The following is a 144,179-nucleotide window of genomic DNA, read 5'->3' on the forward strand; positions in this document are numbered from 1 at the left end:
TGAAAGAGAAGATTGATTAAATTTCCTTATTTCCCAGGAACGTATTTATATTTTTTCCCCCTTGTGGACAGCAATGCTCCTTCTACTAAGATATTAAGAAGAGGTGGCAAGAATACACAGAAAAACTATACATAAAAGATCTTAATGACCCAAATAACCACGATGGTGTGATCACTCACCTAGAGCCAGACATCCTGGGGTCCAAAGTCAGGTGGACCTTAGGAAACATCACTATGAACAAAGTTAGTGGAGGTGATGCAATTCCAGTTGAGCTATTTCAAATCCTAAAAGATGATGCTATTAAAGTGCTGCACTCAACATGCCAGCAAATTTGGAAAACTCAGCAGTGGCCACAGGACTGGAAAAGGTCAGTGTTCATTCCAACCCCAAAGAAAGGCAATGCCAAAGAATGTTCAAACTGCCGCATAATTGCACTTGTCTTACACACTAGCAAAGTAATCCTCAAAATTGTCTAAGCGAGGCTTCAACCGTATATGAACTGAGAACTTCCAGATGTTCAAGCTGGATTTAGAAAAAGCAGAGGAAGAAGAGACCAAATTGCCAACATCTGTTGGCTCATCAAAAAAGCAAGAGAGTTCCAGAAAAACATCTACTTCTGCTTCATTGACTATGCCAAAGCCTTTGACTGTGTGGATCACAACAAACTCTGGAAAATTCTTCAAGAGATGGGAATACCAGACCACCTGACCTGCCTCCTGAGAAATCTGTACGCAGGTCAAGAAGCAACAGTTAGAACCAGACATAGAACAACGGACTGTTTCCAAATTGGAAAAGGAGTGGAGTCAAGGCTATATATTGTCACCCTGCTTATTTAACTTATATGCAGAGTACATCATGCGAAATGCCAGATTGAATGAAGCACAAACTGGAATCAAGATTGCCAGGAGGAATATCAATAACCTCAGATACACAGATGACACCACCCTTATGGCAGAAAGTGAAGAGGAACTAAAGAGCCTCTTGATGAAAGTGAAAGAGGAGAGTGAAAAAGTTGGCTTAAAGCTCAACATTCAAAAACTGAGATCATGGCATTCGGTCCCATTACTTCATGGCAAATAGATGGGGAAACAATGGAAATAGTGACAGACTTTATTTTGGGGGGCTCCAAAACCAGTGTAGATGGTGACTGCAGCCATGAAATTAAAAGAGGCTTGCTCTTGGAAGAAAAGCTATGACCAGCCTAGACAGCATATTAAAACACAGAGACATTACTTTGCCAACAAAGGTCCATCTAGTCAAAGCTATGATTTTTCCAGTAGTCATGTATGGATGTGCAAGTTGGACCATGAAGAAAGCTAAGCACCAGAGTTGATGCTTTGGAACTGTGTTGTTGGAGAAGACTCTTGAGAGTCCCTTGGACTGCAAGGAGATCAAACCAGTCCATTCTCCCACCTTCAATCTTTCCCACCACCAGGGCCTTTTCCAATGAGTCGACTCTTTGCATCAGGTGGCCAAAGTATTGGAGTTTCAGCTCAGCATAAGCCTTTCCAATGAATATTCAGGACTGATTTACTTTAGAATTGACTGGTTTGATCTCCTTTGCAGTTCAAGGGACTCTCAAGAGTCTTTTCCATCACCACAGTTCAAAAGTATCAATTCTTCAGCGCTTAGCCTTCTTTATGACTCAACTCTCACATCTGTACATGACTACTAGAAAAAACATAGCTTTGACTATACTCATCTTTGTCTACAAATAATGTTTCTGCTTTTTAATACACTGTCTAGCTTTGTCATAGCTTTTCTTCCAAGGAGCAAGTGTCTTTTAATTTCATGGCTGCAGTCCACAGTGATTTTGGAACCCAAGAAAATAAAGTCTCTCACTGTTTCCATTTTTTCCCCATCTATTTGCCATGAAGTGGTGGGACCAGATGCCATGATCTTAGTTTTTTGAATGCTGAGTCTTAAGCCAGCTATTTCACTCTCCTCTTTCACCTTCATCAAGAGGCTCTTTAGTTCTTCTTTGCTTTCTGCTAGTAAGGTGGTGTCATCTGCATATCTGAGGTTATTAATATTTATCCCAGCAGTCTTGATTCCAGCTTGAGCTTCATCCAGCCCAGCATGTCACATGATGTACTCTGCATATAAGTTAAATAAGCAGGGTGACAATATATAGCCTTGACAAACTCCTTTTCCAATTTGGAACCAGTCCATTGTTCCATGTCCAGTTCTAACTGTTACTTTTTGACCTGCATTCAGATTTCTCAGGAGGCAGGTCAGGTGGTCTGGTATTCCCATCTCTTGAAGAATTTTTCACAGTTTGTTGTGATCCGCACAGCCAAAGGCTCTAACGTAGTCAATGAAAGACAAGTAGATGTTTTTCTGGAATTTTCTTGCTTTTTTTTTTTTCTATGATCCAACAAATGTTGGCAATTTGCTCTTTTGTTCCTCTGCCTTTTCTAAATCCAGCTTGAACATCTGGAAATACTCGGTTCACGTACTGTTGAAGCTTAGCTTAAAGGATTTTGACCATGAACTTGGTAGCATGTGAAATGAGTGCAACTGTGTGATAGTTTGAACATTCTTTGGTATTGCCTTTCTTTGATGTTAGAATGAAAACTGACCTTTTCCAATCCTGTAGCTACTGTTGAGTTTTCCAAATTTGTTGGCCTATTGAGTGCAACACTTTAAGAGCATCATCTTTTAGGATTTGAAGTAGCTTAGCTGGAATTCCATCACCTCTACTAGCTTTGTTTGTAGTGATGCTTCTTAAGGCCCACTTGACTTCACACTCCAGAATGTCTGACTTTAGATGTGTGACCACACCATCGTGGTTATTTGGATCATTAAGACATTTTTTTGTACATAGTAGAGCTGTGTAATTGCTCTGCAATTCTGAACAAGCAGTGCTATAGTTGACCTATGCTTTGGTGAGAAAGTTGAACTGGATGGTCACATGGAAAAAAGTGTATGTTTCTGTGTTATAGGATGACTGGAGTCTTTCAAACATAAAAATAAATTTCAACAGGATAAAATTCTGTGGGAGAAGTGGAATGGAAATATGAGATGAAGGAGAAAAAGAAATATAAAAATTTTTTGTATCCTAAAAAAAAGCAAATGGTGCTAGGTATCAAATGGTATTTGGCATATTTATAATGCTTTGGTAACTAACCTTTGTAAATATGTAAATTTGTGATGAAAAACATGAGATGTGAACTTAAAAATGGGCGAGGAAGTTACATGGGTTTTCAAACTTCTTTTAAGTGACATGGCAGTTGAATTTTGAATATTATGACTTGTGAACGGGAGGGATCCTGACTACTTAGTGACTTTTTAATCCTTGCACTTACTGCAGTGCCCAGAATATACAAAGTTCTCAATCTCCATCTGGGGAATGAAGATGCAAGGCCAGGGATGCACTGTGAAAGGCTGTGCACTAAAGGCCCAGGGCCACAGAGAAGACTTCATCAGGACCAGTGCACTGAACTTTCCATCCTTCCAGCTTCATTTCCTCTGCTCATAAAATAACATTCTAGAAGGGTTACCTGATTCTGCCAATAGACTAAAATAATTTTAATGGTGATAATTATTGTAAACACGGTATCTAACAGCAGAGAAACCCTCTATAGACATCTGCTCATTATAATCCCGGATGTGGAGTATGGCCTTTCCTTTCTATTTTTCTTGACATAGAACATTATATTAGTTTCAGGTGTGCAATACAATGATTTGATACTTGTATATATTGTGAAATGGTCACCACAATGTCTAGTTGCTATCCATTACCATTCATAGTTACAGAATTTTTTCTTCCATTGAGAACTTTTAATATCTATTCTGCTAGCAACTTTCAAATATATTCTATAGTATTATTAACTATGGTCACTATGCTGTATATTACATCCCCAGAGCTTATTTACATCATAACTGAAAGTTTGCACATATCGACCCCCTTCATCCATTTTGCCCACCCCCACTTTTGGCAACCACCAGTCTGTTCTCTGTGGGTTTGGTTTTTTAGATTCCATGAATAAGTGAGATCATACAGTATTTGTTCTTCTCTGTCTGACTTATTTCTCTTAACATAATGCCCTCAAGATCCATTTGTGGTGACAAATGGCAATGTTTCCCTTTTTCATAGCTTAATAGTTTTCCATTGTGTTTATAGACCACACCTTTATACATTCACTTATCAAAGGACACTTAGATTGCTTCTACATCTTGTTTATTCTAGACAATGCTGCAGTGAACATAGAGGTGCAGGTATCTTTTCAAGTTAGTGTTTCAGTTTTCTTCAGATAGATACCCAGAAGTGGAACTGGGTAGTTCCATTTACATTTGGTACTTCTATTTACATTTCCATTATTTTGGTTCTCATTGGCTATGGGCTTTCATCAAGCTGATTTCTCTGCCTCGAACAATGCTACATGGCTTCTGCAAGGGTTTATAACTTGGTGAAGAAGGTAAGGACTGGGGCGAGAAGGAGAGAAAAGGACTTTCCAGCTCAAGTATTCTTTACTCAAGACTGTTGTGAGTGCAGCAGGGGGTCATTGATTTTGATCCTACCAATGACAAGTGGAATTTCCTTGTGGTTCACCCATCCATCCATTCCTTTAATAAACATATATTAAATGCTCACTTTGTGCAAGATCTTGGGATGAAGAGGTAAATAATACCCACAAGGACATTTCAGAAGAGGGAATCAGATCAGTAAGTAAATGCATATAGGGGAGTAGAGCCTGCTTTCACTCTACAACCTCCCAGCCTAGAGATTAAATGCTTTTACCATTTTCATCAGAAGGTGGGAGAACACAGGCTCACAGCCTTCTCTTTCCTCAAATGCTCAAGTGAATCAAGAAGGGCCTCAGCATTCTCTAAAGGATGTGCTCTTCAAACATATAAGCTGAGGTATGGGGTAAAACTCAGTGGAATTAATGTGAGCCGGGTTCCTGGACTTTTTCCTTTTGCTTTCTAAGGTCAGCAAGTTTAATGTGGAATACGTGTAGGGAAAAATGAGCTTCGGACAAGAATGAAAGAAAAATTCAAATACTACCCAAGGTGGATGAAAGGAACTAGCTATGTTTTATCTTCAAAGAGGCCATATAATTGGGTTCAGGGGTTATATGGGGCGGGCATAATATGTCTGCTAGGCTCACACTTCTGTTGAGTGGCGATCTGAATCCTAATGGCATTTAACCTGATTCAGGCAACCCTGCCTCCCAGTTCATGCCTATTATCCTGCTGTAGTTTTTAACAGCATGCCCTTTTGCTCTCAAAAGTGCCCTAAGTTAGCAGTCAAATTATACCGCCATGGTAGTAACTCAAGAAGGGAAAGTCAAGCCCCATATCCATTCCCCATGGAGAAGTATGACCAAAATATGTTTGTTATTAAAATCTTTCATGTTAACATTTTGCTTCTGTGGGAAGCTGTAAATCTGCTGGAACTATGTAGTTCAACAAACATTGTTTCTGCGGGGCTTGTGTGAAAGAGAAAAGGAGACAGAAAAATGAGTTGGATAGAGGACTGCTCCAGAAGAGATTATGGACTGACAGAGGTAACACATAAAGAATAATGTGAGCTTGAGACACTAAAGGCTTACATCGTTGGAACTAAAATGCTGGAGCAGAAACGGATCTGGGGCTAATCTTACCTCCGCACTTTACAACTGAGGATGCTATTTGCCCGGGTTCACATAGCCTTTAGGTGTGGAAACAGGGTCTTTGCCTGGGACTGTCCCTGTTTATGCCTATTGTCCTGGCATACCTACTAATAGTACTTAATTAAGTAGTCACTCAGTCATGTCTGACTCTCTGAGACCCCATGGACTGTAGCCTACCAGGCTCCTCCGTTCATGGGATTGTCCAGGCAAGAGTACTGGAGTGGGTTGCCATTTCCCTCTCGAAGGTATCTTCCCAACCCAGGGATCAAACCCGGGTCTTCCACATTGCAGGCAGACGCTTTACCATCTGAGCCACCAGGGAAGCTCCTACTAATAGTATCCCCCTTCAATTCAGCAATGTCCTGATTTAGATGATAAATGATATGGTTCCTCTACTGTAGGGAGCGGGGTCTCTTGACTCTGAACAGTATTTCTCCACTATGGCACTATTGATATTTGGCGCTAGATAGCTCTTCATTTCAGAGAAGACAATGGCAACCCACTCCAGTACTCTTGCCTGGAAGATCCCATGGACAGAGGAGTCTGGTGGGCTGCAGTCCATGGGGTTGCTAAGAGTCGGACACGACTGAGCAACTTCCCTTTCACTTTTCACTTTCATGCATTGGAGAAGGAAATGGCAACCCACTCCAGTGTTCTTGCCTGGAGAATCCCAGGGACGGGGGAGCCTGGTGGGCTGCCGTCTCTGGGGTTGCACAGAGTCGGACACAACTGAAGCGATTTAGCAGCAGCAGCAGCAGCAGCAGCTCTTCATTTTCAGGGGCTGTGTCCTATGCACTGAAGGATCGTAAGCAGAGTCCCATTCAAGGCCAGTAGCAGCTTATCTCCCAGCTATGACATTAAAATTGCCTCGAGACATTGCCAGATGTCCCCTGGGAGGCATAATCACCCTCGTTGAGAACATCTGCTCTAGACAGTGACCTTGACAATAGTCAGCCAGACTTTACCAGGCTGACACAAAATGCTAAAATATAACCTATCAAGAATACATTTATTTACTTCTGTCTTTTCTGAACTCTTAATATGACAGCCTCAAGAAAACTATTCAAAGCAAATACTTTAACTGGAAAATATTTTCAAAAAGCCCTCAAATGGAATTATTGTTTCCCATGTAAATTAATGTTTTCTGTGAACAGAAACACAAAGGGTATTGAATCAGAAGTGTTGATGAACAACTGCATAACATGTTAAACATCATATGAATTGCTATTTTAACCTGTTGCCCAAGTGAAAAATAAAAAGGAGAGAGGATAGTAAAATTAATTCTATAAGACTTTGAACCTACTTTTAAAGTGATATTTCTGAGTTTTTTTTAAATAAATTGGAAGAGACTGTGCTGCCCCATACTGTAAATTTGATACTCTTTTCACACACCCCACTTTCAACACTTCCTTCTCCTATATTCTCTCCAACTTGGCATTATTATATTAAATTTTGCTGTAATGAAAAAGACTTAACTCTTCTCAAACAAGAATAGTTTATTGAGTCAAGCAGTATATACTAAGTAGTTGCATGACAGGCTGCTCCACTGCTGGAGATGCATTGGTGATCCCTAGTCACTATCCTTTTGATGCCCAATGTCTAATGGGAACTCATTCATGGCTAGGTGGACAGCATTGATAACATTTAGCACATGGTGGTGCTCAGACATACACACAAGCAGCAAACAAACAGCCATCTGTAAAATGATGGTGTGATTGTAAAGGCACCTGCAAGTTCTGATCTTTTATGATGATTTAAGCAAATCCAGGGTCTGGGTAAATCTTGCTGAAGTAGCAGGATTGTCCTCTCTCTTGTTTAAATGCTAGTGATACTTAGAAGACCCCACCACCAGCATCATTACCATTTTCTTCATACCTATCAGTTGGCGAGAGGGTCAAATGTGTATCCACCCTTCTACTTACTGGGATTATGAAAATTAATCTAAACATGGAAGTATGTACAGAATGAAAAACTTTAAATGACATCTTGACTTAAGGACTATTATTAAAGTTAAGTCCTCTCACATTCAGAGTGATTCAGTTCAGTTCAGGTGCTCAGTCGTGTCTGACTCTTTGTGACCCCATGAATCGCAGCATGCCAGGCCTCCCTGTCCATCACCAACTCCTGGAGTTCACTCAAACTCACGTCTGTCGAGTCGGTGATGCCATCCAGCCATCTCATCCTCTTTCGTCCCCTTCTCCTCCTGCCGCCAATCCCTCCCAGCATCAGTCTTTTCCAATGAGCCAGCTCTTCGCATGAAGTGGCCAAAGTACTGGAGTTTCAGCTTTAGCATCATTCCTTCCAAAGAACACCCAGGATTGATCTCCTTTAGAATGGACTGGTTGGATCTCCTTGCAGTCCAAGGGACTCTCAAGAGTCTTCTCCAACACCACAGTTCAAAAGCATCAATTCTTCGGTGCTCAGCTTTCTTTACAGTCCAACTCTCACATCCGTACATGACTACTGGAAAAACCATAGCCTTGACTAGACGGACCTTTGTTGGCAAAGTAATGTCTCTGCTTTTCAATATACTATCTAGGTTGGTCATAACTTTCTTTCCAAGGAGTAAGCATCATTGCTGCAATCACCACTAAGCTGAATAGTTGGATCTGAATCCCAGTTAGAACAGTGAGTAGAAAATATCATATGTGTAAGTTTTGTGACCAGTGAATTTGAGGAATAAGAAGGAAGGGAAAAAAGCAGATGCTTTTCTCTCTAGAAAAGAGTGGCACAGGCAGAAATTGTCTTACTCTCTCCCATTACTTTACCTCCACTCTAAGGAGAAGCAGAGAGGAGCTTTGGTGATGAGGGGATAGAAAGGAAAGGAGGAAGACAATTTCTGCCTGGCATAGATATTATGTTTCAGGAAATATATTTGTCTATTACTCTGCATTTCCCCTTTGTATTTAAAAAAAATCCTACCTACTCATCCTCTTAGTATCTGACCATTCTAGAAGGCTGAAACACAATGATGATGCAGACTTAGCATCCTGGTGAAAGCAATACTGGGTACAGATTCTAAACATGTTATTGGTAGCCTTATCATGCTCTGAAACTGTTTACAAAGTTACCAGATATTTAAAGGAGAATGAACTGTCCAATCAGAATGAGTTGAAGTATCCTAGAACAATAATGGTAATAATATCAGCCGCAAATTATAAGACTTCACTGTGTATTCCTTTTTTGATAAGTACCTTTTTACCCCTTTGGTTCCTCGGAGTATTACACTGAAACATTGTAATGCATGGCAAGGCTGAAAGCATAGTGAGTATACCATTTAAGACTACATTGACTGCACTTAACAAAACTCAACTTCTAAATACCAGGTAAAGTGTGAAATCCTTTTCAAATATTGTTTTTTATCTATACAGCAACCCTGCAAGATAGTCTTTTTCCCCCCAGTAAGCACAGAGTAGTTAACTAACTTGCCCAAGGACACCACCTTAAAATAATAACTTTGCCTGGTACTGTTCAAAACATCAAAAGTTATAACATTGCTTAAGAATACAAAACTTCTAAATCAATGCAGAAAATTCAGGACTAATTTCTATGTGGCCTAAAGAAAAGCTCAGACAGGCAAGTTCCTAAGTGGAACAGAGGCTCAGGGTCAAGGTTATTGTTTAGTTAGGAGTACCCAGGGGATGGGTATTTTGTACTTATTACAAATAGATTCCTGAAGGTAAGGATTACTTAGAGATAGGGATGGTTGGGTATAGGGATCACCTGTGTCCCTCTGTGGTATATAACATAGATTGTCTCAACACCCCTTTCCAGTAGCTTTCACCCTTGCCTTCTTTTGTTATCAAGGCTATAGAGCTTGAAACCATCTTTTCTAATGAGATATAAGTGGACATCTACTTAGGGTGGTTCTGGGAAAGTTTTGCTTTCTGAACATCAGCTGCCATGGTCCTCTATCCTTTTTTCCTGTCAGGGATGTAGACTTGACATATGAAGCTGCACCAGCCATCTTACAACCATGAAGAGACTAACAACCATGGAGTGGAGAAAGATAAGAGCGGGACTTTGATGATACCATCTGCGTCACATTGCCTGCCTTTGAACTGCTTGTCACATGAGAAAGATGAACTCCTATTTGTTTCAGCAACTGTAAGTTGAGTTTCTTGTTATTTACTATTGAATGCATTCCAAGTCGACATCCCATCCATGGGAGAAACCTCACCTTCCCCCATGATGTTTTAATATAATAGCCTGATGAACCAAAGGAAAAAATATTGTACCTGTCAGAAAAACAATAGAGAGTGAAGCTTTGTAATGTATAATCAGCTTTGTAAATTGTGAAGCACAAGTCATGCTCGCAAATTGTGAAACATAAATTTCTATGTATCCACAACAGTATAAGAATGATAAACGCACAGAAACAGACAAAAAGAAGAGAACAGCCTGTAGATTAGACTGTTATTCACGATATATTCATTCTTTCCCACTCCATGTCCCCAAATTCCATGGAAAAAGTGTATTTCTCTTCCACATTGATGTTAAACTTGGCCATGTGATTTGCTTCGGTCAGTGGGTTGTGGGCAGAAGTGACAGCCATAGTGTACGCTTTAAAAGATATCAGGTATTTCTGCTCTACACTCTTGCACTTCTGTCTTCACCATGAGAAGAACATACCTTGAGTAAGCTGCTGATCTAATGAGGATGAGAGATATGTGGAGCTGAAATGAACTGAACCGAGAGCTAGAGTCAAGCCCAGCCAAACTCTTACTGACTTCAGGACACATGAGTAAGAAGTAAATATTTGTTACTATACATCACTGGGTTTTTGAGGGAGGTTGCTATGCAGCATTATTGTAGTAGCTAACTGATACACAACCCTGAGAGCATAATCTCACAAAATAAACTATAGTTATTTTAATTTTTTAAACAAATATTAGTATTGTAATGACCTATAACAACATTCTGCTGCTGCTAAGTCACTTCAGTCGTGTCCAACTCTGTGCGACCCCATAGATGGCAGCCCACCATCCCTGGGATTCTCCAGGCAAGAACACTGGAGTGGGTTGCCATTTCCTTCTCCAATGCATGAAAGTGAAAAGTGAAAGTGAAGTCGCTTAGTTGTGTCCGACTCTTAGTGACCCCATGGACTGCAGCTTATCAGCCTCCTCTGCCCATGGGATTTTCCAGGCAAGAGTAGTGGAGTGGGATGCCATCACCTTCTCCAATAACAACATTCTGTGTGCATGCTAAGTTGCCTCACTCATGTCCAACTCTTTGCAAGCCTATGGACTGTAGCCCAACAGCCTCCTCTGTCTATGGGATTTCCTAGGCAAGAATACTGGAGTGGGTTGCCATGTCCTCCTCCAGGGGATCTTCCCCACCCAGGGATCAAACTCACATCTTCTGCAGCTCCTGCTTTGCAGGAGGATTCTTTACTGCTAAGCCACCAGGGAAGCCCAACAGCATTGTAAGTGGAACCCTATTTATTGATAAATTAAAAGCCAGTGTTTACAAAGACATATTTTTACTCATTAAATTATTTATTTGCTTAGTCCCATTACTTCAAGAACTAGGTATCTCCCTGAATTTAGCCAGGTAAAGTGTATGTTCTGTTTCTTCCTCACCAAAACTTTAGCTTTATTCTTTTGATCTGCTTTTGTCCTTATTCTGTTAGCTATGCTGTGATTAATAGTATCTATTCTTTAAATCTTTGTTTAACTAGATGAAAGAAAGCCTCTCTTATAAAACAAACAAAAGCAAACTATTGGACAGAGAAATGTTTTCTTTGCTTGAAAGTAATATTTGTTCTAAATTCTATTAATTTTTATTCAGTTCAGTTCAGTTCAGTTGCTCAGTCATGTCCGACTCTTTGTGACCCCATGAACCGCAGCATGCCAGGCCTCCCTGTCCATCACCAACTCCTAGAGTCCACCCAAACCCATGTCCATTGAGTCTGTGTAACAAATTATCCTAAAACTTAGAGGATTAAAATAACAATAAACAATAAGCTGTTTCAGTACATTAGGGATTCAGGAGTGGTTTGCGGGATGATTCTGGCTCAGGGTCTCTCATGAGGTTGCAGTCAAGATGTCATCCAGGAATGAACTTCCAGGAATGGCTTCACAGGGGCTGGAGGATCCACTTCCACTTCCACCTTACTCATAATGCTCTTGCCATGTGGACCTCATCATAGGGCTACTGAGTGTCCTCATGTCATGGCAACTAGTTTCCCCCAAACAAGAAATCTCAGAGAGCAATGTGTCTTATGACCTAATTTAAAAAATCATTTTGTCTCAGTTCCACAGTATCCTATTGGTTACCCAGTCAGACCTGTTAAGTATGGGAGAGGACTCTGTAAGGGTAGGAATACCAGAAAGCAGGATCATGGGGAGCCATGTTAGAGGCTGGCTACCACACTTTCTAATACATGTTTTTCAACACAGTCTCTCTCAGACTGCTCCAAACATCTTCTCAAACTGCTCCAATCATCTTCTCAAAATAGATTTACAGTTTAAAGTAGAGGTTATCAGTCCCCCTTCTTGGAGACATTTGGCAATGTCTGGGCACATTTTTTTTGTCTCCTGGCATCTAGTGAGTAGAAGCCAGGGGTGCAGCTAAACATCCTGTAAACGCAAAGGACTTTTCCCCATAACAAAGAATTATTCAACACAAAATATCAATGGAGGTAAGGCAAAGAAACCCTGCATTTAAGCTATTACAGTCTGTTAAAATTTTAAACACTTTCCCCTTACAAATCCTCCAATATATCATATAAACACTGCTTTTCATTCCAGTCAAGTATAATTAGATTAAGCAAAATTGAGTTATTATAGTGTGTGATCAAATTGCAGGTGCACAACCAGACGGGAATGAACAGGAGAAATGAACTTGGCCAAAACACACACACACACACACACACACACACACACACACACACCTCCCCAGAAAAGCTGGGGTCGAGGGAGGGCTTTTCCTTTTGTGTGATATACTTGTTAAATTTGCCATAAAGAATAAAAACCCACCAAACAATTGCTATTTCATTGAGAACTCCCTGCCAACAGCTAGAAACAGCCCTAGCTGAGTGACACTGAATTCTGAGAGTCAGTAGAGGATTTTAAAGACAAGCAGAAAAAGAATAAGCAAATGAATTTAATAGTCTTATTGACAACTTACGCCTTATAGAGCTTTTTCTATAACTCTTGACAAGTCTTCTTTGTATCCAAGGTTTGATTGAGTGCTTAAAAGGGGCTGAGATAATGAATTCACAACACAGTAACTGGTAATGTCTGAGACTTAGAAGCCAGGGAGGAGTGATTATTAAGCAAACTGTTAGATTTGGAGACAGCCTGAGGACTCTTTGTGCTCACCAACAATTAGGGAGATAAGATCAGCCTGAACTCTATAATCTTCCTTAAACAAACCACGAAGAACTGAACTGGGTTCTGGGCAATGTTCAGAGCCACTGGGACAATGGGAAAAAGGGTCAGATTACACCAGATCCCCTGAGGGTCCCTAGGCTAGGACATGGGTAATGGTTCTTCAGGAAAGGAAAAATATTCATGTATCTTTGCATTGGAAGTTCCACTGCTTGATGAATATATATGTCTATATTCTTATACTTGTTTTTAAAAATATGACTTCATAAATAACTATAATATATATAATATGTATACTCTCTCATATATATATATATATATATTTTTTTTCTTTTCCACATTAGAAGCCATGTGAAGCATTGGGAAAAATAATTCTTAGAGATTCCCTTACAATGAGAGGAAGCCATTATTTCATTCCCCAGTTTGGCATCTGCTTCAGCAGCAGGGGTAGGGGTGGAGAAGAAGAGAGCAGTGTTAACTTGTATGGAGACAGATTGCAGATGTGATTGAGCTAAGGATCTTGATAATATCACTAGGCTGAAATCAAGGTGTCAGCATAACAAGACTCTAGGGATGGTCCATTGCTCACCTCTTAGAGCTTCTGGAGACTGCTGGCTTCCTTGGTTTGTGGCTGTATCATTCCTGTCACCACTTTTGTGGTCACATTATTTCCTCTTCTTTCATCTATCAAATCTCCCTCTACCTCCCTCTATATATGATTGCATTTAGTGCCCACCCTGATAATCCTGAATATTCTATTCAGCTCAAGATTCTTAATTTAATCACATCTGCAAAGATCTTAAGGTAATATTTACAAGGATCCAGAGATTAGAACCTGACATAATTTGGGGTGGTGGTATTTTTCAGCCTACCACACCCAATATCTTGTCCCATCCCTGTTCCTTCCAGGGTTCAGCCCTCCACCTATTTATCTACACACACACACACACACACACACACACACACAAACACCCCCTCCCTCTTTCTCCATCTCTTGCACTTTTCTTTCTTGATAGAGCTGATGACCCAAATCTTTAGCCTTCATTAGCCTGGCAAGCTCAGATCTGTGTATGCATTCTACCTGTAGTGGCAGTGCTGGTGGTGCAGTAGGTTTTTGTATATACTTCTAATGCAGCAAAGAAAAGGAAGAAACCAAAGGATAAAGTTAACTTCCTGTATTGAAAGAAGTTAAATAGTGTTGTTTTGCTATGTGAAGAAATTGCATGGTATAGAAGTTGTTATAAAAAAAATGAGTACAGAGACATCTTGCCAGGGAAGAAGCTAATAATAATCACTTGTCTCCAAAGGTAAGCCTTGATTCATCCTTTTTGGATGGAATTCCATAAGCCAAAATATAAATGCTTCCCAGGAGTCTAGAAGATGCTATCCCTTCTTACCCTCACACCTGTCTGTCCAGGAGACATATTTATTTTCAGTCAATAAGGAAACAAGGAGCACATTCTGAAACTTTGAAAATCAGAAATTAAGTGTATACTATTTATCTGAGGCTCAATTCTGAACTTTTCATGTGGCTCTTTGGCGACAGTTGAAAGACTTTCTGTTGCTCAGTGAGTGTTATTAAATGTAGAACTGACATATCCAGCCATAGGAGCAGCACTTCTGAAATCTGTATGCTTTAGAAGTATAAAAAAAATAAAGAAAAATATTCAGTTACATAGAAATGAAGGAGGAGTTTATTTTAGGGGAAAAAAAGGTTAAAACCAGAAAAGATCTGAGGTTGTTTAGTAAACCTATTCCATTTAATGACAAGGAAACTGAACTGAGGCCCAGAAAGATAGCAAGATGTATCAGTCAGCGACTGCTGCATAACAAACAACTTCAGACTCTTAGCAGATTAGAACAAGCATATATTTAGGTAATGCTCCTGTGGGCATTTGCTGATTTGGGGTTTCCCTGATCTAGGTTTTTGTGCTTAGGGTAGTTCTGTATCACATTTTAGGTCCTTGGGTTTACTCCAAATGACTTTGACCCAGTGGGCACACTGGAGTAGGTTTTTCTTGTGGTTGGTAATGGTGAACTCAACATTCAGAAAACTAATATCATGGCATCTGGTCCCATCACTTCATGGCAAATAGATGGGAAAACAATCGAAACAGTGACAGACTTTATTTTGGGGGCTCCAAAATCACTGCAGATGGTGACTATAGCCATGAAATTAAAAGATGCTTGCTCCTTGGAAGAAAAGTTATGACCAGCCTAGACAGCATATTAAAATGCAGAGACATTACTTTGCCAACAAAGGTCCATCTAGTCAAAGGTATGATTTTCCACTAGTCATATATGGATGTGCAAGTTGGACCATAAAGAAAGCTGAGCACTGAAGAGTTGATGCTTTTGAACTGTGGTGTTGGAGAAGACTCTTGAGAGTCCCTTGGACTGCAAGGAGATCCAACCAGTCCATCCTAAAGAAAATCAGTCCTGAATATTCATTGGAAGGACTGATGTTGATGCTGAAACTCCAATACTTTGGCCACCTAATGCGAAGAACTGACTCATTGGAAAAGACTCTGACGCTGGGAAAGATTGAAGGCAGGAGGAGAAGGGGATGACAGTGGGTGAGGTGGTTGGATGACATCACTGACACAATGGACATGAGCTTGAGGAAGCTCTAGGAGTTGGTGATGGACAGGGAAGCCGGGTGTGCTGCAGTCTGTGGGGTCCCAAAGAGTGGGACAAGACTGAGCAACTGAACTGAACTGAGGCATTTGAATATCTGGATTTGGAAATGAAACACTTCTTTCTACCCAGTGTCATTGCATAAAGTAAGTTGCATGGCCAAGCTCAAACTCAAGGGGCAGGGAAATACTCTCTGTCCACAATGAGACCCTGCCAAGGGTATGGATTTAGTGTGGGATGAAGAATTAGGGCCAATCATTTAATCACCCATGCAAAATTTGCCTAAAGTCAAAGAACTACATAATGTCTCAGTTAGGAGACTATAATTCTACTACACTGCATAACTAGTTATTTATTTGACCTGGATTTTTCTCTTTTCCAGCCACATAATTAAAAGCCGTTCATAGATTTCTATACTTATTATCCGCAAAGGCATATGACACATTGATGCATGTTAAACATGGCCCTGTCTTCATTCAATGTCAACCCAAGTTTCTCCAGCCTGTGAGTGCTAAACTGGTCACATTAAAAAGAAAAGTCCAAATGTCACTGGTTTTCCAAAATCTCTTTCTGATGGCTCATGAGAGGCCATCTCATCTTCTTCCCCTTTACACCTCAAGAATATCTGTTTTTGGTACTGCTCACTGCTACACCAGCCCCTCTAGGAGAGTGCTGATGTCCCAGGTGCCCCAGAACTAGGAACCCTCAAGTCGCCCAAGTGACACTGTGTTCCCTGTAGCCTTTATTCACAGTCCTCAGTAGGGCTGTAATACAATGTGGCTTGGATCTGCACGTTCAGAATTTCTCATAAAAATGAGTTCCTAAGTTTCCTTGTTATCCCATCTCTTCAGATTGTTCAGACATGAGTACAAAGGGCCAGGCTAGGGACCTATATTCAAAAGATCATTTCTGACTCTAACTTCCTTTTCCTTCAACTAAGGATGTAATCTGTTTATAAATATAAATTCACCAGACATATCTGAACCACAGTTAAAGCCTAAACTAAAAGATGAACTCTCAGATTAGCATTAAAAATATTGTAGCCCAAAATGGAATTCAGCAAAGGTGTAAGTCAGTCATTTCCATTAGAAAAGGGAAATTAATGATGAACAGCTGATTTTAGTAGCTTGCTTTGTAGCTATTTTATTTTCCCCCCTTAGAAATTACTATTTGACATTTTTAAAATGGTTCCTAAAATGCAGTGTGTAAGGAACTTCTCAGTTTCATGGGGCATAGCTAAATTGAATTGAAACATGGCAAACCCATTTAATTTTACTGAGAATGCATTTAGAAACTGAGTCTTTCTTGTACATATTCCCAAAGGTCACTTTTTTCCTGCTAAGATAAAATCTCAACTTGGCCCTAAAGATGTAGATGAAATGGGAATTTAAACTTCAGCTTTCCTTTTCAGCTGAGAAATCTGCATGTTGCTTCCTTTGTTTAGAAAAACAAAATGGAAAGCCCATGGTAGCAAACGCCTTCCTCCTTAGGTACTACTTTGCCTAAGATGCTTCTGAGGCTCATCTGTCCCAGTGCTGTACTTTTATGCTGAACTGTCTTGAAAAATACTGTCTTCCCTAATATATTCACCAAAGAGATAAAAACAAAAATATTTTTATTTTCTAAATGTAAAATTATATTAAGTATGGTTTTACAGACTATACATTTCTACCAGATATTCTGATTCACCCTCATAGAAAAGCATGGCCCTCCCACAAATCACTTTATAAATGCTTCCTAGAAGATTCTACTGGCGAAGCAGATATGCCTCACCCATATCTAGCTGGGCCTTACCATTTTAGTGGGCAGATCTGATTTCTAGCTGCAAAAATCTTGTCTCTTTTTCTGAGGATTCTCTCTGGCCACTGAAGCCCTCTCTGTCTATGTACATTGCAGCCCAAAAATGCCAGGAAATCAATGCCCCCTCTCCCAAGAGCTGTCCTTAACCAGTGTCAGATGGGAACAGGTGTGTGAATACCCCAGCTCCCTTGCCCCTGTAGTAGGATAGTTCTGAGCCATGTGTTATACATGGTTCCTGGACTCCTTAGTGTGATTGAGTTCCAGTTGCCCACTGTGGAAAGTTGGCTGGTAGCATACTTTTTATTCATTCCTTCCTTCCCTGACACATTTCCCTACTCACGTGCCAGAATTTTCTGAATTATCTCACAAATGAATTATTTGCATTAAAATTCATGTCTTAGGGTCTGCTTTTGGGACATTAAATAGGTCACATAAGATCAACAAAGGCATTACATCCTGAGAATAGCTTTGAGTAGGATACTCTGGTCACTAGGAATATACAGATATGTAGGATATGGTTCTTCCTCTTACATTGTTAGTCAAGTAGGGAAACATGGACCAAAGCATGTAAGTACAGTCTTCTGATATGTATTAACAGAGGTGCTGCATAGGATTTAAGGTCAGTTTCATCACTTTCCAGACCTGTGACCTCAGTTTCATCATCTGAAAAATGGAGGTAATAATAGTAATTACCCCATTGTGAGTATTAAATAAAACAATATGTATAAGTTGCCTAGGGCAGTACCACCTGGCAAATGGCAATGGCTGAACACTAAATTCTCAAGTCTTACACTGACGTACCCCCCTTGGGCACTCTAGTAAATTCTCAAGGGTGAGGCAGAATATTTTAATGAGGGATAATTGACAAATAAAATTGTATATGATTAAAGTATACAATGTGATGATTTGATACATATATTCATTGTGGAATGATTGCCAAGATCATGATAACTGACACATTTATCCTCTCCCATAATTAACTTTTTAATGTGTGTTTGTGTTTGTGTGTGTGTGTGGTGAGAATGTTTAATATCTACTCTCCATAACTTTTAAATACACAGCACCATCTTATTAACTCTAGTCACCACAGTGTACATTAGATCCTTAGAATGTATTCATCTCAGAACTGGAAGTTTGTACCGTTTGACCTGTATCTCTCTATTTCCCCCTCTGCTCAGCCCCTCATGACCACCGTTCTATTCTCTGTACTCTCTGTTTCTATGAAATCAGTTTTTTGGTTTTTATTTTTTTTCTCCAGATTCCACATGTAAGTGATTCTATACAGTATTTATCTTTCTCTGTCTGGCTAATTTCACTTACCATAGAGCCACCCAGGCTCATTCATGTTGTCACAAATAGTAGGATTTCCATGTTTTATGGCTAAATAATATTTCATTATATTTCAATATTTCATTTGTGTTGTGTATATATGCAACATTTTCTTTATCTATTCATCCATCAGAGGACATGAAGATTGTTTCCATGGCTTGACTATTGCGAATAATGCTGCAGTGACCATGGGGGCACATCTGTCTCTTCAAGATACTGATTTCCTTTCCTTTGGATATACCCAGGAGTGGAATCTGCAGGATATTTTAATTTTTTTAGAGAAACATAGGGCAATGTCTTTTGGACACTATGCAAACTAATTTCTTGATGTAGTTCACAGTTTCAACATTAGATCTAGTGACAGTACTTTTGATAGCATGATGTCTTTGTGAAACTGGCTGTTCAGCAGCTGCTGTGGTAGAAAACAAATACTAAGTGAAAATCAGTGTAGAGCAGAGCATGAGGGTAGTGGTGGCCAATCTGACTCCAAGGTTTGAGAAACTATACAGTGCCCAGCAGGCACACCCATCCCATTGGGAAGTAATTGTGATTATTTAAGAATGAAAGTCTATGACATATATATACACACACACACACACACACACACACACACACACACACATATATATTATTTCCATGCATTGTTTTTTTTTCATATGACTACTAAGTTGTTAAGATACAAATATTCAGGAAGTCACTTGAACTTAACTACTTAATGAATGGAGTTGTTAGGTGTTTCTTATGGGCCAGGGAGCACATGAAAAAATTGTATAGACACAGATTGCTGTAAACTGAGAAAGTTTTGAAACCTTGGGTTTAGATATTTTGTCTATTAGATAGCTAATTGAAAGTTGAACTTGATTAAAAATATTTGGCACATGCAACTTTGTATCAGCCTACTACTTAAAAGTCTCAGTGTCTTCTCATGCCTACCAAGAAAACACCAAATTTCTGAGACCATTATTGCAGACCTTTCATGTATTCTTTCATGATTCTTTTCCCCTCCACCACCAACATACTTTTTAGTGTTTAGTATAAAAATCACTGCAGATGGTGATTGCAGCCATGAAATTAAAAGACACTTATTCCTTGGAAGAAAAGTTATGACCAACTTAGATAGCATATTGAAAAGCAGAGACATTACTTTGTCAACAAAGGTCCATCTAGTCAAGGCTATGGTTTTCCCAGTGGTCATGTATGGATGTGAGAGTGGGACTGTGAAGAAAGCTGAGTGCCGAAGAACTGATGCTTTTGAACTGTGGTGTTGGAGAAGACTCTTGAGAGTCCCTTGGACTGCAAGGAGATCCAACCAGTCCATTCTGAAGGAGATCATCCCTGGGATTTCTTTGGAGGGAATGATGCTGAAGCTGAAACTCCAGTACTTTGGCCACCTCATGAGAAGAGTTGACTCATTGGAAAAGGCTCTGATGCTGGGAGGAATTGGGGGCAGGAGGAGAAGGGGATGACAGAGGATGAGATGGCTGGATGGCATCAATGACTTGATGGACGTGAGTCTGAGTGAACTCTGGGAGATGGTGATGGACAGGGAGGCCTGGTGTTCTGTGATTCATGGGGTCTCAAAGAGTCGGACATGACTGAGCGATTGAACTGAACTGAACTGATACTATATTTAGTATACTTTTATCACTATCATCTGACTAAAACAGAATATTCATCATTCCCAGACTTTTGATTTGCCCTCTCTAGCAACCTCTTTCCCGAAAATGCACTCTCTTCTGTTTATGGTATCCTGCCAATTCTTTAAGAATCTACAAAATCCAAAATATTAATAAATTCTGTCTCTTTCATTGAAGAGGTTTGTCCTTCTCTTCTGTCAGATATGAGTTCTCATGCTTCACAAATCTGTAGACATACAACTCTCAGGAGCCTTTCTCACATATTTTCTCTTTTCTTTTTTCCCCTTTAAATGGAAATTTCTTATATGGCAAGGACCATTTCTTATATGTGTTTATATGTACTGCAGTGTTACTCCCTTGAGTTCAAGGATTAGTGGAATCGATGGGTGAATAGAAGGATGGATGCATGGGTGAATGAATGGCTGGATAATAAATTAATAGATGGATAGAAAGATGGATGCATGGATGGAGGATAGATGAAAAATAAATGGATGAGTAGATGAATTAGTACATGGATGAGTGAATATATGTGTGAATAAATGTTATAGCAGTTAAAAAACCCATTTTTTCCTAATATTTTAGTCCTTCATAGTCATAGATTACCCAGGAGTTACATTCAATCAATAATTCTTTTGCCATTCTATGCCTTATTAGTACTCTATCACCCCTTCTCATCATATCAAAAATTTGAAAAAAATTCTCATACTCACCAATAAGCTTTACTTCTCATAGTCAAATTACACATAATCTTCCTTATCAAATCATTTGATTTGTGTGTTCAAAAGTAACAATAGTGATTATGATATATTTTATCATACATGTAATTTATGTTTCCTGGAGAAGGGAATGGCAACCCACTCCAGTATTCTTGCCTGGAGAATTCCTTGGACAGATGACTCTAGCAGGCTACAGTCCATGGAGCCACAAAGAGTCGGACATGACTGAGCAATTAACATACAACACATACTTTATATTATATAATGACATAAAGGCAGTGTGTTTATAGATAAAAAATCAAGTCTTCCCATAAAATATAGGAATTAGTTAATTGTATACAATATGATTCAAGAGACTATAGTGGAGCTGACTGAATTTCAAACACAAAATTTGTCAGTAATCTTGAGAAAGGGAACTAGTGTTTATTGAGCATTGCTGTGTGTCATTTAATTCTCACAACTACCTTGTGGGTTATAAATTATTATTCCTGTTCATAAATGGTAAAATAGAACTACGTGGAGGTTTTCAATCTTGCCCAAGTTCACATATCTCATACATAGCAGTAATTCACTGTAGCTCAGACTCATGCTCTTTCCCCCTCATGACAGTGAAATGCAAACATGGGCACCCAGCAATAAGAACTAAGAAGAAATCACATTGTTCCTATACCAAAGCTTTAAACAGAGAAAAAGTGGCATAGGTTTGTCCTTCACTCTCCCATCTGCAGACCCTTATAACAGTAATTTCTGTTTTCCACTTTACATTTCAAAGAATCAAGTAGAAAGGGGAAGACTGAGGAGAGAGAAAAATAAAGGTAGTAAAAATTAAGAGGGCCCTGGGAAATTTGCAGAATTAACTTTATCAGCAGCAGAAGCAGAGAGTCTTTCCTTCTCACTCTTTCTCCTGCCAGGCCTCTAAAGTATTGCTCAGACTTAATTTCAAGTCATTTACTTCTTAAGAGGAGATGCCTAGGAAAAAACAAGAATAGGACCTGCTATTTCATGGAATAGTCCTCTAAAATCTGGAGCTTCAGTCCTAGCCCCATTCCTTCCCAGATATGTGACTTTAACCTCTCTGTGCCTCTGACTCCTCATCTGTAAAATGGGTACAAAAATATTACCTACCTCATTGTGTGGTTGTAACGATCACTGACTCGATGGACGTGAGTCTGAGTGAACTCCGGGAGTTGGTGATGGACAGGGAGACGTGGCGTGCTGCGATTCATGGGGTCGCAAAGAGTCGGACATGACTGAGCGACTGAACTGAACTGAAGGATCAAATAGAATATTCAGATGTAGTTCTGGCAATGAGTAGTATTCAATAGATGTCAATAGTGATGATGCATGAGAGTGGTGATGATGCTCTGGGACAGTTCTGCCTGGGGGACTCCAGGAAGGTTTTATAGGACTGATATTCTGGAGGAGAGAACGAAGGGGATTCAGGGCATTTTCAAGCAGCATGTTTGAAAAATTATAGGGCAGCAAAAGAGCCTACCTAGAGAAGAACAAGAACTTCTCTGTGGTTAAATTCATTACATTCTTAATTGTTTTAAGAATTTCTTAAGAGGAGAATGTTACGTTAAGAATCACCATGGAAGATACTGTTGAAAGCACAGTGTTGTAACTTAGTATTGAGAGATCTTACATGTAAGCAAGACGAGAGAGAGGAGCAAAGGCAGTATTCAGAACATTGACTCCTAATTTTGATTGTTTTCTTCCACTTACAATGTTGGAAGTATCAAAGAAGTTGACTTGGTTCCTGTTCCTTGTTGGTCCTCCCCAGAAGGTGACAATTAAACAGCATTAGGTGAGGAAAAGATGTGCTGTGGAGGTAATACCTGTGAAAAATACAAGTGGAAGGAAGAGGGAATGACCTGTGAGAGCCTCAGACCATGATGCAGCTCCCACAAAGTCTCCACCAACCCAGTGGGGAGTTCTGGGGCAAAGATTGCCCATTAGAAGAGTCCTTCATTGGGCAGAAATGACAGGTTTTAGTGTCCCCACCATGCTGGGTGTTTGGCTGAGGGCTGCTGAGAAGAGCATGCCCTCAGATCAAAAGTTAAGTTGGATCTTGAAGATACTTATCAACTGGAATTTCTCACTAACTATATTCCTGGTAGCTGAACAGGGAAGATCAGAGAAATGCATCTCTGTGGATGGATGCCATGGTTCCTTTCGTGAAGTATCTCCTAAGAGAGCACCGTGAATGGGAGGTAGAAGAAGAGAAGTTAGTAAGCTCCCAGAAGACCTAGTTTCTGACCCCAACTCAACATTAGTTTACTGTCACAGCCTCTTAACTATTGCTGGTTTTAATTTTCTCAGCTAGGAAGGTGAGGAGATTATGGTTGAAATCTAGAATGTATTTGATTCCAGATAGCAAGAATTCTTAATAAGAAATCCTATGGAAGGAGAAATCCCATGGTATTAAGAGCATGGGTTGCCTGAATTTGAAATCCGGCTTTAGTTGTGTTATTGTTGTTGTTCAGTTGCTAAGTTGTGTCCAACTTTTTGCAACCCCACGAACTGTAGCATAACGCCAAGCTTCTCTGTCCCCCACTGTCTCCCAGAGTTTGCTTAAATTCATGTCCATTGAGTCGGTGACACTCTCTAACTAACTCATCCTCTGCCTCCCCTTCTCCTTTTGCCATCAATCTTTACCTGCACCAGGGTCTTTTCCAGTAAGTCAGCTCTTCGCATCAGATGCATCAGTCCTTCCAATGAATATTCATGGTTGATTTCTTTTGGGATTGGCTGGTGTGATCTCCTTGCAGTCCAAGGGACTCTCAAGAGTCTTCTCCAGCACCATAATTCAGAAGCATCAATTCTTTGGCACTCAGCCTTCTTTATGGTCCCACTCTCACATCCATACATGATTACTGGAAAAACCATAGCTTTGACTCTACACACCTTTGTCGGCAAAGTGATGTCTCTGCTTTTTAACACTCTGTCTAGCTTTGTCATAGCTTTCCTTCCAAGGAGCAAGCATCTTTTAATTTCAAGGCTGAAGTCACTGTCTGCAGTGATTTTAGAGCCCAAGAAAATAAAATCTGTCACTGTCTTCACTTTTTCCCCTTCTATTTGCCATGAAGGGATGGGACCAGATGCCACTATCTTAGATTTTTTAATGTTGAGTTTTAAGCCAACTTTTTTCACTCTCCTCTTTTAGTTGTGTAATCTTGGGTGAATTATAAAATCTCTCTGAACCTTGCTTTCCTCATCTTTAAAATGGTAATAATACTAGTAACTACCTAATAGGGTTGAAAATCCAAAAAGAAGAGAGCATTTAGAATAGTGCCTGGCACATTGGTGAATGAATGCTCAGCAAATGCTAGTTGGAACTCCCATTCCATTTATACATGTTCCCACATACAGATACTCTTGAAAGGACCCAGACATTAGTGTGAGAATTTAAGGAGTGAATGGGTCCAAGTTAGGCCCAGCAGCAGCTAAGTCTAAGGGAAACTTTAGCTCTGCTTTTTTTTTTTTTTAAATCTCCTTTCTGAGAAAGTGTAGAAAGTAGTTTTCTTCCAGAGTGCAGTTTGTGATGCTTCTGGATTGCGTAGTAACAAAAGCTTTTCCTCACTCTTTTTCTGATCTGATTGTTTACAACTCAACAATTTTTTTTAATGGAAGGTCTCAAAAAAAATTGTTGAGTTCTGCTCCCTTGACCATTTGAAGTCACTGTATCTCAAACAAAATGCTTCAGAAGCCCATAAACACCATTGTTTGTTCTAAACTGCTCAGAGCTATTAACTGTCTATTCTTTTATTGTTTTGGATGTTTGGCAACCAGACTGTCTTTACTGTAGGCATTATGAGATGTTCCCCTTAAGTCAGCCTTGCAACTAGGGGATTGGTAGTGGTGGGGGAGGTCTGCTCAATCTCTTCTCAAAGGCGGTCTCCCGTACTTTCAGACCTTTGATTGAAGAAAGAGAATGTGCTTGGAGAGTTGATTCCAATAGTAGAAAACCCAAAGAGCAAGACTGTTGTCGGTCATAATCATCAAAAAAAGAATTTACACATGAAGGAAGAGAAGTGGATGTTTTTTAATGAGTCGAGTGAGGTCTTTCTCATCCCAGCAGTACAATTGAAACTGTTCATTTTCAAAGTTGGTGTCCTCACTGTTGGCAAAGGAATTCAGAAGTGGAATTGGTACTATTAGGAGAGTCGGGTATGTGAGAGGGGAATACAAAATGATGTTTCAAGCCTTGCTCTGAGCGCACAAGTAGCCTCTTTGCCAGGAGATCAGAAATGGGGGCATGTTCACTGTTAAGAGTCACCCCAAAGCCTAGCATTGTTTTCAGCAAAATGGTGCATAATTTGCTTCATGAGGACGTTTCATCTTGTTTATTAAAAGAGGAAGCACAGTTGAGGTACTGTCACCGTTGGGAATCAGTGAGTTTCTTTTCTCTATTCTGCATCTTAAATTACTTTGATATTAAAGAAATGTGACTGTAGACATGAGACAGGAACTGAGCATCCTGTTTGTTTCCCTAGAGGTAAAAACCTAGAAAACACGAAAACAAAAACACAAGACACTATTGCCGAGGAAGAAGTAGAAAGCACAGCTGCTGGCCTCTCTGTGGTTTTTTTCCACTAGTTGTTCAGCTCCCTAATTATCCCTAGTTTTTACTTCCTTGCGTTTCAGCACACGTTTCCCCTCTTCCCTATTTGTCTCTTTTACCTCCCATGAGAACTCCAAGGTATGACTGTCTCTCTGCTGCTACCCTTTGTCACCCGAGAGGCGTGTAGTCTAGTGGTTAAGCACCCAGTTACTGGAACACATTTATTAACTGTGTAAATTTAGGCCAGTTGCTTCCCCTCCCTACACCTCATTTCCTCATCTATAAAAGGGATATTAACAGTGCTATATTGTAGGGTGGGTGTAAGAACTCCATGAGGGAACATGTATAAAACATCCAGAGTCAGTGTTGGTTCTTTCTAATATTGTATCCTCTGTCCTTGCCCCTTCGTATAGATCCTGTACTATTCATTATCTGGCAATTTAAAAGAAAAGGATGAGAAAACTCGCTAACAGAAGTAGAAAGGTGAATGCTGATAGTAGCTTTCAAGCAGGGGGAAAGTGTTTAGTTGTCATTAAAGTATAGGAAGGTCCTTTGGAGAATTGTAGCATAAGCATCGAAAACAATCATTTGAGCTGATATAACTCATACAGTAAGATAGGGATATAGTCTTGATAAAAAGAAAAAAAAAACCACCTAGGTTAGGACACCTTGTCTTAAAAAGAAATTTGGACTAAAAATTGATCTCGCATTTTTTACTTCTGTAGGACACAAGCAGAATTTAAAATACACTAATGTGGCCATGGAGTGGACTAAGAAAGGATGTGTGAGAGAGAGAGAGGGAGAGGGTAGTTAAAAAAAAAAGGAAATCGGTCCATTTCCCCACTGTATCTAAGAGCCATTTTCCTAGACTGACAGTCCAAGAGCCACTCTGAAATCATTCCCATCCCAAATCATGTGTACTCCATGCTGCTTCAATTTGGGTCTCCAGATTAAGGTGGAAAGAGACGAAATGCATGAATGGCCAGAATGATGCTGCCATCCTCTGGGAAGCTCCCCTCTATGCCATCCAGCCAAGGTCTCAGAGATACATGTATAGTTAATTGTTTGGCATTATTTATCATGTCAATGCTGCTGCTGCTAAGTCGCTTCAGCCGTGTCTGACTCCATGCGACCCCATAGACGGCAGCCCACCAGGCTCCCCTGTCCCTGGGATTCTCCAGGCAAGAACACTGGAGTGGGTTGCCATTTCCTTCTCCAATGCATGGAAGTGAAAAGCGAAAGTGAAGTCGCTCAGTCGTGTCCGACTCTTTGCGACCCCATGGACTGCAGCCTACCAGGCTCCTCTGTCCATGGGATTTTCCAGGCAAGAGTACTGGAGTAGGGTGCCATCGCCTTCTCCGTATCATGTCAATAATAAATTACATTTTTTATACTATTTGAAATAGTGGAGAATTTAAAACATATACAAAACAGACTCACAACATGAATCCCCACCTACCCTCACCTTTCTTCAACAATCATCTACTTGGCCAATCTTGTTTCATTTTTGCCCCTACTCACTTCTCCACTTGCCAATGATTTAGAAATCCTGGCTGTCATATCCTTTCACCCATAACAATTTCAAAAGTTTCTCAGAAACAAAGATTGGCAAACTCTGGCCCGTAGATCAACTTCCTGTTTTACAAATACATTTTGTTGTGACATAGCCTCCCCCATTCCTTTACCTGTTTTCTATTGACTGCTTTCCCAGAGACCTGATGGTCCACAAAGCCTAAAATATTTATTGTTTGGCCTTTTTAGAGAAAACTGGCTGCCCCTGCTCTAAAAGATAAGGCTTTAAAAATGTATCTATAATACCATTATCATACCTCAGGAATGAACAATATACACAGTAACTTAAAATTGTTTAGGAATCTATACCTTTTAAATGTCTTTATATTTGTTATCTCATTTGAATCTGACAACAGCTCTCAGAGATAAAGATGGAAAGCCTTAATGCCATGTAAATCCTTTTTATATATGAAAAAAATTGTAAGCACAGAGAATTTAAAAGTGACTTTATCTAAGGTAGGCAGCTAATAAACAATTTGAGTGAGATATTGCCTCTGATATATTGTGGTAAGGCCAAGGGAAGCTTGAATTCTGTGGTATGTGAATGATAAATGCCCTATGTATTTCTCAGTTGTTCCATTTTGAGAGTATTTGACTTGAAGAACTTAGTATGGGATATATATTTCAGACATGACTTGGGGTTAATTTGAGGTGAGTCCATTTCAAACAGTAAAAATAACAGAGTTTTTATGTTGAGTGAAAGTTCCCATGGAACCAGTCTGAGTCTGAAGTGCTATAGTGGCATCTAGAGAAAAATCTATGGGTAATCCTATTTCTTAGCATCTTCCTTAGAGAAGAACATGCTGTATTATTTCACAGCCCAAAGAAAAAGGGTGAAATGTGAGGTGTAGAGATTCACTTTAGTTACATGAGTGCTTAGAGTCTAGGGGTGCATTTCAGCTTTGTTTGTCCCATAAAGCTGTCTGGATACAAAATAAAAGCCAGACTTTCTGATGAGAAGCTTGATGGCATTCTTACTGGTTTTGCCCATGATATTATACTTCATCTTTGAGAAAATTCAAGAGAGAATATCAAAGTGGAAAATGGTCACAGAATGTCCAAGTGAACTTCAGAAGCTATAAGAAAATTAGTTTCCATTTCACATCACCCAAAATTCTCTATACAGTTAAAGGTCATCACCAAAATGGTGTCCAGACTGTTTAAACGAAAAGCTTGTTTATGTTTATAGACTTGCTTTCTTTAAAGAAATTGGAAATGTTGTCCTAATTAGGCAATTATCTCCTTGAGGGTAGGGATCATTGTTAATTTTTGTATTTCCAAGGTCTAGAACTGGGTCTGGTAGTGAATGGCACTTAATGTAAGTAGTTTTGCATGGTTACATAATGTCAACATCTTTACTTTGGGTGTGAATACAATTATATTTCTGGTAATTAGGTGGCTCAGAGGTTAAAGTGTCTGCCTGGAATGCAGGAGACCCGGGTTCGATCCCTGGGTTGGGAAGATCCCCTGGAGAAGGAAATGGCACCCCACTCCAGTACTCTTGCCTGGAGAATCCCATGGAGGGAGGAGCCTGGTAGGCTACAGTCCATGGGGTCGCAAAGAGTCGGACACGACTGAGCGACTTTACTTACTATCCCACCTAAAGAATCACTTTACAGAGGAGAATCTTGGCCAACACAGCCTTAACCAAGGGATCAAGATTAACAGGGCCAACTGATAAATCACATGAATATCAGCATTGGCTGAGTTATGGCCCTCAGTGATATCCAGGTCCTGATCCCTGGAACCTGTGACTATGTTATTTGGCAAAAAGGACTTTGCAGATTCAGTTGAGATGGGGAGATTATTCTGGATTATCTAGGTGGGCTCAGTGTAATCACAAGAGTCTGTAAGAGTGAGGCAAAAAAGATTTGCCTATGGAAGAAGGTAAGGTAACGTGATGACGTAAACGTAGATTGGAGTGGTACGGCCACCAGCCAAGGAATGGTGGGAGCCTTTAGAACCTTCAGAAGGAACCAGGCCTGTAAAACTTATTTCAGACTTTCACCCTTCAGAATTATGAAAGAATACATTTCTATTGTTTTAAGCAAATAAATTCACAGTAATTTGTTATAGGAGCAACTAATACATACTTCCTGATATGATGTGATGAGAAGAGCACCTCACTTCTATGCTTTTTCTCCCCCAAATTCATATCCTTAGTCTCAAAATAAAAAGATACCACTCAAACCCAAATGGAGGAATATTCTACAAAATTCCTGACCAGTACTCTTCAAAAGTGTCAAGGTCAGGAAAAACAGGACTGTCTGAGAAACTGTCACAGAAGAGAGGAAATTAAGGAATCGTGGTGTCTAAATACAGTGTGGTGTCTTGGATTGGGTCATGGAACAGAAAATGACTGGCAGGAAAACTGGTGAAATCTGAATAAAGTCTGTAGTTTAGATAATAGTCTTGTGCCCATGCCAATTTCTTAGTTTTATAGATGTTAACAATAGAGGAAGCTTGAAGAAGGGCATCCCAGCAACATGTTGGTTTGTGAGACATCTATTCATAGATATAGGCATAATACAGTGATGTGTTTCAGGGGGCCTGCAGTCTCACTGATTGGATCCTCCCACAAGAGAGAAAGAGCTAGAAAGAGAGATGGCTGAAGGCAGAGGGGAAGGTGCCACTTTATATCGCCTTAGGTGCCACTGGGTAATACTGATGCCTCAAGTTGTTCTGAAGCATAGGCCAGGGTAAAATGCCCTGTATTTTATGGAGGAGGAATCTATGGCACAGAACAGTTCAGTGGCAGATAATGTTCACTGAATTGATTTGGCTTGCCCAAGCTCACTTAGCAGATGGGAAAATGGGATACAAATAATCTAATTTCCAGGTACATGGTGGCTAGTCAAGAAAGTTCAGCTTACTTATAATTTTTTAAAAATACATTTGTTTTATCCAGATAAGAAAATTTGGTGGTACTGAATAACATATAGATTTGTCTCCTTAACTTTTCTAGATTTGACCGTTCTTTGCTTTACACTCTATTCAAGATTCAACCAGTTTATAGTACTTGCCTTTTCTGATATTTTCGTTCTATTTTCTTTTGTCATTTTGGTGGTCCCCACCCCCGCCCTGGCCCCTTCATCCATTCTGTTTGCCAGGTGTTATGTACTACTGTGTAACAAGCTGCTATAACTTACAGTCTCTGTGGATCAAGAATTCAAGAGTGTTGTGACTGGATGGTTCTGGCTTGGAATATCTCTTGAGCTCATAGTCAAGAAGTTGGCTGGGCCTGCAGTCATCTGAAGGCTGGACTGGGGCTGGAGGAACCATTTCCAAAATGACTCACAGAGCTGTGGATGGGAGTCCTCCGTTTTTCAGCCTGTGGTCCATTGAGTCTCCTCACAACATGGTGGCTGACTTCCTTCAGAGGCAGTGCACAGAGGGAGCTGCAGTGTCCTTTGTCTTCTAATCTTGGAAGTTACACACTATCACTGCTGCCTCACTCTGTTTGTTAGAAGCCAGTCACTGAGTTCAGCTCACATTCAAAGGGAGGGAAACTTATCTCCACCTTTTGAAGGAAACAGTACCAGGAAATGGTGGAATATGTTAAAAACACCATATGAGGTGTTCTCTCAGCCTTGGGTCTGCCCGAGAGGCTGGTCTTCCACTTCCAGGCCTTCTCTGGGCATCAGCCTGCAGCTTCATGTGGCTCAAAATGAAACTTGACTCTTTCTTTCAAAAGACTCCCCCCATCTTTCCTAAGTTTCCAAGCACCATGAAAAGTCACAGACTGTTAAGAAAAGAGAAGGGAACTTGAAGTGATCCCAGCATTACAGGATCTGGATATAGTCATCTGTCTCTTTTGTTCCTGCTGCAACACTAAAATTTGACATCTCTCATTCTTCTCAAGCAAGGGTTGCTACAGTCTTTTCAGCAGCTTCTCCATGGTGCTGCCACAAACATTTATTGCAGTCATGTTCAGTACCCACTAACTTTCAGCACATGACTTTTTCCTCAAAGTGTAACTTCACTTGATTCTTGGCGATTTCTCTATGCATTTAAACTGTTGTCATCCGACATCCTGGTTCTCAGACAACCCTCTTAATTATTTACCTCTTTGCTTCCAGACTTCAGCAATTGTTTCCGTTGGCTTTCTTCCTTCCCCTTGTTCGTATAGTGAACTCAGTATGCCTGAAACCAGATTCAGCATTTCCCTCCACAGTGGCTTCCCCCTTGTTCTTGCTGGACTGAGTCACAAGCCTAAAAAACTCATCATCCTGGGCTTCTCCATTGCCTGTATTCCCTATATTTGTAATGGGATTCTGGCCCCCTGTCTTGTGACAAAAACAACTTGCCTGCCCTGCAGTCTGGGACAGTTCCCAACCTTATCAGAGATATCAACAACCCCAAATCAGGGATTCTTCATTCAGCTTCCAGTTGGTCCACTTGCTGGTTTCATTCTGAACTTGAAATACCAGTTTCCTATCCGTTCCTTTTTCCTGCCCTGGTTTCTTAACCTTTTCTGCCAGAGCTCCCTAACCACTAGACCAACACTTTTCAGACTTTAGCATGCATATGAGTCCTTGGGGAACTTCTTAAAATGCAAAATATGGGGACTTTCCTGGTGGTCCAGTGGCTAAGACTCTGAGCTCCCAATGCAGGAGGCCTAGATTTGATCCTTGCTCAGAGAACTAGATCCCACATGCTATAACTAAGAAGTTTGCATGCTGCAACTAAAGATACCATGTGCCAACTAAGACCAGTGCAGCAAAATATATAAATACATTTTAAAAATGCAGATTATGATTAAGGAAATCTGGGATACTGCCTGAATTTCTGCATTTCTCATAAGCTCTATGGTGATACCCAGGCTGCTGACTCAAGGCCCATACTTTGGGTATCAAGGGCCTGTAATAACAATCTCCTAAATCTGCTTCCTTGCTCAGCCTCTCCCTCCACAGAGGGAAGGCACAAGGACTGTCATGTTGCCACGATTTCTGGGATAGCAGAGAGCTGCAGTCCCTTTGGGACCTCATGAAAAATAGTGATTCTTGGGTTCCATCCCTGGATCTCTGATTCAATAGGTCTGGGGTATGGCCTCAGAATCTACATTTTTAAGAATCACTCCAGGTAATCTTGATGAAATTTTTTTTTGAAAATTTTTTATATATATATAAGAGCCAGTGTTTTATAGCCTAAAGTCCAACCTGAAACCTAAAATGTCAAGTCTTCCCCAGCAGATCCAATCTCCTTTATCTCATGTATTACTTCCCTGTACAGCTTTGTTCCAGACAGACTCTCTCTCAAACCCAAAGCATCCCTTTCTCTTTACTTGGGTTCCGCCTACAAGTTCTACCCACTCTATAAACCTTTTCTGTGTACATTCATTGTCAGTCTACCAAGAATACCAGCTATTGGAAGACACAGTGGTGTGCACTTAGCTGGTGGAAAGAGACTTTGTCTCTACTCTCTTTGGTCCCATTGAACCCACCCATCCTACCAAATTCTACCAAGGGACTGTGCCTCTCCCCCATATTTAAAAAAAAAAAAATCTAGTTTTCTGGAAGAATGGAAAATGTGACTCTTTAGCCTGAAATAGAAGTGATACTCCTGCTCCAACACATCAGAAAGGATGCTGAGTCACACTCCTATTCAGAAAGTGGAGTCCCTGAGGATGGGGACTTTGTATTATGTTTATTCTGTCTCATTTTCATAAGTCATAGGCATCTCATGCTCACCATTAAATAAAAAACGAAGCAAATTTTTAAGTATGTTTGGTGATCTGCCAGAAGGTGACACGTAATGATCGGGATGGAGAGTCATTATAGCTAATTAGTTGAAATGACATCAAAATTTTCTAATGAGCTTTTTAAAACAACCTTGCTCCCAGAAAATATTAGGTGTTGAACTTTACTATATCTTCACTTCTAAAATACTACCGGAACAGTCTATTGTGTTGTGAAACACTCAACACCACCAGCAGCCATGAGAAATCACGGCTAACTATAAGCTTTATATAGGGAGAAACACTAAGGGCCCAGTTGGATTTAAAAGGTGAGGTTGGCCCAGCATATGGGATGTCTAAAGAAATAAAAGGAGACAACAACATCCAGGAGTCTTCTTTGTGAACCAAAATTATGCCTTTCAGACCAAGCTTCTTAAAAAGAATCCAAGATCCATCACAATGTCACTCAAACCTGCCTCAGGGTGCTTTTCACACTGCTCTTTCCCCATCTGCTCTTCCAATCTGGATGGCCTTTTTGGACTTGAAGTTGTCCCCTGCTCAGTGCCATGTTCTTTCCTTTACACCTCCATCCTAGGTGCATACTGTTTTCTCTGTTCAAAGGATTCTGCCAGACACTTAACCTTTAAGATCAAATGTCACTTTCTCTGGAGAAAAGGTAGTTGCTTTATTCTAGGGAGGGGGTGGGGTCTAAATGTTGTGATTATTTTTTTAAGAAGCTGGAGTTTATTTCTATTTAAACAATACTCAGCTTTTAACTTTCAGAAGGTTAAAAGGCCCAAAGATGCCCAAGTTTAATATAAGAATATAGCCAGGTTCTGGCTATTGGTACCTTTGTTTCAAAATCCTCAGGATGAACCCAGGCAGTTCATTGCCTCACCAATTCTTCTAGTCCAAGAGTGGTGAATTTCTCTGAGTTTTGCCATAGTTCCTACAAGGCTGTTCCTACAAGGCTGTCCCTCTAGTAATGAACAAAAACAACGCCAGAAGCAATCATTGTCATTGAGAGGAAGAAAGGTAAAGATCAGAGAAGAAAGCCACCACAGGAAGTTCAAGAAGCAGAATTGTTAATATAGTATAGAATGAACAGAAGCATTTGCAGTATCTACGTGAAAACCCTTCTTGAGTTATTCATTGAAACCAGGTCCTCTAAGTCTAAGTTTGAATAATTGGGGTCATGACGGATCTTATAATAACATGTGCATATGTGCTCAGTCGCTTAGTCATGTCTGACTGTGCAATCCCATGGACCACAGCCTGCCAGGCTCCTCCGTCCATGGGATTCTCCAGGCAAGAATACTGGAGTGAGTAGCCATTCCCTTCTCCAGGGGATCTTCCTGACTCAGGGATCGAACCCGAGTCTACCCATGTCTCCTGCATTGCAGGTGGATTCTTTACCACTGAGCCATCTGGGAAACCCATAATAACATGTATCTTCATCTTTTTTTTCTCAATCCCTTAGCTCTTACACAGTGCCTGGAAACTGACAAATGTTTGATGTCTTTCAAGTAAATGGAGGACTAGCTGATTCATGTATATGATAGGACATTTTGCCTATTGATCTTGATGTTAGTTGCTATTCTGACTTTATTGGGCTTTTCCAAAGTAAAAGAAAGCATCACTATGAACAAAGCTAGTGGAGGTGATGGAGTTCCAGTTGAGCTGTTTCAAATCCTGAAAGATGATGCTGTGAAAGTGCTGCACTCAATATGCCAGCAAGTTTGGAAAACTCAGCAGTGGCCACAGGACTGGAAAAGGTCAGTTTTCATTCCAATTCCAAAGAAAGACAATGCAAAAGAATGCTCAAACTACCGCACAATTGCACTCATCTCACATGCTAGTAAAGTAATGCTCAAAAATCTCCAAGCCGGACTTCAGCAATACGTGAACTGTGAACTCCCTGATGTTCACGCTGGTTTCAGAAAAGGCAGAGGAACCAGAGATCAAATTGCCAACATCCACTGGATCATGGAAAAAGCAAGAAAGTTCCAGAAAAACATCTATTTCTGCTTTATTGCCTATGCCAAAGCCTTTGACTATGTGGATCACAAGAAACTGTGGAAAATTCTTCAAGAGATGGGAATACCAGACCACCTAACCTGCCTCTTGAGAAATCTGTATGCAGGTCAGGAAGCAACAGTTAGAACTGGACATGGAACAACAGACTGGTTCCAAATAGGAAAAGGAGTATGTCAAGGCTGTATATTGTCACCCTGCTTATTTAACTTACATGCAGAGTACATCATGAGAAATGCTGGACTGGAAGAAACGCAAGCTAGAATCAAGATTGCCGGGAGAAATATCAATAACCTCAGATATGCAGATGACACCACCCTTATGGCAGAAAGTGAAGAGGAACTAAAAAGCCTCTTGATGAAAGTGCAAGAGGAGAGTGAAAAAGTTGGCTTAAAGCTCAACATTCATAAAACTAAGATCATGGCATCTGGTCCCATCACTTCTTGGGAAACAGTGGAAACAGTGTCAGACTTTATTTTGGGGGGCTCCAAAATCACTGCAGATGGTGATTGCAGCCATGACATTAAAAGACACTTACTCCTTGGAAGAAAAGTTATGACCAACCTAGATAGTATATTCAAAAGCAGAGACATTACTTTGCCGACTAAGGTCCAATTAGTCAAGGCTATGGTTTTTCCTGTGGTCACGTATGGATGTGACAGTTGGACTGTGAAGAAAGCTGAGCGCCGAAGAATTGATGCGTTTGAACTGTGGTGTTGGAGAAGACTCTTGAGGGTCCCTTGGACTGCAAGGAGATCCAACCAGTCCATTCTGAAGGAGATCAACCCTGGGATTTCTTTGGAAGGAATGATGCTAAAGCTGAAACTCCAGTACTTTGGCCACCTCATGAGAAGAGTTGACTCATTGGAAAAGACTCTGATGCTGGGAGAGATTGGGGGCAGGAGGAAAAGGGGATGACCGAGGATGAGATGGCTGGATGGCATCACGGACTTGATGGACGTGAGTCTGAGTGAACTCCGGGAGTTGGTGATGGACAGGGAGGCCTGGCGTGCTGCGATTCATGGGGTCACAGAGTCGGACACGACTGAGCGACTGAACTGAACTGAACTGAAAGTAAAATCACAAAAATGGTCTCTTTCAATCACAGTGATAATAATAGTTATAGTAATAGCAGCGGATATTACTTGAGCACTTACTATGTGCCAAATTCTATGAAGTCCTAACATGGATAATTTCATTTAACTTCACAAATTATCCCCACTTTACAGATGAGGAACTTAATCTCATGAGGAGATGCTTAAGACACCGAGTGACTAGTCTAACTTGCCAAGGTAATGAGTGAAGGAGCCAGGACTTAAGCACAGAGTCCATGTACAGCATTATTAACCTCTGTTGCCAGCAGCTCAATTGATCTCCACTGAGAAGCTCTCCGCACTCTGGGCACGTAGCATCAGATTCTACTACTGGTTGAGAGGAGCAAAAGCCCTTGGGTTTACAGAAGGAACATGGTAGCCACCTTGGTTTTGTAACCTGCCTGTGGAAATTTCCATGACAACACACTTGGAGGCTTTCTTATGAATCCTAAAAAAAACCTAACTTTTGGTAACGGTGCCCACTAGTAACTGGCTTCCTGCGATGTATCTGGAAGAGTTGGCTGCACATAAGTCTTAAAGAGTCACCCTTGTAATGTATTTATACATTGTTGCTAAAGATCAAAGTTGACATCTAATAGTACCTCCTCAGTAAAGCCTTTCCTGGCACATGTTAACTCTAAGTTATTCTTTTCACTCCCCAAATCCTCAGTATGTTATCTGTAACTCCTTCATAGTTCATTTCCCACTCAGAGCTTATGAGGAATTTGCTAGAAAATACAGCAAGCATTAATTAAAAATTGCAAAGAACTGCATCAGAATGCCAATTCATGTATTTTTTAGATCCAATGAGAAAATACCCATTCTTCTGGAAAAGACTGCTTATCTGTGACAGTTAAAAAACAGCTGGCTTTTGATTTTTTTTTCTCTCTGGTAAAGGGAACAGGGATGGCCTGGCCGATCTACAGGACAGAGCGTGTGTGTGTCCTGCTTTCTACTTTTCCCAGATGTCAGGTGCTGAAGGTTTAAGGCAGGAGTCCTAAGCGTTTGCTCTCAGAAACGATCCCCGTTCAAATAGGCAGCGGGAAGGCTGTGTGGGACCACTCACATGTGGACGCCCTGCACATCTGTATGCAGTTTGATTCAGGGACAGACCTCATTTTATAGCAACCTTAACATGTTATATTCTAATGTATTGGAAAAGATGAGAGAATGAGCTGTGAATCTGGATATGGAAAATCTTTCTAGTATCAGAAGGATTTCCAGTGCTTTGCAGAGTGCCGGCGACACTTAGGAAATACCTGCCAGAGGTGCTGCGTCTGAAAAGTGAAGCCCAAATTTACCTGCTAAAGTTGTCGACTAGGACCCACAGACTGCTGTGCGAGTCTCATCTGGGCAGAGCAGGCATCCGGGCAGTGATTGAAGTGTCCAGCAGGGGGCTGGCATTGTCTGTCTGTAAGTAGCCCTGGTTCCTCTTCAGAGCCTCTGCTCAGCAGAGCTGCCGTTTGCTGGTGAAGTTGGTGACGTATAAAGCATTCCCGCCTATAGTATTTGAGGCTTTCTCAGTGCAGTTTTTTTCTACCCACTTTAAACCTTCAGGTTCTAAATATCAGGAAAGACAGCAAATGCCGTGTGAAAATAGCAGGCCCAAAGTTCTTAGTAAACTACAGCCAGGGGGACTCGGACTAGACCGGAGGTAAAGGTGTTGGTACAGAGTGGGTCTGATTCTAAGCCTTTTGGGGGCTGAGTTTTTGTGTTTGTTTTGTTGTTAACTTACTCAATTTAGAGGTGTATTATACTGGTCAGGTAAAGAGCAGAGCAGCACCAGCATCAAAATAGTGCCAGACAGTTTTGAATGCCACAGTATCTATATTTTTATTCAAGAAGATAAAGAGCCCAGCATAGATTCTGTTCTCATCTTTACCCAATTGCAAAGTCAAAAGTTAAGAAACAGCAATTCAGGGCACTTTTTTAGGTGGGAAGGAATCCAGAGGATGGCTCTGAATGACTGTTTGCTTCTGAACTTGGAAGTGGACCATTTCGTGCACTGCAACATTTCTAATCATAGTGTGGAGCTCCCCATGAATGACGACTGGTTCCACCCCGGGATCCTCTATGTCATCCCTGCAATTTATGGAGTCATCATTCTGATAGGCCTCGTTGGCAACATCACCCTGATCAAGATCTTCTGTACTGTGAAGTCCATGCGAAACGTGCCGAACCTGTTCATCTCCAGCCTGGCTTTGGGAGACCTGCTCCTCCTGGTAACCTGTGCGCCCGTGGATGCTAGCAGGTACCTGGCTGACAAATGGCTGTTTGGCAGGATTGGCTGCAAACTGATCCCCTTTATCCAGCTTACCTCGGTAGGGGTGTCTGTCTTCACACTCACGGCTCTCTCGGCAGACAGGTAAGTCCTGGAGGACAGTGACATTCTCTCCGAGGGTGGTAGATGCCTCAGTAGGTGAGCTACCACATTGGGAGAGATGGGGCTGTTTGTGCACAGGGAGTTCTTCTCAAACTCCAGTTCCCTTCTGGGCATGTTTCTATGCTAGGGATTACTTCTTGAGTTTGATATATTGGTTTAAGAAAGAAAAGTCAGTGCATGGCGGGGGGGGGAAAGGGGAAAATAATCTCTGAGAATAAGATTGAGGTGCATTTTCTGAAGACAATTGATTTAGCCTTGGCTCTTCCTGACTTCTTGTTCCCTGCAAAATTAATTGACTGGTGAGAAAAAAAAAATCACACCTAATAGAATTTAAACCCCAGGCAAATGTTTCTTGGAAGCAAAGTCTTCAAAGAACAGAAAAGTCCCACTGCATTTCTTCATTAAATATTCTTTCAGAAATAACCAAGAGGAGAAAATAAGCAGCATTTCCTTGAAATCCATTCTCTTCAGACAGTTTAATGTTTCTCACAGCTGATGTTGTATTTGGTTCTCTGGAACTGAACAATTTGTGTGCTGGTTTTTCTAAATATCTCTTAAGTGAAATCAACCATTATTAGGATTTTTTTTTTTTTATGAGAAAACTCCATTCAAGGTTGATTTCAGATTTTAGTATGTTTATTGATGTACTTTCATATGTAATCCCTTTAGGGCTTTTTTGGGGGGGAGTGGGTAGGGAAGCCAGTACAATGTTTTACTCTTGGAAATATACATACTTGTGAACTGCATTTCTTGTGTGAACATAGTGCTTAAAAATTCACATTTATCCATTCTTAAACATTCATATTTATTCTTTAAGCATTTATCAGATGTCTGTCACATAAAAAACCCTTGCTTGAAATAACCAGTCAGGAAATATCTGCAGGTTCACATAAATTGCTGAACATAACTTATATACTTCTGGGCTCTAGAACTTGGACACAGTAATGGATAGGCTCCAGACACATAGTTGACCATATGGTCAAATTAAGAAAAACTAGTGCAAGGAACCAGAAATAATCAACTTTTATTTTAAAGTCTACTGTATGTTGTGGTGTTAAAGATACATGGGGATGTAAGAGTGTACCGAGAAAGGCATAGAAGCAGCTCTTGAAAATGTATACCCTGAAGAATGTCCCACATTTTAATACATATGGTGCTGGATTCTCACTTTGTAGAGGAACAAACAGTCCCCAGGTGATGTGGCTTTGGGAAGTAATGGACAAATAAAGATAGTGTTATCAGTATTTGTAGACATGTGTTTATACTTAGCTGCCTGAAGTACACTGCTCAGTACACACAACTTTTTCACAGACTGAAAAATAATAGCCCAGGAATGAGGTTTACACATGGCACCCACTGCACAGGGTTTTTCACTTCCCACCACTCGTCCTCAGCTTGCTGTAACCCTGAACATGTACCCACCAGGGCCTCATGACCACAGGCAGTCTCACTGTTGGGCCAGGGCAGGCAAGCTGTGGAGTGGCAGCAGGTAGGTGGCTTGTTACCAGTGGCCAAGGGTACCTCAGGATGACGATCATTTTCACAATGGGAAGTGAGATGAGATTTTGGTTTCTGGGTTGGTGAATGCAGTGCTGCAGATAGTGTTTCCTGTCTTCCTAGGGTGGAATCGGGAATTGGGGGAAAGGAAAGTGAGGGCGTGCAACAAAAGATACAGCTGCAGGGAACTCTTCTCAGGGTTTCAAAGCAGACCACATTCACCATCAGCAGGAAGGCTCTCTCCAAAGCTGGGCTGCACCATTAAGTTTACAGTTACTGCATGTCTTTTCCAAATTCAGAAATTACTTGTAAGCTTACATATAACTAACTTTTTGTGTTTTGCTAAGGCTTAAAAAAACTGACAGATTACCTATATCGCAAGTAGTGCTTGTAACCAACTTCAATAAGAATCAGTATTGAGCTAGTTAAAATGTATGACTGTACTTATCTATATATCTCATCTTTAACACATATATATGGAATCTAGAAAAATGGTGCAGATGAACCTATCTCCAGGGCAGGAATAGACACAGAGACATAGAGAACAGACATGTAGACACAGGGTGGGAAAGGGGATGGTGGGGTGAATTGGGAGATTAGGAGTGACATGTATGCACTACCATGTGTATAACAGATAGGTAGTGGGAACCTGCTATAAAGCAGAGGAAGCTCAGCTCAGTACTCAGTGATAACCTGGAAGGGTGGGGAAGGAGGGAGGTCCAAGAAGGAGGGAATATATGTATACATATAGCTGATTCACTTCATTGTACAGCAGAAACTAATACAGCATTGTAAAGCAATTATACTCCAATAAAAAAATAAAAAAGAAAGGCTATTGGAGTTTTATAACAACCTCATAAGGTTGGTAAGGAAATATACATACACACACACAATACCTGTATTTTTTCTTGTCAACAAGGTTAATCTATACAATAAACTGAACAAGTATAGAGCTCAGTATTTTTCACATATTCTATATAACAATATAACCACCACCCAAATAGAGATATAGAACAATTCCAGCACCCTAGGAGTTTGTTTTATGTCCCTTTACAGTTAATCCTCACCCTTGAAGAGAGGCAATCATTATTCTGAGTTCAATTACCATGTACTATTTTTGCCAGTTCTTCAATCTTATGTAAATAGAGTCATACTTCTTAATGCTTATCATTATGTTAGAAATAGTCATCCATGTTGGTGCAGATAGCAATGGTTTATTCTTTTCAATTGTTGTGTAGTGTTCCATTGTATGAATATGAAAGTGAAAGAAAGTGAAAGTGAAGTTGCTCAGTCGTGTCCGACTCTTTGCAACCCCGTGGACTGTAGCCTACCAGGCTCCTCTGTCCATGGGATTATCCAGGCAAGAATACTGGAGTGGGTTGCCATTTCCTTCTCCAGGAGATCTTCCTGATGCAGAGAACAAACCCAGGTCTCCCACATTGCAGGCAGACACTTTAACCTCTGAGCCAGCAGGGAAGACTTGTATGAATATACCTCAGTTAATTTATTCATTTTAATACTGATAGATATTGAATTGTTTCCAGTTCGGGGTTGATAATAACCTGCTCTGGGTATTATTCATGCCTGTTGGGCAACATAAGTGAGTATATGCCTGAGAGAGGAATTGCTGGATCATAGGGGCCAGGTATTTCATAAGTATTATCAAAGAGTTTTCCAAAGTGGTAGTCTGTATCTGATGGATTGGTAAAAGGGTGAACCAGAAGACCCTCCAAACTTGGTAATCATTGCAGTCACTGGGGAGCTTAAAAATATGCAGATTCTTAGTTCCCATCGTAAATCTCCTGACTCAGGATGGATGTTTATCAGCCCACTGTGGGTTGACCAGATATGCAAGTACTCATCCCAGCCACCTTTCTTCAGCTTTCCCTCCCCAGGTGAATTTGTCTTTGTTTATATGAAAAGCAAAGCATTTTGTCTGGAAATGTTTATACTGGGGCACGAAAGGGAGACTTCAAGGCAGTCCCAGGATTCTACGTTTCACACCACTGACCAACTGCAGATTTATATTCAAGCCCCTTCCCTATTGGTCCTGCTCCCCAACCATGCTGTCTTCCCCTCCTCACATATATTGACATCCTCATACACAGTCGTTACACCGACAAGTTCCTGGCTCTGCTTCCTTGCTCATGCTCTGTCACTCCCATTCTCCAGAATGCTTTCTCCTTTCCTAATTAGAAGACCCTTCTCCCCATCTCATGTGATGCATGAAAGTTGAATGAGCATCAAGAGCCCTACATTTTTGTTTCCTGCCATTGCTACCCATATAAAGGAATTGGACCAAGTCCCTTAACTCTCTGACCTTAGTTGAATCATCTCTAGTATAATATGCTTGAGCTAGATTATTTCTAAGGTCCCTCCAAATTTTAACCATGATTTTCATCTGTCATCTTGCCCATCACTTGGATTCTGGTTCAAGCTTCCATCTTAAAGCCCTAAGTTGGACCATTCTAGCCCAGATTTTTGACCCTCTTCTAAACATGAGGCTTATTATCTGAGACATGAATTATCTCGTGATGCCTTTCATCTTACTGTTTTGAAGCATTAGTCATTTGTCATTTTTTAGTCTCTCATATATTCATTACTTTGACTTTGTAAACAACATACTATTAAGAGTGTTAAGTATGATTAATAATCTGAAAGCATACTCTTAAAAACCTGTCACTCCATCATCTATTTCTTCTCTATTCCTCTCCATTAAGCTCTCATTATTTGGGCAAATGAGAGAAAATCTATTCTTTGTGCGTCAGGAAATCACAAAGGGATACAGTGGGTAGATGGGTAGTTGGATGGATGGATGGAAAGACAGGTGGATGGACGGATGAGTGGATAGGCAGATGGACAGATGATTGGAGAGATAGGTGAATTGTTGGGATGGATGGATATATTTTTTACATACTGCTCTTTCCTACAAGATGTCCATCTGTACTAGGTGCCTCAGTATTATGTAAATGGATTTTTAAACCTAACAGGAAATGGGTAAGGAGAGTTTATGTTTTCTTTTCTAGCTAAGTGCAAAGAATAAAGCTGAATTTAAGGTTAATAGCATTTATATTACATGCCCAAGTTATATTGTTTCTGCTTCAGTATTGTTACTCAGTTTTATTTCCACTAGAATGGGGCTGACAGATTAAATCCCAAGGACTGATGTGCAGCACCGTAATGTGATTCTTCTTTGATTCCATGGAAAAGACCTTTCCTAAGTTTTTCCCACCCTTGTGATTTGGAATGTGTAAGTGCAAGCTTTTTGAAGTGCAGATTCTTTTAAATCATTACAAGGAATTTATGAGATAATGTAGATAATGTAGTTTTCCTTACATCTAGAGCTGTATAGCCAACATGGGAGCCACTAACCACATGTGGTTATTTAAATTTAGATTTAATTTTTTATTATTATTACTTTAGCTGTGCCACATGGCTTGTGGGATCTCAGTTCCCCAACCAGGGATTGAACCTGGGCCACAGCAGTGAAAGCCCTGAATCCTAACCACTAGGCCATCAGGGAACTCTTAAGATTTGATTTAAATAAAACTAAAAATTAAGTCCCTGGTCAAACCAGCCACATGTCAAGTGCTCAGTGCCACGTGTGATTCTACTGGACAGCACAGATACAAAACATTTTAATCATTGGAGAAAGTTTTGTTGGACAAAAATACAGAAGAGCATTAGCTGTGTGCATTGGAGTCCAAATCTCTTTCCAGGATTCATGTTAGCTGCTCTCGTTCGTTGAGGGTATCAGGAATTCTTCAGGCAAATATCAAATGCTCCAAGCTGCATGGGCTCTTCCTGTCTATAAAGTATCTTCTGTTGGAAGATACTCAAAGATGAAGAGGAAAGAATACAGGCAACCCAATACAATCCCTAGTCACAGGCTTGGGGAATTCAGGCATCCCACTTATGAGGTTTTGAGACTTTCTGAAGAATACCTATGGGATTCACTTCCCGGGTATGTGCTGTGAACTTCTGTCTGATCCTTCCATTCTGTTTTTCCAGGCCCTCTTCCATCTACCAGCCTATCTTTTTACCTTATCTCAAAACTCACCAGAGCAAACACTGCTCTATTTACACTCTTATCGCCTCCTGCACCTGCCACCTGACTTCTCTGCTCTTGACTTCACTCCCCCCTCCCTGATGACTAGGCTCTTCCCTCCATCTAGCCAAATGCTACCAATCTTTCAAGGCACAATTAAAGCCCTTCTCTTTTATGAAGCATTCCCCTTTTGCTTTCATTGATTTTTTCTTCCTCCTTCCTAAGAGGCTTTCGCCTGTACTGTTAATTAAATATCGAATTTATCCTACCTTGTATTACTGGGTCCTTTTAAAAAAATTTTTTTTTTATTTTTTATTGAAGGATACTTGCTTTACAGAATTTTGCTGTTTTCTGTCAAACCTCAACATGAACCAGCCATAGGTATACATTATATCCCCTCCATTTTGAAACTCCCTCCCATCTCCCTCCCCATCCCACCCCTCTAGGTGGATACAGAGCCCCTGTTTGAGTTTCTTGAGCCATACAGCAAATTCCTGTAGTCCATCTATTTTACATATGGTAATGTAAGTTTCCATGTTACTCTTGATGTGTTTTTTACTTCCTTCGTCCTATGGGAAGTTCCATGGGGTCTATAGCTGCTACAACACCAAGGCCCATCTTCCATCTAATGAGGACAGTACCTACAGCTCGGTTGATGTTTGAGCAGTGACACGACAATAAAGTGCAGCAGCTACAAATTCATACCCCTATATGGTGTTCTGAGGCTCAATTTCCAACACTGGGGGAATTTCCACACATCAAACAAGCAATTCTCAGAACACCAGCTAGGTGCCTGAGAATTCAACTCAATTCTGACACTATCAAACCAGAGACAGCATTGGATTCCACACATTGATGGTTCAGTCCTATAAGACTGTACCACCCACCACTCCCATTTTAGATGCCAGTCACAAACCTGTACTTCTGACCAACTGGCTAAAAATCAGAGGTCCCCATGACCCCCTGTCCTCAGGTTCCATTAATTGGCTAGAATGACTCACAAAACTCGGAAAAACACGTTATTTATTAAATCACAGTTTATTGTAAAAGGATATAATGCTTTTATCCTCAGGAACAGCCAGGTGGAAGAGATACAGAAGGCAAGGTATGAAGAAAGGGACCTTCCATGCCCTCTCCAGGCACCACAAACCCTGCATCTTCACGTGTTCTCTAACCCAAGAACTCTCTGAATCCTGTCCTTTTTAAAAAAGGTATTTATTTTTAATTGGAGGATAATTGCTTTACAACATTGTGTTGGTTACAACACCGTGAATCAGCCATAAGTATACATATGTCCTCTCCCTCTTGAACCTCCCCTCATGCCCCACCTCTAGGTTGTCAGAGTATCAGATTGAGCTCCCTGCATCATACAGCAAATTCCCATTAGCTGTCTATTTTGCATATGGTAATGTATATATTTCAGTGCTACTCTCTCAATTTGTCCCACCCTCTCCTTCTCTTGCTCTGTCCACAAATGTGTTCTGTATGTCTGCATCTCTATTCCTGCCTTGCAAACAGGTTCATCAGTACCATCTTTCTAGGTTTCATATATATGCGTTAATACACAATATTTGTTTTTCTGACTTACTTCACACTGTATATCAGGCTTTTTAGTTTCATACACCTCACTAGAACTGACTCAAATTCCTTTTTATGACTGAATAATATTCTGTTGTATATATGAACCAAACTTATTTATCCATTCATCTATCGACAGACATCTAGGTTGCTTCCATGTCCTAGCTATTGTAAATAGTGCTGCAATGAACATGGGGATACATGTATCATTTTGAATTCTGGTTTTCTTAGGCTATATGCACAGTAGTGGGATTGTTAGGTCAAATGGTATTTTTATTTCTAGTTTTTTTTAAGGAATCTCCATACTGTTCTCCATAGTGGTTACATCAAAAAACATGGAACACTTCATGAATTCACATATCATCCTTGGGCAGGAGCCAAGCTAATCTCTGTATTGTTCCAGTTTTAGTATATATGCTGCTGAAGCAAGCACTGTCCTTTTGGATTTTTATGCAGGCTTCATTACACAGGCATGATTGATTAAACCATTGACCATTGACAGCTGATTGAACTTACAGCTTCTCCCCAGAGGTCTGGAGCTAGGACTGAAAGTTCCAGCCTTCTAATCAGGCCTAGAATCACTTGGAAACCAGCCCCCATCCTTAGCTGCTTTCCAAAAGTCACCTTATTAACATAACAAAAGATGCCTTTATCACTCTCAACACACTTAGGAAATTCCAAGGATTTTAGGAGTGTGAGCCAGGGACTAGAGGAAAACCGAATGCATATGAGAAATATATTTCTGAATGACCAAATTTGTATTTCTTATAAATCACAATATCTTACCTTGTTTGACACAGAGACCAAAAGAGGTGCTGGAATTTGGCCTTGTCACAACAAATTCAAAATAGAAGCACACTAGAACCCTGCTTTCCACATTCAGGTCCCAATGCCTTCAGGGAAACTGGAAAAACCATCCAAAGTCTGATTCCATTTCCCTTCTCTGGACAGTGGGAGTTAAAACCCTACTGTTCTGAGGGAAGATGTCCTGAGTGATTCCAAGTTGGTCCCCTTCTGAGGGGATCACCCCAGTGATTACAGAGCTCCTCTACTGTTCTAGAGGCTCAGCTTCACTGGTTCCCAGGGGATTGGCCTTTTCTCAAAAGGGAGGACAATTTAATCTCTTGTAAGCATCTTTCCTAGAAAGTCCCTGTTGGAGGAGTTTACATGAGTCACCAGTCCAAAACTTCTATAGAGTATGATTTTTCTGAAGCATATGCTGCCTCTCCTGAAGGAAACTCAGCTCATGTCTCCCCACAGTGAGGGATCTGTCATAGCTGCTGGCTGTGGGAGTGCTCAGAGGGCAGCTGCAAGGGAAAGGGTTGGGGGCGGGGGAGGGGGGGTGGTTCCCAGCAAGACTCTTTGAGTTGGAGTGCTGTGGAGATAAGGGCAGCAAAGAACTCTGACCTTGTCTCTCACACACTATCTTTTAAAGTCGTAGACCTTTATATGATTAATTATCATTTCTGGCAACTTAAAATGCATGGAGGCAAAAAAAAAAAAAAGACGCATACTTAATCATGAAACATAGAGTGTAGACTGAAAGGGCTCCCTGGTGAGGTTTTTTGAACTGTGCTTGTCAATACCACCTTTTGAAAGTAGACTGAATTTGCATTTTTGCACTTGTAAATCCTCCTAGTGTGTGGGGTTTGCATAAATTCTCTCTTAATTAAACACATGGTTTGCAGAATAAAAGAAAAATTTTTTCTCCATTCCTTTTTCTACTTCCCTGTAGATCAAGATCAAGAGATCTTGTTTGTTACAGTCATCTTTGAAATTCTGATTATTGAGTATTGGACTAATACCTGGTATTTGCTGCTACATGAAGTGATTTGCCTAGGAACGAGTAGAAATTGCAGATTCATTTTACGTATTAAATGTCACCTTCTGTAGGAGGTCTTCATTGATCACTCAATCTAAAGGAATGACTAACACTTTATTCCATCATCCAGTTTTTTCTTTCAGGTTGATTGAGGTGTAACTCATATACGGTAAATTTTTAAGTGTGCATTCTATGAATTTTGACAAACTTACACAGTCATATAACCATCACCAGCACAATCACCTGCTTCCCAGGTGGCGCTAGTGGTAAAGAACTTGCCTGCTAATGCAGAAGATGTAAGAGATGCAAGTTTGATCCCTGGATTGGGAAGATCCCCTGGAGGAGGGCATGGCAACTGACTCCAGTATTCTTGCCTGGAGAATCCCGTGGACAGAGGAGCCTGGTGGGCTACAGTCCATAGGGTCGCAGAGTCAAACATGACTGAAGCAACTTAGCACGCACGCAGAGCACAGCATAGCACAATCAAGATATAGAACATTTCCATCAGCCCCCAATTCTTTTATGTCCCTTTGTAGTCTATTCTCTTCCTCCACCCAGGAGGGGATTTTTTTCCAGATCCAAACTTTCTTTAGTTTATAACCTCCCTTACACACTAAGTTGTTCTTACAGAAAATAAAGCTCCTAGAAAAAGGAAAGAAAGAAAACAAAGCTCCTGGCAGCCACTGATCTTTTCCAAAATATCATATGAATGACATCATACAGTGTGTAAGCTATTTGAGTCTGGCTTCTTTCAATTCATGTTGTTGCATATATCAGTAATCTCTTCCTTTCTATTGCTGAGTAGTAGTCCAGTGTGTGGCTAGACTGCAGTTTGTTTATTCATTCTTCAGTTAATGGGTATTAGATTTGTTTTCAATTTTGGTGATTATAAATCAAGCTGTCTCATACAGTTTTTGTATGGATGTATATCTTCATTTTTCTTGGGTAAATATCATCCACTATTTTTTTTTTTGAGAATTATTTTGTTCATTTCTTGGTTTACTTGCTTACTCTTTGTCTCCTATCATTAGAATATAAGCTCAAAATAAAACAAAAGGGGGGGGGGCGGGGGAGGCTATGGCATTCATTAGTATATTATCTGACACTAGGACAGTCTCTAGCCTGTAGTAGATGCTTGATAAGTGTTTGCTGACTACATGAATAAATGGATCCATGAAGCAAGGAATGAATGAATTCCAGTAGGTTCTACTATCCATGCAAATGGCAAATTTTCACTTTTTTATAGCTGAGTAATATTCCATTATATATACATATACCATATCTTATTTTTTAAAAAACTTAAACTTCTTATTTTGTATTGGAATATAACTGATTAACAGTGTGGTGGTAGTTTCAGGTGAACAGCGAAAGGACTCTGCCATATATCTGCATGTATCTATTCTCCCTCAAGCACTCTCCCAACCAGCCTGGTACATAACATTGAGCAGAGTTCCCTGTGCTGTACCATAGGTCTTTGTTGGTTATCCATTTTAAATATAGCAGTGGTATGTGACCTTCCCAAAGTCCCTAACTGTCCCTTCCTCCTGGCATCTGTAAGTTCATTTTCTAAGTCTGTCAGTCTCTTTCTGTTTTGTAACTAACTTCATTTATATCATTTCTTTTTAGATTCCACATATAAAGGATGTCATACGATATTTCTCCTTCTCTGTCTGACTTACTTCATTCAGTGTGACACTCTCTAGGTCCATCCATGTTGCTGCAGATGGCATTATTTCATTCCTTTTAATGGCTGAGTAATATTCTATTGTGTATATATACCACATCTTCTTTATCCATTCCTCTATCAATGGACATTTAGGTTGCTTCTGTGTCTTGGCTGTTGTAAACACTGCTGCTGTAAACACTGGCATACATGTATTCTTTCAGATCATGTTTTTCTCTGAATCATGTTTAGATCATTCCTTAACTCCATACACAAAAGTAAGCTCAAAACTGATTAAAGACCTAAATGTGAGACCAGACACTATAAAACTGCTAGAGGAAAACATAGGCAGAACGCTCTATGACATAAATCACAGCAACATATTTTTCGATCCATCTCCCAGAATAATGGAAATAAAAACAAACATAAACAAACGAGACCTACTTAATCTCAAAAGCTTTTGCACAGCAAAGGAAATAATAAAATGAAAAGACAACCCACAGATTGGGACAAAATATTTGCAAATGATGTGACAGATAAGGGATTAGTCTTCAAAATTTCAGTTCACTTCAGTCACTCAGTCATGTCTGACTCTCTGCAACCCCATGGACTGCAGCACGCCAGGCTTCCTGTCCATTGCCAACTCCTGGACTTTACTCAAACTCATGTCCTAAGAGTCAGTGATGCCATCCAGTCATCTCATCCTCTGTTGTCCCCTTCTTCTCCTGCCCTCAACCTTTCCCAGCATCATGGTCTTTCCAATGAATCAGTTCCTCCCATTCAGTTCAGTTCAGTCTTTCAGTTGTGTCCGACTCTTTGTGACCCTATGAACCACAACACGCCAGGCTTCCCTGTCCATCACCAACTCCCAGAGCCTACCCAAACTCATGTCCATTGAGTCGGTGATGCCATCCAACCATCTCATCCTCTGTTGTCCCTTTCTCCTCCTGCCCTCAATCTTTCCCAGCATCAGGGTATTTTCTAATGAGTCAGCTCTTTGCATCAGGTGGCCAAAGTATGAGAGTTTCAGCTTCAGCATCAGTCCTTCCAATGAACACTCAGGACTGATCTCCTCTAGGATGGACTGGTTGGATCTCCATGCAGTCCAAGGGACTCTCAAGAGTCTTCTCCAACACCACAGTTCAAAAGCATCAGTTCTTTGGCACTCAGCTTTCTTTATAGTCCAACTCTCACATCCATACATGACTACTGGAAAAACCACAGCTTTGAGTAGACGGACTTTTGTTGGCAAAGAAATGTCTCTGCTTTTTCATATGCTATCTAGGTTGGTCATAACTTTCCTTCCAAGGAGTAAGTGTCTTTTAATTTCATGGCTGCAGTCACCATCTGCAGTGATTTTGGAGCCCAGAAAAATAGTCAGCCACTGTTTCCACTGTTTCCCCATCTATTTCCCATGAAGTGATGGGACCGGATGCCATGATCTTAATTTTCTGGATGTTGAGCTTTAAGCAAACTTTTTCATTCTCCTCTTTCCCTTTCATCAAGAGGCTCTTTAGTTCTTCTTCACTTTCTGCCATAAGGGTGGTGTCATCTGCATATCTGAGGTTATTGATATTTCTCCCAGCAATCTTGATTCCAGCTTGTGCTTCCTCCAGCCCAGTGTTTCTCATGATGTGCTCTGCATATAAGTTAAATAAGCAGGGTGACAATATACAGCCTTGACATATTCCTTTTCCTATTTGGAACCAGTCTGTTTTTCCATGTCCAGTTCTAACTATTGCTTCCTGACTTCCATACAGATTTCTCAAGAGGCAGGTCAGGTGGTCTGGTATTCCCATCTCTTGAAGAATTTTCCACAGTTTGTTTGGTCCACACAGTCAAAGTCTTTGGCATAGTCAATAAAGCAGAAATGGATGTTTTTCTGGAACTCTCATGCTTTTTTGATGATCCAACCGGTGTTTGCAATTTGATCTCTGGTTCCTCTGCCTTTTCTAAATCCAGCTTGAACATCTGGAAGTTCATGGTTCACATACTGCTGAAGCTTGGCTTGGAGAATTTTGAGCATTACTTCTCAAGCATGTGAGATGAGTGCAATTGTGAGGTAGTTTGTGTATTCTTTGACACTGCCTTTCTTTGGGATTGGAATGAAAACTGACCATTTCCAGTCCTGTGGCCACTGCCGAGTTTTCCAAATTTGCTGGCAAATTGAGTGCAGCACTTTCACAGCATCATCTTTTAGGATTTGAAATAGCTCAACTGGAATTCCATCACCTCCACTAGCTTGGTTCGTAGTGATACTTCCTAAGGTCCACCTGACTTCAGATTCTAGGATGTCTGGCTCTAGGTGAGTGATCACACCATTGTGATTATCTGGGTCATGAAGATCTTTTTTGTATAGCTCTTCTGTGTACTGTTGCCACCTCTTCTTAATATCTTCTGCTTCTGTTAGGTTCTTACCATTTCTGTCCTTTATTGTGCCCATCTTTGCATGAAATTTTCCCTTGGTATCTCTAATTTTCTTGAAGAGATTTCTAGTCTTTCCCATTCTGTTGTTTTTCTCAATTTCTTTGCACTGATCACTGAGGAAGGCTCTCTTATCTATCCTTGCAGGACTTCCCTGGCAGTCCAGTGGTTAAGAATATGCACTTCCATTGCTGGGAGCACAGGGTCAATCCCTGGTCAGGGAACTAAGATCCCACATGCCTTGTGGAGCAGCCAAAATATAAATAAAAATTAAAATAAAATTATCTCTCCTTGCTATTGTTTGGACCTCTGCATTCAAATGGGTATATCTTTCCTTTTCTCCTTTGTCTTTCATGTCTCTTCTATTCACAGCTATTTGTAAGGCCTCCTGAGACAACCATTTTGCCTTTTTGCGTTTCTTTTCCTTGGGGATGGTCTTGATCCCTGCCTCCTGTACAGTGTCCCAAACCTCATTCAATAGTTCTTCAGTCACTCTGTCTATCAGATCTAATCCCTTGAATCTATTTGTCACTTCCACTGTATAATCGTAAGGGATTTGATTAGGTCATACCTGAATGGTCTAGTGGTTTTCCCTACTTTCTTCAATTTAAGTCTGAGGTTGGCAATAAGGAGTTCATGATCTATGCCACAGTAAGTTCCAGGTCTTGTTTTTGCTGACTATATAGAGCTTCTCCATCTTTGGCTGCAAAGAATATAATCAATCTGATTTCAGTATTGACCTACTGGTGATGTCCATGTGTAGAGTCTTCTCTTGTGTTGTTGGAAGAGGGTGTTTGCTATGACCACTGCGTTCTCTTGGCAAAACTCTGTTAGCCTTTGCCCTGCTTTATTCCGTACTCCAAGGCCAAATTTGCCTGTTATTCCAGGTATTTCTTGACATCCTATTTTTGCATTCCAGTCCCCTGTAATGAAAAGGACATCTTTTGGGGTGTTAGTTCTAGAAGGTCTTGTAGGTCTTCATAGAACCATCAACTTCAGCTTCTTCAGCATTAGTGGTTGGAGCATAAACTTGGATTACTGTGATATTGAATGGTTTACCTTGGAAACAAACAGCTTATTACACTTAAAAACATCAACACAAACAACTCACTCAAAAAATGGGCAGAAGACCTCTTCTTCAAAGAGGACTACAGATGACCAATAGGCACATGAAAAGTTGTTCAACATCGCTAGTTATTAGAGAAATGCTAGTCAAAACTACAATGCAGTATCACCTCACACCAGTCAGAATGGCTGTGATCCAAAAATCCACAAACAACAAGTTCTGGAGAGTTGTGGAGAGAAGGGAACCCTGTTGGTGGGAATGTAAATTGGTTTAGCCACTATGGAGAACAGTATGAAGATTCTTTAAAAAACTAAAAATAAAGCTACCATATGACCCTGCAATCCCACTCCTGGGCATATATTCAGAGAAAAACATATCTTCTTTATTCATCCATCTGGTGATGGATACTTGGGATACTACCATATCTTGGCAATTTTAAATAAAGCTACTATGAACATTGGGATGCATGTGTCTTTTAAAATTAGGTTTTTTGTTTGTTTGTATATATACCCAGGAGTTTGTTTGTATATATACCCAGGAGTGCTGGGTCCTATGATAGTTCTGTTTTTAGCTTTTCGAGAAACCTTCATACTGTTCTCACAGTGGCTGCATCAATTTACATTCCCACCAACAGTGTACAAGGGTTCCCTTTCCTCTACATCCTCACCAACATTTGTTATTTGTGTTCTTTTTGATGATAGTCACTCTGACAGGCATTGCAGTTTTGATTTGCATTTACCTGATGCTTAGCAATGTTGAGTGTCTTTTCAGGTACCTGTTGGGTGATATGTTTTTCTATAGAGAAATTAGAAAGATACTTCAGTCTTCTAGCATGGTTGATTCAAATTGACTTATTAATGAGAGGCTAGAAAAGTTTCAGCTCCATAACTCATTACTGGTAATGTCATATAAGTGTTTAGGATTATTATCAAATGTTTAAGATTATCAGAGAAAGCCACTGTCAAGTTTCTTTCCTATAAGGGCTGTAAAATTTCAAAGCTTTTCAAGTTTTTTTGTGCATTGTGTAATCTTAAATACTCTTTATTTTATGATGCCCATTAACCTATTTGCCATGGATGTCTTTGCATTATGGATGTTAAGTTACTTTCATCAATGTTGGTATTTGTGGGTATGCATAAAATGAGTGACTAAACAGAAATGTCTTTGCTATTTGTAACTTGGCTATAGATTTCTGCCCTATAAAGTCAGACGCTCTGATAACATTGATTTGCTGATATGTTTGGGTTTAGATTTACCATTTTATTATTTGGTTTTTGTTGGTTTCACCTGTTTCATAATCCTTTTCCCTCCCTTCTTTCCTTCTTTTAAATTAATTAAACATATAAATTATTCTATCCTTCCCCCCACCCCTGGCATGAATTTGTAAAGTATACAAACTCAGTGTTCTTTTAAGGGTTACCCTTGTGTTTACAACAGGTATCCTTGAATTATTTAAATTTACTATAAATTAGACCTTTCCTGCTTCCCAGACAAGGGTAATAGGAACTTTAACTTCACTCTAATTCACTCCTGTCTTTTTCTTTGGAGGGGGGGAGTCTTGTTATTCTATATTTCAATTCTCTCCATACTTTAAAACCCACAAGACATTATGCTAATTATTTTTATATTTGCTCACATGTTTACCTTTAGACTTATTCCTGTATTCACCATTCCTTACTGCATCTCTGTGACATCATCTTAGATTATTTTACTTCTGCCCAAAGAATATCCGTCAGCATTTCATTTCAGTTCAGTTCAGTAGCTTGATAGTGTCTGACTCTTTGTGACCCGTGAACCTCAGTACACCAGGCCTCCCTGTCCAAAACCAACTCCCGGAGTCCACCCAAACCCATGTCCATTGTGTTGGTGATGCCATCCAACTATCTTATCCTCTGTTGTCCCCTTCTCCTCCTGCCCTCAATCTTTCCCAGCATCAGAGTCTTTTCTAATGAGTCACCTCTTCGCATCAGGTGGCCAAAATGTTAGAGTTTCAGCTTCAGCATCAGTCCTTCCAATGAACACCCAGGACTGATCTCCTTTAGGATGGACTGGTTGGATCTCCTTGCAATCCAAGGGACTCTCAAGAGTCTTCTCCAACACCACAGTTCAAAAGCATCAATTCTTTGGCACTCAGCTTTCTTTATAGTCCAACTCTCACATCCCTACATGACCACGGGAAAAACCATAGCCTTGACTAGATGGACCTTTGTTGGCAAAGTAATGTCTCTGCTTTTCAATATGCTATCTAGGTTGGTCATAACCTTCCTTCCAAGGAGTAAGCATCTTTTAATTTCATGGCTGCAATCACCATCTGCAGTGATTTTGGAGCACAAAAAAATAAAGTCTGTCACTGTTTCCACTGTTTGCCCATCTATTTGCCGAGAAGTGATGGGACCGGATGCCATGATCTTAGTTTTCTGAATGTTGAGCTTTAAGCCAACTTTTTCACGCTCCTCTTTCACTTTCACCAAGAGGCTTTTTAGTTTCTCTTCACCCTCACTTTCTGCCACAAGGGTGGTGTCATCTGCATATCTGAGGTTATTGATATTTCTCCCGGCAAACTTGATTCCAGCTTATGCATCTTCCAGCCCAGTGTTTCTCATGATGTACTCTGCATATAAGTTAAATAAGCAGGGTGACAATATACAGCCTTGATGTACTCCTTTCCCGATTTGGAACCAGGCTGTTGTTCCATGTCCAGTTCTAACTGTTGCTTCCTGACCTGCATATAGATTTCTCAGGAGGCAGGTCAGGTGGTCTGGTATTCCCATCTCTTTCAGAATTTTCCACAGTTTATTGTGATCCACACAGTCAAAGGCTTTGGCATAGTCAATAAAGCAGAAATGGATGTTTTTCTGGAACTCTCTTGCTGGTTTCATTTGTCCAAAAAATGTCTTTGTTTAATGTAATTGGAAGAGGATATTGTCACTGGGCATAAAATTCTAGGCTGGCCATTCTTATCTTTCCCACTTAGAAGTTGCCATTCACTGTCCTGACTTCCACTGTGAATTCAGATGTCAGTTTCATTCATTTTAGAAATAATTTAAAATTATTGATTTTTTTCTCTCTGACTCATTTTAAGATGTTTCTCTTTATCTCTGGTTTTCAACAGCATTACTATGATGCACTTAGGTATGGTTTTCTTTATTCTTCCTTCTTGAGATTCATAGCTTTTTTCTTAAATCTATGACTTAGTGATTTCAGTAACATTTGGAAAGTTCTCAGCATGACAACTTCAAAGATTGTTTCTGCCATGTTCTCTCTTTTCTCTCCTTCTGTGTGCTATCTACATATAAATAGAATAACTGCAGGTTTACTTAAAGCTTCTTCATGATTTTTTTCTCCTTTTGGTTGTTTTGGTTTTACTGAAGCAAACAGTTTCATACTTGGCTCAGGCCTCTGTGATTGGGAACTATTTTAAACACAATTTCATTTCACCTATATATTTCTATTACCTTTTCTGTATTTTCCATCCTTTTTTCTCACTGTACTTCAGTCTGGCCATTTTTAGTTCACAAATTCTCTCTTCAACTGTGTCTAATCTGCTTCTGAAGCTTTCATTTAATTCTTAATTTCAGTTACTGTTTATTACAGTTGTGGAATTTCCATTTTGTTCCATATCATCACATAATTTTTTGAATTCGTCCCAATATATTATAAGATCCCTCTTTGGTAACTCTAACTTGTGGAACTCTATAAGTCTGTCTCTATTATATATCCTCTTGTTTTTTGACCATTTTGTTTTCTCTTCTGGTATACAAGGCAATTTTTGTTTCACCACCTGATTTTGTATATGAAGAAGTGTAGATAATTTGGGGCTCTGGATGGTATTATCTTCCAGAAAAGATGAGCTTTTGCTTCTTGTGGGCAGGTAGAGGTGGCGGTGTGTCTGACCCAATCAAAGATTGAACAGATTGAAGGCTGGGCTTCGATCTTTGTGAGAACTGGTCCATTTTTGATTCACCCCTACTCCTAGGATGTACCTCTTTGGACATCTCAACTATAAACCTGGGGTATTTACCTCAGCTTCTCTTCCTTAGTGGGCCCTGAACTCCATTTATTACTCCCCTTCATCCTGAAACTGCTAGAAGCTCTTCTTAGCTTTCAGTTTCTCTGCTGCTGTTTGAAATTTGGTCAATTGAAAAATGATGCTGAATAACAGCTTCATCTCTTTACACTTCCCTTCTCTCCAGGACTCTGGTCCCTCAGATCCTTACTGTCTTGGTATTTCTCAGATGTTTTCAAAGGGATTTTCTAGTTTTTCATTTCTGGAGAGTTGGTCAGCAACAAGCTAGGTTGCTAATATCAGAAACAGAAAATCCTATACTCCCTCTCTTAAAGACCTGATGTGCTCCCCACCAAGCTGTCCACATTCCAGCTTCTCTAAAGAGGAGTCCAGAACTACCAAGTCAGACCTATGGGATCAACCTTCAGAGCCTCATATTAAATCAGCAACTTAGATTCAGAGAAATGAGCTCTGGCTAACCTCAAAGTGAGTAAGTCAGGAATCTCAACTGAGGCCCTCAGCAGTGGACACTGCCAAGTATTATAGGAACATCAAAGCCTCTGGGATCTTTCAACTAGGCCAGGTCTCTTAGCCCCAGTAAGCAGGAGCTAGAGCTGACATGTAGTTATGCAGTGGTTAATAACAGCTGAAATTTCATGGGAAAGACAGCACCAAAGTGTTGCTAAGATACACTTCTTTAAAGTTCTCTTCTTTATTACTTTTTTTTGTATTGTACTCAGACCGATTGGCCAGTGGTGATAGCTAAAGGTTATATAGTAAAGAAATAGGGGGGAAATGTATAATCACTATAATCAAGCATGTTCTCTTATGTCTGTACCATGGTGACAACACTTTGTATACTGACCTAACATCATCTGTTCTGAGTGTTCCATGAAGGGGAGTATACCTGTGAGTACCATTCTCTTGTTCTACAAGAGCCTCCCCTGGATATATCTCACTCCCTCAAGCAAATTTTAAATCCTTAGTGGCCAGGGACTTTTATATCCATAGTGCCAAGGAGAGCCTGAGATACTAAATTAGTATTTAAATGTGCTGATAAATTGACTAAGCATCTTGAGCCTCTGCCACTGGACCAGTGGCAGAGGTTAGTGGTCTGTCATTTTAATTATCACAAATTAATAAAGCCTAACAGGCAGTGCTGCATGTAATGGAAGATGGGCTTTCCTCCGTCTAAAGAAGGAACCAACAGCTCTGATGTGGACAGGCAGAGAGCAACAGAAACGTGAGCCTGGATCACACATGCAACGCACACAGGCCAGGGACCAGGAAACTTTCTGTAAAGGGCTGTGTAGTAGATATTTTCGGCTTTGTGGACCATGAGGTCCAGGGCCCTGTTGCAACCACTCACCTCTGCTTTTATGATGTAGCAGCCATCGACATGATGTCAGCGAATGGTCATGGTTGAATTTCAGTACAACCTTATTTATGGACACTGAAATGGGAATTTCATGTAATTTTCACATCATGGAGTATTCTTTTTCTTTTGATTTTTTTTTTCTCTAACCATTTAAAATGTCAAAATCACTCTTAGCTCGTCAGCCATATGAAATAGGCAGAAAGCCAGGTTTGGCCAGCTGACTTTAGTTTTCTGTTCCTGATACAGAGACATATACATGCTTGCCAAAGTGGTCATTTAATAGAGAGTTTTCAATTTAAATGGAATAGGACCTTGGGGAATCCATGACCCTTGTCCAGTTAGCCAGGATAGATTTCCTAGGGGATATCATACAGACAGATCATACAGCTGTGTGATGCATTACTTTATGAGGCACCATCATGTCAGACACAGTAGCTTTTGGATCATCAAAAACTTGAGCATCAAGCCAACATCTTTAAGCCATGTGTCTTTTCCAGCAAGTCCTGAGTCCTCTGTGATGCTAAAAGTTATTTAAATGGCGAAAATGAGAGTTTTAAATCCAGGCTTAGTCAGTTCCAGCTCACATGGGAGGTGGGCATGGGGGCAGAGCCTTCCTTTGGGGAAAGTAAAGATAGAAACATACACTGTGCCTCTCACTACTTCCTCCTAATATTCTACCATCATGCTTGGCACTGCCTCTTCCAAGATCTTCTCATGACAGCCTCATGTAAGCAAGTCACCTTAAAATTGTTACAAAGGGAAATTGTACTCAGGGAGAATCATTGCCTCAGTACCCCCAGGGATTCTTCTGGGCTTGAAATGGTTAGAGAAATAGGAAGTGTTTGGGTCATAAGAGATATCTTGGCAAAAGCCTAATAAGATGGCTTCCAGAGTGGTTTGGGGATAAGTGAACTTTAGAGGAAGATTTGGCTGGGAGCATGGCAGTGGAGGAGTGGGTTATTTTGAGCATCGTGAACCCATTTCCTTATCTGAAAGTAAGACAGTACAGGCCAGACAAATTGGGTGCACAGTTCAAGATTTTAAGTTTTAATTATATATTTGCTCGATAAATAAAATAGGCATAAAATGGAGCCTATTATACAGAGTGAAGTAAGCCAGAAAGAAAAACACCAGTACAGTATACTAACACATATATATGGAATTTAGAAAGATGGTAATGATAACCCTGTATGCGAGACAGCAAAAGAGACACAGATGTTTGGAATGGACTTTTGGGTTCTGTGGGAGAGGGAGAGTGTGGGATGATTTTGGAGAATGGTATTGAAACATGTATACTATCATGTAAGGAATGAATCGCCAGTCTATGTTCAATACAGGATACAGGATGCTTGGGGCTGGTGCACGGGGATGATCCAGAGAGATGATATGGGGTGGGAGGTGGGAGGGGGGTTCAAGATTGGAGATTCATGTACACCCGTGGCTGATTTGTGTCAATGTATGGCAAAACCAATACAGTATTGTAAAGCAAAATAAAGTAAAAATAACATTTTAAAAAATAAATAAATAAAATAGGCATAAGATAGACCCAACCCTTAGAAAGCTCATAGTCCTGTGATCCAGGGTGTATGAGCCTTTTTAATTTCCAAGATGGAGTGAGAGAAAATGTCACTGAGTGTCCAGGGCTTGTGCTTCTCTTCACCTCATCTATACCTAGTACAGGACCGTGCAAAAGTAGATGCTTAAGATACGCTTTTGACTATTAAAAGTGCTGGTGCTTGAGGAGTCAGGATGCTTTGCTTCATTTAGATGGGATGTGTTCCACTGCAGCTAGCCCTAGGAGGGATCTGTGAAGACTGGAGCACTGTCCTCTAGTGACCCCCAGGGCTCCTCAGAGCTGAACAGACATGGTGCCCAGAGAGGCCAGCTGGCATCTGCAAAGTGCTGCCTGCTGGCTAGAGGGGTCATGGGCATCTCAAGGCTATTAGACCCTAGTGAAAGATACAAAAGTGTATGCTCTGTACAAAAGACAAAGGAAAATTGGAAAGAAATATACCAAAACATCACATGTAAGATTTATGGATGATTTTCTTCCCTTTTTTTTAAAGAATTCTCTGACTAAATGTCTACAATGAGCTGTTAATGCTTTTGTATTAAATTTTTATTTTATTTTTATTTTTTTAATTTTTATTTTTACTTTATTTTACTTTACAATACTGTATTGGTTTTGCCATACATTGGCATGAATCCACCACGGGTGTACATGTGCTTTGATTCAACAAAGATAATGTCAAGGAAGGTGGTCAAGAGGCAGTTAGCTCATTTGAACAACATTTTTCATGCATGTTACAAACATGTATTAAATGAAAAATGTTGTTCAAATGAGCTAACTGCCTCTTGACCACCTTCCTTGACATTTTCTTTGTTGAATCAAAGCGAATTTCCAATCGGTTTTTATGATACCCCCAAAATTTCATGGTGACAAACTTACAAACTCTTTTGTCCTCCCTCTCTCCTTTTCATTTATTATGTTTTGAAGGTTCACATTTAATAGAGCACTATTTAGTAAAGTGAAAGTGAAAATTGCTCAATCATGTCCAACTCTTTGTGACCCCATGACTATACAGTCCATGGAATTATCTAGGCCAGAATACTGGAGTGGGTAGCCTTTCCCTTCTCCAGGGGATCATCCCAACCCAAGGATCAAACCCAGGTCTCCCGCATTGCAGGCGGATTCTTTACCAGCTGAGCCACAAGGGAAGCCCAAGAATGCTGGAGTGGGTAGCCTATCCCTTCTCCAGCAGATCTTCCCAACCCAGGAATTGAACTGGGGTCTCCTGCATTGCAGGCAGATTCTTTACCAACTTAGCTCTCAGGGAAGCCCAATTTATAGTAAGGATAAATTCAAAAGCACTGAATTTGGTTGAAGACATGTCTGAATTTGAGCCCTGATTTTTCTAACGATCAGCTGTATGACTTTGGGCAAATTACAGGCCTCAGTTTTCTGATCTGTTAAAAGGAGATAGGGTATTTACTTTTCATATTTCATAAGACTTCTAATTTTTGTAAGAGTGAAATGAAATAATGTGTTGACTTCTTTATGAAATGTTAGAATTCCCAGTCAAAAAAGTGAGTGTACCATTAGCATGATTGTCATTCATGTTCATAAGGGAGCTGAGAGGATGTGGTTGAAATTGCAACTGATTGACGTTCTAGTGGACAGTCGCTTGAAAAGTGTTGGGATCTGTACCAGGCACACAGGGCTAATAAGTTTGGGTTGAATAAAAATTAAAAGATTAATCTACAAAGTTGGCCCACCATTTCTCCCTGTATAAAACCTCTCACAAAAGGTTATTTAAATATAGTACTCATATTTTTGTAATTATACACAATGACTCATATGCCACGATGGTATTTTTGAGCTTTAAGGATTCTTATTTGAAGAAGAAAAAAAATGATAATGTGTTTATTGAGATAATTTAGAAACGTAGAAATTCTATTTTTATTCTCAATAATTTGAAATATACTTAAAAACTGAAACTGTTTCATTTTTTGTATATATATTTGATTTGACTGGATCAGGGGAAGAATTAACATAGTAAATGCTGTTAGTGGTCCCTGGAGGTCACTTACAGATCTGGGCTTCCTGTGTTTCTCTGACAGAGGGTGATCCTGTCCAAGGTAAGATTTAGGGCAAGCCAGAGTGTCCCCAAATTAATATTGCAGGACAGTTCTCTACCAAAGATGGACAGGAGTCGAGGGGTAAACACCCCAACCTCCTCACACCTTGGTGGCAAGTTCTGGAATGTGCTCACCATAGTCTCTCAGGGGGTCCCCAGCTGGCCTGTGATTCAGTTGCCTTCAGTGCCTTCATTGCCTTTCATCCCCTCCCTGTGCCACTTCCCCACCCCGTCCCCATGCTACCAGGGACCCCCTCCCAAATAAACTACATGAACCCAAATCCTTGTCCCAGGGTCTGTTTGGGGATGAATGACAATTTATACAGATAATTTATGACCCAGAGCCTATTATACCCTCTACCATAGAGCATGGGTGATTTTTTTTTTCTGAATTCTCTGTGTATCTTCTATGCCACACAGTAGAGTAAATGCAGGCCATGTCTAAGAATAATTTACAGATGGGACTTATAAACGTTCTTCAAACTTTTTGGCTCATAAATTGCTGAAAAAAGTCTTACAAGTTATAAATATATGTTCCTCTCTCCATAACACTTTTGAGGAATGGCCTTCGAACAACTTGTGCCAGGATGTTTGCAAACTTACTGAAATTTAACTGGGTTACTGCTTTCCTTTGTCATTTTAAACATACCCACTGGCAACTGTAATGTTTCATCCTGTTTATACCCCTTCCGATGGGCTCCCTTACAGGATTAGCACCTAGCTTTGGAATTAGATCATCCCGCTGAAACTTGTTTTTGGGCCCAGAGGTCTATAGTTGCTCAACTCTTTCTGCCAAAACACCATCAGATATCCAACAGTCACTTGCGTCTCTCTTCCAATTTTATACCTCAGCTTCTACATCCCTCAGAACCCTGCACTTCTGAAACCTTCCCCATGTCCGTGGCTCTTTCTGTAGCCTCCTTCCAGCCTTTGGTTTTTAGTCTTTCCCTGATGCCTTTTCACCTCTGCTCCAGTATCTCACTAGGATGGCCTCTTTAGGCCCTGAGGACTCTCAATATATGAAGAGTCCAGGCCTCACTCTGGCCTCAGGCTGTGGAGAACGTCAGGGTATACATATAAGGGTGAAAATGCAGGCAATTAGGTATAGCCAACTTGAAGAGGAAGAATAAGAAATTTGTGTCTGTCTAGAAAGACACTATTTTCCCCATGGCTACAGCAGGCAGGGAACAGACACCCTGATCCTTTCTTCCTTATTTCCAGTACCAGTGAAGGGGAGCAAAATTTGCCCCCAAATGTGCCTCATTGGCATAAAAATAATTTTAGACTTTTTTTTTTTTTTAGAAATAGCACATATAGGAGAAGCTCTAAAAAACTGAGTAGAAGTTACCCTGTTATAGAAGATATTTACATTTATGAGGGAAATCTCCATTCTAAGGGGATCTTTCTCTTGGTACCAGGAAAAAGAGGATGACTCTGAATCTGTAGAAACTTATCAATGTAGAAGGTATGGATTTAAATCTGTATAATGAGCTTATTCTTATTTACTGTGCTCTGCCTGATAACCTCCTATAACTGGCTCCCCTATCCACATCTTTTTGTCTTTAGGTGGAGATGGTATTTAAGGCGATTGCTTGGGCCTTTTCAGGGAGTTACTCAGTTTTCTTGGGTCTCTGCCATGTTGTCAAGGAGATATGCATGCTTAGTTGCTCAGTCATGCCCGAATCTTTGCAACCTCATAGACAGTAGCCCACCAGGCTCCTTTGTCCATGGCATTTCCTAGGCAAGAATACTGGAGTGGGTTGCCATTTCCTCCTCCAGGGGATCTTCCCGACCCAGGGATCGAACCCGTGTCTCTTGCATCTGCTACACTGGCAGTCAGATTCTTTACCACTGCGGCACCTGGGAAGCCCCCAAAGAGGTATACATGTTGTTAAACTTGTTTGTTTTTGTCTTGTTAAGCTGTCTTTTATTACGAGGTTCTTAGTCAAAAACCTAGAAGGGTAGAGGGAAGATGATTTTTCCTTCCCCACACTTGAAAGCCCACGTTGTGTGGTTAATCACAGGACCATCATTATAGGAAGCAGTAGGGCCTGGTGGTAGAGGCTTAGGGGACAGGCATGGGCTCCAATCTTGTATCCAATGCTTAGCACTGGTAGCCTTGGAAAACTTACTTCATGTCAGTTCTCTCATCTGTAAAAGAGCAATAATGTTAGTACCTGCCACATAGAACTGCTGTGAAGATAAAAAGCAACATTTTAAACAAAACTCGTAGCATAGTTACCTGATCCATAGGAAATCTCTAATAAATTTTAGCTATTATTATTGTTTTTAACATAATTGATCTAACTGAAAACCAGGTACAAAATGGTCTTGTTCCTCTGCAGTCTGCTACTAGAAAGAAATCCCCACGTGGTAGTTGCAGAGTAAGCCTTTGAAGGAAGTGAATATGTAGAAGTCTAACTACCTGCAGCCCTTGCACCCCAGATATCTCTTCCATCTGCTGGAGGAATAAACAAAAATACCTTTATTGGGAAACAGAGCTTTCCTTCCATAATCAGAGGTAGAACTCTACATGCAGGGAGGTGATCTCACTGACTTCAGCCCATACTAAAGAGCAAATGACTGATGTACACTCCCTTCCTCAAAGCAGGGCTTAATGTCAGGCAGACAGTGGCCTTCTACAGTGGGTGAACACAGTAGAGGGGAAATTTTGATTAACAGAGAAGTAACTTTAGGATTTTACTCAGAGGTGGTCCTGCGTGGATCCTCGATCTGTGTCTTGGTCTCTGGGATGAAAATGAGAAAAAAGAAAAATTGTGATTACACTTTGTTGCATAGATCTTGATCCTCTGTCTTGGTCTGAGTTTAAAGCTCACTTCCTCCAGAGACAAGATAGTCTTCACTGCAGACTTAGAAAATCTTAGCTTATTAAGACCTTAGAAAATCTCCTGAAACCTTAGCTAAAGCTTCTGGAAAGTGTGTTTGGGGACATTGGACCCCACAGTGGAGTTCACTTCTACTCTTATTTTTATTTAAAAATAAGGATGAATTAAAAGTTAATAGCTCACGCTGTCACTGAATTCACATCAGAGGATCCCTTGTCATGTGCAGCTGAGGCAGCAGGAATGGGTGCCACTGTGTACAAGTCTCTACAGCAACTTGACTCTTCCCGGCACTTTGCAGATAATGGTGAGGAACTGCAGACTGACATCTGCTTGTGCATGACCTAGTTTTAATTAACCTCCCTAAATGATCATGTAGCTTAAAAATAATACTGCCAAAACAAAGCAGAGCAAAATAAAATCCAATAGATTGTAGATGATACTAAAACCGCAAGTCCAAGAGAACAATATGAACATAACAGAGTAGATGCTTCCTTCATTCCTGGTGGAGACTCTAATTAGACATGACACATCAATTACATTAAAATTATAATAAAGTCTTTCCAATGACAAAAGGACTATTAATAAAATATATAACACATTATTTTAAGATTGCTACTTTACTCTTAGCTCATCTTTTAAAAACTCTACATTTTAATGTAAGTTTTCTCCCCAAGCTGTTTATGAATTCCTGTATAATACCCACCCACATTCCACAATGAACATTTCCTAGATTTCATTCTTGCTCTTTGTAGCATATATATATATATATATGTAAAGTATATAATAATAATATATATCTACTATATTTTTTTATTTGTTTGTTTTGTTTTACTTTGCTGAACTCTAGAAAGTAAGGTACAAACATTCTGACCTTTCACTGCTAAGTATGTTTGTATATTTCCTAAGAACAAGGACACTCTTCTATATAACCTCAGTGCTGTTATCATACCCAATGAAATTAACAATAATTCCTTCAGTTCAGTTCAGTCGCTCAGTCATGTCCAACTCTTTGCAACCTCATGGACAGCAGCACACCAAGCTTCCCTGTCCATCACCAACTCCTGAAGAAGTTTATACATATGTATTCTATATGTTGTGGAAAAACATTACTTGTTATATCTCTTTCACCTCCTTTTAAGGTAGAATAGTAGCTCCCCTACATTCTTCTAAAACAATAACGTTGACTGTTTTGGTGAATCCAAGCTAGTTATCTAGTAGAATGTGCCAGAATTGGATTTGTCTGATTGTTTCTTCATGGTAGATTCAGGTTAAAAATTGGAGGCAAGAACAAGTGTAGGCAATGCCATGTCCTTCCCGTTGCATTGTATCAGGAGGCACAGGATCGCAGATTGACCCACTGTTGGTGACAGTAAGTTTGATCAGGGCCACATTATGAATTTCCTGGGCCCTTTGCATTTTTACCTTCATGGGATCCTTTCTCCATAAAAAGTATAAAAATTTTTATTTTATAGTTGTATTGGCACAAAGATAACCATAATCCAAGGTAGATTATATTAAATTTTTTCTTCTGATTTTAAAAGAAATTAAGATATTCTCTTGAGCCTCTAAAAATATCATGGGCCCCAGACTTATGCCTGTTCCACCTAATGGAGAAGTTCACCCTATAATGACTATAATCCAGAGCAACAGAGTCTTACCTTATCTAGTCTTATCAAGTGGAGTCTAGTCTTATCAAGTGGTCAAGTGGTTTGACCACTTGATTAGAGGAGTAACCCCCAGACCTCCCCTACATAAAGGTACATTTTCCCTTTGTAATTAAGTAGTAATGTGTGGGGAGCTCTTTGAGACTATGTGAGTATCTTGTCCTCCTAAAACCTCTCCCTCAGTGGTTTTATCATTTTTGCCTGAATCAGTTATTACATTGGAGGTTGTAGGAGTTACATCCTATTCAGGGATGAGAATAGTGAAAGTGAAAGTATATTCGCTCAGTCATGTCCACCTCTTTGTGACCCCATGGACTATAGCCCCCCAGGCTCCTCTGTCCATGGAATTGGCTAGGTAAGAATACTGGAATGGATTGCCGTTTCCTTCTCCAAGGGATCTTCCCGACCCAGGGATGAGAATACTGAGGTTCCAAGAGTCTGTGATTTGTCTGAGATCATAAAACTAGTGGCTAGAATCACCATTAGGAACTAGGTCTCTGCTCCCCAATTCACAGTAGAGCCCTGAGGAAACTGAAATATATTAAGAACGAGTGAAAAGAAGCACTGGAGTTTTTTGGTCCAGAGAGAAGAGAAAAGGATCACTGTAATCTGTTACATACTTAAAGATAACGGTTGGATGGGCACCAAGGAGCAGCAAGCTCTGCATTTGCAGAGTAATAGCTCAACGGAGGTACAACTCTGTTGCCCTGGATTATAGTCATTTTACCAACCAGCTAATAATTGCCTCACATTAAGAAAATAAAGCCAAGGTTTAATAGTCTTGTCAAATCTAATTAGGTATTAGGATTCTAATTTAAATGCCAACACTATGTCAGTTACCCTAGAGACCTTTCAGTTCATTTTGTTTTCTCTTCACCTCTGCCCTCTCCAGATAGCGTGCATTAGGATTGTAATGGAGGTTTTAAAATATTGTCATTCAACAATTCCTACAGACCTTGGTAGGTAATTATGAATACATAAGGGCTGAATAGCTGGATCCTTAAACATAAACAAACTGCCCGTGTTTGAATAAAAGACATACATTTCTGTGGGCAAAAGTTTCCAACCATGGGTGTGGGAGCCCGCTACTTCCACTTGCCAAGAACCCCTTTGACACAATAATCTGGCACAGAGGACATTTTTTACCTTCCCAGTGTTTGCATAAGAAAAACAAAGTGCAGATATTTTCAGAAGTGGGAAGCACTTTCAGCCCCCTCTTATCAGAGGAGTGAATCGGTCAGTCTGTGGAAGAATGATTCTTACTAGGTGTGCGAAAATGAATCTGTTGTCACTTATGTGAAGTTGAAAATAAAAGACATATCTGCGAGTCACCTGTCATTAATCTTAATTGATTAGCAAGTCTTTGCTGAGCCTCTACTTTGAAATAAGTGGTATGCAGAGGAGGGGACCTGGGGCATTTTCAATGATACAGAAGACAAGAAGAGGAGAAGATATAAACTTTTGACCTCAGGAACTTATGAGAAAATCATGTAGAAAGACATGCCATTAGAAAGCCAGAAGCAACTGAAGGTAATGCAGAGGAAGCATAAAATGAGAAGAGTAAAATCAGACAGGTTAGGAGAAGGAAAGGGAATCATCGATGTCTCGATTGGTCAGCAAAAGCTGTAAGATGGTACTTATAAGCTGAAATTTGAAAAGATCGCCTTAAGATGAATGGAGCCTCTGGGATGGAGCATGAAGAAAGGAGGAGGCAAGAAAGTAATGGTGGATTTAGGAACTGGTCTGTGTCTTGAGAACAATCGAAAGTTGACAGCTCATTCTTTCAGAGGACAGCAAGCAGGAGATAATTTATGCAAAATGATCCTGGAAATAAAATCTGATGATAGCTTTAAATGACCAGCATGTCTAATTGTTCTAGATAAGGCTCTTTTGTTGATAGTGAATGGTGGCCACTTCAACCAACTCAAGTGAAAAGGGAACAGGAGAATTGTAAGATTATAATAGGATATCTCTTGCACATTCAAAAGTAGTTCATGGGCCAGAAACCAAGGACCCTCTGTAGGACTCAGGGCCACATCATCTCAGCTTCTTTTATGTTTCCTTCGTTCTCTTTCTCTCATTCTACCTACTTTAGTTATTCATCTTGCCCTGATTGCTTCTTTGACATCATAACCTTTTCTGTGTAGCATCAATGACTGATTACATCCTCTCATTTTTTCAGTTTAAATGCTTAAGACAAAGAGAGACTCTCTGGTGGCTGGCCAGGCAGTTTATTTTCTGGTTTACAATATTGAGTATCCACCCTAGTCCAACCGACCATCACTCTTAAACAAGAACCACCCCTTGGGGATCTCTCTTCACTGGGAGCTCCAGCCAGAGCAGTCTAAACCAGAAGATATAGACTGATATGTTCCATGCTCTACAGAACCATTAGACTTCCAGGGAATATTTGGTATGTTCCATACACATTTGTGAAATGGCTGATCTGTTTATCTCTAGGAAGAATTTACCCAGAGCATTCTTCTGAAAAAGCTGTAGTATCCTGAACAGACTTGGTTTAAATTGAATATTGACCTCACCACTTCTGAAACCATCTGCATTTCATTCAGTTTGTCACTGTAGAGTGGAGATAATAGCACCTACCTGTTAAAACGTAAGTGAGATCATGTAGATGCTATTCTCTGCCTGGCATAAGGCAAGAGCTTAGTGAATGGGATTTCCTCAATTTCTCTGAAATTTTATTAATATTCCATGACAAAATTTTTTGCAATGCATTTTTACTTATTTTTAAATTATACAAATGATATATGAATATATCTGAATATTTTAAAGCAAGCCCTAGATAGATATATTATTTCATTGGTAAATATTTTAGGGTGTGTTTTTAATAAAGTATTTTTTAAAACACAGAATCACAATACCACTATTAAACCCATTACATTAAAAATAATTCCTTGGTATCACCAGTACTAAATCTGTATTTGATTTTCTTCAGTAGTCTCAAAAATATCTTTTTATGGTTGTTTGATTTGGATCAGAATTCAAAAGAAGGGATTTCCCTGGTTGTCCAGTAGTTAGGACTTCTCGTTCTCACTGCCAGGGGCCTGGGTTTGATGCCTGGTCAGGGAACTAAGATCCTGCATGCTGCACAGCATGGCCGAAAAATAAACTAAATTTTAAATAATGCAAAAGGGTCTACACATTGCACTACTGATATCAGTCAGTCTGTAACCATTCTCTCTGCTTTGTTATGCCATATATTTGTTGAAAAAAAAATGGGGTCATTATTCCTGTAGAATTTTCTGTTTTAGGATTTGACTGACTGCATTATCTAGCTGGTTCTTCTATCTCCACATTTCTTGAAAACTGGTACATAGATCCAGAGGCTAATTTAGATTTAGATTCAAATTATTTTCCCGACAAAGTAATCAAAGAAGTGTTTTATACTATCTTATATGTTTTAAAAGTTGTGAATTTGAAATAGTGGCTCAATGTCTCATGGCATTTTGCGCTTAGGAATACAAGATTCCCAAGAGGGAAGGAGGGAAGCCATTCCCTTTGGCTTCTGCTTCATGCACGAGGGGATTACCTTCCCTTGGAGAGTTAATGGTACTTGTGACTGCCCATTTATCCCTAATTGATTTATCTAAGATATCTTTAATTATATACATCTTTGGCTGAGAATGTTCACATATCTGTCGTTAAAAATATCAATTCCTTTCCTTCATTCTAAACTAGAAATTAAAATGTTTGAAATTATTAGTGACTAGAGAAAGCACCACAGGACAGTAGAACCTCCTTTTGAAATGTTTATTTTTTTTAATTGTTTTAAGTGCAGTAATGCAAGTTATGGATGGAAAATCATTCACAGGTATACTGAAGCAGGACAATAGTGTTGTTCTGGAGTGTTGGGGATATCTGATAAATAGTCTCCTCTGCTTCCCTACCTGAAGTGGGAACAGAGAACTAGATATAAAAATGAGACAGATGATGATAAAAAATAATAGCTTCTCCATCTGATACAGCTGTTTGGAGACTGTGACCTAGGTCCACAGCAATAATGGACTTGCAGACACTGACTGCCTGTATTAGAGGTGCCATTCACCTAGTCAAGGACACAAATAAGCACAGGCCTCTCTGAGCCCAGTGGCAGGTTCCTTTTCTCAAACTTACACCCCCTTCCCTAGAGGGAGGCAGAAAGTGAGTGAGCGGTCAGGATGCAGCCAAGAATGGCAACTCAGTGGAGGTTTAGTCAACTTGGAAACAAGTGGAGATAACTGTACCTCTCTCACTGAAGGCCATGATACAAAAGAATATCAGAGGCAGAACCTGGTGTTAACACAGCATTTTTAGCGTTGAACACTCACATTTAGATGGTTCCAACTCATGTCATTGGAGAAGGCAATGGCACCCTACTCCAGTACTCTTGCCTGGAAAATCCCATGGATGGAGGAGCCTGGTGGGCTGCAGTCCATGGGGTCGCTAACAGTCGGACATGACTGAGCGACTTCACTTTCACTTTTCACTTTCATGCATTGGAGAAGGAAATGGCAACCCACTCCAGTGTTCTTGCCTGGAGAATCCCAGGGACGGGGGAGCCTGGTGGGCTGCTGTCTATGGGGTCGCACAGAGTCAGACACGACTGAAGCGACTTAACAGTAGCAGCAGCAGCTCATGTCAATGTCTACACTATAGCAGCTTATGTGCAGTAGAACAAATGTTTGTACAGTGTGTGCAGATCTTGATGGATACCAAGATAGATAAAGACCCAGTCTTTGCCCACCAGAGGCTCATCTTTTAGTGGGTTCTCAAACAAGTGGACCCAAAATAGGTGTGGGGCTCACTGTGGTAGGTGTTGTATGGGTAGCTGGCAACCTCCAGATGTCAGCTCCTTCTGGGTCCACTTCAGCTTTCAAACTATGGTCATGCTCCTCTTGGGCAGTTCCTGCCCAGTGATAGAACCAGGTAGCAATTGAGATCACCCTCTTTTTGGGTGGTCCCAGCCAGTAGCCAATCAAGGTAGTGCTACAAGGGCTTGGCCATTTCCACTGAGATAGGACTCCCCCACCGGGCAATCCTTGCTCCTGAGCTTCCCATTGGGCTGGTGCAGGGTGACCAGCTGTCACAGTTACTGGGACTGAGAAATTTCCCAGGATGTAGGACTTCCAGTGCTAAAACTGGGAAATGTCCAGGGAAACTTGGATGGTTGGTCACTTTGGCTGGTGTACACATTGTCAGGTCTGCCTCAGGGTCTGACAGCTCCCTTTGCCCAGTCCTGCCTCCTCCCCTTTCCCCACACGTGTTCATCAACAATAAACTCCTTGTCCTCCTGACTTCATCTCAGTGTCTGCTTCCCAGAGCTCAACCTGAATACTGCAAGAGAAGATGAGGCTGAAAGAGAGTAGGAGGGCAGGGGAAAGATTAGTTTGATAATTACAGTGATGCGTCTGTGTATAACTTTTTCAGCGAACTATTTGTTCTTCAACCTTTGAGAAAGAAAAGAGGTGTCTGTAAATACTCAGTGACTAAAGTTTCCTAAACTGCATTTAAATACTCAAAATGAAGGCTTTGCCAAAAAAACAAAGAACAACCAACCTTCTTGTTCCAGTGTCCTTTGTTAAACATGCTTTGTTATTCATTTCTGTGATTTAAGAAAATAAAAGAAGCCTCAGCTTTTCTGAGAAGTATTCTTAATATCAAGAGAGAATGGGGAGAGGGGGACATCCTTCAGAGCCGGGCTAGGATGAGGTGAGCAACGAGCTTGGGGGGCAGCATTTAAGGAGGCACTCACTATGAGTTCAAAGTCAGCCTTTGGATGACCTTTCTTAAAGTATTGCACCTTAGGGGCCTCCCTGGCCTTGCCCTAGTCCAGACCCTGGCTTCCGGTTGGTAATAATATTAAGCAACGTCCCTCTTCCCTGCCCCAGGTACAAAGCCATCGTGCGGCCAATGGATATCCAGGCCTCCCATGCCCTGCTGAAAATCTGCCTCAAAGCTGCACTGATCTGGATTGTCTCCATGCTGCTGGCCATCCCAGAGGCTGTGTTTTCTGACCTACATCCCTTCCATGAGGAAAGCACCAACCAGACCTTCATTAGCTGTGCCCCATACCCACACTCTAATGAGCTGCACCCCAAAATCCACTCCATGGCTTCCTTCCTGGTCTTCTACATCATCCCACTGTCGATCATCTCTGTTTACTACTATTTCATCGCCAGAAATCTGATCCAGAGTGCCTACAATCTCCCCGTGGAAGGGAATATACATGTCAAGAAGCAGGTGGGTGCTTAGGAGTAATTCATTTCCTCCTTGTGGATTCAATCCCTTGCATATATGTAGGACTCCACTGACAAGTTCCATATTTAGGTGGTCCTGCTGCCTGATTCTGCAGTAGAAGAGGTGAGTGATCTGTGGCCAGATGGTAAACAGAGACTCCTAGCTGCCGAAGACTCAGCATTCAGATGTCCCTTAGAATCTTGTTCTTTTACTTAAGGCTAGGTTTAGTGAGGTGCTGAGAACCTGAAAGCTTTGGAATATGGGTTTGTTTCTGAGAAAAATCTGAAAAACATGTTAGTGTTTTTTAAAAGATAAAATGTAGTGTCTCAGAGGGATGTGCCTGCTTTAAACTCCAGTTGCATTCTTTGGGTAGGAAGAGGGTCACCATATGTGATAAGGCAGAAAGGGCTGGAAAATGAGGCTGGTTGAAGAAAAAGAAGTAGTTTGATTAAGATGGGTTCACATTGATTTGAGTTCAAATCCAGGTTTCCTGACCTACTCATTTACCCTCTCTGAGTTTCTTACCCATGATGAGGGTAATAACCCTTATATTAGAAGGCTGTTGGAGGATGACAAGAGGAGCATATATACCCCCAGGTGGTCCAGAATGCAGGATGCCCTCCATCTGTGTTAGCCTCTCTTCCCCATTCCCCCCATCACCCCCATAATCTCATCCTGAGGTATAAATGGTAGAAACCAGGGACTCTGGCTTTCTCCTCTGTGGCAATTTTGGCCTTCTAGTCCAAATGTAGATCGAGTGGTATTTATGATGAAAAGACAGAAAGACTCTCCCCTCATTTAAAATGTGTAGCCGACTTAGTTGGAGGCTTCACCTCTAAAATTCTCTTTTTTTCCACTCAATTATGGGGGGAAAGCAGCAGTCCTCAGTGAAACTCTCTCCTTGCTTGAAAGAGCTCTCAGTGGAGAACATTCATTGTATCCCAAATTCTTGAAGGAGAATGATGTTTCCTCTTGCCGTAGCAAAGTGAGTTGGGAACAAAAGGAGAAGCTCAGCCCGCTTTTATTTGAGACTCTTCCTATATTATATAGGCTAGAAATAACTTGAGATAAAAAAAAAATAGTAACAGGGAGTTATCTTAGTTTTGCCAATGGGGAAGAACAAAGCTGGGTCCTTTTTTAAGCATCAGACGGAAGAAGAAATTATTAACTGTGGAGCCAAGGAAGACATGAAGTCATAAGGCTGATAACTGCACCAATGCCCTCCTGAGGAAAAAGAGGGCACTTACTAGAATTTCATTGTGCAGTCCACTCAAGCGTGTAATCAGCTTTGTTTAAAGTGCTGCTCTCACTGTACTCTGCTCATCCATTTCTGCTTCCTGGCATTTTCCTTTCTGTTTCTGACTGCTTTCTTTTTCTGTCTGTTTCTATTGCTTTTCTCTCCTCTGTTTCTCTCCTCTTCTCTCTCCTATGGAACTCATTTTCTGGGCCTTGTGAGCTCGTGCATTTCCCTAATGCATTTTCCCCTTCTTTTTCTCTGCCCACGTGGATCTTTGTCTCTGCATCCCCCACCCTGCCCCTCCGTCCCTATGTCTCTCTGCTTGTGACTCTGTCCTCAGATCGAGTCCAGGAAGCGCCTGGCCAAGACAGTGCTGGTGTTCGTGGGGCTCTTCGCCTTCTGCTGGCTCCCCAACCACATCATCTACCTGTACCGCTCCTACCACTACTCCGAGGTGGACACCTCCATGCTCCACTTCATCACCAGCATCTGCGCCCGCCTTCTGGCCTTCACCAACTCCTGCGTGAACCCTTTTGCCCTCTACCTGCTGAGCAAGAGTTTCAGGAAGCAGTTCAACACCCAGCTCCTCTGTTGCCGGCCTGGCCTGATGAGCCAGTCTCACAGTGCCGGCAGAAGTACCAGCTGCATGACCTCCTTCAAGAGCACCAACCCCTCCGCCGCCACCTTCAGCCTCATCAATGGAAACATCTGTCACGAGGGGTACGTCTAGACTCACCCTTGACCCTGCCTCCCTGGTTTTGCTTTATGGCTGGTGAGGAACCCTTGTGTCGCTGGTTGTCTCTGTACCCTCCGAAGACGCTTTGGCAGGCTTGTGAGTGATCTGGGTGGGTAGGGGAGAGGCCCAAATAGGTCACTTGGAAGGCCTATCACGGCTTGCATTTTCCATTTCAACTTGTGGACGCTGCTTCGGAGGTAGAACAAACTTTCCCTTTTTAAGAAAAGGGAACAAATAGGAAATCTTTAAGCATTAAACCCTGATATACAGATGTGCTCAACTAAGTCAGAGAAACTGTCTGAACAACCAGATTTATATAGCAGAGAAGTTGCACATTGACTGCTTTCTGAAAAACTGCCCCTTGCCATTTCTTTAAGCAGAAGCTAGTGCTTTATGAATGTGATTTGAGTCATTTTTCAGGAATATTTATAATCACAAACCAGGGAACTTATTTTTACACATGTAATGTGAAAAGCCAACCCTCAGAGAGTCCCATGTATAAAGGACAGTCCCCAAATTGATAACACTGAAAGCCAATTTCAAACAAATCCCTGAGTTTCTATTGTTTTTAAAAGACATAGCTGAGGATATAGGAAAAACACTCACCACATCATTTTAAGGCAAAAACACAACCAAACACGCTGACACATATATCAAGATCCACATGTGCCTGTAGAGTGACAGTTCTAACTCAATTCAGGTCCTTTTTGCTATTACTCAGTTATAATCATCCATGGTGCCATTCTACCATATTAGAGAAATCCTTTGGCTGGAGGGTGGGTGGGATTGATTATGTTATTTATTCATCAAAAATTTATAAAGATGCATAATAAGTATTTATTTTAGGCATATAGGTTTTCAGCCAACTGTATTGACGTCTGTTTGGCTGTCCTTGTCTGCTATGCTGAAGAATGTGAGACGAAAGGGATCATATTGGAGTGGAAATAGAAACATGTTTACATTTAATGTCTGTTTTAGGTAAAGTCTGTGGCAGGAAATGAATTCAATGTCAGTAATATATGTTTCAGTCTCAGTATGTGTGAGAAAGTTGTAGGGGTCTCAGGTTTAAGAACTGACTGAAAGACAGATATATATACATTGTTTCTACTTATGAAGAGTATTTATAAAACAGCCCATGTACAGGAAAATACTGGATTTAAATCTCTTTTGTTTTCCAACTGAGTAAAAGGATTTGACTCTCTTACTTTAGAAACCCTGAATCAAGTTTTTCTTTACTCAAGGATAGGCCAATTCTGCTAGGTTGCAAATGTGTTAACCCACTTTCAGATGAATCCAAATTCTGCAAATGTGACCTCATGTGTAGCCCTCACACACTAAGACAGTTTTAGTTCCGTTTTTCTCTATCAAGGTGAGATAGAAGAGCCAGCTCTCTTTTCCACATGGCATATTTCATAAGATTTTTCTTTCAGCTTTAGGAGTTGGGACCAAGACTGTTGTCAAGATCTGTACCTATAATTGTGTTAGCTGGAATGAACCTCTGCACTTCTGTTTGCCACATGCACTTATATACTGTACACACCTGCTTTCCTAGCACTCCATATTACATGGGGCCGTTTGAAAAGAAGACAGGTAGTGTAGCTGAAAGAACCAAGGTTTTTAGCTTGATGTCCCAGCTGTGTCTCTAGTCATATGTGTGTGTATATATATAGATATGAGTATCATTTTTTAAAATCTCTAGAATGAGAAGATAGTTCCACCTATTGCTAAGATCCTCTGCGCCCCATCATCTCTAGGTCTGTCTGTAAAGCAGTTATGTAAGCACCTGCCCGCGTTTGTTCCACCTCTGCCACCTCTGCAACAACTCCTCTTGAGAAATCCAACCCTGCGCCATTCTACATGCATGTTCACATTAGTGGAGTGGAAGGAGATAGCCAGTTCCGTCACTTGGAATAATCTGTATGAATGACGTCCCATTAGCTTGTTGTGTTTCGTAATTAGAGCTGAAAGAGACAGTAGAAAACACATTACTCGATTTCCTCATTGTGCAAAGAGTACTCTTCCTGTTCATAGTTCTTCACCCTCCATGCACCTGCTATCTTGAACTGCTGCTCACAGTTTTACCCTTAGCTTTCTTCAAAACTGTTGAGTGTAAGTGACTCAATACTTAGTTAGTTGCTAAAGTGTCTGGCTTCCTAGCATGACTTGTTCAAGCATCTCTGATCTACCTGCTTCCAAAGATAAGTAGGACTTATCTTAATGCCTCCAGTTAACATCATAAGCATAGACTTTGGCCTCCTTTCTAGCTTCTGAATAAACAGAAGATTGATATCTAGCTCTAGCTATGTGTTCTTAGGCAAATCTTATCACCTCTTTGAGACTCTCAAATGAAAAGGTTGGAGGAGGTCTTTGCCAGCCAGTGACCTATAGGACTGGTCACATTATTTTGTGAATCAACTGATTGACCTTAACCTTCTCAGTGGAATGAACTTAGCCAAGCCCTTCTCTAGAGAAGTCAAATTTTTATTTTACCTCCAGAACCTAAAATCACAGTGTAAGAAACCCAAGCCCCCATGTGATATCACGTCTGTGTTAGGGTTAAGCATGGCAGGGGCTGGAGCTAAGACATTTCACGCCTGGCTTCCAAAGATAATCACGTTTAGCCCTATGTCTTTGGTGAGGAGGAAAAAAAAATCAATTTTGGCTGTGGAAAACCATCTGTGTTTATTCAATTGACAGACACTACCTTTCAATCTATCTTAAATTGAGCCTTCCTGAGGCAGGCAGCTCAACAGTGATAGATTAAGCAATAAACAAAGCAATCTTCCCACCAAAGGTTGCTGCAGGCAGGGATTTTCCAGAGCAAGATGGTCCTCCCTGCCCTGCGCAGACAAGGCCCCGCCTTGTCGTTGATACGATGATTCCCCATAAATGTGGATGGCCAAATCCTCTTCTTCTAGCTGCCCTCACACTCCCCCACTGAACATGATCTTCTGCCTCATTAACAAGCCCTGGATTTCCCTGCTTTGCTCCACAGTTTGGTTTCCTCTAGAAGGATGGAGAAACCTTGGATAAATAAAGTTTAGAGACTCCTTCGCACAAACCAAGTTCAGCTTGTTATGAAAATATACGTTGAATAGAAATAAATGAACTTATCCACAGGGCCCACTTAAATTAAAAGTCTTCATTTGTGCCCAAAGTGGCAGCCAGTTATTGCTTTCGGAGTCTATTCATGTGCCAAGTAGCTTTTGATAATAGTGATTAGCTTTGTTTGGGGACTACAAGGATGACATCCTCAATCTATGGACTGCTAAATCAAGGTAGCTAAATCATTTTTCCCAGGAGCCAGATAGAAACAATGATCCTGGTGACCTAACTGTATAAGAGTGGTATAATTGTACAAACTGTGTTGTGATTAGATGGGGAGGTGCAAACTTTCTTGCCATTTGTGACCTTCACACCCACACCAGGCAGGAGCTGTCATCACAGAGTAGTTTAGAATTAACCCTGGGTTGTTGGGCAGAATGAAACACATTTGGCACATTTGTCTAATATTTGACTGAATTTTCATAAAATGGATTAACAGATGAAAACAAAGGAATTAGTCACTCCAGTGGGACCAAACTTTGTGTGAGCTAGTCAATGAAACCAAGCCCTAACAAACTCTACTTCATTCTGAATCTAGATGGTCATTTCTCTCAGCCCCCACCTCAGCAACCACCCCCTGCCCCACAGGCCCAACACAAACACAGTCGTCATATCAAGCAATCTCTTACCATGATCTTGGCCTTCAAAAACACCCATTTTTAAGTGAAGGCTAAGCATTAACTCCAACAGTCAACAGATTGCACACTGAGAACAAACTTTTCTCATGTGAAAGTTGACATCAGAAATGCATTTGGTGGAATTTATCTAAATTTCTAAAAAGTTTCAGAAATCCTCAATTGAAGTGTTACATATCCACAGTTAATTCAAAAAAGGCTTTGCAGTGACCTAGTGTTCATGGTCTGTAAAGCATTTTTATACTCATTGACTCATCTTATCCAAGCCTTTGCTGCTGGCCAGAGAGCTGCTGTACATCCTTTCCTGTGGGAATTTGTAAAGGACATTGACTAGTGACCGTCCACTATTAGATTAAAAGGCCTAGGGAACTATGAGGCTGAAGCATGAACCTGGCTATTGGACCACACTGATGTTCAAAAAGGTGATTTCGTGTGGTTCGATGTAATATGATCTCATTCATTCTCACGGCCCTTTCTGAGCCTATTGAAGAACAGAGCTGATCATTGCCACCTAGTTTATAGGACAGTCTCTTGCCCAAGTGAGTCTATTTAAGTTGGCACAAGGGAGTGAGTGGTTTCATCACTGGTTGCCTCAAGAGAGGCATACTATTTGGAACAACATTCTCCATCTGAATGGAGTTCTGCCATTCTAGACATGCTGGAAGGAAGGGGCTCAACTTCCCCGGGCCCCAAGGATCTGTCACATGCAGTGCTGAGCACATTGCTGTTCATCCTCACCAGCACCTTGAAGAACATTCAGAAGATGAAGCCAAGGAGTGGGGAGATTGATTCACAGTTCCAGGGCCACATGGCACAACTGAATGACAGAGCATTAACCTGGGCCTGCCTCTCTCTTATGTCCTCATCCATTCAACTGCTCAGTGTTGCTCCCCAAATCCAGCCCACATGAGAAGTTCATTCATGGAACCTCATAGACCTACTCTGCATTTTGTCTAAAGGCCTGAAATAGTGATAATGTCAAGTAATATACAATAAGGGCATCAAAGATGTTTGTAAGCACGTAAGTTAAGGATAGAAGCTGAAGTGCAGCACAAAGTAAGTGGGCAAGGAAGTCCGTTAGCTCAGTTGCCCCCAGAGACACAATTCAGTTGCAGTTGGTGGCCCTGGTTCTGTGACTTACTGAGGAGGAGAAAACCTTGGCAAAGGGCCATGTTCACAGAGAGGACCCCAGTGAGAGTAGTCAGTCCAGGCATCCTTCTTCAAATCAGGGTTAGTTGAGGAAAAGGTGTTAGGAAGAGGAAGAACCACTTACTTCCCCCAAGAAAGAGTAAAACATGACAGTGGATGGTTTCCTGAAGTCTGGAGACACTGGCCACATGAATAGCCTTGAATACAAAACTATCTCCTGGACTAAGAGACCACGTCATGGGCTCAGATGTGGACCTGGGTGTCTGGGTGCCTGACCTTAAGGGCCCTGTTATAATCTCAGATGCCTCTGTGTCTCTGCTCTCTCTCAGCTCATGTTCTAGAAGATAAGATTATTTTCCTTTCCCCCTCAAATTTAAATTTCATTCCCAGAGCCATATAGTGCCATGGAAGGACTCACATAATTTTATGGTCTTTTAAAAGGACCATTTTAATGGACAGTAAAACCTCACACATTCAACACCTGATTAATTCCCAGACAAGCTTGAAAATTTTGGTATAATCCAGGATTTCAGTGTTCAGACTGCATTATATAATTGGGCCTGTAGTGAATCCAAATTTTTCATCACTTTACTTCAATTTTAGCTATTGATATTGACAACATTAAGAAAGTTAAACTGATTTTCTTAAAGAAAAAGTTTTTCCTGTAATTTGGCTTAACTGATTAAAATATGACTTTTTTGCATCTGAGTCAACAGGGTTTTGGTAATAAAATTTGTTTAAATGGTCAATTCAGTGAGTTGTAAAACTATCTGGCACAAACTTATTTAATGTCATTTTCTGTTTTGTTTTAAATATTAGATTCATATTTTGTAAATTATAATTGTACTTGTTACTCTTATCTGTAAATATTTATTGCATTAAAAACGTGCACTGTATTAAATAACTTGGAACAAGTATAAATAATGTCATGGCTTGGCTTTGCCTAGACTCCTAAGAGTAATGAATTATTTATAAGAAATTCACAATAATAATATAAATGATTCAGATCCTTTTAAATGTGCAAACTTAACTGTGTGACCTTGTAAAATTCTATCTATGAAGCATGCTCATTAATTGTACTCTTATTTTTCAAGAAATGTTCCCAGTGCTTCTATTATATTGTACCTGGCCTGTATAACATTAAGTCATATCCAATGTAATAAGCTGAATATTCAAGTCACAGAAGATAAGAAATGTGTTTTATTTCTTAATATAATAAAGCATAATTTATGAAATGGACAGATGCATGTATGCAGTGTTCAATAAAAACATAGCTGTTGCATGAGTGTAGTCTGTGGCTATACGCCCCAGAGTTCCTTGGTTCCAGAACTATCTACATCAGAAGCACTGAAATCAACTCATATTGACTTTGGAACATCTGAGGATGTGGCCTAAAAATCAGCATTTTAAAACACCCTAGGGGATTCCTTAGAACCTAAGAGTTTTGTTTCATTAAATGTCTAAAATATATATATTTAACTTTTGAAGAAGTAAGCTGGTCTCATGATTCAAAATTGAAAGCACAGAAAGGTATTCAGTGAGAAGACACTAGGCTACCGCAGTCCGCTGTCCTCATGGTCAGCATCCATCATCACCTTCCTCCAAAGGATGGCCACTGGTATTAGTTTCTTACATGTGTATACTCCAGGACATTATGTATGCATATGAAAATAAATACAAATGTGTGTTTTCCAGCATCCCACCACTATTTTACATTTTAGAGAAATCTTCCCTGGTGGCTCAGATGGTAAAGCATCTGCCTGCGGTGCGGGAGACCCGGGTTCGATCCCTGGGTTGGGAAGATCTCCTGGAGAAGGAAATGGCAACCCACTCCAGTACTCTTGCCTGGAGAATCCCACGGACAGAGCAGCCTGGTAGTCTACAGTCCATGGGGTCGCAAAGAGTCAGACACGACTGAGCGACTTCACTTTCTTTCTTTCTTTCATAGCATATTATATTTGGGCTTCCCTGGTGGCTCAGCTGGTAAAGAATTGCCTGCAGTGTGGGAGACCTGGGTTTGATCCCAGGGTTGGGAAGATTCCCTGGAGAAGGGAATAGCTACCACTCCAGTATTTTGGCCTGGAGAATTCCATGGACTGTATAGTCCATGGGGTCACAAAGAGTCGGACATGACTGAGCGACTTTCACTTTCACTTTATTTTCATATTATAGGCATTGTTTGGTCCCTTGCTTACTTCACCTCACACCGTATCTTGGCAATCTTTCCATATCGTTATATAAAGTTCTTCCTCCTTCTTTCTTACACCTATAGAGTATCTTCTAATTTATTTGTCCAGTCTATCATTGATGAACATTGAAGTTGTTTCCATTATTTTGCTGTTATCAACATTGCTACAGTGAATAACATATATAATTTCATGTATGGACAACTGTTACTTCAAAAAAAAAAAAATCCTAAATGTAGAATCGTGGAATCAGAGACCAATGTACCTTAATAATTTTGACAGTTATTCCAAATTTTTCTCTTTAGGGCTTGAATACCAAAGTTTGAGAGCCTCTGTTTTCTGGGATAATCCTAACCATCAGAGACCAGGAAAGCAGCAAAGAAACGGCAAAACAGCTGGCAGCAAGTGGGGCCTGTCCATGCTCCCTGCACCCTAGGTGAGAAGGGGTAACCAGGCATGCCCACCAGGTATAGTCAGCCAGTTCCTGGAGGGGTGCATTGACACCCAGGTCCAGGGGGCTGTGGACTGCAGGGGATGTGTAACCATGGGACCATCCTGGAGGAAGGCACACCATTTCCCCTGCCATGCACCCGACCACCACGAAGTATAGCACTTGCAACTCCCTGTAAAATTGTAAGTGCTCTCTGAAAGAGTCAGTGCTTTAAATTGCTAAAAGTCATGATTCGCTTTTGTGCCTGAAGTAGACTCTGTGTCTCTAGTTTCCTTGGATTACATGGCACATTTCAGATCTGTCCATGTTAATTGCTCAGGGCTCCACCCAAAGCCCAGGTGATTCTTCCTATTAGAAACTCTGAAATGTGTCTTTGTAAGCATGCTGCCTACCATGTTAGAAAAGAAAGCTCTGTTGCATGCACAGATTGTAGTATGAAGAATTTAATATTCTCTTAGAGTCATGGATTATTGGAGTTGGAAGATACCCCAGAGAATGCCCAGACACAACCCCACATCCCACGAATGAGGAAGTTAAAGCAAAGTGTCATGACTTGTGTTCCCACACAGTCATCAGGCTTTGAGAAAATGAAAACTAATTATCTCAGAGATGACGTGAATGAGGAGAGGTTCATCATGCCCTTCTACTGGAGGGCAGGTGACTCACACAGGCATATCCTGTAACACATGATGCAGAGAAGCTTACTGTTCACTGGGTTCAATATTGAGAAACAATGCTTTCTAATACAAGAGAAATGGGATTATGTGTTGTCAAGAAGACTCACAAAAGCAGGAGTCATGTCTCTTGAATATGGACTGAACTCTGTTCAGTATTATAGAGATGAATTTATAAAAGCACAGCCCCCTTCCTAGAGCTGAGGTCACTTGTCAACCTTGACACCTACCCACTGTGTCTCTCAGGGTGTCCTTCCCACCTCAGAGCCTGTCAGAGGGATTAGACTAGCTCTGACTCACCAGTGTGCTGTTTGCTAGAACAGTCTGTTGCTGTGTCCACTCTTGGGGGGTGGTTTCCAGGATATTGCTACTTAAAGTATGCTCAGTGGGCCAGCCCTGTCACCCTCAACTGGTAGCTAGTTGAAAATGCAGACTCTTATGCTGGGCCTCACATCTGCTGTGCCAGAATTTTACCAGATACCCCTAGTGAATCCTATGCATATTCAACTTGTGGTCATTGGTGTGCACTCGTGGCTAAGTTGCTCCAGTTGTATCTCACTCTTTGTGCCCCCAATGGACTGTAGCCCACCCATCCTCTGTCAGTGGGATTCTCCAGGCAAGAATACTGGAATGGGTTGCCATGCCCTCCTCCAGGGGATCTTCCCCACCCAGGGATCGAACCTGCATCTCTTATGTCCCCTACATTGGCAGGCAGGTTCTTTACCACTAATGCCACCTGGGAAGCCCATGGTGACTGGCAGAGGATATTGTTTACTGTGAAGAAACCCATATTGGGCTTTATATTTTTTCTGTGCCATCTGATGATGTCTACACATTTCTCCAAAGCATCTGGGTTGAGAGCCTTGGAATCCCTTTCCTTCTGTGGCCTGTGTTCACCACCTTAGTCATTTGGACCTAAACTCTGTTCGTACAGACTGGCACGGTCCCCCAGTGAACCACCCCTGCTCTCTAACAGCTGGAAGTATGAGTTGAGGATATCACCCTTGCAGGACTGCTCACCCTTATTGAGAACCCAGATCAGTAGAGACAGAATACATATCTGCGGGGTCCTAACCAGACCTGGCCCTGCTGTCAGCCCTCTTAGTATCTTTTGGCCTTTAGGTTCTCCGAGGATTGAGAACTCTTAATCATAACACTAGCAGGGGAAAACGGGAGCTTGAGAAAATCAGGAGTGCCTTTCTTTTCTCGGTTAATATTATTAAACAGAGTCATAAATTTCAAGACATCAATGCATTGATTGAGATTAGCCACAGGGACTTTGATATCACTCCTTTTTTAAACTCTGAAATCTATATTTCATATAGAAAAGCATATAAAATATGTATGTAGAATTTAAAGAATAATTACATGAACACCAGTGTGCCCACTTGTAGCTTAAGAAATAAAGCATTGCCAATATTTCGGCAACCCCCAGTGGTCCTTTCCTGATGGCATAGCCCTTCCTACCTGCTATGGACTGAATAACTGTGCCCTCAAAATTCATATGTTGAAGACCGAAAGTCATGGTATTTGGAGGTGAGGCCTTAGGGAAAGTAATTAGGTCTTGAGGGTAGAGCCCTCATGATGGTTATTATGTGATGTGTGCTAAGTTGCTTCAGTTGTGTCCAACTCTCTGCGACCCCATGGACTGAAGCTCACCAGGCTCCTCTGTCCATGGAATTCTCCAGGCAAGAATACTGAAGTGGGTTGCTAGTTCCTTCTCCAGGGAATCTTCCCAACCCAGGGATCGAACCTGAGTCTCTTGCATTGGCAGGCAGGTTCTTTACCACTGTGCCACCTGGGAAGTCTCTTAATGGGATTGGTAGCCTTAAAAGAAGAGGAGGAGAACTGGCCCTCTCTCCACTTTGTGATGAGAAAACAGCCCTCACCAAGAACCACCTCTTCTTGCACCTTGATCTCAGACCTCGCAGCCTCCAGAACAGTGAGTGATAGAGGTTTTGTTTTTTAAGCTAAGACACCACCCCAGAGGTAACTGCTATTTTGAATCTTGTGTTACTTGTTTTCTTTTTCCCAACTTTGAACGTGTTCCTGAAGAATTTAATCCTTTGCCCACTTTTGCCTGCTTTTGAAGTCCGAGTGGAACTATTGGGTTGGCCAGAAAGTTTGCTTGGGTTTTTCCATGTTACAGAAAAAGTCAAACGAACTTCCTGACTAAAGCTGGCCAAATATTGTAGGTAATCATCTGTGACTCTCTTTCTTTGCTCTCTACTATGTGTGTGATGTTCACCTGTGTTGAAGCATGCAGTTCGAGTTTGTTCATCTTCATTGCTGTAGAGCATTTTGCTTTGTGCCAGTCTCAGCCTATCAATAACCAGTGCTGTGGGTGGACTGGCCCTTGGGGGTTTTATGATGCCATCAAGAGGCCCTTCAGCAATAACCATCAGAAAACGCTGAAAAAATTAAGTTTTATTACTTACAGGACCTGGAAATTACACAGAATACCTGCTTTTATTGGGGTCAAGGTTGGGGGCCTGGGGTTTTGAGGGCTCACTCGTTAGTGGTGAATTTAAAACATAAAAGGGGGAATTTAAAGCACAGGAAGACAAGAGTACAAATGGTCAGTTATTGAAATCAACCAAGATCTCTAAAACAAAGGAACCCGGAGGGGTGGAAACAGGGTTTGGCTGGTGATGTATTTATTCAAGATAGTCCTCTTTGGGGTTCAGTTCAGTTCAGTCCCTCAGTCGTGTCCAGCTCTTTGAGACCCCATGGACTGCAGCACGCCAGGCCTCCCTGTCCATCATCAACTCATGGAGTTTACTCAAGCTCACATCCATTGAATCAGTGATGCCATCGAACCATCTCATCCTTTGTCATCCCCTTCTCTTCCCACCTTCAATCTTTCCCAGCACCAGGGTCTTTTCCAGTGAGTCAGTTCTTTGCATCAGGTGGCCAAATTCAGACTTAAATTGAAGAAAGTAGGGAAAACCACTAGACTATTCAGGTATGGCATAAATCAAATCCCTTACAATTATACAGTGGAAGTGACAAAGAGATCCAGAGGATTAGATCTGATAGAGTGCCTGAAGAACTATGGACGGAGGTTTGTAACATTGTTCAGGAGGCCGTGGTCAAGACCATCCCCAAGAAAAAGAAATGCAAAAGGCAAAATGGTTGTCTCAGGAGGCCTTACAAATAGCTGTGAATAGAAGAGAAGCAAAAGGCAAAGGGGAAAAGGAAGGATATGCCCATTTGAATGCAGAGTTCCAAAGAATAGCAAGGAGAGATAAGAAAGACTTCCTCAGTGATCAGTGCGAAGAAATTGAGGAAAATAATAGAATGGGAAAGACTAGAGATCTCTTCAAAAAAAGTTAGAGATACCAAGGGAACATTTCATGCAAAGATGGGCTCGATAAAGGACAGAAGTGGTATGGACCTAACAGAAGGAGAAGCTATTAAGAAGAGGTGGCAAGAATACACAGAAGAACTATACAAAAAAGATCTTCAAGACCCAGATAATCACAACGGTGTGATCACTCACCTAGAGCCAGACATCCTAGAATATGAAGTCAAGTGGGCCTTAGGAAGCATCACTATGAACAAAGCTAGTGGAGGTGATGGAATTCCAGTTGAGCTGTTTCAAATTCTGAAAGATGATGCTGTGAAAGTGCTGCACTCAATATGCCAGCAAATTTGGAAAACTCAGCAGTGGCCACAGGACTGGAAAAGGTCAGTTTTCCTTCCAATCCCAAAGAAAGGCAATGCCAAAGAATGCTCAAACTACCAAACAATTGCACACATCTCACACGCTAGTAAAGGAATGCTCAAAATTCTCCAAGCCAGGCTTCAGCAATACGTGAACCGTGAACTTCCAGATGTTCAAGCTGGTTTTAGAAAAGGCAGAGGTACCAGAGATCAAATTGCCAACATCCGCTGGATCATGGAAAAAGCAAGAGAGTTCCAGAAAAACATCAATTTCTGCTTTATTGACTATGCCAAAGCCTTTGTGTGGATCACAATCAACTGTGGAAAATTCTTCAAGAGATGGGAATACCAGACCACCTGACCTGCCTCTTGAGAAATCTGTATGCAGGTCAGGAAGCAACAGTTAGAACTGGACATGGAACAACAGACTGGTTCCAAATAGGAAAAGGAGTACGTCAAGGCTGTATATTGTCTCCCTGCTTATTTGACTTATATGCAGAGCACATCATGAGAATCCCCATGGACAGGGGAGCCTGGAGGGCTACAGTCCATGGGGTTGCAAAGAGTTGAACACAACTGAACGATTAAGCACATACATGAGACTCTCATGCCCTCCAAATTTTTTAAAAAGATTTTTTGAAATGAATCATTTTTAAAGTCTTTATTGAATTTGTTACAGTATTGCTTCTGTTTTATGTTTTTTGTTTTTTGGCCGTGAGGCATGAGGGATTGTAGCTTCCTGACCAGGGATTGAACCTGCACCCTCTGCTTTGGAAGGGGAAGTTATAACCACTGGACCACCAGGGAAGTTCCCCATTCCAATCTATTTTTTAATTGATAAAAAAAATATGTGAGATATATGTGTATATACATATAGTCTAGTAATCTTATTAATGGACTTCCCAGGTGCCACTAGTGGTAAAGAACCTGCATGCCAATGCAGGAGATTTAAGAGACGCGGGTTTGATCCCTGGGTCAGAAGATTCCCTGGAAGAGGGCATGGCAGCCCACTCCAGTATTCTTACCTGGAGAATCCCATGGACAAAGGAGCCAGGCAGGATCACAGAGAGTCGGACACAACTGAAGTAACTTAGCATGCAGTGTTATTAAACTCTTTTATTGGTTTTGGTTTATACGTGCATAGTTTAGGCTTTTTTTAGAAACGTAAATCACATCCCCTGTAAATAATGATACTTGATCTCTTTTTTTCTAATTTGCCTTATGTTTCTCTTTCATGCCCTATTGCCTTGACCAAGACATCAGCACAGTATTAAATGAAAGTGATGAGTGAGCCCCTCACCTTGTATCTGAACATCAGAGACAGGGCTTTTAGGATGTCCTCATTGACTATGATGTTTGTTATAACATTTCATATTAGATTGAAAAATATAAAAATTGGTGGCATTTGACCATTTCTGACTTACAAAAACAGCAGTTTCATATATTTTAACATAATAGTTGCTCTTATCAGGTTAAGGTAGTTTCCTCCTATTCTGATGTTTCTTAAAGATTTGGAATACTTTTTTAATATTATGAATGGTGTGGGGTTTTTTTCAAATGCTTTTTTGCAATTATTGAGTTGACATATTTCCATGTTTCTTGTTATTGTTTGATTTCTAAATAATAGAGCAGTCTTATGTTTCTGGATTAAACTCAATGTTTCTTATTTGATATTTTGTATTTATAGTCTGTAATGAACATGTCCTGTGAATTCATGTTGACTGAATTATGTCCTGTGACTTTATTTTATTGTACTGTGTGTTCAGATATTACCTGTGCCTGTTTGCTTTCTCTTTGCTATCTATAATTCTGATTAGTTTCTCATACTATTCTATGTATCTTATAACCTCTCTTTCACATTTTCCTTACTTTTGTCTCTCTCATGCATTCTGATTAATTTCTTCTGATAAATATTCCAAAGTCCCCTTTTGAGTTATTTATTTTTAACTCCTAAAAGTTCCGTTTCAAATTTGTATGTCTATTTTTCAAAATTTCTTGTTCTCTGCATGCATGTTTAAAGTTATTCATTATTTATTTTACTTTTATAAGCTGTTTTTAGTCTATAACTAATATGTGAAATCTTTATAGGTCTGTTTCTCCTTGCTCTTATTTTTTTCTACAAATTCTCACTCATGGTACTATACTTTCCTACCTTCTTTTTCATGATTTCTTTTGCCTCTTGCTTGTATTCCTTAAAAAATTTTATGTGCTGGAATTCTTGGAGATTTGGAGTAGAGTTCCCAGTGTAGAGAACTGACTTTTGCTCTCATCTGTCAGCTGTGGATACTTATCCAGCCTGTCTAAAACTACTAGATTATTGGTTTCAGGTTTTGTTGAACACCCATATGTGTTATAAGAAATGTGAATTGGGGCTGTCTAGGCTCCAAAGCAGCGGGGAAGGCAATGGCAACCCACTCCAGTACTCTTGCCTGGAAAATCCCATGGACGGAGGAGCCTGGTAGGCTACAGTCAGACCCGACTGAGCGACTTCACTTTCACTTTTCACTTTCATGCATTGGAGAAGGAAATGGCAACCCACTCCAGTGTTCTTGCCTGGAGAATCCCAGGGACAGGGGAGCCTGGTGGGCTGCTGTCTATGGGGTCACACAGGGTCAGACACGACTGAAGGGACTTAGCAGCAGCAGCAGCAGGCTCCAAAAGGGCAGCTTATTATTACATCTTCCTGAGGGAATCTCCTCTCTCTCTTCTCAGTACAAAGATTTAGAGAGTAATTTTCATTGCAGTTCCTTGAGACTATAACCCTTTGGGTTCCCAGTGTTATGATGAGGACTTTTGTGTAGACTCTGCCTTTTAGGCAGGCCCTTGGTTTCTTCTCCTGTATTCATGCCCCAGAGAAGTGTGACACTGAAGTTCAAGTTCACATCAGTTTGGCCACTACTCTCAATGTCAAAGACTGCTTTGGTGCACTACTTACCTCTCTGGGTTTCTATCTTATTGCCTATGTTTTCCTGTCTTTCTTGCCTGCTATCAGCTCTTTTAATAACTTTTTTAATCCAGTATTTAAAATTTTTCTCAGCAGGAGGGTCAATCTGAAATATTTTGTCTACCGTATTACTGGAAACTAAAGTCCAGAGGTAATATTTTTTGCTTTTTTACTGTATAACTGGTTTAATTTTTTAAATTAATTGGAGGATAATTACTTTACAATATTGTGATGGTTTCTGCCGTACATCAACATGAATGGGCCATAGGTATACATGTGTCCCCTGCATCCTGAACCCCCTTCCCACCTCCCTCCTCACCCTATCCCTCTAAGTTGTCCCAGAGCACCAGCTTTGGGTGTTCTGCTTCATGCATCGATCTCGCACTGGTCATGTTTTACATATGGTAATGTATATGTTCCAATGCTATTCTCTCAAATCATCCCACCCTCTCCTTTTCCAGAGTCCAAAAGTCTGTTCTTTACCTCTGTGTCTCCTTTGCTGCCCTGCATGTAGAATCAGTACCGTCATTGTTAATATACAGTATTTGTCTTTCTCTTTCTGATTTACTTCACTCTGTTCATACACCTCATTAGAACTGACTCAAATGTGTTCCTTTCTATAGCTGAGATATTCCATTGTGTATATGTCCCACAACTTCCTTATCCATTCATCTGCCGATGGACATCTAGGTTGCTTCCATGTCCTGGCTATTGTAAACAGTGCTGCAGTGAACACTGGGGTACATGTGTCTCTTTCAGTTCTGGTTTCCTCAGGGTGTATGTCCAGCAGTGGGATTGCTGGGTTGTACGGCAATTCTATTCCCAGCTTTTAAAGGAGTCTCCACATTGTTCTCCATAGTGGCTGTACCAGTTTGCATCCCCACCAACAACATAAGAGAGGGTCCCCCTTTCTCTACACCCTCTCCAGCATTTATTGTTTATAGACTTTTTGATGATGGCCATTCTGACTGGTGTGAGGTGATACCTCGTCATTTTGATTTGCATTTCTCTAATAATGAGTGATGTTGAGCATCTTTCAATGTGTTTATTAGCCATCTATATGTCTTCTTTGGAGAAATGTCTGTTTAGGTCTTTTGCCCACTTTTTGATTGGACTGTTCATTTTTCTGGTATTGATAGCTGCATGAGCTGCTTGTATATTTTGGAGATTAATTATTTGTCAGTTGTTTCATTTGCTATTATTTTCTCTCATTCTGAGGGCTCTCTTTTCACTTTGCTTATAGTTTCCTTCATTGTGCAAAAGCTTTTAAGTTTAATTAGGTCTGATTTGTTTATTTTTGTTTATATTTCCATTATTCTGGGAGGTGAGTCATAGAGGATCTTGCTGTGATTTATGTCAGAGAGTGTTCTGCCTATATTTTCCTCTAAGAGTCTTATAGTTTCTGGTCTTACATTTAGGTCTTTAATCCATTTCAAGTTTATTTTTGTGTATGGTGTTAGAAAGTGTCCTAGTTTCATTCAGTTGACCAACTGACTACTTTTCTATTGTGATACCTATCATTAAGTCAGTGAATATAATTAGCAACCCTTAGACTCAAACTTGGGGTTTCCCTGGTGGCTCAGATGGTAAAGAATCCTCCTGCAATGCAGGTAGACCTGGGTACCATCCATGGGTTGGGAATATCCCCTGGAGGAGGGCATGGCAACCCACTCCAGGATTCTTGCCTGGAGAATCTCATGGACAGAGGAGCCTGGCAGGCTACAGTCCATGGGGTCATAAAGAGTCGGACACAACTGAACGACTAAGCACAGCACAGCACAGGCTCAAATTTACTTATTTCCCCAGGGAAGCTGAGACAGAGCCACAGAGAGAATCATATATTAATATATTCTGCTACTTAAGCAAGATGGTATCCTACTCCATTCTGGCCCATCATTTGGCAGTGATGAAGATCATACCCTTGACTTTGCAGAGGGGTCCCTAGAGAATCTCTTATTCTCTTCCCCAAACAGTGTTAAGCATTATACTCAGCCCTCTGGATCCCTGGGTCCTGCATTTGCAGAATCAACTAACTGCAGATCAAAAATACTCAGAAAAAAAAAAAAAGTAGAACCAATTCCAGAAAAGTAAAACTGGAATTTGCCACACACCAGCAACTATTTACATGGTATTTACATAGTATTAGGTATTATGAGTAATCTAGACATGATTTAAAGTATATGGCTGGCCAATTCATGTTGATGTATGGCAGAAACCATCACAGTATTGTAAAGTAATTATCCTCTAATTAAAAATTAAAATTAAAAATAGTATACGAGAGGATTGTGTAAGTGAAATGAAGTCGCTCAGTTGTGTCCGACTCTGCGACCCCATGTACTGTAGCCTGCCAGGCTCCTCCGTCCATGGGATTTTCTAAGCACGAGTACTGGAATGGGCTGCCATTTCCTTCTCCAGGGGATCTTCCCAACCCAGGTATCAAACCCAGGTCTCCTGCATTGCAGACAGGCGCTTTACCATCTGAGCCACCAGGGAAGCCCAAATTCTACAAATACTACACTGTTCATGTAAGGGATTGAGCATCCATGGATTTTGGTATCGTCAAGGGTCCTAGAACCCATCCCCCTTGAATACAGAGGGATAAATGTATTCATATGGTGCCTGCCATGACTTATAGCTTCCACTTGTAAGATTTCTTCTCTCCCTAACCCATGTCCAGGTGTGTCTGAATCAAAATGCTCAGTGGTAATCAGACAGGGTGATTCTCCTCCTCCCCGCTCCCTGCTAGGGCACATGGAACAAAGTATGAAGATAGTTTTGGTTGTCAGAACTTAGGGTGACTCAAGGTGGAGCTGCTACTGGGATCTAGTGGGCAGATGCCTGGGATATTACTAAACAGTCCACCCAACAAAGAATTATCTGGCTCCAAATCTGTATCGTGCTGAGCTTGAGACATGCTGGGAATTGATGAACCCAGGTTTTTCCCATAAGAGGATGAATTCCTCAAATTGTAGGTGACAGAAAATACATCATCAGCCAAAAGCAAAAATATGACATAGCAAGCTAGCATCACCTCTGGGCTGAGAGAAATCGTTCACAGAAATATTTAAGCAGTACATGTTTCAGTCATTGCAGTGCATAAAACTGTCTTTAGGAACATGGACACAGTGTGACTTACTTAAGTAAAAAAGAAAAAAGTCCCAATTTCCAGTCCTGTTTCCCATAAGAGTGGAAAAATCACTAATTGTGTGTTAAATGGTTAAGTCAGGGCATGTGAGCTAAGTCACTTCAGCAGTGTCTTGACTCTTTGTGACACTATGGACCGCAGCCCACCAGGCTCCTCTGTCCAGTCCAGAACAATTAAAACTTCCACATTGACCAAAGGTCTCCTAGGACACCCATGTAGTGATTTGACTGAAATCTGATTATTAGAATTGCTGAGTCAGTATACATCATGAACAATTTCAGTGGCTTCCATTCAGGAGACCATTTTCCCTCAGAAAAATATAATTCACTAGCACTTGAGAAACAAAGAGATATTCTTGAAGTTGATTCAGTCACATTTTAAAATTGATGTGTAACTTAGGACATAAAATATATAAAATTTCAATGATTCTGTACCAAATAAAATTGTACCAGCAGACTTGCTGAAGTCATTAATGAGAACAGATGAAATAATTTCTAGGAGAATAATCAGAGTTCAATAGAGAAATAAAAACACCATGTATAACGTAAAGGGTTTATTATGGGGCTTATTGTGGGGATGGTAGAGCAGGTCACGTAAGGCTATTTTCGCTGCATCTAGTGTTGAGCTGGCAGTTTAGCCAGACCAGCAGTTGGAGGTGAGCTGGGCATAGATGATACCAAAGACAAATGAGAAGCTGGATCTGTCTCTTTCAACCTCCAGCCTCAGTGCTGTGGGTAGCCTTCAGGAGAAGCTGGCTTTGCCATGGCACTGCATGTGTGCTTATCCCAGAGAAGCTAAGGAGGGAAGCTGTGAGGAGATGCAGTGCCATGGCAAAAGCAGCTTCTGAAGGCTACCCAAAGCACTGAGTACTTCCCCTGGCCAACAAGGTGAACCAGCAGATCAGTGGCAGCTCTCCTGGTACTCTACAGCGGGACTGTAAATATAGCAGCTAAAATAGCTGCTGCTTATTTTCTTTTTTAAAAAGATTAGTTTATTTAAATTGGAGGATAATTGCTTTATAATATTGTGATGGTTTTTGCCATACATCGACATGAATGGGCCACAGGTATATATGTGTCCCCCCATCCTGAACCCCCCTCCCACTTCCCTCCCTACCCTATCCCTCTGGGTTGTCCCAGAGCACTGGCTTTGAGTGCCCTGCTTCATGCATTGAACTTGCACTGGTCATTTATTTTACATATGGTACTATACATGTTTCAATGCTATTCTCTCAAATCATCCCATCCTTGCCTTCTCCCAGAGTCCAAGTCTGTTCTTTTTTAGAAACTAAATATATTTTAATAAAAAACAAAATACAAAATATTTTCAGAAAACAGAAATATTTAATCCTTTTCCCACAAATTAGAAGTCACTTCAGCCCCAGAACGTAGTTTTCGATGCATGTATTTGTATGCATGTGTTTCACAGACTGTTCATTAAACTGCTATTGCAAAGCAGAAGGTGGGCGGGACCATCTCAGGAGGAAAGATGTTGGAAAAGCCACACCTCGGAATCATTAGGAAATTTGACATTTTCTAATTTTATCTTTTGACTTCTCATTTCTAAGTATTTTCATTTCTTTACTACAATCTGTCCTTTCAAGAGAGAGAATTGTTAATAGAAGTGCAGACACGAAAAGAATCTTTCCCACCCCTGCTGCAAGAGCCCGACTTTCTCAATCAAACCCACCCACCCCCTTCCTGAAACATGTCATCCGGAGTAATCTGTCACCCAGAAATTTTCCCTTTCTCCCAATACACTATGCGACCAAGTTCTGTGACTTCCCTGCACCTCTAAATTCCAAGTATCACAGCCAGTGCCAGGAGTAGAAACGGAAAGATGAGAGCAGCAAAGGCCCCCTCTGCCAGTGCTAGCTTTCTTCTCAAGAATAATTATAACGGTAATCATAAAAAAAAAGCCCTGGTTCTCTGTAATTAGGGAAAAGGAAAGGGAAAAGGAAAGGCATTTGCCAGGATAACGCTGCCCAACTACATCCCACCCCTGCATGCCTACCAGGATGGAGTCCCTTCACCCAGTAATCCTGCAGCACTGCTCCTGGCCAGGGCATCTGGCAAACATCCTCCAGCCAAGTGCAGCCCTGGCAAGGCGAGGACACCTTGGCACCAAAGACAGGAAGGGGCCGCTGGAGGACACAGCAGCATCTCTGGGATTTCTGATCTCCTGTTTGTTCCCCGTTACCACCCTGCCTCCCCATGTCCTTCCACACCTGGGGGCTGAATGGAGGGTGGTGGCCTCGGGACATCTGCGGGGCAAGAGGGGACAAGGGGAGTCTTACAGTCAGTGATTCCATCTGTTTGTCCCAAGACTTGCTGTCTGGAACCCTTCGAACTGCCCAGTCCGTTACCTCAAAAGTATAAATCAGTGTTCCTGATTTTCTTCTCCGATTCCGGTCACCAGCAGGCGGTTGCCGGCCATGAACTGCACATTCAGCACATTGCTCATCTGGCTGGTGTAGACGCCCAAGAGCTCACTGGATGAGCCATCGGCGGGCGTGCTGTTGTGCTTGCTCTTGATGTCCCAGATACGCACGGAGTTATCCATGGATGCTGATGCAATCAGGCTGCTGTCCAGGCTGAAGGTGACGCTGGTGATGTCATCCGTGTGGCCCTGTAGCTCTTTGTAGAGGGTCCCAGATGCCAAGTCCCACAGCTTCAGCAGCTGGTCCTCGCCCGCCGACACCAGGTACTGACCATTGGGGGAAAAGGCCAGACAGCGCACGGGGCCACAGTGGCCTGTGAAGAGTCTCAGCGAGTTCCCCTGCTGGGCACTCCACAGCCGCACCGTCTTGTCTGTTGAGCCCGTGGCTAAATAGTTTGAATTGGGGTGGAACTTGACACAGTCCACATCCGCCAGGTGCCCGGCGTAGATTCGCAGTGGGTAAGTCCGATCAAACGACCACAGCCGCGCCGTGCGGTCGTAGGACGCGCTGGCAAAGAACAGGCTGTGTGGGCTGATGTCCAGGTCCCACACGGGATAGGCATGGCCCTGGTACAGCACAGTGTTAGTGAAGCTCTCCAGGTCCCAGTACCTGATGGACGTGTCTTCAGAGCAGGAGAGCAGCGCCGAGCTGTCCGGGAGGAACCTGGTGCTGTACACCGGCCCGCAGTGTCCCTGCAGAACCTTCATCTCCTTGGCTGTCCTGTCCTCCTCGTCGACCTCGAGTGTATCATAAGTCAAGTGGATGCGGGACACGTCTACTTGATGGGGCTTGGATTTAAACTTGGAAGTCAGACTCCACAGTTTTATACGGGAGTTGTTAAAGCCTGCAGCGAGCAGGTTGTTGTCGGGGGAGGCCTCTGCCGTGTTCAGCAGCTGCTCAGTGTTGTAGAAGGTGTAGGTGTAGATAGTGGTGAGGGAGGGGGGGCCATCCTGGACGCGCTTGATGGTCTCCTGAAGGATGTCCAGATCCTCCTCTTTCTGCAGGATGTACATGGGCAGGTCGGTGGGCTCCAGGCCACTGCCCTGGCCTCTGGAGGAGCTGCCCTGGCCTCTGGAGGAGCTGCCCTCGCCACTGGAGGAGCCGCCCTCGCCACTGGAGCAGCCGCCCTCGCCGGTGGAGGAGCCACCGCTGGCATAGAGCTGGTAGTCCATCCTCTCGGCGGGCTGCACGTCCAGGTGGATGTGCCAGGTGAGGACTCTGCACAGCGCGGTGTTGTTGTCACTCTGGAGGTAGCAGAGAAGGTAGTTGTAGCTGTCTTCCGGCAGACGAACCACATACTTGTTGTCCAGGAAGGCCCGCAGCCGGAAGTTAGACAGGATGTCTTGGATGGTCTGGGTGGTCTGGAGCTGCTCAATGACGTCCTTCTGGCTGGCATTCTGGAGAAACATTCCATGGAAGCGGCTGTAAAAGCTTTCCACTGTGCTCTTTGAACTGTTCTGGACCAGGTCGAGATGGAGGTAGACAAAGAGAGGGTAGAGGAGAGGCATCAGTTCGTCGCTATGCTGGGAGGCAGAGTCCATGAGAAAATCCCGCAGCCGTCCGAACTGTACTTCATATTGCTGGGGGTCTGCCTGGCAAGGGGCTGCAGACACTGTGTTGGCACAACCCGATTCTGACTGGACTGTGAGGCTGGTAGCCATATCCTGGACGCTCTGTGACAGTCGCAGGCCTTGCTTCGGTGGGCCGTCCCCACCCCGGTACTGCCGGCGTTTGAGGTAGCAGGACACGGCCGTCTGCATCTCCTCGGTGCGAAACTGCTCCATGACTGAAGATCCCAGGCGGCTTCCGCTTCCTGTGCCGGCTGCTGCCGCCGGGGTTACCCCACAACCACTTCCGTCTTTCCCGGCAGGCTCAGCCACCCCCTCCCCGCCACCATCCCACGCCGCCCCTCCCTCTCCCCCACCCCCGGCCGTCCCTCCGTACCCATCCCTCTCCTCCCCCACCGCCTTTCCCCACACCCCCATCCCCAGGTTGTGGCTCTGGGCAGCCACCTCCTGACTGACTAATGTGCAGAGCCGTCTCTGGCTGGGCCAGGCCATTGGGGCCCAAAAGTCTGTTGTTGTTTTTATATATAATTGATGTATTTATTTCAATTGGAGGATAATTACTTTACAATATTGTGATTTTTTTTTTTTTTGCCATACATCGACATGACTCAGTGACAGGTACACATGTGTCCCAAAATCCTGAACCACGCCCCCCCCTTCCCACCCTATTCCTCCTGGTTGTCCCAGAGCATCAGTTTTGAGTGCCCCGCTTCATGCACGGAACTTGCACTGGTCATCTGTTTCACATATGGTGATATAGATGTTTCAGTGCTATTCTCTCAAATCATCCCACCCTCACCTTCTCCAACAGAGTCCAAAAGTCTGTTCTCTAAGTCTCTCTTTTGCTGCCCTGCATATAGGCTCATCATTACCATCTTTCTAAATTCCATATATATACGTTAATATGCAGTATTTGTGTTTCTCCTTCTGACTTACTTAACTCTGTACAATAAGCTCCAGTTTGACCCACCTCATTAGAATTGATTCAAATGTGTTCATTTTTTAAAATATGTGTTCATTTTTATAGCTGAGTAATATTCCACTGTGTACATGTACCATGGCTTCTTTATCCATTCCTCTGCTGAAGGATATCTAGGGTGCTTCCTAGCTATTATAAATGTTCACTGCAAAAGCCAGTTCTTTATGTCTGTGTCTCCTTTGCTGCCCTGTGCTGCTTAACTTCTTAACTTCTAAATCTCATGGGGCTTTCTCTTGTGGCCAACCCCAGCCTACTAAGATCACGGCGTCTGGACCCATCACTTCATGGGAAATAGATGGGGAAACAGTGGAAACAATGTCAGACTTTATTTTGGGGGGCTCTAAAATCACTGCAGATGGTGATTGCAGGCATGAAATTAAAAGACGCTTGCTCCTTGGAAGGAAAGTTATGACCAACCTAGACAGCATATTCAAAAGCAGAGACGTTACTTTGCCAACAAAGGTCCATCTAGTCAAGGTTATGGTTTTTCCAATAGTCATGTATGGATGTGAGAGTTGGACTGTGAAGAAAGCTGAGCGCTGAAGAATTGATGCTTTTGAACTGTGGTATTGGAGAAGATTCTTGAGAGTGCCTTGGACTGCAAGGAGATCCAACTAGTCCATTCTGAAGGAGATCAGTCCTGGGTGTTCTTTGGAAGGAATGGTGCTAAAGCTGAAACTCCAGTACTTTGGCCACCTCATGTGAAGAGTTGACTCATTGGAAAAGACTTTGATGCTGGGAGGGATTGGGAGCAGGAGGAGAAGGGGGCGATAGAGGATGAGATGGCTGGATGACATCACCGACTCGATGGACGTGAGTCTGAGTGAACTCCGGGAGTTGGTGATGGACAGGGAGGCCTGGCGTGCTGCAATTCATGGGGTCGCAAAGAGTTGGACATGACTGAGTGACTGAACTGAACTGAACTGAAAAATCTGTTTGAAAGACTAAATAAGCTGGACACTGGCAGGTTAACAAATCAAAAGAAAATGACATATTTTTTTAATAGAGAAGGCATTTGATAAATGAAACATATATTCACAATTTTAAATGAACTATTAATAAAATAGGAATTGATTAATTTACTTTCTTACCATGATGGAATTTAATGAAAAAGTCACTATTATGATTTATGGGAAAATGGTAGAAGCTTTTCCCATTAAAATCAGGACAAAGGATAGTTTTTATTACCATTGTTGTTATTATTTTAAAATTTTTAGCCAAAACAATTAGACTAGAGAAATCAAAATGCATAAAAATTGGGAAAGATGAGGTAAAGTTATTATTATGAATAAAATTATATGTATAATTTTATATATTTTTGTATATATAATAATATAAATTATTGCTAGAAAACCTAACAGCATGAACTAAAAAACTGTTACAAATGATCTGGAATTTTAGTACATTTTTGGTGGTAAAATCAAATATAGGCAGCAGTAGTTTTCATATAAATAAACAACAACCAATTAGAAGACCAACTGAAGACCCTACCTGGGCAGTTGTAATGTGAATTATATATTCTGCAAAGGTGAAAATATCTCTTATCTTACCATTTATAGAAAAGGTGCTGACTCCTATTCTAGATCACAAGAAAGAACTAGAAAGCAGAATACCTGATACAATACTAAACAATCTTTGCCCTCATGGAGCATATATACCAATGGATTCTAGAAAATGAGAGTTACCTATTAGACAAAAAAAAAAAAAAAAAATCTAAAATCCTAAGGGACTTCCCTGGTGGTCCAGTGGTTAAGATTCCAGGCTTTCACTGCAGGAAGTGTGGGTTCAATCCTTGGTGGGGGAACTAAGATACCACATGCTGTACATAGCTACCAGGAAAATACATATATATATACATATACATATATATGTATATGTATATATTTTAAAAATCTAAAATCCTAAACACCTTTACCAAGTCTATGAAACCTAAAACAAAATTACTTTATTAAAGGTATTCTAAGTACTTACCGCTTTGCAGAGAAAGAGTAGCTGATCAATTTTCCAGTTCCTTTCAGTCCTTAAGGAAATGCTACCTCTCCATGATTAATCTCTGTGTGAAATAACTAAATTACTTCCTATCAAATGGTGATTTCCATTAATGCTATTTATCTTATGCTAATCTCTTATGTTGATTTCAGTAATACACCCTGAATTTCAAGTTTGTCACCTATTAACTTTAAAAAATGTAATTCTAGCTTATGTCTCTGGTGTCCTTTCCTCCATGAAACAAAATCAAGGCACTTAAAATGTGCATGATGAAAAAAAAGTATGATTTTCATAGTAATATAATTTAAATAATTCCTCCATTTTGATCTCAACAAATTGGATTTAATCTGTGGGCAAGGTTTCTCAGTCTTAGTACCATTGGCATGCCAGACCAAATCTTTTTCTCTTGTGGGGCCTGTCCTGTGCATTATAGGATATTTAGCAGCATCCCTAGCCTCGACCCACTAGATACTGGTAGTGCTATCCAGTGAAGACATACAGAAATCTCTGCAGAAATTGCCAGACATCCTCTGGACAACAAAATCCCAATAAAATTCAGCCTCTCATGTTTTCTTATTACTTTGTTCTCTTCATGGTTTTTTCAAAGACTCAATCATAGCCTTTGGTAGTAAGTACTACCAGGAAAATAATTTGACTTCTTAAGTATAGTTTGAAAGATTGCCCAGAAAAAAAACCTTTTTCACTAGTATTTTCAAACTACATCATTTTGTAGAAGTAACCAAAGACAAGATTATAGCTTCGACTGACAAATACAAACTAAGTAAGTTGTTTTATTAATACTGATGTTGTCAACCTAAAGAAAATTCTTTGTTTGAGAGCATCATCCTAAAGCTATTTTCTCTTAAAGTAACTGTAGTGGAAAATTATTTCCAGAGTTGGTAGCATAAGGACCTCTGAAAAATCACTCTTGCATAAAAGACTTGAACAACACTGTAAACCAACTAGATCTATCATACATCTATAGAACACTCTACCCAACGAGAGCAAAATACACATTCATGTCAAGTGCACATGGAACATTTAAGATAGGCCATACACTGGAGTGCAAAAACACATTTCCACACATGTAAAAGAATTGGAAGTCATACAAACTGTATTAATCAACCACAATGAAAAAAAATTAGAAATCAATAACAGAAGAAGATTTAGGAGATTCCCAAATATGTGGAAATTAAACAGTGTACTCCTAAATAACCAATAGTCAAAGAAAAAAATCATAATGGAAATTAGAAAATAAATGAAAATACAACATAGCAAAATTATGAGATGTAGCTAAAGTAGTACTCAAGAGGAAAGGAAAGAAGATCTCAATGACCTAATATTCAATCTTAGGAAATTAGCAAAAGAATAGCAAACTAAAGCAAGCAGAAGGAAGGAAATAATGAAGATTAGAGCAGGAATAAACGAAACAAAATAGAAAAACAGTAAAGAAAATTGAAACCACATGTAGATTATTGGCAAAGATCAATAAAATTGACAAACTTTTAGCTATACTGACTGAGAAAAGAACACTCAACTAAAATCAGGAATGAAAGAGAAGACTTTATTACCAACTTTGCAGGAGTAAAAAGGATCATAAGGGAATTCTATGAGATAGTATAGGGCTTCCTGGTGACTCAGATAGTAATGAATCTGCCTGCTGGTTCAATCCCTGGGTGGGGAAGATACCCTGGAGAAGAGAATGGCTATCCACTCCAGTATTCTTGAGGATTCCCTGGTGGCTCAGATGGTAAAGAATCTGCCTGCAATACAGGGAGACCCAGCTTTGGTCCCCTGGAGAAGGAAATGGCTACCCACTCCAGTATTCCTGCCTGGAGGGCTACAGTTCATGGGGTCGCAAAGAGTTAGACACAACTAAGTGACTAACACTTTCACATGAGATATTATATGCCAACATATTAGATGGTCTAGATAAAATAGGCAAATTCTAGAAAGATAGAAATTACCAAAACTGACTCCAGAAGCAAGGGAAAATTTAAGTAGACTTCTAACAACTGAAGAGATTGAAGTAGTCATAAACTTTTTAGAAAGAAAATCTCAAGCTCAAATGTTTTCACTGGTGAATACTACCAAGCATTTAAAGGAAAATTCAAGCCAATCCTTCACCAATTTTTTAACAAAATAAAAGAGGGAATACTTCACAACTCATTCTATGAGGCTTTGATACCATTATTGGACAAATAGAATAAAAGAAAACTACAGGCCAATATCCCAAATGTAATAGATGTAAAAATCTCCACAAAATAGTAGTAAACTAAATCCAGCAACATATTAAAAGGATTATATACCATGAGCAAGTGTAATCGATAGCAGGGGTAAAAGCTTGGTTTAACATGTGAAAATCAGTTTAAATAGATTATATCGATAGAATGAAGGACAGTAACTACGTGATCATCTCAATAGATGCTGATGAAGCGTTTGAGAAAATCCAACACTTTCATAATAGACATGCTCAGAAAACTAGCAGAAGATAGTTTCCTCAAGCTATTGAAGGGCATTTACAAAAACATGAAAGTTATATCATAGTTAATAGTGAAAGACTGAACAATTTCTCCTTAAGATCAAGAACAATGCAAGGATTTGCTGTCCCCACTTCCAGTCAACCTTGTGCTGGAGGTCTCAGCCAGGGCAGTTAGGCAAGGAAAATGAATAAAAGGCATCAAGATTAGAAAGAAGTAAAACTATCTCTATTAGTAGATGACATGATTTTGTATATTGAAAATCCTAAGGAATCCACAAAAAACTTAGAACTAAAAAATAAGTTCAGCATGGTTGCTGAATAGAAGATCAATATACAAATATCAGTTGTATTTTTATATAACTAGCAATGAACAATCCAAAAATGAAATTAAAAAAGCAATTTCATTTCCAATACTGTCAAAAAAAATACTTAAGAATAAATTTGACAAAAGAAATACAAGACCTGCTGCACACTAAAAACTACAAAGCATCATTGAATAATTTAAAGAAGACCTAAGTAAAAGGAAATAATCATGTTCATGAATTAGGAGATTTAATATTGTTAAGATGACAACACTCCCCAAATTGATCTACAGATTCACCACATTCCCTATCAAAATTCTGACTGCCTCTTTTGAAGAAATTAATCAGGTGATTCTAAAATTCATATGGAAGTAGAAGGGACCCAGATCACAAGAACCCTGTGATCACCTCTACCTAGAGATTCCAAGGTGAAGATATAGATAGCATTATTTTCAAAATTCCTGCAAGGGGACCCCTTCTTTATCCCTTGTTTTGTTGCTGAAATCATTTAGGTGGACTAAAGAGATGCTAGACATCTTAAAGCTATGATTTTTTTGCATCTAAAATATCAAGGTTGCTATGGTTGTTTTTTCCTCTCCAAAAATCAGTGCCCGGGGACTTCCCTGGCAGTCTAGTGGTTAAGACTTCACCTGCAACGCAGGGAGTGCGGGTTCTATCCCTGGTCTGGGAGCTAAGATCCTATGTGCCTCACAGCCAAAAAACCAAAACATAAAACAGATAGAATATTGTAGCAAATTCAATAAAGACTTTTAAAGTGGTCCACATCCAAATAAAAAAAAAATCAGTGCCCAGGTAAGCATTTGTAAGTATGTGTTTGTTCTACTCCTGTCCCTGAGGCAAGGACATAGATAAGAATTGGCTGTCCCATGACAGCTCCCTTTCAGGGTGTCTCATAGAGGGCCAGGAGTTGGGCTCATTGGCAGCAGCCCCGGAATTAAACACTTGGAGCCAACACCACCCTCCTCGGTCAGATCACTCCTTGGCCTATGTGAGGTAACTGGAGCTCAGGGGAGAAGAGGTCCTGATTAAAACAACAACAACAACAACAACAACAACAAAACTGTAGTAGGTTAATTGCATATTCCGGACATCTTTGTAATTGGCAACTCTATAAAATACAATATCCCCTCTTTCCTGCCAGAGTAATAGTTTACATGGCAAAAATTAAAAGCCAACTTTTTCTCAGCTCTGTTTCCTGGTTCCTAACCCTCACTCTGTATTTATGGAATGATTTAAGTATTATTCTAAAAGTTCATCACCAAGCAAACAGAATAATATATCTGCCTCAGAAACCCAAAGGGCTAGATAGAATAGGTCATTCCATGCCTGCAAAGACTTGTTCTGAGAAATGCTAATACCGAAAGGGCACAGACATTAGCTTTGGTGGGTCAACAGCTACTAATTCAGACTTTGAGAAAGAAAGCCTTTTCAGTGATTGGGTACTCAGTTTTACGAGACCTAGAACAGCAACTTCTCCAAGATTCTTACAACCTGTAGGAAAGAAATGGGGTGGTTAATACAATAGGATTGATAAGCACGAGGGTTTTGATTAGGCAGACCTGGGTTTGAATCCTTGAACCACCACTTAGTAGCTGGGTGACCTCGGATGGGTATAAGGTTAAGAGAGGTTAAGTATAACCTCTCTGTGTCAGGTTTTCTCTATGATGTCATGATGATAATCCCTACCTTACAAGGCTGTAAGATATGAAAATGACGTGAAGAGATGCACAACTTCACTAGTAATCAAGAAATGGGACAGACTTTATTTTCTTGGGCTCCAAAATCACTGCAGATGGTGACCACAGCCATGAAATTAAAAGACCCTTTCTCCTTGGAAGAAAAGCTATGACCAACCTAGATAGCATGTTAAAAAGAAGAGATGTTACTTTGCCAGCAAAGGTCCGTCTAGTCAAAGCTATGGCTTTTCTAGTAGTCATGTATGGATGTGAGAGTGGGACTATAAAGAAAGCTGGGTGCTGAAGAATTGATGCTTTTGAACTTTGATGTTGGAGAAGACTCTTGAGAGTCCCTTTGACTACAAGGAGATCCAACCAGTCAATCCTAGGAGATCACTCCTGGGTGTTCATTGGAAGGACTGATACTGAGGCTGACGCTCCAATACTTTGGGCATCTGATGCAAAGAGCCGACTCATTAGAAAAAGACCCTGATGCTGGGAAAGATTGAAGGCAGGAGGAGAAGGGGATGACAGAGGATGAGATGGTTGGATGGCATCACCAACTCGATGGACATGAGTTTGAGCAAGCTCCAGGAGTTGGTGATGGACAAGGAAGCCTGGTGTGCTGCAGTCCATGGATCACAAAGAGTCGGACACAACTGAGCGACTGAACTGAACTGAAGAAATGGGAAGACGGCAAGGAGATTCCATTTTATACCCATAAGACTGTGAAAAGTAGGAAGCCTGACAATACCAAGTGTTGAGAAGAAGGTGAAACAATGAATCTCTTGTATAACACATCTCTCATACATTATATCTTGGCCAAATACTTTGGAGAATGGTAAAACATTATACCATAAACTTAAACATTCTTAAATTCTATGAACTAGACTTTCTATTCCTAGATGTATACCCCAGGGAAATTCTTGCATGTGGTTTTCCACAAATATGTACAAAAATGTTTATAGCAGCACTGTTCAAAACAGCAAAAATGTGAAACAACCAAAATGCCATTGACAAAAGAATGAGTAAACTAATTTTTATACAACAGAGCATTAAACAGAAGTGAAAATAATTGAACCACAGCTGCTTGCAACAATATGCTGGGTGAAGACTAAAGTACAAGATCCTGTCACAAAGTTCATTGCAAATAAAAATAATTGTATATTGTAAAGCATATAAAGTACCTGAAACAAAACTAAAGAAAAAGACAAGGGAACAATAAACACAAAATTAATACAGTGACTCCATCAGAGAGAGGCAGGATGGGAGAGGAGCAGAACACAGGGTAGAATTAAGTTGTTGGTGATGTCCAAATCCCTGGATTGGGTAGGATGTTCATGGACGGTCACAAACAATAACAGGTATTAATGGTATTAGAAATGAAGGTTGGGTGGATCCAGGTATTGTGAGGGCACTCTTAAGAAAAATAATATGAACTTACAAATATACAATGTTCTTGGCCACTCTAGTGTTCCCTAACATAAGGGGGAGGTGTGATGGAGAAGTCAGAATGGAAAGAGACAGTGGTCTTAGATAACTACATTTCAGACTTCTTGCTTTTGCAAAGTTTACCTGTGACCCTGTTAAAGCATTTCCCCAGCACTGCTAGTCATGTGGAAACAGGTTCTGCAAGTTAGGGGCCCTGAAGCTTAAGCTTCACTGGCTTCATGATATATGCACTTCTGCCGGATCAAGGAGGATAAATACAAAGAGCATTGCATGGGTCTAGTCTTAGCTCTACAACTCCAGCTGTGTATTGTCAGGCAGGTTACTTACCCTCTCTGGACCTCAGCTTCCTTCTCTGTGAAATGAATGAATAAACTAGATCAAACAATATCTTCAGACTCAAATATCCTGCAATTCTATTAGTGAGGATCCAGAGACTCATTTAATAGACAAGCAATATGAACTGTGTGTTGTCATTATAATGTGCTTATAATAGGTTATAAGTTAAAACTCTGTCATCCCCTATGTAGCCTGTAATCATAGACTGCGTTGAGCACAAAAGACAGTTCTTTGGCACAGAATTTTTATTCTCTCAGAATGTAAATATTTTAAAATATAACATTATAAAAGTGCAAGACACTTTAATAAGACAGGAAAAGTAAGTTATACATGAAAAGAGTGGGCAAAATTAAAGTTAACCTCAATTAACATGAATGTTTGCTTAAAAAGTCAAGACAAAACAATGTATAATTAAAAGTACTAACAAAAGAATTCAATAATAATGAAGGGTGATAACTAAACCAGACAAAACACAATCCCTTTTCTTTTCATTCCAGACACAGAAATCTAAGTTCTTTCGTTCTCCAAACCAGAGAATGCTATCACCTTGGGATGGTACATGGTCACTTTGTTGTTTTATTTTATTTTATTTTTATTTTCTTCATTACCAGTCACTAATCCCATGGGCTCCATCTCCACTCAGTCTTGTGGCAGATGATATCGGGGACATCCCAAATCCAGTCAGAATTAGCCTGTGGACTTCTTGGCTCCATTCTGGTGTGAAGCCTGGCTGCACCCTCTCACCCCTCACAGACCCACTTGAATATGTTTGTTATCTCTCTTGTGACGTATTTGCATCTTTGCAAACTAAAAACCATGTATCTTTAAATTTATACAATGATATTGTCTTATAAGGGCTTCCCTGGTGGCTCAGATGGTAAAGAATATGCCTGCAATGCGGGAGACCTGGGTTTAATCCCTGGATTGGGAAGATCCCCTGGAGGAGGGCATGGCTACCCACACCAGTATTCTTGCCTGGAGAATCCCCATGGACAGAGGAGCCTGGCAGGCTACAGTCCATGGGGTCGCAAAGAGTCAGACACGACTGAATGATTAAGCACAGCACAGCATTGTCTTACAGATCTCATCTATTTCTTTTTCTCACTTGAGAATGTGTTTTTAAAATCTTTCCACAATGCAATTGCTTTTAATTCCAGACTAGCATGCATTTTGTTTATCCATTTCACCACTGATGAACAGCTAGGTTGCTTCCAACTTCTTGTTTTCCCAAATGAAGCTCCAGTAAGCAAGCCTATTCAGTTACCATCATGAATTCATGTGAGAGTTATATCTACATTCTATACAAAGGAGTGGGAATTCCATTTCTTTGGGAATATGTGTAATTTCACTTAAAACACCACTATTTTTGTCCACAATAGCTGCTCCAGTCTTAACTCTTGCTGGAAGTCCATGACTTTTTCTGTTTCTTCACCTCTTCACAAACACTTCATATTTTATGATAATAAAATGATTTACTTTGCATTTTTCTGATTACCAGAGAGGTTGTACATCTCTTCTTGTTCTTGTTTACTCAGTAACAATTCTGTTTCTGTGACTTGTCTTTTCTTATAATTCATCCATTTTCTTATCTTTCCTGACTTTTTTTTGTTAATTACATTATTTCCCTGTATGTTATAGATACTAATCTTTTGACTCTAGTTTTTGATGTTGCAAAAATCTCCCAACTAAGCCACTTGTATTAATTTTACATGTAATGTCTTTCATTCCAGAAAAATCTTGATTTAAACAAATAATAAAGTCTTTCAACTAGGTGATAATTAGTTTTTTAAATAATTGGAAAAATCCATTTGCCAGGAGAAAACCATATGGAAAGTGTATGATGTTGAGATTGCAAAGTAAAAAATGTTTCCTTGAACTAGTTTTGAACTACCTGGTTTTTGTGAAAATCAAACACCTTGTCTGCATGGAAACACTGTTCTAAAGCTCTATGAATAAAATACCCATATTTCCAGGTCATATTGACTTTGACAAAGAGCAGAAGTCTATTTAACAATCATGTTAAGCTCTAAGAATTTATTCTTTGATTTGTACATATATTTTGTATATGAATTTTATATACAATGTTTATGAGTTGTATTATACAATAATAAAAATTAATAGATATGATTTTTGTAGGTTTTTAATAGATATTTATCAAATTTGTTGTTGTTCAGTTGCTAAGTCATATCCAACTCTTTGCGACCCCATGGACTGCAGCACATCAAGTCTGTCTGTCCTTCAGTATCTCCCAGAGTTTGCCCAAGTTCATGTCCATTGAATCGATGATGCAGTCCCACCATCTCATCCTCTGTCACCCTCTTCTCCTGCCCTCAATCTTTCCCAGCATCAGGGTCTTCTCCGATAAGTCAACCATTCGCAACAGGTGGCCAAAGTATTGGTGTGTGAGCTTCAGCATCAGTCCTTCCAACGAATATTCAGGGTTGATCTCCTCTAGGATTGACTGGTTTGATCTCTCAAGAATCTTCTCCAACACCACAATTCAAAAGCATCAATTCTTTGGCTCTCTGCCTTCTTTATGGTCAAACTCTCACATCTGTGCAGGACTACTGGAAAGATCATAGTTTTGACTATATGGACCTCTGTCGGCAAAGTGATATCTTTGCTTTTCAACACACTGTCCAGGTTTGTCATAGCTTTCCTTCCAAGGAGCAGGCGTCTTCTAATTTCATGGCTGCAGTCACCATCTGCAGTCATTTTAGAGCCCAAGAAGAGGAAATCTGTCACTGCTTCCACTTCTTCCCCCTCTATTTGCCATGAAGTGATGAGACCAGATGCCATGATCTTAGTTTAATATTGAGTTTTAAGCCAGCTTTTTCATGCTCCTCTTTCACCTTCATCAAGAGGCCCTTTAGTTTCTCTTAGGTTTCTGCCATTAGAGTGGTATTATCTGTATCTGAGGTTATTAATATTTCTGCCAGCAATCTTGATTCCAGCTTGTAACTCATCCAGCCCAGCATTTTGCATGGTGTACTCTGCATAGAAGTTAAATAAGCAGGGTGACAATATACAGCCTTATTGTACTCCTTTATTATAATAATAGTAGAAATCCAACACAGAAAATAAAAGAGGAAGAAAAGAGAACCCCAGTGACTGCAGCCATGAAATTAGAAGATGCTTGCTTCTTGGAAGAAAAGCTATGACAAGCCTAGACAGCATATTGAAAAGCAAAGACATCACTTTGCTGACAAAGGTCCATATAGCCTAAGATATGATATTTCCAGTGGTCATGTACAGGTGTGAGACTTCGACTAAAGAAAGCAGAGCGCCAAAGAATTGATGCTTTTGAACTGTGGTGTTGGAGAAGACTCTTGAGAGTTCCTTGGACAGCAAGACAACCTAACCACCAGTCCATCCTAAAGGAAATCAACCCTGAATACTCGTTGGAAAGACTCAGGCTGAAGCTGAAGCCCCAATGTTTTGGCCACCTGATGCGAACAACTGACTCATTGGAGAAGACCCTGATGCTGGGAAAGATTGAGCACAGGAGGAGAAGAGGGTGTCAGAGGATGAGGTGTTGGGTGGCATCACTGATTCAGTGGACACGAACTTGGGCAAACTCCAGGAGATACTGAGGGACAGAGAGGCCTAGCATTCTGCAGTCCATGGGGTCGCAAAGAGTCAGACACGACTTAGCAGCTGAACAGCAACAACGTATTTCTCTTTATTTCTAACAACACTCTTAAATTCTGCTTCATAAATTGCTACCACTATCCAAATTTTAATTTGATTACTATTAATCTGATGAATTTCTCTTAGATCTTTATTTTAAACCTTATGTGTAGTTTGACTTTAAGGGTTTCTTTTATAAATTAAGGATAGCAGATTTGTTTTCTTTTTTTTAATCCAATGTGATAGTCTATATCTTTTATTGGGCGGGTTTAACTCATTGAAATTTATTTTTATTATTTTATATTTGGACATATCTTTCTTTTATTTTTTGGAGGTCACTGATCAACTTTTAAAAACATATTTAAGTATAAATTTTTCTAAGCAAAAATTCTCAATTTTGCTTATTCTCCTTCCTAAGGTGAAGATAACATTCTGTAACTAAGCCTTGAACAGCCCCCACCATTTTATTGTTATTTTGAGATTTAGTTTCACTCATGTTTATAAAAAATGATTATTTTTTAAGTCATTAATTAAATTTACTGACATGTTTTATCAACTTACTTGTTCACTGTCATTTCACACATCTTAAGCATTCCCTCTGTGATTACTTTTCTTCTTTCAAAGTATATACTTTAATATTTCTTTCAGAAAGGGTCTGTGAATCATAAATTCAGCCTTTGTAAATCTGAAAATATTTTTATTTTTCCCTCACTCTTGAATATGAACTTACATGCACATAAATTTCTAGCTTGACTTGCAAGTATTGTTGTTAATGAGAAGCCTACTCTCTAATTGTTCTATTATACCTGTCATTTCTATTTGGTAGCTATCATGATTGGAGAAGGAAATGGCAATCCACTCCAGCACTCTTGCCTGGAAAATCCCATGGATGGAGGAGCCTGATAGGCTATAGTCCATGGGGTCACAGAGAGTCAGACACGACTGAGCGACTTCACTTTCACTTTCTTTCTATGTAACTTCGGAGAAGGCGATGGCACCCCACTCCAGTACTCTTGCCTGGAAAATTCCATGGATGGAGAAGCCTGGTAGGCTGCAGTCCATAGGGTCGCGAAGAGTCAGACACAACTGAATGACTTCACTTTTACTTTTCACTTTCCTGCATTGGAGAAGGAAATGGCAACCCACTCCAGTGTTCTTTTTTTTTTTTTTTTTTAATTTTTAGTTTTTTATTTTTTAAATTTTAAAATCTTTAATTCTTACATGCATTCCCAAACATGAACCCCCCTCCCACCTCCCTCCCCAGAACATCTTTCTGGGTCATCCCCATGCACCAGCCCCAAGCATGCTGCATCCTGCGTCAGACATAGACTGGCGAGTCAATTCACATGATAGTATACATGTTAGAATGTCATTCTCCCAAATCATCCCACCCTCTCCCTCTCCCTCTGAGTCCAAAAGTCCGTTATACACATCTGTGTCTCTTTCCCTGTCTTGCATACAGGGTCGTCATTGCCATCTTCCTAAATTCCATATATATGTGTTAGTATACTGTATTGGTGTTTTTCTTTCTGGCTTACTTCACTCTGTATAATCGGCTCCAGTTTCATCCATCTCATCAGAACTGATTCAAATGAATTCTTTTTAACGGCTGAGTAATACTCCATTGTGTATATGTACCACAGCTTTCTTATCCATTCATCTGCTGATGGACATCTAGGTTGTTTCCATGTCCTGGCTATTATAAACAGTGCTGCAATGAACATTGGGGTACATGTGTCTCTTTCAATTCTGGTTTCCTCGGTGTGTATGCCCAGAAGTGGGATTGCTGGGTCATAAGGTAGTTCTATTTGCAATTTTTTAAGGAATCTCCACACTGTTCTCCATAGTGGCTGTACTAGTTTGCATTCCCACCAACAGTGTAGGAGGGTTCCCTTTTCTCCACACCCTCTCCAGCATTTATTGCTTGCAGATTTTTGGATCGCAGCCATTCTGACTGGTGTGAAGTGGTACCTCATTGTGGTTTTGATTTGCATTTCTCTAATAATGAGTGATGTTGAGCATCTTTTCATGTGTTTGTTAGCCATCCGTATGTCCTCTATGATCCACCTCCCAGAATGCTGGAAATAAAAGCAAAAATAAACAAATGGGATCTAATTAAAATTAAAAGCTTCTGCACAACAAAGGAAAATATAAGCAAGGTGAAAAGACAGCCATCTGAATGGGAGAAAATAATAGCAAATGAAGCAACTGACAAACAACTAATCTCAAAAATATACAAGCAACTTATGCAGCTCAACTCCAGAAAAATAAACGACCCAATCAAAAAATGGGCCAAAGAACTAAATAGACACTCCAGTGTTCTTGCCTGGAGAATCCCAGGGACAGGGGAGCCTGGTGGGCTGCCGTCTAGGGGGTCGCACAGAGTCGGCCACGACTCAAGCGACTTAGCAGCAGCTTTTATGATATTTTCTCTTTATCCTTGCTGTTCATTTCCACTACAATGTGCCTAAAGATAGGTATAATTTTATTTGTCCTGCTCAATTTCAAAGTGAACTTTGTTTTAAAGGTTCAAGTCTTTCTTCAGTTATGGGAAGTTTTTATCAGTATTTCCTTAAATATTCTTCAATTTCTACCTCTTTTTTTTCTCAATCTTTCTACATTATAATTGATCTTTTATATTTGGTATCAGAATCTATGTGCTAGATTCTGGATGAATTATTTAAGACTGACTGTTTTCTAGTTACAAAGTTTCTATTCAAATGTGTCTAGCTTTCAGTTTATCTTATCTTTTGAGGAACTATCCTATCCTATTTTTAATCCCAGTAACCATATTTTTCATTCCAAGTTTTCCCTTTGGTTTCTTTTGTATGTCCTGACTCTTACTCTTTTCTTTTTTAAATAAATTTATTTATTTAATCTGCTTTGTTTTATAGTTTCCTATTTAATTTATGAAAATTTATTTTTTAACCTGTCTCAGGAATGTGCTGTACTTTGCTGTGCTGTGCTCAGTTGCTCAGTCATGTCTGACTCTTTGCAACCCCATGGACCATAGCCCGCCAGGCTCCTCTGTCCATGGGGATTCTCCAGGCAAGAATACTGGAGTGGGTTGCCATGCCCTCCTCCAGGGGATCTTCCCAACTCAGGGATCAAACCCAGGTCTCCCACATTGCAGGCGGATTCTTTACGGTCTGAGCCACCAGGGAAGCCCATGAATACTGAAGTGGGTAGCCTATCCCTTCTCCAAGGGAACTTCCCAACCCAGGAATCAAACTGGGGTCTCCTGCATTGCAGGCTAATTCTTTACCAGCTGAGCTACCCTGGAAGCCCCATCTTAGGCATACTTATGTGCAAATCTTTTTAAGCTATTTTCTTATTTCAGCTTTTTGTTCTGAGTGCATTTGTGTTTTGATCAATGGTTTTTTCAGCTGTCTGTCTTAGCATACGATTTATTCACTTTCTTTGGAATTTTAGTTTCCAAGATAGTTTTGAGACTTAGAGAGGAAATTCTCTCCTCACGCTGCTTTCCAGCAAGATTTTAGTACTTCTGCCTTTGAATCGATGGATGATACTGAACCAGGAGTTATTTGGAGGTTCCAGGGGGCTCTCAGTCTTGTGACAGACAATATCAGGGACATCTCAAAATCCAGCCAGAATTAGCCTGTGGACATCTTGGCTCCATTCTGGTGTAAAGGCTGCCTCCACCCTCGCTCCCCTCGCAGGCGCACCTATGAACTGCAGGCAGTAAACCATAGCCCTAGGTGGTGGTGACCAGCATGTCTTTATGGCTTCCTTCGCCCTTTTACTACCTTTCCCCTCTGCCTCTCTAGGCAAACAGGAGGAGATGACACTTGGCACCTGTTTTGAAAAGGTGGCTGAACTTTGTGCTGCCCCACTGCCTGAGTAATGTTTAGCATGTACAGCAGGGCTTCAATAAAGGCAAAGAAGCAGACAGCTAGTCTATCCAGATGGGGAACTGTAGGAGTCATATTTTTAAAGCCCAAGAGGGAAGTTTACTTAAAAATGAATCTAACTGGTTTTATGTTGGGTTATTTGACTACTCATGACATAGAAAGATTTTAGGCATAACTGCTTTTCCTTGGCGGATATATCAAGGACTCAGTAAATTAATCTACTTTAAAGAATGTCAGAACATGAAAATATATTCCAAGAACCAAATGAAGGACCAGAGCAGAGGAAGGGGTCATAGAGAGGGAAAGAATATAGGAGATGGAAAGAAGAAAGCAGAAAGAAAAGCAGAGTAGACAGACAGGGGCAGGAGGAGAGGAAGGAAAGAGACAGAGAGAGAGAGATGGTCGGGTTGCAGGGAGAAAGAGCCAGAAGGAAGAGGATGAGAGGAATACAGAGAATGTGAGAGAGCCGAAGCCAGACAGAAAAGGAAAAAGCTTGCAAAAAATATCCTGAGTACGTTGAAGGAATTCCATTTTCTTGCTTTTAGGAAAGAAAACATGGCCACAACCATAGAAGTAGATATGCCCTATTTACTGAGCCTGTTAAAGGGATAATCCAGAAGAGTGGAAGTAGTGAAAATGACTAATCTTCCTATCAGTGAGTGGTATGACCCCGTCCAAGCTGGAGACAGAAGGCTGCTCTCCACTAGCTGTTGCCTGGCACACGCAAGGAACACTCCCACTGCCTCTGATCACTTCTTACAGCCAGGCTGATCTGATAGTCTCTCCAATAACACATTCAGCCACAGCCTTATATTAGTTTTTGTCCTGAGTAACACTAATTGCACTTCGGCTGAGAGCATGTGCGAGGCGTTGATTGATGACATTGCACTATTTTCTGCTTTAGCAGCAGCTGCATAGGTCTTGGCTAACACAAACACCCCTCCTCCCCACATGGCAGGTGGGCTGATTCCAGGACCAGTGACTGCAGGGAAAGTGAGCCCTCATCAGCAAACTAGTAGTTGGGTTAATAGAATGAACCACAAGTGCTTAACCCCATCCGAATGACTGATCCTCTTCCTTCGAAACCGCACGTTCAGTTATCAGCGTGAAGCCAAATATTTGCCTTTCTCCAAGAGTGCTTCCATTTATCCAAGCCTGTTTTTGCTTGGGCTTCCCCAAAAGCAGAATCTGAGCAACGCATAGAGAGCAAATAGTTTATTTGGAAGGTGCAGATAGCACTGGTAGGAGAGTGGGGAAATGTGAAAAGAGAGAGAAGGCAGCTGACAAAGCATGAAGCCATTATCAAGCTAGCTTCCATTGTGAACAATGAGAGCTTAATCCTACAGGAAAGCTTGGAGAAATGGTGTAAAACCCATACCCCAGGTTATTTAACTGAAGGGCCCTGGGAGCTGGGGCATTTATACACTAAGAGTTGTCAGTGGTTAGCTGTTCCTGGATGGCATTCTTTCCTGGAAATTCCAGCCTGTCCTTTGTATAAGCCAAGTGGCCATCCACCTAAGGCAGTGTTGACACTGGCAGCTGGAAGTTAGCTGGAGTGGACTAAGTGGTAAGGCAAGGCCCGAGGGATGCGCGAGTTTCCTTCAGCACTTGCCTGGAGCCTTAGCAGAGGCTTAGACTTAGACTTAGACTCAGACTCCTCAGCTCCTGGGAGAAAACTGCCCCTGTCTCAAGTTTCATAACATGAGCTTATTTACAAGTAGTATAGATTTACAAGTAGTAAAAGCATCACTACGAACAAAGCTAGTGGAGGTGATGGAATTCCAATTGAATTGTTTCAAATCCTGAAAGATGATGCTATGAAAGTGCTGCACTCAATATGCCAGCAAATTTGGAAAACTCAGCAGTGGCCATAGGACTGGAAAAGGTCAGTTTTCCTTCCAATCCCAAAGAAAGGCAATGCCAAAGAACGTTCAAACTACCGCACAATTGCACTCATCTCACGTGCTAGTAAAGTAATGCTCAAAATTCTCCAAGCCAGGCTTCAGCAATACGTGAACCGTTAACTCCCTGACATTCAAGCTGGTTTTAGAAAAGGCAGAGGAACCAGAGATCAAATTGCCAACATCCGCTGGATCATGGAAAAAGCAAGAGAGTTCCAGAAAAACATCTATTTTTGCTTTATTGACTATGCCAAAGCCTTTGACTGTGTGGATCACAACAAACTGTGGAAAATTCTTCAAGAGATGGGAATACCAGAAAACCTGACCTGCCTCTTGAGAAATCTGTATGCAGGTCAGGAAGCAACAGTTAGAACTGGACATGGAACAACAGCCTGGTTCCAAATAGGAAAAGGAGTGCATCAAGGCTGTATATTGTCACCCTCTTTATTTAACTTCTATGCAGAGTACATGCTGAGAAACGCTGGGCTGGAAGAAGCACAAGCTGGAATCAAGATTGCCGGGAGAAATATCAATAACCTCAGATATGCAGATGACACCACCCTTATGGCAGAAAGTGAAGAGGAACTAAAAAGCCTCTTGATGAAAGTGAAAGAGGAGAGCGAAAAAGTTGGCCTGAAGCTCAACATTCAGAAAACAAGGATCATGGCATCCGGTCCCATCACTTCATGGGAAATAGATGGGGAAACAGTGGAAACAGTGTCAGACTTTATTTTTCTGGGCTCCAGAATCACTGCAGATGGTGACTGAAGCCATGAAATTTAAAGACGCTTACTCCTTGGAAGAAAAGTTATGACCAACCTAGATAGCATATTCAAAAGCAGAGACATTACTTTGCCAACTAAGGTCCATCTAGTCAAGGCTATGGTTTTTCCTGTGGTCATGTATGGATATGAGAGTTGGACTGTGAAGAAGGCTGAGTGCCGAAGAATTGATGCTTCTGAACTGTGGTGTTGGAGAAGACTCTTGAGAGTCCCTTGGACTGCAAGGAGATCCAACCAGTCCATTCTGAAGGAGATCAACCCTGGGATTTCTTTGGAAGGAATGATGCTAAAGCTGAAACTCCAGTACTTTGGCCAGCTCATGAGAAGAGTTGACTCATTGGAAAAAACTCTGATGCTGGGAGGGATTGGGGGCAGGAGGAGAAGGGGACGACAGAGGATGAGATGGCTGGATGGCATCACGGACTCGATGGACGTGAGTCTGAGTGAACTCCGGGAGATGGTGATGGAAAGGGAGGCCTGGCGTGCTGCGATTCATGGGGTCACAAAGAGTCGGACATGACTGAGTGACTGAACTGAACTGAATATGATTCTCATGATTATATGTTTTTGTCAAATTCACACATGCAAGCTATTTCAACCACAGCTTGTCGACATCACTATCTTTTTCCACTCTGGAATCTTCCCTCACACTTCCCTTGCATTAAGTGACTTCTCTGATCCTCCCCTTTAAGAAAGCACAGTAAACTGACGAATAGTCATTCTAAACTATTTTTAATGAAAAACATTATCACCATTTGGACTTTGGAGTTATGGTCTACTGGGACTGCTTTAAAACAGGTCCTCGTTGGAGAGGTGGTAATTAGCAATAGTTGAATAATTTTTCACTGCGGCTCTTTTCTGTCCCTGTGGACCAGAGTACTTTTGGGGAGAGCTGGTATTGATGGTCATGATAACTCTGGTTCAGAAACTAGTGGAAAGTATAAAATGACAAGAGGGGGGTGTCAAATTCTTTAAGGAAGAAAACTTCCTAAGCTCAGGGAAACAATTTGGGAAAATTCCAATACAATTTATCATCACTAAGATTTGGAAATTTACGAAGCCGCTTTTAGCATTTGACCGGTTTATATTCATCCCTGAGCTAACATGGCCCCTGTATTTGATAGTATTTGCCCATTCCAGTACAAATATCCATGAAAAACCCCATGTATGGTACAGATACATATGTATTTGAGTGTACACATACACATGTAACTATGTGAGTATGTGTGACATCTCTGTAAAACCCTCCAAAAATAAAAATTCAAGTATTAGTGATAGTCAACATCATTGTGTTTCCGAATACGGACTAATAGCATAAACAATGACTACCATTCATCGGAAGCTTACCATGTGGCAGGCACTATGCAAGCCCCTTAAATCCACAAAACCCCACAAACTAGCTTCAGTTATTATTGTGTCTGTTATTCAGACACAATTTTGTGTGTCTGAATAACAAAAATGTTAAGGACAAAATGTTAAGGAACTTTCCCAGGATCAATTTGTAAGTGATTTAAAATCGAGTATTTCTGACTCCAGAACCTGATTTTTAACTACCACATAGTAGCTTTAAATATAAATATCCTGTCAAAAGGACAAGGTCTTAGTAAAACTGCCTTGGGCATGTAGCTGTTCACCAAGAGTGAGCAGGAAATTGACAATTGTATGACAATTTGCTGGGGCAACTGTTCTGTCACAGATAACAGTTCTTTGGAGTAAACACCAGGGGGCATTCCAGGATTCAGTGTCACTCTGCCTTTCTCCTACGCTTTTTCTGCTAAGGCGATCACCCCAGGCTTGGGCTTCCTGTACTTTTCCAGCTTCTGTGAGCCTCAGCTTCTGGCAAGAATTTCTGTGCACTCAGATCCATTAAAGATTGGTAGGTACCTCATACTTCTCCCCTGGACATCTTTATCAAGAACACTCACAAATCTATGCAAGGTTTCTATATGAAGTGCGTGCTGCATGCTAAGTCGCTTCAGTCCCATCTGACTCTTTGCAACACTATGGGCTGTAGCCTGCCAGGCTCCTCTGTCCATGGGGATTCTTCAGACAAGAATACTGGAGTGGGTTGCCAGGCCCGCCTCCAGGGGATCTTCCTGACCCAGGGATCGAACTCACATCTTGTTATGTATCCTGCATTGCAGGCGGATTCTTTATCACTAGCACCACCTGAGAAGCCATATATGAGGTAAAGAGGTTTTATTCTGCTTCTAGTAGCAAAGAGCTCAGGTTAAAAATGATTGAGGTGCAAGACGTCTCATTAAGGGGTACATAATTAACTTTTGATACTGACCTATATGAGGGTTATACACAAGGTGCAGTTTTTCTTGGTCATGTTGTCTTAGCAAGTCCACTCGATTTCTTTATAGTTCTCTTAATGTCCTCTAGCTAAAGACCATGAGAAACACACCTAGAGTCAAAGTTGATTTATTGATTTATAATGAGGATGAAGGTACATGTTGGGGAATCATAGAGCATCTCAGTGAGGGGGTTAAAAAGGATTTATTATAGTATTTGGACTTGTAATAGTGACTTGAGACAGTTCAGTTCCATTCAGTCGCTCAGTCATGTCCGACTCTTTGCAACCCCATGAACCACAGCACACCAGGCCTCCCTGTCCACCACCAACTCCTGGAGTTCACCCAAACCCATGTCCATTGAGTCAGTGATGCCATCCAACCATCTCATCCTCTGTCATCCCCTTTTCCTCCTGCCCTCAATCTTTCCCAGCATCAGGGTCTTTTCAAATGAGTCAGCTCTTCACATCAGGTGGCCAAAGTATCGGAGTTTCAGCTTCAACATCAGTCCCTCCAATGAACACCCAGGACCGATCTCCCTTAGGATGGACTGACTGGATCTCCTTGCAGTCCAAGGGACTCTCAAGAGTCTTCTCCAACACCACAGTTCAAAAACATCAATTCTTTGGCGCTCACCTTTCTTCATAGTCCAACTCTCACATCCATACATGACCACTGGAAAAACCATAGCCTTGACTAGACGGACCTTTGTTGGCAAAGTAATATCTCTGCTTTTTAATATGCTGTCTAGGCTGGTCATAGCTTTCCTTCCAAGGAGTAAGTGTCTTTTAATTTCATGGCTGCAGTCACCATCTGCAGTGATTTTGGAGCCCAGAAAAATAAAGTCTGACACTGTTTCCACTGTTTCCACTGGGGATCTATTTCCCATGAAGTGATAGGACCAGATGCCATGATCTTCGTTTTCTGAATGTTGAGCTTTAAGCCAACTTTTTCACTCTCCTCTTTCACTTTCATCAAGAGGCTTTTTAGTTCTTCTTCACTTTCTGCCATAAGGGTGGTGTCATCTGCATATCTGAGGTTATTGACAAACATCAGGAAATAGGGCTTTATTCTAGTTTAGGTGCTGTCAGAAAATGGGAGTAGTTCTATGATTGGGTACTTTAATTTTGTTATTGTTTAGTCATTTAGTTATTGTTTAGTTATTTAGTTTAACAATTTAGTTATTGTTGCGACCCCATGGACTGTAGCCCTCCAGGTTCCTCTGTCCATGGGGTTTTTCAGGCAAGAATACTGGCGTGCGTAGCCATCGCCTCCTCCAGGGGATCGTCACAACCCAAGGATCAAACCCCTGTCTCCTGCAATAGCATACAGGTTCTTTACTGCTGAGCCACCAGGGAACCCCTGGGGTACTTTAATAAATCTTATCTAAAAGAGGGGAAGGGGCTTCCAGGGTGGCACAGTGGTAAAGAATCCATCTGCCAATGCAAGAGACACAGGAGACACAGGTTGATCCCTGGGTCTTTGCCAACAAAGGTCCATCTAGTCAAAGCTATGGTTTTTCCAGTAATTATGTGTGGATGTAAGAGTTGGGCCATAAAGAAGGCTGAGTCCCAAATAACTGATGCTTTCAAACTGTGGTGCTGGAGAAGACTCTTGAGGGTCCCTTGGACTGCAAGGAGATCAAAGCAGTCAATACTAAAGGAAATCAACCCTGAATATTCATTGGAAGGACTGATGCTGAAACTCCAATACTTTGCCCACCTGATGTGAAGAACTGACTCATTGGAAAACACCCTGATGCTGGGAAAGGTTGAGGGCAGGAGAAGAGGGTGACAGAGGATAAGATGGTGGGATGGCATCACCAACTCAATGGATATAAATTTGAGCAAACTCTGGGAGATGGTGAAGAACAGGGGAGGCTGGCGTGCTGCAGTCCATGAGGTCACAAAGAGTTGGGATACGTCTTAGTGACTGAACAACAACAAAGGCGGGGAGACCAGGGTGAAGTCATTTTTGTCATTTGAACACTATTCATGCTTTTGTCTCTGTTCAGACATGATTATAAGGTGGTCTTGTTTTTACCTTGATCTGTTGTAGTTTCAGAATGGGCTTATGTGATGTTGGTGTTTCTGAGATGGCTTATGTTCACCAGGAGAGCACTGTGGCCCAGCTCCGAGCAACACTCAGGCTTAGCTGACAGTTCTAGGTCAACTTCTGTCATTAGGGGTACTTTACTCTTTCTCCATTTTCTTATCCTTAAGCTGGTATTTCTGAGTCTCATCTTTTGGATGCATCTCCATGCATACCTCTCCTGCACATAGACCTCTCAGGGAAAGACAAAGTATTTCAAAGATGTTAATAATGGGCCTTGCTGCTGCTGCTGCTGCTAAGTCACTTCAGTCGTGGCCGACTCTGAGCAGCCCCATAGACGGCAGCCCACCAGGCTCCTCCGTCCATGGGATTTTCCAGGCAAGAGTACTGGAGTGGGGTGCCATTGCCTTCTCTGAATAATGGGGCTTAGGTCTTCCAAAAGAGATCTTTCCACATTGCAACAGAAAACACTGGTACTTTGTTTTCCTTTCCTTAGTTTTTCATTTCCTCATAACATGGAAATAATTCCATCTGGAGCCATACCTTGAACAGACCAGGTGATGGTGCACCAAGGCCTGGGGTCTAAGTAAAATAGATTAAGGAATTAGAAGTAATGATCAACGTAAGGTAAAAGCTGAAATGCAACAGTTTAAAGGTCACACGATGGCACACACTTACAATAATCAGTAAGTAAAAAAATAAATTAATTAAAAATTTAAAAAAAATCAGTAAGTGTCATAGCACTGATTGTAGCTAAGTGGTCAGGGAGAACACAGAAGCCTGCTTAGGACAGTTCTCAGAGTTTGCATTCTGGCTTTAGAAGCCCTTTATAACTTGCCTCTTCTTTGACTAGTAGAGGGGACCCTCCTCCTTCTCTTAACTTGAGCTTTGTCTCCTCTTCAGCCTTTTTATCCTCTTGACTGTCACCTCTTGCCCATAGCTTTATCCCCACTGTAGCCACACAGACAGGTTTCCTTCAAGCCATAAGCTTCCAGATGCCCTCTGTGCTGGGGAATAAGGTGTCTGACCTGGACACTTGATTTATGTTCCCTAGTACTCCTGCCTGGAAAATACAATGGACGGAGGAGCCTGGTGGGCTGCAGTCCATGGGGTCGCTGAGAGTCGGACATGACTGGGCAACTTCACTTTCACTTTCATGCATTGGAGAAGGAAATGGCAACCCACTCCAGTGTTCTTGCCTGAAGAATCCCAGGGACGGGGGAACCTGGTGGGTTGCCGTCCTTGGGGTAGCACAGAGTCGGACACGACTGAAGTGACTTAGCATCAGCAGGAGCAGCAGGGCTGCTAATAATAATAATCACCGTCCTGATACTCTGAAATAGACACTGAAGTTGTTTGCCAGTAGAATTTGGGTTTGTGTTTCCGACAATACAGTGTTTCTCCTGGCACTGTTCATATCCTCTGTAGAGTTTTCCCTACAAGAAAAATATTTGCTAGAACTTAAACTTGTCAGCTTGTTCTGAGTTGTTACCCCCATATTAATCTGCAAGTTCTGCAACTTTATAAAAGTAAAATGATGCAATACAATATGCGTTCTTTGTGTCTTCTTTCACTTATAATGTTTGCAAGACTCATCCAGGTTATTGCTTGTAGTAATTTTTTTCTCAGTAGTATTCTCTTGTATGAATATGCCACAATTTGCTTATCTTGTTTGTTGATGAGTATTTGAGTTATTTCTAATTGAAGTCTATTACAGATAAGGTTATTATAAACATTTTGTACAACACTTTTTTATGAACATGTTTTCATTTCTCTTAAGTATTCCATTTCTTTCTTCCTAGAAGCAGAAATTTTGGGTCATAGGTTGGGTGAATGTTTATTTAACTTCATAAGAAATTGACAAATAAGATTTCCAAAATTACTGTACTACTTTACACTCCAACCAACAGTGAGACTTCTAGTTGCTTCACATCCACCAACATTGTATGTTGTTAGTCATTGAACTTTTCGCTGTTCTAGTGGGTTTTATAACACTTTAAAGTTTTCTGATTGTCCACATCAATAAAAATGTTGGATTCAATTCTTATCTTTATTTGCTTCTATTTTTATAGTTTTCAATCCTTATGTTTTATGACTGAAACTAGAGGAGGTACAACTTTTTTCTTTAAAATAGTACAGAAAATGCCAACCATAAAAGAAAAGATTGATAAACTGAACTTCAATAAAATTAAGAACAATTTATCAAAAGACACCTTTAAGATAATAAAAAGGTAAGTTAGGAAGAAAGTTTATGTATACAAAAGATGACTCATATCCAGAATATATAAAGAACTCCTGCAAATCAATACAAAAAAGATAAGTGACTAAATTTATAACTGGGCAAAAGATTTACAGAGGCATTTTACAAAGAAAATATTCAAATGGTCCGTTAGCACGTGGAAACATGCACAGTTTTTTTCAGGCAAACTTAAGTCACAATGAGATATTGCTAAACACAAAGTAGAATGCCTCAAATTAGTAAGATTGATAATACCAAGTGGTGGCAAGGATGTGGAGCAACTGAACTTTCATATACATTATCAATGGGAGTGTAAGTTGGCAAAGTCCTTTTGAAGCACTGACAGTATTTACTTAAGCTAAACATGCATATATTGTATGAGCCAGCAATTCAACTCCTAGATATAGAACCAAGAGAAATAAATGCATGTGTCTTCCAAAGACATGTGCACATTCATTCATAATATCCTTATTCATAAAAGTCCAAACAAGTTGAATGACTATCAGTAGGAGAAAGATATGTAAATTGTGTTATATTCATACAGTGGAATACTATACAACAGTCAAAAGAGAATGAACTACAATAGCACACAATGATATGGATGGCTCTCACAGACTTGATGAGTGAAAGGAAGCCAGACCCCAAATTGTACATACTGTTTAGTATTCTTTCATATGAATATCATGCATAGGCAAAGATCATTACAACTGATAGCTGTCAGAATACTGGTTAGCTCTGGGGAGGGGTGTTGACTGAGAACATGTGTAAGACAACCTTCCAGGGTTTCTGGAAACGTTCTATGTCTTGACTGGTGTCATAAAAATTAATTCAGCTGTACACTTATGATTAATGCACTTTATTGAATGTATGTTATACTTTAATATATTTTAAAAACAGCCAAGATTACAGTAGACATATTTGAAAACTAAAAAACAAGTAGTGAGTAGTTAGTCCCTTAAAAAAAATAACCCTCAGAATGCTTGTGTTATCATTGCCCCTCAAAATAATTATTTATTTGTTCCCTAAATTGAGGGGGGAATTATCCTGAGTGAATGCTTTCTAGTTTGAAAACCATTGCTTAGAGATCCAGTTCGTAGGATCTTTTCAAGATGGTCTGTTAGTTCTGTTATATCATGACCTCATTTAGAAGGATAAGAAGCTCTTACATGCCATTAATATTCCAATATTGGATTATAGCCCTTCAATTGCAGAGGACGTGAGTTCAATCCCTGTTTGGGGAACTAAGGTCTCACATACCACAACATGCAGCCAAAAATTTTAAAAAGTATATTTTACTTGTTTCTTCAATATCATTGGATACACTTTCCCTTACGTTACATTAATACTAAATGCAAAAGAAACATATTGCCTTGGGGGGTGGGGCAGTCAGAGGAAGAGTCTGGAACAAAATCTTATTGGAGTAGCAAGAAGCCCTTTAGAGGGACTAAACTGCCGACAAGGGATTAAGACTTATAAATTGCAATAATACTCATATGTAGACACTCAACTGTAGTATCAACATGAGCCTTTGAATAAGTTTCAGTTTTCCATAGAGGAAAGGTTAAAGGCAAGATAAATTCTTCATGCATAATGAAATTTCAAAATAGCTTTTTTTAAATGTAAATTTTCTTGTCACTAAGGCAGCTAATTCTGCTCTTATTAGAGTGTTTGCTCAAGTTTACCATGTAAATCCTTCTTTTGGAGTAAATGTGATACTAAGCAAAGCAGTTTCAATACATAATCAATAAGCTCAGGTATTTGTACAAATAATAAAAGGTCTAATGATGAAATATTCATTAGCTAGGGACAAATTTGAGAAATACATTCTGCTTTGACTTCTGACAGCTGACTTGTGGCACTTTTTTCCTTAAGATGTCTGACTGGAGAACACATGATTGGCTGGAGGGCAGAAATTCAAGAGTGAGTTGTCTTCTATGGGAATCACATCTACATCCTAGGCTTTACGTTGTAAGCAAGAACTTCTATTTTTAGAAAAAGTAGGGAAATGTAGAAACATTGCTTCCTAATTGGAGAGGAGATTTGTATGTGTGTGAGGCACTCTCCATTCTCGTTCCAGAGTAAACATATTATCCTTAAGCTGAATTGTCTGCTGTGACTTCCACTCCAAACTAGGAAGTCGACAGGGAGTTAGCAAAAGTTTCAATTTCGCTAAAGTCAATTGGAAAGTTTGAAGTCAAACGTAAGTCTTCATTACTGAAATAAATTAAAACCTTCTTATGGAGTGTAATTTAGATAATTCTCTCCTCAGTATACCTTTCAGGGGAGTGAGGGCAGGTCAGAATGCCATAGCTCAGATCCTTACCTCCTGGTATTCATGCCCTTGTGTGATTGCCTTCTTGAGTGTCAGCTAGATTTACTGACTTGCTCCTAATGAGTAGAATATGGTAAAAGAGATGCACTGTCACCCTCAGTGATTAGGTTGTAAGGGATTATGGCTTCCGTCTTGCTTTTACTCTCTGCCTGGCTCTTCTTGCTCCCTGACTTTGATGAAGCCAGTGGCCATGTTGTGAACTGCCCTGTGGAGAGGCCTCCATGACAAGGAAATGAGGGCTGCCTCTGATCAACAGCCATGCAGGAACTGAGGCCCTTAGTCCAACAGTCCACCGAGAACTGAATTTTACCCACAACTGTGAGTGAATTTAGAAGCCATCAATAGCATTGAAACATGTATATTATCATATGTGAAACAGATCGCCAGTCCAGGTTCGATGCATGAGACAGGGTGCTCAGGGCTGGTGCACTGGGATGACCCTGAGGGGTGGGATGTGGAAGGAGGTGGGAGGGGGCTTCAGGATGGGGAACACGTGTACACCCATGGCTGATTCATGTGAATGTGTGGCAAAAACTGCCACAATATTGTAAAGTAATTAGCTTCCAAGTAAAATAAATAAATTTTAAAAATAAAAATAAAAAAAAATAGAAACCATCAAAGCTTTAGAGGACGTCAGTCTCAGCCAGACTTTGTTTTTGACCCTGCGAGAACCTCTGAGACAGAAGACCCAGCTAAGCCATGCCCATAAGCCATGACTCACAGAGATTATGGGGTAGCAAATATTTGTTTTATGAAGCTGCTTGGTTTCGGGGTATCTTGTTAGGCAGCACTAGATAGTTAATACACTCCCAATGCCCAGATCAGTGCATTTTGCTGATGCCTGCAGAGTCAACAGTAACCATACTTGCCTCTATCCCAATGAAAGCTGTGCCTATGATTAATCTTTGATCCAAGCACCAAGTGATTTAACTGCTGACCTTGGCAAGAAAACAATTTTAAAATGATAGTGCAGCAGGTGTGAAATTAAAGCAAATAGAAACAAAATAGAGTTGCTGTTTCTAAAGTGACTGCCGATTTCTGTGATCTGAAGGCACAGACTCAGATGATCTATAGCTGTTCCTTAAACATTTCATCAGTAAATGCACAACAACAATCATGTTCCTGGTGATATTCACAGTGAAAACAAACACTCTTGATTGATTTTTCCCTCCAATAGAATGAATTATCCATGTGATTTGTCATTGTGGGGACACGTGCGTGTGTGTGTGCATGGGGAATAGTCACATCTTTCTATTGCAGTAGAGAGAATTATGGAAAACTAAGATTCGAATTCCATTTGCAGAAACTTTGATGGCTAATAACACCACAGTATAAACTAAGTGAATGAAAATTGCTCAGAGAGAATAACTGTATCATTCTTTATTCATCCACTTATTCATTCAGTTACTTCCGTGATTATTCAACAAAAGCTTATTATGCATCTACTGTGTATCAAGCAAGGCTTCCCTGGTGGTAAAGGATGTAAGATATGCAAATTTGGTCTCTGGGTCGAGAAGATCCCCTGGAGAAGGAAATGACAACCCACTCCAGTATCCTTGCTTGGAGAATCCCATGGGCAGAGGAGCCTAGCAGGCTACAGTCCACGGGGTCACAAAAGACTCTGTCAAGGCTTAGCCAACTAAACAACAACAATTTATCAGCCAATGTTCAAAGGTCCAAGAGATCAAACAATGAATAAAATAAATTCCCTGGTCTCTTTTCAATGGATGGTAGTAGCAACCCTGTCCTCACTCTCACAATTGAGGTAACCAAAAACGTCTTCACACATTTTTCACACCTTGCCAAGTGTCCCTGAAGGTCAACGCCCCCCCCCCAAATTAAGAATCACTGAACTAGAAATCTGGGGGCCAACGAAAAAGCAACTTATATCCAAAGTATTTAAACATTTCACGTAATAAAACTTACCAAGAAAAAAGTAGCTCTTTTATACATCAGAAACACTTGTATACACCAGAAAAACACACACTTTTGTACACAACATTGTAAATCACCTATGCTTCGATAAAATAGATTTTATTAAAAATGAAAAAAATAAAGTAACTCAGCTCTTGAGAGCACTTGTTTCAAATATCAATATTACTCTTTTGTGGTATTGTTACTATAGGAAGGTCCAGATTTTATAGAATAAATACATCTTTAAACAGTTTTAGAGTTGACTGTGACCTTAGGTATGTAAAAATTCTAAAATGTTATCCCAAACCTGAACGCCTTTCAGTCTACTCAAAATGTCTCATGTCATCCTCAGCTTGCTCAGTTTACTGCCCTAGAAACTCTTAGTAATGGTAAATGCATGTGCTTTGTAAATGCTCATGTGTTACCTGTCTCCTTTTGCTTTATGAAAAATTATCTTTCTTTGGTAGCAAACTTTCAAATATTCTGATGAGTTAATGTACTATTTACTGATCTAATATGGAGATTTGTCTTCAGAGATATGCTCATGAGTCTTTATACTAATTTTCTTTCTGTTTTGGTTTAACCTGTGTCACTGATAACTTTTCTTTTCCTTGAATACTTCTATTCTGAAGGTTCTCAGTCTTGACTTTGTACAAGCTCAGTTACATCCAGCTAGAAGGGTGTATGTGACCAGAGGAAGGCAAAAATTACCAAATAAAGATAATTAAATTCCCCTTTGTTTATATTACAAGGAGGAAAAATAATTTTGCCTCTCCTCTTCTAGCTTCTTGGCTAAGACCTCCTTTAATAAAAGACATATTAACAGGAAAAAAAAAACTGAAGTTTTATAACATGTAGACCTCCTGTATACATGGGAGAGACCCGGGAAAACTGAGTAACTCCTGAAATGGCTCAAACCACCACCACCACCTTCAAAACCTTTCTTTTGTTAGCTAAAGGCAGAAGAAAGATGGAGGGGTGTGGGGGAGGAAGTGGGGGTGTGGAGTGGGGAGGTGCAGCATGTTTATGGGAGATTACCAGGAAAAGCATAGTAAACAAGGTTATGGTTGTTATGCAGATTTAAGTCAGTGGCTTATCCGTTGGTAAGGGTTTCTAGCGATTTCCTTATCTTCCTCTTCCTGGGGGAATGTAAATGTCTCTTACAAAAGAGTAACTTTTGCTGGGTTTTCAGAGCCTCTGTTAGAACTGGACATGGAACAACAGACTGGTTCCAAATAGGAAAAGGAGTACATCAAGGCTGTATATTGTCACCCTGCATATTTAACTTCTTTGCAGAGTACATCATGAGAAATGCTGGACTGGAAGAAACACAAGCTGGAATCAAGATTGCCGGGAGAAATATCAAGAACCTCAGATATGCAGATGACACCACCCTTATGGCAGAAAGTGAAGAGGAGCTAAAAAGCCTCTTGATGAAAGTGAAAGAGGAGAGCGAAAAAGTTGGCCTAAAGCTCAACATTCAGAAAACGAGGATCATGGCATCCGGTCCCATCACTTCATGGGAAATAGATGGGGAAACAGTGGAAACAGTGTCAGACTTTATATTTTGGGGCTCCAGAATCACTGCAGATGGTGATTGCAGCCATGAAATTAAAAGACGCTTACTCCTTGGAAGAAAAGTTATGACCAACCTAGATAGCATATTCAAAAGCAGAGACTACTTTGCCGACTAAGATCCGTCTAGTCAAGGCTATGGTTTTTCCTGTGGTCATGTATGAATGTGAGAGTTGGACTGTGAAGAAGGCTGAGCACCGAAGAATTGATACTTTTGAACTGTGGTGTTGGAGAAGACTCTTGAGAGTCCCTTGGACTGCAAGGAGATCCAACCAGTCCATTCTGAAGGAGATCAACCCTGGGATTTCTTTGGAAGGAATGATGCTAAAGCTGAAACTCCAGTACTTTGGCCAGCTCATGAGAAGAGTTGACTCATTGGAAAAAACTCTGATGCTGGGAGGGATTGGGGGCAGGAGGAGAAGGGGACGACAGAGGATGAGATGGCTGGATGGCATCACGGACTCGATGGACGTGAGTCTGAGTGAACTCCGGGAGATGGTGATGAACAGGGAGGCCTGGCGTGCTGTGATTCATGGGGTCGCAAAGAGTCGGACACGACTGAGTGACTGAACTGAACTGAACTGAACTCCTGTGTCCGCAGTTTCTTAAAAACAACTGACTCAAGATAATCCTTAAACAAAAGTGGCATATTTAGTGGTGTTATTCTGCTCCCCTTCAGTATGAACATAATTTGTTTAAAGCTGAAGATCTAAAATTCTCATGTCAAATGCTGGCAGTGTTTTCTTCTGCAGAAAATTTGGGAGTTACTAATTACACATAAAAAGTATAATTTAAAAACTTAAGGAAAATTTGGCCTTAAAAAAAAATCTGTGAACACTTATTTAGTGTGGACTCCGTGGAAGACCCTAAAATAGGTAGTGGGGATACAAAGATGAGAAGACAAACCACTGAGTTAGGTTTAAATCATGGCAAAAGAGAAAACAAATGGTCTAGAAGAGCATCCCAGTGAACCTGGCACATCTTTCCTTTCACACTTGAGCCTTTTGGTATTGAGCCTGTGGGCTTCAAGCCAAGACCAAGCCTGGGGCTAGTCTTTCATGATTGTCTTGAGGAATCTCCAGAAACTTCAAAGCTGGAAATATCTTTGTATCATATACTCAATAGCAAAGTTCTTTTTTCTTTTTTTTTTTGAGCTTTTAAAAAAATAATTTTTCAAATGTATTTTTGGCGGTACTGGGTCTTCACTGATGCACAAGCTTTTCTCTAGCTGTAGTGAGCAGGGCCTACTTTCTAGTTGCGGTGCACAGGCTTCTCATTGCAGTGGCTTCTCCTGCAGGCTTCTCATTGCATGGGCTCTAGGGTGCACAGGTTTCAGTAATTGTGGTACATGGGCTCAGTAGTTATAGCGCATGGGCTTAGTTTCTCTATAGCATATGGGATCTTCCCAGATCAGGGATCAAACCCTTGTCTTCTGCATGGGGCAGGCAAATTCTTTACCACCGTGCCACTAGGGAAGTCCAGTTATTTCTTCTTTAAACCCAGGACTCTTAAGTATCAACATATCTATTCCTTCATTAGTTCCCTGAAAAGACCTGCTGCCAAATGAAAAGCTATTAAAATTAAAAATCTGTAATTATTTTCATTTTATTGAGAATTATAAAGCCTTCCATCCCAATCAAGATACTCAAACACAATTTCACAGGTGAAAATATATATCAATTCCATAATGGAAACAACTTTATAAAGCTAACAAAAACAATTTGAAAATTAAACTATGCAATTTGTATGTTATCAAATGAAAGTATATTCATACCTGTTCTTACTATAAGCACTATAATGCCAAATAAGATTAGTGGGCACATTTTTGTCTGAAATTGTAATGCTGAAAATTTACTTCTAATGGACTTTTTGGGGCCTACCTGGTAGCTCAGCTGGTAAAGAATCCATCTGCAATGCAGGAGACCCCAGTTTAATGCCTGGGTCAGGAAGATCCCGTGGAGAAGGAATAGGCTAACCACTCCAGTATTCTTGGGCTTCCCTAGTGGCTCAGATGGTAAAGAATCAGCCCGCAATGCGGGAGACCTGGGTACTATCCCTAAGTTGGGAAGATCCCCCGGAGGAGGGCATGACGACCCATTCCAGTATTCTTGCCTGGAGAATCCCCATGGACAGTGGAGCTTGGGGGCTACAGTCCATGGGGTTGAAAAGAATTGGACACAACTGAAGCAACTAGATCTGATAGAGTGCCTGATGAATTATGGATGGAGGTTTGTGACAATGTACAGGAGACAGGGATCAAGACCATCCCCATGGAAAAGAAATGCAAAGAAGCAAAATGGCTGTCTGAGGAGGCCTCAAAAATAGCTGTGAAAAGAAGATAAGCAAAAAGCAAAGGAGAAAAGGAAAGAAATAAGCATCTGAATCCAGAGTTTCAAAGAACAGCAAGAAGAGATAAGAAAGCCTTCCTCAGCGATCAATGCAAAGAAATAGAGGCAAACAACAGAATGGGAAAGACTAGAGATCTCTTCAAGAAGAGTAGAGATACCAAGGGAACATTTCATGCAAAGATGGGCTCAATAAAGGACAGAAATGGTATGGACCTAACAGAAGCAGAAGATATTAAGAAGAGGTGGCAAGAATACACAGAAGAACTGTACAAAAAAGATCTTCACAACCCAGATAGTCACGATGGTGTGATCACTCACCTAGAGCCAGACATCCTGGAATGTGAAGTCAAGTGGGCCTTAGAAAGCATCACTACAAACAAAGCTAGTGGAGGTGATGGCATTCCAGTGGAGCTATTTCAAATCCTGAAAGATGATGCTATGAAAGTGCTGCACTCAATATGCCAGCAAATTTGGAAAACTCAGCAGTGGCCACAGGACTGGAAAAGGTCAGTTTTCCTTCCAATCCCAAAGAAAGGCAATGCCAAAGAATGCTCAAACTACCACACAATTGCACTCATCTCACATGCTAGTAAAGGAATGCTCAAAATTCTCCAAGCCAGGCTTCAGCAATACATGAACCGTGAACTTCCTGATGTTCAAGCTGGTTTTAGAAAAGGCAGAAGAACCAGAGATCAAATTGCCAACATCCGCTGGATCATGGAAAAAGCAAGAGAGTTCCAGAAAAACATCTACTTCTGCTTTATTGACTATGCCAAAGCCTTTGACTGTGTGGATCACAATCAACTGTGGAAAATTCTTCAAGAGATGGGAATACCAGACCACCTGACCTGCCTCTTGAGAACTCTGTATGCAGGTCAGGAAGCAACAGTTAGAACTGGACATGGAACAACAGCCTGGTTCCAAATAGGAAAAGGAGTACATCAAGGCTGTATATTGTCACCCTGCCTATTTAACTTATATGCAGAGTACATGATGAGAAACGCTGGGCTGGAGGAAGCACAAGCTGGAATCAAGATTGCCAGCAGAAATATCAATAACCTCAGATATGCAGATGACACCACCCTTATGGCAGAAAGTGAAGAGGAGCTAAAAAGCCTCTTGAAGAAAGTGAAAGAGGAGAGTGAAAAAGTTGGCCTAAAGCTCAACATTCAGAAAACTAAGATCATGGCATCTGGTCACATCACTCCATGGGAAATAGATGGGGAAACAGTGGAAACAGTGTCAGACTTTATTTTTTGGGGCTCCAAACTCACTGCAGATGGTGATTGCAGCCATGAAATTTAAAGACGCTTACTCCTTGGAAGAAAAGTTATGACCAACCTAGATAGCATGTTGAAAAGCAGAGACATTACTTTGCCGACTAAGGTCCGTCTAGTCAAGGCTATGGTTTTTCCAGTGGTCATGTATGAATGTGAGAGTTGGACTGTGAAGAAGGCTGAGCACTGAAGTCTTGATGCTTTTGAACTGTGGTGTTGGAGAAGACTCTTGAAGGTCCCTTGGACTGCAAGGAGATCCAACCTGTCCATTCTGAAGGAGATCAGCCCTGGGATTTCTTTGGAAGGAATGATGCTGAAGCTGAAGCTCCAGCACTTTGGCCACCTCATGTGAAGAGTTGACTCATTGGAAAAGACTCTGATGCTGGGAGGGATTGGGGGCAGGAGGAGAAGGGGAAGACCGAGGATACGATGGCTGGATGGCATCACTGACTCAATGGGCGTGACTCTGAGTGAATTCCGGGAGTTGGTGATGGAAAGGGAGGCCTGGAGTGCTGCGATTCATTGGGTCACAAAGAGTTGGACACGACTGAGCGACTGAACTGAACTCAACTGAACTGAAGCAACTAAACAGCAGCAGCAGCACTGGACTTGCACGTATTGTTGTTTTGCTTTTTTAAAAGTCATAATTCTGAAAAAGAAAAGAAAGAAATTGTCTTAATGGTGGTGTAACTGAATAAGGCCATTATGGTGAAAAGTCTTAACTGACCAGTCATTTACACGCTAGAAGCCTGCACATTATCTTCCCCATTTATGATCACATAGGTGCTACAATCAGTACCTGTAGGATGTAGTGTTCAGTTCAGTTCAGTCTGAGTGAACTCTGGGAGTTGGTGATGGACAGGGAGGCCTGGCATGTATCAGTACCTGTAGGATGTAGTGTAAGAGGACCCAAATCTTCAGCGCTTGGCAGCCATCTGTTGGGCCGGAAGGCACATGTGGATCGCAGTGCCTGAGAAGGGCAAATTTGACTTTGCCCTCCACACTTTATCTGATTACCTGCTGCTTAACAACCAAAGCAATTGGAAGGTTAACCTCATAACTGTATTTGGCCTCCTGTAGAGTCTTCACAGGTATGATTAAAAAATCATCATAGGTAATTATCCCATCCAGCAAATCAAGATAATTCAGGTTCATACCTCTGATAATTTTTCAGCGGAAGTTCAGACACCGGGTAAAAAGTGATTAGTTTTAAGTTGCAAATGTCAAAGTAACTTGAAAATAGACTCAAGGGACAGCTTCCTTCCCTGATAGATAGCGCTATTACCTAAAAATCATGCCAGACACATTTTGTAACTGTTATTGTTCCTCCTCTTCTTTGTTCATCAACGCTCTTCTATTCACTGGGTGCATTCTATAAATGGACAAAATGCACAGTATTTGACAGTTGGAGGACCTGGAGTTTTCCAGGCTTTGCCACTGAATCCAAGATGTAATCAATTGTAAGTTATTTATTTAACACTAAGAAAGAAAAAATGGCTCAAATTAAATTATGACATAAAACTTCGTAATTACTTTGAAACTTTTAGACTTAGATTTTAAACATAGATTTTAAGAATGCTTTGCTCTTATGCATACATCAAAAGGGACATACAAACAAAATACACTTTTAATTCATAGAGATTTTTCAAATTGTCAAATTTTTTAAAAATTGTGTATAGATTTACAATGTTGTATTAGTTTCAGGTGTACAACAAAGTGATTTAGTTATATTTATGTGTGTGTAAATGTATCAATGTATGTATATACTGTTTCATAGTTTTTCTATTATTTATAAGATATTGAATATAGTTCCCTGTGCTACACAGTAGGTCCTTGTTGTCTATCTGTTTTATATGTAGTAGTGTCTATCTGTTAATCCCAGCCTCCTGAATTATTCCTCCTTCCCCCATCTTCCTCTTTGGTAACCATATGTTTGTTTTTAGTGTCTTTGAGTCTATTTCTGTTTTGTAAATAAATTCATTTGTATCATTTTTTTAGACTCCACATACATATAAGTGATATCATATGATATTTTCCTTTCTCTGTCTGACTTACTTCCCTTAATATGATAATCTCTAGATCCATCCATGTTGCTGCAAGTGGCATTACTTCATTCCTTTTTATGACTGAGGAATATTCTACAGTATATACATACCACCTCTTTTTTATCCATTTATCTGTCTATGGACATTCAGGTTGCTTCCATGTCTTGGCTGTTGTAAATAGTGCTGCTGTGAACATTGGGGTGCATGTATCTTTTGTTGAACTCTTAAGTTAATTTTCAACACCGAATTTCTGTGTCCATGTTTTGCTTTTGTATCTACATTATACCATAGAAAATGTATGATCTTGTCTTAGTTCTGTTGAGAGCTTTAGTAATACAGCATTTCTTAAAATGACACCTCACTATTATTCTCAAGATTTTCTTTCAAGCTGCCACTTTGGAAAATAAATTCTCCAAATGCTGATGCTGGTAAAGTCTTTCTTGAGATATGTAGGTAAAGTTTTCTGCAAATATGTGAATAACAAAATGTAACAGTGTTTCATCTACCTATGATTATCTTTCTTTCCTAGATCCCATAAAGCACTTGGTCATCGCATTGAAAAAAAAAAAAAAAGGAGGAATTGTCATTACTCTTTTGATGACAGCTATTTTTTTCTAATATCAGACTTACACCCTAATGCTGTTTTTCTGCCAAACTGTATTTGTAATGTCTTCATTTCTCAGTACCAAATCATAGAATAATCTGTGGAAGATATTTTAAATGCCAGCTAAGTTTAACATGTGTGGTAATAACAGAGCATAAATCAGTTGAAATGACAACAGTGTAAACACAATGATGAAGCTGGTGTACCATAAATAACTACATGATAATGACCACCTATCTGGCTGCCAATATTTGTAAGATACAACCAACCACTCATCTCACATGTTGGTAAAGGAATGCTCAAAATTCTCCAAGCCACGCTTCAGCAATAAGTGAATTGTGAACTTCCAGATGTTCAAGCTGGTTTTAGAAAAGGCAGAGGAACCAGAGATCAAATTGCCAACATCCACTGGATCATGGAAAAAGCAAGAGAGTTCCAGAAAAATATCTATTTCTGCTTTATTGACTATGCCAAAGCCTCAACTTTGGAAATATTAAAATGGGGTGATGGGGTGCATCAGTATTGATAAAACACGTAGATTGTAACTAAAATCAAGAATGTGTTTAGATTATTTCACATAAGCCTCAGCTCCAGTGTGTCCACTTCCCTCTATGTGGGATCTTTCAGTTCAGTTGCTCAGTCGTGTCCGACTCTTGGCAACCCCATGAATCGCAGCACGCCAGGCCTCCCTGTTCATCGTCAACTCCCGGGGTTTACTTAAACTCATGTCCATCAAGTCAGCGATGCCATCCAGCCATCTCATCCTCTGTCATCCCCTTCTCCTCCTGCCCCCAATCCCTCCCAGCATCAGGGTCTTTTCCAAAAAGTTAACTCTTCGCATGAAGTGGCCAAAGTATTGGAGTTTCAGCTTTAGCATCAGTCTTTCCAAAGAACACCAGGACTCATCTCCTTTAGGATGGACTGATTGGATCTCCTTGCAGTCCAAGGGACTCTCAAGAGTCTCCTTCAACACCACAGTTCAAAAGCATCAATTCTTCAGTGCTCAGCTTTCTTCACAGTCCAACTCTTACATCCATACGTGACCACTGGAAAAACCATAGCCTTGACTAGACGGATCTTAGTCGGCAAAGTAATGTCTCTGCTTTTGAATACGCTATCTAGTTTGGTCATAACTTTCCTTCCAAGGAGTAAGCGTCTTTAAATTTCATGGCTGCAATCACCATCTGCAGTGATTTTGGAGCCTCTAAAAATAAAGTCTGACACTGTTTCCACTGTTTCCCCATCTATTTCCCATGAAGTGATAGGACCAGATGCCATGATCTTAGTTTTCTGAATGTTCAGCTTTAAGCCAACTTTTTCACTCTCCTCTTTCACTTTCTTCAAGAGGCTCTTTAGTTCCTCTTCACTTTCTGCCATAAGAGTGGTGTCATCTGCATATCTGAGGTTATTGATTTTTCTCCCGGCAATCTCAGTTCCAGCTTGTGCTTCCTCCAGCCCAGTGTTTCTCATCATGTACTCTGCATAGAAGTTATATAAGGAGGGTGACAATATACAGCCTTGATGTACTCCTTTTCCTATTTGGAACCAGGCTGTTGTTCCATGTCCAGTTCTAACTGTTGCTTCCTGACCTGCATACAGAGTTCTCAAGAGGCAGGTCAGGTGGTCTGGTATTCCCATCTCTTGAAGAATTTTCCACAGTTGATTGTGATCCACACAGTCAAAGGCTTTGGCATAGTCAATAAAGCAGAAGTAGATGTTTTTCTGGAACTCTCTTGCTTTTTCCATGATCCAGCGGATGTTGGCAATTTGATCTCTGGTTCTTCTGCCTTTTCTAAAACCAGCTTGAACATCAGGAAGTTCACGGTTCATGTATTGCTGAAGCCTGGCTTGGAGAATTTTGAGCATTCCTTTACTAGCATGTGAGATGAGTGCAATTGTGTGGTAGTTTGAGCATTCTTTGGCATTGCCTTTCTTTGGGATTGGAAGGAAAACTGACCTTTTCCAGTCCTGTGGCCACTGCTGAGTTTTCCAAATTTGCTGGCATATTGAGTGCAGCACTTTCATAGCATCATCTTTCAGGATTTGAAATAGCTCCACTGGAATGCCATCACCTCCACTAGCTTTGTTTGTAGTGATGCTTCCTTCCTAAGGCCCACTTGACTTCACATTCCAGGATTTCTGGCTTTAGGTGAGTGATCACACCATCGTGACTATCTGGGTTGTGAAGATCTTTTTTGTACAGTTCTTCTGTGTATTTTTGCCACCTCTTCTTAATATCTTCTGCTTCTGTTAGGTCCATACCATTTCTGTCCTTTATCGAGCCCATCTTTGCATGAAATGTTCCCTTGGTATCTCCAATTTTCTTGAAGAGATCTCTAGTCTTTCCCATTTTGTTGTTTGCCTCTATTTCTTTGCATTGATCGCTGAGGAAGGCTTTCTTATCTCTTCTTGCTATTCTTTGGAACTCTGGATTCAGATGCTTATTTCTTTCCTTTTCTCCTTTGCTTTTCACCTCTGTTCTTTTCTCAGCTATTAGTAAGGCCTCCCCAGACAGCCATTTTGCTTCTTTGCATTTCTTTTCCATGGGGATGGTCTTGATCCTTGTCTCCTGTACAATGTCCTGAACCTCCGTCCATAGTTCATCAGGCCCTCTGTCTATCAGATCTAGTCCCTTAAATCTGTTTCTCACTTCCATGGTATAATCATAAGGGATTTGATTTAGGTCATACCTGAATGATCTAATGGTTTTCCCTACTTTCTTCAATTTAAGTCTGAGTTTGGCAATAAGGAGTTCATAATCTGAGCAACAGTCAGCTCCTGTTTTTTTTTTTTTTTCCTGACTGTATAGAGCTTCTCCATCTTTGGCTGCAAAGGATATAATCAATCTGATTTCAGTGTTGACCATCTGGTGATGTCCATGTGTAGAGTCTTCTCTTGTGTTATTGGAAGAGGGTGTTTGCTATGACCAGTGCGTTCTCTTGGCAAAACTCTATTAGCCTTTGCCCTGCTTCATTCTATACTCCAAGGCCAAATTTGCCTGTTACTCCAGGTGTTTCTTGACTTCCTACTTTTGCATTCCAGTCCCCTATAATGAAAAGGACATGTTTTTTGGGGTGTTAGTTCTAAAAGGTCTTGTAGATCTTATAGAACCATTCAACTTCAGCTTCTTCAGCGTTACTGGTTGGGGCATAGGTGGGATCATTAATGATTGCAAAATGAGATTGAAGAGAGAAATCTAGGGTTCTGCCTACTTTTTGCATAATTTTGACGAAACTGTTCAGTGTGCTTGTGTTTGCTAAGAATTGCTGCCTCTGTAAGGCAGCAAGGATTTAAATCCAACTCAGGCCTAAGTGTTGTTTATGGAACTTGATTTGAGGAGAAACATCTTATTTCAGAAATCTTTTCTCCTGGTTTCCTTCCTTTATTTCAAAAGAACATCAAGGGAGCCTTTCTTGCAGAGAAAACTCTTGAAATATTACTTAATAACATCTGAAATGACTCAAGATGATTCTTTAGGATTATGTTCATTTTAATAGGGAATTCCAAAAGTGAGAATGAAGGCTTCAGTACCCAGAAGAATTTCTCACAAAGGATATTATGGGGTGATATTCTTGTTGGGAGAGATTTTCTAGCACATTCATCCTTCTGCCTGCTCATGAGGATGGCCCAGCTGCCTAACAAGCATGAGGGTATGAGCTACAGATGCCCTCAATGAGCAGTCTCACAGGGTGATCCTTGGTCTGAGACTTACTGAAGTACTTCTTACTTTGAGATTGCAAGGAGGAATTAGGCCCTTCTGGGATGTCTCTCGGAAGCCAAGAATATCACTGTCAGATCAGATGTCCAGATCTCCCTGGCACTGGTTCCTTGTCTTTCAAACAGTATGGTTGGATAGAGTGATCCCTCACATGCCTTCCTGCTCTTCCATTTTCTGGTTCTGTGTCATGGTACAGTGGAAAGAGAGCTGGGAAAGAAGAAAGGTTTTTGAGTCTTGGTCCCAAACTGGCCATCACTTAGTAACCTAGTGTAGGTCACTTCACTTTCTCTAAACCTCAGCTTCAAAAGGAGAAAGCTGGAGAGAATTTGTCCAAAATTCTCTCTAGATGTACATCTTGTTTGTATGCTTCATTTGTAAGTGATTATATCATTTCTATTCTTTGAAAAACTTTGTTCAGAGCTACATCTCAAAAAAGTTATTCCAGCTCAGAAAAAAGATGCTAGGAAAAGAGTAAACAAATATAAATGAAAACCAATTTTAGATTCTGTAGATGAGTGTTAAGAGTAGAGAAAGGGGAAGCTAAAAGTCTAAAAGATAGAGTGGTTATGGACCTAAAATAATACAAACAGAATGTATGACTTTATTGTGAAAGCATTTTAGTGAACATCTTTGAAAGGAAAGTAGACGACTATACATACCATTAGTCGAAGGAAGGGTTAACATTGTTTTTAAAAAATGGGTGAAACCCACTATGAAAAACCAGCTCAAAACCCAGAGTAGTGATGACTTGGAAGAAGAAATAGCAGCAGCAGTACAAAGTCCACAGTGAGATCAGATACAGAACAGATGACTTTGAGGCTGAGATTTCAAGACAGAGAAATGATAATAAACTCTTCTATCACAGCTCCAGTCACAAGTTAGGGGGCAACTCTACTACTAAGGGCATCATGAGAAGCCCAGCTAAACTCTTCAGTCCTCTGATAGTGATGGCCAGCAACTGGTGAAACCAATGATCATGTTTAAAATACCATGCCCACATTTCTACCACGTATCCTTGAAAAGGATTCATATCTTTAAATAATTTCAGTTGACCAAAGAATGTCTTAATGCCAATGGTTCTTAGTGGTGTAATGAAAGTGATATCAACATAATAATGCAATAAAGGACAGAATCCTTCACTGTTAGTTATATATGAGGATGTGACGTGTGCTCTGACCCCAAATAGGAGAAAAAGATTGGAACATAAAATTAACTTATGACAGTTACAGCCCTACAAGCAGAGGCTATGTTTTGATTATCTGTTTTCTCTCTTCACTCATAAATTCACTCTTTGAGCTATAGCCAGTTCACATACAAGGTAGTCTTTTTCTGATTAGTTTTTACCTTGTTCCCCCAAAGCCACATCAAAAAGGTACCGATTTAGATGATGAAGCTAGGCCACTGAAGGAACTTCATGGATTCCAAAAGCTAAGAAAAGCAGTCCTGGGTTTAAGGGTTTTTTTTCTTAATAAAGATTAGATACAAAATCCAGTAAGATTTTTCATGGTGTGGTTCCTCTTCTGCTATGTACCTAAAATGATGACTCTGTCTGTAGCCCATTAGATAGCACCTGGGCTAAACCTTCAGAGCAATCAGAAAATGGCTCCAAAGTTTGAATAACAGTCCATTTAAAAATACATATTGAGTTTTTCTTATAATTTAGGCACAGACACGAGGGACATGAGGAAAACAGGATGTGTTAATTTTTTTTAATATAACAAATAGCTTCAAAAGACTCAACAGTTTATCACGATGAACATTTATTTTATTCTCATGGATTTCGAAGTTGGCTGTCATTTCAACAATCACAGCTCAGGTAAGCCAAATTCCACATTGTGGACTCAGTCTGAGGAAACAGTGACTCTCTGGGCCGTGCTCTTCTCATGGAGGGTAGCAGCTCAAAAGAGCCAGTTACCAATTTATTGCTCTCAACTCTTTAACTTCACCCTTCAGTATTTCCTTTACAATAGTAGACCAGACTCTTTTATCATTTGTCCTTCACAATAAGCTTTGTCAGTGGAGGGAAATTTTCAGGAGGAAAGGGCTTCTTTTCCTGGATCCAGTGTGCTGTTACTGTTTTTTGCAGAGTGCTTGTATGTAGAAACATCTAGTCAGGCTCTGTCCCAGTCATATGCTCAGAGTGTGCCATCACCACTGATTGCACAGCCTGGCACAGGGACATACAAGGCATGACTCTCCTAATGTGGACACTGGTATACTCTAGGCCTCGGGCTGCAGTGGTTCCCCAGCTCTCTCCGCATACCCACCTGTGAGCCTTGACTCACTTGTACCCCTAAAGGTGTTTCCTACAGCCTTCTCAGCATGGACACCACATATCACAGCCTGCGTACCACCTTGCCAGTGTATGGGCTTCAAATACCCTGACTCACTCTGTGCTCCTGCCCATCAGCGTCAGGTCACTTGTACCCCAAAAAGTTGTTTCCTCATACCTGATGATTGTGGACCAGCTCTGACCAGGGCTACCCAGCACACATCTTCACTATCCAAAGGGCTGCAGCCATTCCCCTCTCCAATGAGATCTAAGCCTATCCTGGGGAAGCAGCCTTCTTCCAAGTTTGTCCTTCTTGGAGTACTCTCTCTTATACCTGGGGCATTATTTAGAGTTCCCTTTATGTTTGTGTTTATCGTGGTTTAATTATTCTACTAAACTTTCCCTGGTAGCTCAGATCGTAAGGAGTCCGCCTGCAATACAGGAGACCCTGGGTTGACTCCTGGGTCAGGAAGATCCCCTGGAGAAGGGATAGGCTACCCACTCCAGTACTGATGGGTGTCCCTGGTGGCTCAGACAGTAAAGAATCCACCTGCAATGCAGGAGACCTGGGTTCAATCCATGGGTTGGAAGATGCCCTGAAGGAGGGCATGGCAACCCACTCCAGTATTCTTGCCTGGAGAATCCCATGGACAGAGGATCCTGGCTACAATCCATGGGGTCACAAAGAGTCGGACATGACTGAGTGGCTAAGAACAGCACAAACTTTCCCTATTCAAATCATTATGTTTCCTGATTGGATCCGGATTGGCATGCTGTGCTTTTTAATGCTTTAGTTCAGAACTGGTGTGTCTGTGTGTGATAGTCGCTCAGTCATGCCTGACTCTGCGATCCCATAGACTGTGGCAGGCCAGGCTCCTCTGTCCATGGGATTTCCCAGCAAGAATACTAGAGTGGGTTGTCATTTCCTTCTCCATGGGATCTTCCCGACCCAGGGATCAAACCTGGGTCTCCTGCATTAGCAGGCAGATTCTTTACTGTCTGAGCCACCAAGGAAGCCCAAACTGGTACATTTGTCATCTTTGTCTGTATTTCACTGGTCAAATCAAATCATATGACGAAACATAAGTCAATGAGGCAGGGATATGGTCTCCACTTAGTCCAGTGGGAGCTACTGCAAGGTTGCGTGGCCACAGGCAAGGTGTGTAATTCTATTACAGGGAGTTACCAAGGGGTTGGAAACAATAATCCAACCTGCCATTTGGAACCTGCTTCACGGAGCATATTGCAGAAGAAAGATATTAAGAAATTCCTAGGAAAATGAGAGCTATGAAAGGAGAATACAGAACATTGGGAGAGAATATAACCTGTAGCATCATAGCAGCTCAAATATCAGTTCAGTTTCTTCAGCCTTAGCTGCAAGCTTGGGTTTTCACCATTCATGTGATGCAGAGTCAGATTGTGAGTGGGGTTCAAATGTAGAATTTGAAGTTTACCTGCTCTGGATCTCTTTTTTTCTGGGCCTCCTTAGACTTTCCAGCGCCAGAGCCTCCCTGAATTCTGTCGTTTGGTTGCCCAAGTCAGAAAGAAAGCAAGTAAAGATAGCACCTTGCTATGATCACAGCCTGCCATTGTGCCAACTGCAAAAACTGGGAACTTGTAATGTGTCACTTCTTCCAAATTTGAATGTCCTTGCAAAAATCTGCCTATTTTGATTTATTTCGCAAAGCTTTCATGTAGTTGTTTTCTGTAATTTGTCCAGAATTTATGGCTGCTATCCACGGGAGATGAGGTCTGTTAGAAGTTTATGCCAACATATGAGAAATGAAACTTCAGTCCTAGATATTCAAATATGAATTTTAAAAAATCACTTGTTTCAAAGAGCTTAGGTCTAATAGAGTAAGTCTACAGATAAATAAATAACTTGTAACACAAGATTATGAAGTGCAACATTGGATATATAGCCAAGGTATAAGGTTGACCAAAAAAAAAAAAAAGAGAAATCAAGAAAGCTCTGGAGGGTGGACATCTGATCTGCTTGGGGGTCAAGAAGAGACAGAGTAATAGCAAGGTTGTGCAAAGTTCGAGTATAGGAGGAAGGGCTGGGAGAGGCAGAAAGGATCTAAACCATGACCTGGCATTTATATAGCATGTCTCACATATCAAATTATAATAATATCCACTAACTCATTTGATTTTTAATGAACCCAGTGAAGTCAGACTGTGGTGCCAGTAGAAATAGTTTCCATTTTCATGAAATGAATCTAAGCTTAGACTATTTCTACTCAATGTAGAACAAGACTTTAAAACTGTCTTTTATGTAAGAAAAAGAATGTATGTGTTAGTCCCAAGTGGGAATTGAGAAGAATAATATTCTCTCCATTCAAATTGCTTCTAAACGTTAATCAAATGTGACAATGGCTCCCACGGTATTATGTGCAGCATCATGTCACCCTTGTTTCTAACAGAGAAATGTTATTGTTTTAAAGTCCTGCTAAAACTCCTCAGAGAACAATATTTCCTTCACTTTGTGTTTTCCATTTTCTCTCTAGAAAAAAGTTACTGTAACATTGTCTTTTAGTCTTTTTTACACACACACACACACACACACACACACACACACACACACAAAAGCACGCACACATGCTTCTGCTCCCCATTCTGCAAAAGTTGAATGCATATTTTAAGGGTCAGTTCAAGACCTACTCTTCTGCTCCTTTCCATCCTTTTCTTGAACTCCCATTTCTTATACTCTGTAGTAGCTCCCCCGCCTGGCTGTGAAGCATAATTACTGGGGAAGGGTCTCTGAAATAAAATTTTTTTCTGAGCTCCACATGAAATTCACAGTCTCTGGAGTTGGTCTGCATTTTGAAGTTCTCCAGGTAAGTTTAATGTGTCCTAGCACCCATCAACTGGGAACCATTAATTAATAAGCATCACGTGAATTATAATTGTTGCTCAGCTGATTTATGTTGGACTGTGTTCTATATCAGGCATTCTAAACCTTTAAGTTGTGTGTGCAGGACTTTCCTGGTCATCCAGTGGCTAAGCCTCCGGGCTCCCCAGCCTGGGTTCGATCCCTGGTCCAGGAAGTAGATCCTACATGCTACAACTAAGAGTTTGCATGCTGCAACTGAGAGCCAGCACAGCCAACTAAATATATATTTTAAAAAATTAAGTGTACGTGCATCACCTATCTTGTTAAAATGCCAATTCTGATTCACAGGTCTGGGTGGCCTCAGAGTCTGAGTCACTAACAAGCTCCCAGATGTGCTGCTGCTGCTATAGGTTCAGGAACCACACTTTATGTAGTCAGCTTGTAGGTGTTGAATACTTTGGGATCAGGGTCTCTGCTTCCAGATATTTTTTCCTATTTCTAATGATACTGTCAATAAATAGTTGATTCAGGGCCTTTGTTTAAAATTACATGCATTTTATCCAATGCCATGTACAATTATACAGCTTTAAAAAGAGATCCACCCATTTTCTTTTCCTAAGATTTTTCTACCCTTTCTCTCAGGATCTCAGTAATGAAGATTATATTACCACTTGGCAAAGTATTTTATCTGATATTCCTTATAAAAGGATTTAAACTGGAAAGAAAACAGAGATGCTCATACTTGAGGACACATTTCAAATCCTCTAGTGGAGTTCTCCTCAATGCATAATCCTCAATTTCATTTGCATCAGAATCAACCTGGGTGCCTGTTACAAAGGCTTTCTATACTCCTCTTCAAGGAGAGTACTTGGAGGAGGGGTCTAAGAATGCCTTTTAAGCAAGCTTCCCAAGCACAAGCACATTGAAGTTTGATTAACTCTGATCTAAGCCAGGCTTCTTCTGACAGGTGATAAAACTGAGGTCTAGAGAATAATAATGATATAATAATAATGAAAACCAGTACATGTTTAGTACATACTCCATATAGGC

At 40.7% G+C, this 144,179-nt stretch overlaps 2 protein-coding genes and 1 non-coding gene across 5 annotated transcripts; 1 reads left to right on the forward strand and 2 right to left on the reverse strand.

Annotated features, from left to right (window-relative positions):
* Positions 1-37,550: 37,550 nt before the first annotated feature.
* GRPR (gastrin releasing peptide receptor) lies at positions 37,551-96,766 on the forward strand. Of its 3 annotated transcripts, XR_011446286.1 has the most exons (6): positions 37,551-38,377; positions 71,914-72,265; positions 73,840-74,219; positions 81,616-81,746; positions 84,210-84,377; positions 94,609-96,766. XR_011446286.1 is itself a non-coding variant. In XM_070291366.1 (4 exons), exons 1-4 carry the CDS (start codon positions 37,965-37,967, stop codon positions 78,762-78,764), a joined length of 1,281 nt encoding a protein of 426 aa, XP_070147467.1. In that variant the 5' UTR covers positions 37,560-37,964; the 3' UTR covers positions 78,765-80,363. The 3 variants fall into 3 exon arrangements, 2 of the variants coding, with proteins under 2 accessions (XP_070147467.1, XP_070147468.1); XM_070291366.1 differs by lacking the exons at positions 81,616-81,746; positions 84,210-84,377; positions 94,609-96,766 and adding an exon at positions 78,629-80,363 and having other exon boundaries at positions 37,560-38,377; XM_070291367.1 differs by lacking the exons at positions 81,616-81,746; positions 84,210-84,377; positions 94,609-96,766 and having other exon boundaries at positions 37,560-38,377; positions 73,840-75,448.
* Positions 45,848-45,951, reverse strand: LOC138931233 (U6 spliceosomal RNA). Its single transcript, XR_011446484.1, has one exon. It is a non-coding gene; the product is annotated as a U6 spliceosomal RNA (small nuclear RNA).
* LOC138930919 (TAF5-like RNA polymerase II p300/CBP-associated factor-associated factor 65 kDa subunit 5L) lies at positions 94,570-96,414 on the reverse strand. The gene is made up of 2 exons (XM_070291368.1): positions 95,778-96,414; positions 94,570-95,699 (listed from the first exon to the last, which is right to left on the reverse strand). Exons 1-2 carry the CDS (start codon positions 96,412-96,414, stop codon positions 94,570-94,572), a joined length of 1,767 nt encoding a protein of 588 aa, XP_070147469.1.
* Positions 96,767-144,179: the final 47,413 nt, after the last annotated feature.

The sequence above is a fragment of the Ovis canadensis genome, chromosome X, assembly GCF_042477335.2.
Source record: "Ovis canadensis isolate MfBH-ARS-UI-01 breed Bighorn chromosome X, ARS-UI_OviCan_v2, whole genome shotgun sequence".
In the NCBI taxonomy this organism is placed as follows: domain Eukaryota; kingdom Metazoa; phylum Chordata; class Mammalia; order Artiodactyla; family Bovidae; genus Ovis; species Ovis canadensis.

Excerpts from the sequence above, each read along its gene's own strand:
- GRPR (XM_070291366.1), top strand. The coding sequence starts at position 37,965 with ATGGCTCTGAATGACTGTTTGCTTCTGAACTTGGAAGTGGACCATTTC. Across the intron at positions 38,378-71,913 it reads ACGGCTCTCTCGGCAGACAG|GTACAAAGCCATCGTGCGGC; the intron begins GTAAGTCCTGGA and ends TCCCTGCCCCAG. Across the intron at positions 74,220-78,628 it reads GGAAACATCTGTCACGAGGG|ACATGCTGGAAGGAAGGGGC; the intron begins GTACGTCTAGAC and ends CTGCCATTCTAG.
- LOC138930919 (XM_070291368.1), bottom strand. The coding sequence starts at position 96,414 with ATGGAGCAGTTTCGCACCGAGGAGATGCAGACGGCCGTGTCCTGCTAC. Across the intron at positions 95,700-95,777 it reads CTACCAGCTCTATGCCAGCG|GCCAGGGCAGCTCCTCCAGA; the intron begins GTGGCTCCTCCA and ends GCTCCTCCAGAG.